The sequence below is a fragment of the Acomys russatus genome, chromosome 11, assembly GCF_903995435.1.
Source record: "Acomys russatus chromosome 11, mAcoRus1.1, whole genome shotgun sequence".
Lineage (NCBI taxonomy): Eukaryota > Metazoa > Chordata > Mammalia > Rodentia > Muridae > Acomys > Acomys russatus.
Genome location: NC_067147.1, coordinates 29,653,319 through 29,776,449, shown reverse-complemented (window position 1 = coordinate 29,776,449; position 123,131 = coordinate 29,653,319). Strand labels below are relative to the sequence as shown.

At 41.9% G+C, this 123,131-nt stretch overlaps 3 protein-coding genes across 8 annotated transcripts in view; 2 read left to right on the top strand and 1 right to left on the bottom strand.

The window, feature by feature from the left end:
• Window positions 1-35,256: 35,256 nt before the first annotated feature.
• Window positions 35,257-94,117, top strand: Znf451 (zinc finger protein 451). Of its 4 annotated transcripts, XM_051153021.1 has the most exons (15): window positions 35,277-35,470; window positions 36,029-36,112; window positions 45,707-45,787; window positions 61,721-61,846; window positions 64,120-64,231; window positions 65,510-65,660; window positions 66,375-66,501; window positions 69,492-69,645; window positions 70,273-70,420; window positions 71,612-73,197; window positions 76,195-76,335; window positions 78,523-78,653; window positions 80,927-81,113; window positions 86,862-86,927; window positions 93,317-94,116. In XM_051153021.1, exons 1-15 carry the CDS (start codon window positions 35,450-35,452, stop codon window positions 93,361-93,363), a joined length of 3,162 nt encoding a protein of 1,053 aa, XP_051008978.1. In that variant the 5' UTR covers window positions 35,277-35,449; the 3' UTR covers window positions 93,364-94,116. The 4 variants fall into 4 exon arrangements, with proteins under 4 accessions (XP_051008981.1, XP_051008978.1, XP_051008980.1 ...); XM_051153023.1 differs by lacking the exons at window positions 35,277-35,470; window positions 36,029-36,112; window positions 45,707-45,787; window positions 61,721-61,846 and adding an exon at window positions 64,981-65,018 and having other exon boundaries at window positions 64,132-64,231; window positions 93,317-94,117; XM_051153022.1 differs by lacking the exons at window positions 35,277-35,470; window positions 36,029-36,112; window positions 45,707-45,787; window positions 61,721-61,846; window positions 64,120-64,231 and adding an exon at window positions 64,671-65,018 and having other exon boundaries at window positions 93,317-94,117.
• A 4,928-nt stretch (window positions 94,118-99,045) lies between these two features.
• On the top strand, window positions 99,046-108,476 carry Bag2 (BAG cochaperone 2). Its single transcript, XM_051153020.1, has 3 exons — window positions 99,046-99,215; window positions 106,751-106,860; window positions 107,720-108,476. The coding sequence occupies exons 1-3, from the start codon at window positions 99,103-99,105 to the stop codon at window positions 108,127-108,129; spliced, it is 633 nt and encodes a 210-aa protein (XP_051008977.1). The 5' UTR covers window positions 99,046-99,102; the 3' UTR covers window positions 108,130-108,476.
• A 4,245-nt stretch (window positions 108,477-112,721) lies between these two features.
• Window positions 112,722-123,131, bottom strand: part of Rab23 (RAB23, member RAS oncogene family) — a 20,503-nt gene continuing 10,093 nt past the window's right edge. For all 3 annotated transcript variants that reach the window (XM_051153017.1, XM_051153019.1, XM_051153018.1), the window contains exons 5-8: window positions 117,915-118,071; window positions 115,665-115,747; window positions 114,618-114,710; window positions 112,722-113,676 (exon numbers count right to left, since the gene is read on the bottom strand). In XM_051153017.1, the coding sequence (XP_051008974.1) occupies window positions 113,537-113,676; window positions 114,618-114,710; window positions 115,665-115,747; window positions 117,915-118,071 (473 nt within the window). In that variant the 3' untranslated portion in view covers window positions 112,722-113,536. The remainder of the gene's footprint in view (window positions 113,677-114,617; window positions 114,711-115,664; window positions 115,748-117,914; window positions 118,072-123,131) is intronic.

Here is a 123,131-nt window from a genome sequence, read left to right as displayed (position 1 = left end):
ATCTTGGTGGATGGAAAAGATTCTAATCCAACCTCTTTTTTCATTTTTTAAAATTAATTTATTCATATTACATCTCAATTGTTATCCCCTCACTTATATCTTCCCATTCCTCCCTCCCTCCTTCTTTCACCCTGTTCCCCTCCCCTAGGTCTGTGGCAGAAGGGGACCTCCTCCCCCACCATATGGTCACAGCCTATCAAGTCTCATCTTGGTAGCCTGCTTATCCTTTCTCTGAGTGCCACCAGGCCTCCCCACCAAGGGAAAGTGGTCAAATATGCCAACCCAACCTTATACAGATACACACATCTTTGTGGATGGAAAAAGATTCCAACAACTTTTTTATTTCTCCCACAGCTTATATATCCCAGCAAGATCTTTCAAGCAGTACAAAAATCACAATGTGTTTATATTCTATTTCTCTATAAATAAATGAACACAATGGATATAGGTAAGAAAATCATGTCCCCAATACCGTCACATGATCTTACGTATTATGGGGAGAAGCAAACATGAATAACAAGTTATTTCCAAGAACCCACATACATTTGTACTTAAGCAATTTGTTACATATTAACAGAGTATAACCAAGCAAAGTAATTTCTCAGCCAGCTTTTCTTTACTGGCAGGCTGCAGTTTGCAGTTACAAAGGATTAAATTATTTTAAGAAGCAGTCTTATAAAGAGCTTAAAAGAATTACAAGTCTAAACTCCCATATAAAAATAATCAGCCATTTCTACTTTAAGTCCTAAAGGTGCTCATCTACTCATTAATATGTTTTATTAAAGCATTTCAGGAAGCTGAGGGCAGAAAAATAGAATAAAGAAATCAGTCATCATCTTAGTCACCAGGCCAGCTTGAAAGAGTCATGTCAGCCAATGGTGCTATGGGCCACTGTTCTTGCTTTGCCAACTTCAAAAAGTCCCTAGCCTTACTAATAAGACTGGACTTTCAACTTCAATTGTCCCCTAAGATTTCCTGAATCAGGGCCAATAGCAAAACCATCTTTACCTCACTTTGCTAAACTATTTTTCCCTAAGACTTTCTACATCAGAGCCACTAACAAAAACATCTTTAACTAACCTTGTCAAACAATCTATTTTTTCCAGATTCTTCCTAAGGGTAATGATCATTGTTAACAATCTACATCTGCAGGGTGTTTTCAGAGATGGTGGTTGAATCATTAATTTGCTCCAGCAGCAATGCCTGAAAGAGAGCAATCACTGTTATTGCGTATGCCAATGATACTGCCCAGTGAGGGGCTGGGAGCCCCCTTTATAGTACTCACACAATTCACATGTTAAGGGGATTGTAAGGACCACAAAGGTAACAAGCAGAGCTGTGCTCCATAACAGCACAAAATCCTCAGGACACGTAGTTCTCAGGGTTAGGCCTCGCCGAGGCACACCCATTGTGGGTTTGCTAACTGGTGGGCTGTATTCCATGAGTGCTAGAGTTGTTTTGCTGTTCCTCCTGCATGGCCCCAAACATTTCTCCACATTTTAATCTGAATAAGGGTTTGTCAAATGTATTGGTTTTCTCAGATAACCAACTCTATGTGTCATTGATTCTTCTAAGTTTTTCTATTATATTGATTTCATCCCTGACTTTGACTATCTCTTGCTGTCTACTCCTCTTGGATTTCTTCTTTTTGTCCTGGAGCTTTCAGGTGTACTGTTAAGCTGCTAGTATGAGATCTCCCCAACTTTTTAGTGTAGGCACTTAGTGCAATGACCAGGCCTCTAGAGCCTCCTTCACTGTGCCCCGTAAGTTTGGGTATGTTGTGTCTTCATTTACATTCGATTCTAGAAAGCTTTTAAAAATTTTTTTTGTAATTTCTGTCTTGACCCATTTTTCCATTCAGATGAGAGTTGTTCGGTTTCCATGAGTCTGTAAGGGTTCTGTTCCATTATCATTCAGCTTTAATTCAGTGATGGTCAGATTGGATGCGGGATGTTATTTCAATTGTCTTGTATCTGCTGAGACTTGCTTTGTGTCAGGTATATGGCCAGTTTTGGAGAAAGTTCCATGAGCTGCCGAGAAGAAAGTATATTGTTTTTTGTTGGGTGAAATGTTCTGTAAGTGTCTGTTAGGTCCGTTTATTTGGTTCATGTAGTCAGTTAGCTCAAGCATTTCTCTGTTTGGTTTTTGTCTGCGTGACCTGTTTGTTTACTAGTGTGAGAAGCATATTGAAGTCTCCTGCTCTCGCTGTGTGAGGGTCAATAGTGTTTCTTTTTATGAACATGAGTCCCCTTCTGTTAAGAATTACGTTCTAGAGCCAGGCGGTGGTGGCACACGCCTTTAATCCCAGCACTCAGGAGGCAGAGGCAGATGGGTCACTGTGAGTTCAAGGCCGGCCTGGTCTACAAAGTGAATCTAGGACAGCCAGGGTTATACACAGAGAAACCCTGTCTCGAAAAACCAAAAAATAAAGAATTTCATTCTCTGAATAGATCTTTCCTTTGATGAGTATGTAGTGTCCATCTCTTCTGATTAGTTTTGGCTTGAAGTCTGTTTTGTTAGATATTCAAATGGCTACACCAACTTGCTTCTTGGGTTCATTTGCTTGGAATATCTTTCTCCAACTTGAACCCTGAGATAATGTCTATCCTTGACATTAAGGCATGTTTCTCTTGGATGAGGAAGAAAAATGAATCCTGTTTCATAACCATTCTGTTATTCTGTGTTTGTCTGTTGAGGAATTGATACTGTTGATCTAGAGAGGTATCAGTGACCAACCGACGGTTGTTGACTTCCTGTTGTTTATCCAAGCTATTTTAATGTATTTTTCTTGTGCTTCAGCTATAGGATGTAATGTTCAGGCCCTGCTGTGGTAGGGTTGCTGGGCTGTAGTGGAGACATATTGTCCTGGCTGTAATTGTGTTTTTACACTGGAGTTTAGGTATCTGGGTTTGGGATGCTTGTGATTCTAGGTACTGCAATCTGGTCTTGACTTTGTTGGGTGGGTGTTTTGTTCCTGGGTTTCTGTTGCTGCCCTTACAGGTTCTTAGGAGAGTGTGGTGACTGTGGGTTGCCTGGTAAGGGAATGCTTGAGATCCCACCCGCCCGGTATCACCTCTAGAGGCTCTGGTTAGGGACAGATGTAATCTCTTACTGGTGCAGGAGCAGCCAGACCCCATTCCTGAGAACTTCCAAAGGCCCCAAGCTCAGGACTTGAAACTCTACCGACCCCACCCTCTCATCCCTCCCCACTCCGGGAAACACCGCCTCCAGAAAACCCTACATAAGCCCCGCCTCCTGCTCAGATCACATCTGCCCCTTCTGTGTCTTTTCCCAATAAATCTCTTGAATGAAGTTTGTTGTCGGGGGTGACTTCGTGGTATTCCTTGTCAGATGTCTTTCCCTTCAGAGCTGTAACAATTACAGTGGAGATAGGCTAGAAGTGGGCTGAAGGAGTCCACAGGAGGGAACGCAGGGTAAGCCTCCAGGATCTGCTCAGCCCTCTGGGAATGGGGGCAGGGAGGGAGGAAGGCCACAGCCTGTAGTTGGCTATGGAGCTGGGAATTAGACTTGGGAACTGGATGTGGAGGAGACTGGAGATCTGCAGTTAGTCTATTCGCTTCCCTGGCAGAGGCCAGCGGGTCCCCAGGGAATGCATGAGGGAGTTGGAAGGTGACACAGAGGGGTGGAGTGGTGAAAGAACCTGTGTGATCTGCTGGAGATGGGGGAAGGGCGGCCACAGCAGATGGCCTGCTGCGGAGCTGGAGGTGAGCCTGGAAGATTGCATTTGGAGGAAGGGAGGGGAAGTGAAGGTCTGAGATCACCTGCCTGCTTCCCCCACTTCGGGGGGCGGGGGGGGGGCTTTGAATCAGGTAAACCTGGTTTGGGGAACTGCTAGCCAATAAGCACCCAATAGGCCTTACTGAAGACTATTATACAGAATTGTTGATGATTTTTTTTTTAATGCCTGATTGGTATGGGGGTTCATTTTACCTCGTTTTAAAACGTAGCTAATGAAATTTAACCATTACAAATAAAAATTTAATATCAAATGCTTTAACTGTTTTCTGTGCTGGGGTTCCTCTAAACTATGAAAGAGTTCACAAGGCATCTCAAAAACAATCGTTCTTTTCTTTAACACAAATGTGCATCTCTTTGAACCTTGCTCTTTTATTACTACAGGCATCTTAAAACAAAGCATGTTTGGTTTTATGTCAAACACTGGATTTTGCTGGAGCATCTGAGACGCGTCAAGGACTGGCAGAATGGCGTCTGCAGTAGCCATGGCTTTCCTGGTGGAGCAACAGACTGGCTGAAGAAGCTGCATGCGGAGCTCATACTAATTACTAGTGATGCATCAAACCAGAGAATGTCTGCCAAACAAGCATGCGATATGGTTCCTTTGGAAATATGCCTATTTTCACAGCCCTAAATACTTCCCTGTAGAACTAAGTTAAAAATATCAGCTCTTATCATAGCAACAAAAACATCAGCCCTCCAGATCAGTCACTGTCCCCCACAAACATTGTGCATTATTACTATCAGTGACTCCCCATTATGTATTTGGGGGAGAGGGGATTTGGCAAGCACATGTTTGGTAAAAATACAATTGAGATAATAGAAATACAAAAGGAATAAAGTGAGCCTAACTGATGATAACCACACCTAGCCAACTAATGATGACTTAACATTAAAGCAACTAGGCTAGTCTGTGACCTAAAAATGTGTGAAATAGGATCATGGAAAATATAAAAACATAAAAGTCATTTCAATGTTAAACTGTCCCTATATTAGTCCTAAAAGCCTAAAAGCCATTTTTGTTTGTTAATTCGATGCTCTTATGTTTGTAATAGTCTCTTAGTTTATGAAGAAGACATACCTCTCAATATCCATTGCCCAAAGTATACCAGATTCGGATGTGTAATGTTAAATATATTGCCTAAAGTGCATGCAGGGCATAACATCCAGTTGGATCAGTTGTGATGCTAAACTGCTTAATTTTAACACATTTAGTCCCACTGTAGCAGAAGTAAAATTAATTGAAAAAATTAGTACTGGTTTTAAAATGGCACAGAAAATGCCATTTTGTAAATCAACAAAAGAAAAGATATTTTTCAAAGACTTTTCACTTAATAAAAGATTACCTACTTTGCAATGTGAAGCTATGTGCCCCCGCTCCCTTTCTCTCTGACAAAAGTTTCTCTCTGTAGCCCTGGTTGTCCTGGAATAAACTCTGCAGACCAGGCTAGCCTCAATCTGAGAGATCTGCCTGCCTCTGCCTCCAAAATGCTGGGGTTAAAGGTGTGCACCACCATGCCCAGTGAAGCTGTGCTTTTTGAATGTGTGAGGTGGTGTTGAAGCTTGGGAAGGGGCATTCCTACAGTGCAGTGCAGTGGACCCAGGGAGTACTCTGTAAAGGTTGCTTCATATAACAATGCAGTTGTACAAAACAAATATTCTCAGTGAAGTAAATTATGTAACATTTGCTACTTTCAAGTAAATAAAATTTAACTCCATTGAAAACCAATGCATGCTCTTGTTGGTCTTTTTTTTTTTTTTCCATAATGTATTATATTCAGGGCAACATAAATTGTTTTTCTAGGCAGAAGACTGCTTCTTCAACACACCGAAGCCCCAGCTTCCTTCCATGACACTGTGGACAACAGAGGAAACATTGAATGACTATGTGAAGTCCTGACTGAATGCGTATTGTCGACAAGGGTCACTGCCCCAGAGCGTGGGAATTGGCAAAACCTTCCTCTAGCCCAGATGCATTACTGGAAAAAAAAAAAAAAACAATAAACAAAACTAGGAACTGCAGCTTACTCTTCTCACGTGACTGCAACCACACACACACACATACACACACACGCACACACACACGCACACACAACACACACACACACACACACACACACACACTGATCCCAGCTTTTCTGTCTGTGTATCTGCCCTTTCTCAATTCCCTTTCACCCCAGTCAGGCTTGCAGGGCCAACCCATGCTGGATGCAGTGATGAGTCCTTCGTGCCTCAAAACCAGTACCACCTGGGAGATTCTTGCAGATTACCAAGTTTGGCTGCCAGAACAAGGCACAGTGTGCTTCTCTGGCTCCCCCAGTGGTGGCGGTAGCTGCAGCGAGGAAATGAATTAGCAAGTTATAAACCCTGGGAAGTGAGAATGAATGTGTCTGATTTGCTAGGGCTGAAGGAGACAGGATACTCATTTGCATACCATGGTACCTTGCCTCCATAGCACGGTGCCTTTATCACCGGAAGACAATACTTAATTATCCTATGTGTGAGAGGATGGTGTGCCAGAGTACAATTAGAGACCCATTTGTTAGAGGCTAAGATCTCAGCACAGAGTGGGGTACTTTCTGGAACTCCCTGTGACTGTTAGGAAAAGTCAGCCCTGCATTTTCTTTTCTTTCTTTCTTTTTTTCTTTTTCTTTTTTTTGGGGGGTGGGGGTTGTTCGAGACAGGGTTTCTCTGTGTATCTTTGTATCCTTGGCTGTCCTAGACTCACTTTGTAGACCAGGCTGGCCTCGAACTCATGCTGATCCACCTGCCTCTGCCTGCCGAGTGCTGGGATTAAAGGTGTGTGCCACCACCACCCAGCAGGGCCTGCATTTTCTATGTGATGCTCCTTACAAAATTCTGGAGTCACCAGATCACGTAAGGTAAAGGGCCCTGCTGAGAAAGGGAATCCTGTTCTTCATAGTCCAAGTGCGAGGAATCAGCTATCCAGAGCATGCCAGACTTCAGTCTTAACCTGCAGAGCTCTACAGTACACGGTTGGCCCCATTGAACCACAGCTTCTACTTCCTGATACTGAGGAAATGAGCTAATGTTTGTGATCAGTGATGTTTGTGTCTTCTTAACCACCACTAATTTCTTAGCTCCAGCTAAGTGTTATGCCCAGACTGCGGGGGGGGGGGGGGGTCAGGGGGAGGGGACCCCAAAGACCACTAGGAGTCTGAAGTCATATGCAAAAGCAAAGAGCCTTTATTCAAGCTCAAACTCAACTGTCCTTAAGGCAGGGTTTTTATTGTGCTTACAGCAAGAAACCGGGAGTTTCCAGTTTTGCAGTTATGGGATTGGCTGACATTTAGCAAGGTTGGGCTGGCACTAGGGGATTGGTTGAACCTGACCTCGAAATGAGTGAGCAATCTATCAATAACATCTGGGGGATGTTGGGTACTTGATTGGTTCGAGCCTAGGATGGTTCCTTCCTGCAACAGTTTGTGGCTTCCCAGCAACAGAGGTGAACTTAAGGGCAGGTTCAAGGTGGTGCCTCCTGACAAAATGGAGTCACATTAGCTAGGGCTCTTCACTAAGCAGCAGCAATCGTCCCCACAAAGCAAAGGTTTCAATTTGGTGGTTCTAGCCCTTCAAGAATGTCACAAGCCAGGCCTCCATCATTCACAAGGTTCTCACCCTTATCTTCCAAGTTCCCATGGTAACCCATTTGAGCACTAGGAGGTTTTTCATCCCAAAGCTCTGAGGTCCTTCACTCCTCCCCTAAACATGGTTAGGCCCATAAGAGCAATTCTGTACTAACACAACACCAGTTTCTGTCTTGGGGTTACTACTGATGTGATAAAACACCACAACCAGAAACAACTTGAGGAGGGAAGGGTTTATGCCAGCTTCTAGTTGTAGTCCATGGTCAGAACATGGTCCAGGAATGGAGCCATGAGACTTCTGAGTGCTCGTGAGAAAACTCCAAGAAAACAAGACGGGAGTCTCATAACCTCAGCTTCATCAAACATGGACTTGTTCTTGAAATGTGTTTTTGTGCTCCTCCCAAGGTGCAGCGGATAGGTGTGCGTTCACTTCATGTCCCTCAGTATTTCTTACTGTGGTTATCCAATGAAATGTTTAAACTATCCTTTCTATGCCTCTGTGGAAAAACATCTTTCTGAGATGCAGCTTGTCCTTGTGATTGTCCACAGCTTGAGCCCGTGAAGACTTCACTCCTGCATGAGACCAAAGTCTGCCTCATTTTATCAGCTCCATTCTCTCAGGCCCCACTGCTTCTAGAGCAGTAAACAAGTGGCAAACAGGGACCTGAAGTCGGTTACAAGATGCAGAGATGAGTGAGAGTAGTGTGTCAGAAAAAAACCTGGAAGGCTTTGCCTTATGTCGGTTTTTGCATTTTTTTTTTTCCAGAAAGGAACACAGGTATCAAAATCACCACTGTTAAATTGTTCGCTGGCTGTTTATGATTATAGTTCCTGGTTTCCAGAAGAAGGAACTTGAGGTGAAGACGTACCGGGCAGAGTCCAAAAGAATATTGAAAAGACATGTAACACGGGGGAAAGACACCGTTCAATTCTGAGTCACTTGGGCATTAATTCAGACTTATTAAAATCCTTCAGGACAATAAGAAGGACACTAATCATGAGGAAGAGATGACTAATCCCTTGAATACATATGAGCTGGATAATCAGGCTTAAGATAGTAAAAGAAGTTTTTTTTTTTTTCTTTTTTTTTTAAAGGAGAGTCTCCTCATTCAGGAAAATCAGAAAGTGAGAACAGCAGCACCAACATGTACTCTGGTCAGTTCCCCAGCTCCCTTACCAGAGCCTCCTATAAAGAGTAGCCATTGCCTGCAAAGGACCCAAAAGCATGGAATGAGGAAGCTGACAATCAATCTGATCCTCCATTCCTTCCACTTCCTGTTAAGGATTTAGGAGAGCCTATGAAATTGCTAAGTTTACAGCTTAGGCAAGCTAGCTTATGGCAGAGAAAAGGAACTCGTTAGCAATTTCTCTCCACCCTTGTGAGCTGCGTTTTGGTATTTCCAGGGCAATTTCAGCAAAATTAGACATGGATATAACAAAAGATTTTTTGGTTTTTTTGGTTTTTTGGTTTTTGGTTTGGAAGTGTGTGCCTCCTATGGACCTGCTGTTCCATGATATTATGAATTCCTTTTTGGTTGGAGCAATAATGCACAATGGTTGTTGTATGGTTTTTATATAATGGCTAACATGGCTCTTGGCGTCTTCCCAGTGTCTTCATTGGCAAGTGTGGCTTGCAGATGAAGCCCATGAAAGCGTTCAACAACTAGGACTGAGGGCGATCTTGGAAACGTCTCATAGGAAATGCTGACAGGAACTGGTATATGGCCATTAACAAAACAGATCATCAGTTATATAATATCCCTGCGTCTCTCTCATGTTAGGGACTTAGCTATAGCTGCTAGGAAGAAAACCGATAAGGGATCTGACTTCAGGTCTAGTTATATAAAAATTATGCAGGGGCCCTCTGAGCCTTGTGCTGATTTCATAGGAAGATTCAAAGATGCTATTGAGCAACAACTAAAAGAGAAACAAATTCAAGAGTTATTATTAAAACAGCTGGATTTTGATAATGCCAATGAAGATTGCCAAGGAATAATCAGACTTCAGAGAGAGACAGGAAATTGTATATATGGATTTTCTGAAGTTATGTAGGGACCTAGAAACTCAGAGAAAATTTAGCTGCTTTTAAAACATATGCAAATGTTCAAAAGCAGATGTCAGCAAAATGTTTCAGTTGCAGCTGGCCTGGCCAAATGTAAATTGTCACTACAAAAATAAATTCTCAGAATCAAGGGGCTCCTGGCGTATTCCCTAAATGCAAGAAAGAAAAACATTTGGCTGAGGAATGCTGATCTAAATATGATAAGGATAGCAATACATTGCCTAGCAACAATAACAATACCAGTCAACAACAGGGAAATGCATCCAGCCCCTCCCTTTGCCACTCCCCACCCAGAGGACCTGAAAAGAGTAACATTTGTGTCAGCTCCAGATTGTACTCAATCTATTCTTTGGCATCTGATATTCCTTTTCCTAAAGATGTTGCCATTTCAACCTCTAAAATATCCTTTTAAGTTACACACAGGATATGGGAATCTATACTGCCCCGGACAGTGGATCTTTCATTGGGTCACAGTAGTTTAGCCAAGAACTCAGAGTTCATACAGGAGTCGTTGGTAAAGATTATACAGGAGGATCACAGCCATAATCATAGTGCCTGCTGATTTGCAATTTAAAGCAGGAGGGGAAATGGAGTTATTATTATCGCCTTACACGGCACCTTCATGGAAAAATGCATTTCGTGAGGGAGGATTTGGCAGTATAAATAAAACTGTAGCTTTAAGCACCTTAGTGGAGGAGAATGATAAGCCATTATTGGATTTAAAAATAGGAGGAAAGCTGGGCGTGGTGGCGCATGCCTTTAATCCCAGCACTCGGGAGGCAGAGGCAGGTGGATGGGTGTGAGTTCGAGGCCAGCCATCTACAAAGTGAGTCCGGGACAGCCAAGGCTATACAGAGAGACACTGTCTCGAAAAACCAAAAAATAAATAAATAAAGAAAGAAAGAAAGAAAGAAAGAAAGAAAGAAAGAAAGAAAGAAAGAAAGAGAAAATTAAATAAAATAAATAAAATAAAAATAGGAGGAAAAACTTTTGTAGGAAAAAACTGATTCTGGACCCAAACTGATGCCCCCATTATAAGCACAAAAGAATGGCCTGTTGTGGACGTAAATTTAACCCTAATTGATTTGGGAACTATGAGGTCTAATGAGATTAAACAAAGTGCTACAAAATTAACAATGCATAGGTTCAGAACGCATCCTGGAGCCTCGTGTTACTCATTAGAGTGTCAACCACAAACTGCTTTGGAGATGTGTATTCCCACTGCTAACGCTACCCCTGCCTCACAAGCGTGATGGCTGATGGGGAGAATGGGATATCAGAAAAGGAACGGACTAGGAAAAGAGTTGCTAGCGATTATTAAACCTATATTCCCACAAGGACAAAAACATAAAGATGGATTAGGATTTTCACAAGGGCCATGGAAACCTATAAAAGTTACATGAAAATCTAGTGAGCCAGTCTGGACACTTCCATGGTGCCTTTCTAAAGAGAAATTACAGACCCTTCACCAGGTAGTGAGAAAACAGCTGCAGAATGGGCAAACCCATGGAATTCTCCTGGGTGTTTTTGTAATTAAGAAATCTGGTAAGTGGAGACTGTTGATTGACTTACAGAATGTCAGCGCCACCATGTGGACAATGGGAGCTTTACAGACGGCTTTACCTAGGCCCACAGCTATTCCTAGATTGGCCTTTAATAGCTTTTAGTTCAAAAAATTGCTTTTATACAATATATGTTGATCCTGATGGCAAGCTGCATTTTCCATTTTCTGCTTCCTAACTCATCCATAAACAACCTCAGCTCTGCTATCAATGGATTGCATCACCTCAAGGTATGACAAACTGCCCTCCTCCGTGTCAATACCATCCAGGAAAGGCTTTAGAGCCTCTAAGGCCGGCCTTCCCTCAGGCTAACACTATTTGTTACACGGATGACATTCTGTTAGCCACCTCTAAAGAAGAGCTACAATCCATACATGACATGACTTAGGATATGCTTTAAAAAATGGGCTGATTATTGTACCTGAAAAGGTGCAAAGATCAGACACTTTGCAATATTTGGGACAACTAGTTACTAGAACAAATGTTAAACCACGCCAAAATAAAATGTCTATTAGACCAGGCAATTTAAAAATGCCTAGCGACATTTAGAATTTATTAGGGATTCCTAATTGGCCGTGCCCTTCTTCTTTAGGAGTGTATAATTATGTAGTAGCCAGTCTATTTTAAGCTCTAGGAGAGATGGCACTGCATAGTCCTCACACACCATCTTGAGAGGCAAGAAAAGAACCTACAGCTATTTGACTTCAGGCTAAAAGAGACATGTGTGCACTGGGTAGATCCTTCGCTGCTTTTATTTTTTTTTTTTAATATCTTATTTAATTTTAATTTGTGTGCATTGGTGTAGAGGTGTCAGATCTTGGAGTTACAGACAGTTGTGAGCTGCCGTGTGGGTGCTAAGGAATTGAACCCTGGTCCTTTGAAAGAACAGGTGGTGCTCTTAACCACTGAGCCACCTCTCCAGCCCCCTTTGCTGCCTTTAAATGTACTTATTTTCTCCACTAAATTGTTTCCCCACTAAAGGATAAACTTTTGGAATGGGTCTCTTTCCACTGTAAGGGCCAGAAAATACTAACCGCTTAACCTTCCTGCTCAGTTAGGAAGTCAAGGGAGGGCCTGATGTCAACGGTTCTACGGATTTGATCTTTGTTGTGTTCTCTTACCCTTTACTAAGAATCTTTTTTAAAAAGAGTGGTACAGAGCTCTATGTCTTTTCAAATTTCATTATCCAGTTGGTAAGGTATGGGATTTCCTCTATGCAAGCTGAATTTGTGATCACAAAAAGCATCCAACCTTCTCCCCTTCCACAGGCAATACTTATTTCATCAGTGATCCATCTAAGGGTGTAGCAGGGCTTCGTGGTCCAGACATTCACTAAGCTACTGTTAGATCTTTCCCCTTAGCCCAACAGGCGGATCTGGCTGTTTTGACTTCATCTATTATGGCTAATCCATAATCGTCTCAGGCTTTGCTTATGTTGCAGGAGTATTTCCAGCAATAGAAACTGCTTTAATTTTATCTTCACATTCGGTCATGCTCACATTACTACAGGAACCCCAGCATCTGGTTAAAAACCCCGCACACTTCCTCTGATTATTACTCACCCTCACGCACACTCTGCCTTCTCTGGATTCATTGCAGAAGGAGCTAGGCAAGCTGATGCAGTAGCCTGCCCTCCACGTACATCCAGAACAGCGTCACCAGCACCTATGCACCAGTGCTGATAGACTTCGCGTACAACACCACATCCCACTTAGACAAGCGAGGCGAACTGTGCAGGGATGTCTTACCTGTGCTCCCTTACATTGTCGAAGTCATATAGCTGGAGTCAATCCCATTAGTAAAAATACTAATGACTATGGCGACTGGGTGCCACTCATTTTGCACGGGTCTTGGATGTTGTGTCTGCACATTTACACTGCTACATATAGAAATTTTCTCTGGTCTGTACCTCGGTCCTCAGGGAATGTCTCTGCAGTGCGCTCTTCTCTTATACAAATATTTGCTGCTATGGGAATGCCTACTTCTATAAGCCCTTATAATGGACCAGTCTATAGCAGGAAAAAATTTTAAGAATTTCTGTAAAGAATGGAATATTAATCATTTTATAGTCATTCCTTGTAATCCTCTGTTGGTTTTGATTTTTTAACGGTTTTATTAGTAATTAATTAATTTATTTATTTATTTTGGTTTTTCGAGACATTATTAGTAATTTATTAAAGAACTATACCTCCCTTACAACCTGACTACACTAAACAGGAGGACAAGGAGATTAAGGAAAACCTTCTGGGTATCAGTTTCATGGGGCAAATCCCTTGGAGTAAATCTCAGGAGTCTAGCAGTTGTCTATCCGACAGAAGAAGCCACACCTCCGTCGACTGAACCTGGAGGAAACCACGGAGTTCACTGCCCAGAGCCAAATCTTCCAACTGCCTTTGGACAGTAACCTCTGATCTCTCTCCCGGCGGCGGAGTCGCCAGAGTCTGTCTTTTGTCTTGGGCTGAAACTTCCTCTCTCTGAGTCTATCTAAGGTCTTTATCACTTTAGGTTTTTTGTTTGTTTTTGGTTTCTCTGTCTAACAGCTCTAGCTGCCCTGGAACTTGCTCTGTAGACCAGGCTGGCTTTGAACTCACAGAGATCTGCCTGCCTCTGCCACCCAAGTGCTGGGATTAAAGGTGTGCGCCACCACCGCCTGGCTTCTTTTATCAGTTTGTAGAGGAAGGTCTCAGTGGGGTCAAGCCACCCAAGACTGCTACCTTGGGCCCAGCCTAAGGCAAGGTTAGATTCTTTCCACAATCCTCAAGGCCAGGGCATAATTAAAAGAGCACACAGAACATTGAAACAACAATTACTATTATTATTTTTTTTTTTAATTAAAAAGAGGGAGCACCAAAGAATGTTCCTGCACTTTCCTTTTTTATTTATTTATTATTATGTATACAATGTTCTGCCTGCATGTACACCTGCAGGCCAGAAGAGGGCATTAGATCACATTATATATGGTTGTGAACCACCATGTGGTTGCTGGGAATTGAACTCATGACCTCTGGAAGAGCAGTCAGTGCTCTTAACCTCTGAGCCATCTCTCCAGCCCCCTCCTGCACTTTTCTTACTTGCTCTTAATTTTTAAAATTTGCCTCAAAGTGATATACGTCCAAGACTATTTCTCCACAGAACATTTGGAACTGCCATTAGATTTGCCTATTCGGTTTAAACAATTTGAGATTTGGAAACCCGGCTGGCTGAAGAAAGCTGGGAAGAGGTACATATGTGTCTGTTATACACCTGAATGGACTAGGAGATCTTGGTATCATGTTTGCCCATGTGATACTTACCTTTCCTGTTATTTTTGCTGTTGATCAGTCTGTGCTGTGCAAGGTCCAGCATCAGCCAGGATAGTCTTCACTTTGATGTCTTTCCGTTCCTGACTACCAAATGCCTCTGCTCTTCACACTTGGCTTTGCTGCCTGGGTTCCCTCACCTGCCTGGGGAGTTCCCAAATTGTTCTATGTTCTATCTCGAAGGTATCTCCCAAATGTATTGAGAGTATGGGAAACGACCCAATGCTAAGACCCGTGTAGGCCAGTGCTTCTCAACCTTCCTAATGCTGCGACCCTTTAACATGGTTCCTCGTGTTGTGGTGACACCCGGCTATAAAATAATTTTGTTGTTACATCATAACTATAATCTTGCTACTGTTGTAAATTATAATGTAAATATCTGTGTTTTCCAATGGTGATCCTTGGGAAAGGATCAGTCTTGAAATCCACGGGTTGAGAATCATTGATGTAGGCAGAGGCTCCGTGTTTGAACTTTTAAGACTTCCTAGGTTGGTTGGGTTTTGTTGTCTTGGCACAAACAAGAGTTAACCAAAGAGGGAACAACAACCGAGGACTTATTTCTACTAGATTGGCCCGTAGGCATGCCTGTGTGGGATGCTCTTGATTAATTACTCACGGGACAGGGCCCCTCCCACCGTGGATGGTGCCAGTCCTGCGCTTGTAATCCTGAACTGCGTGAGAAAGCATGCTGAGCAAGCCATAGAGGGCAAAGCCAGTAGACAGTGTTCTTGCAAAGTCTCTGTTTCGGGATCCTGCCTTGGGCTTCTGCTCTGACTCCCTGGGGGTTAGATTGTGACCTCGGAGTTGTAAAATGAAATAAATCCTTTTCTCACCGAGTTGCTTTTGGTTGTGGTGTCTATCGCGGCAACTGAGAGCAAACTAGAGCACTTCGTGATTACTGGTCCCCTGCAGGAAGAATGCAGCTGTGGGTACCAGGCAGTCTTTTAGCGCCTCAGAGTTCTATGTACTGCAGGAAAGAACAGATAGTTAGATAGCTCCCGAGTTTGCTCCTCAGTCTGACCTCAGGCTCAAAGGTATCAATCAAACTTGAGAGTTTTACAGCTGGGCGTGGTAGCACACATCTTTAATCCCAGCACTCAGGAGGCAGAGGCAGGTGGATCGCTATGAGTTCAAGGCCAGCCTAGTCTGCAAAGTGAGTCTAGGACAGCCAAGGATACACAGAGAAATCTTGTCTCAGAAAACAAAACAAAACAAAACAAAAACAAAAACAAACCCTTGAGAGTTTTGCTCAGCCCAAGAGACCTGTTCTTGGTAACCCAGAACAGGCTGTCTTTTCCTGCTCAGGTCTCTGCCAGAGATGAGCCTCTTGCTGAAAGGACTCTAGTTTGTCCGAGTCCGGCTCTCCTGCCTTCCACAACTCTGTGCCTAGACCTTCAATCACCCACAGGCTGTGGCAGCGCACAGTGAAGTTCTCTGACATGTAAACGTGTTTCTTGTTGTTAGTGCCCCAGAGTAGCTCATCTTTTAACATTGGCTTATTCGTTTACAGTTCCATATATGCATATAATGCATTCTGGTCACACTTTATTCTCTCACCCTCTTACTGACTCCACCAACTTTTCTCTTTCAGACCAAGTCCCAATTCCACTTTCCTGTCTTTTGTTTTTGCTTCACGCCCTACTTGATTTAATGAGGACCACTCACATGGACACGAGTGTGACACTACTCATTGGATGGCTCAGGGTTTTTTATTTTGTTTTGTGTTGTTTCAAGACAGGGTTTCTCTAGAAGTCCTGGCTGTCCTGGACTCACTTTGTAGACTACACTGCCAGGCTGGCTGCCACCATGCCCAGCTAGAATGGCTCAGTTTTTGACCACAGATTTTCCCTCAAGATGACACTTGACCACTGTCCTCTGGGTTGCATAGGGTGACAACGGCCTTCTTCTCCACTGTAGTCCCACTCATTATTTCACCAAAACCTGCAGCTGGATTGTGAGTCATTAAAGTCGCGAGGGCTGAGGCTTTCCCAGCCTGTAGTATTGTCCAGTTCCGCGTGGCTTACCTTTGGAAGCTGCTGTTCCTCGTTCCCTCACTTGGAAGCTCTTCAGCTAAGCTGCATTTGGTTTACTGTAGTGACTGTCTTTCTTTCTTTCCCTTCATTTTTCTGATAGAGTTGTTTGTGCCTTTTAAGTATAGGATCATGCTTTCTTTGAATAGGGATTATTTTATTTCTTCCTTCCCACCGTTATTATTATTATTATTATCGTCGTTATTATTATTATTATTATTATTATTATTATCGTCGTTATTATTATTATTATTATTATTATTATCATCGTTATTATTATTATTATTATTATTATTATTATTATTATTATTATTATTTGAGACAGGTTTCTCTGTGTAGCCTTGGCTGTCCTGGACTCCCTTTGTAGAACAGGCTGGCCTTGAACTCACAAAGATCCGCCTGCCTCTGCCTCCTAAGTGCTGAGATTAAAGGCATGTGCCACAACACCTGGCCCATTATCCATTTTTAAATGTCTCATATCTTTGTTGCTCTGGCTAAGAGTTCATGCACTCTATCAATGAGAATGGGATGAGTACATTTCTTGCCTTATTATTTTTGTTAGAGAAAATGCTTTTTGGTTTTTCTCACTTAAAGTGAATTAGCTATATGTTTGTCAGAAATGGTTTTTGGTATGTTGAGGTATGAGCTATTTGTAGCTTCTTCACAGGAGTGTTGGACTTTGTTGGGAATTTTTCTGCATCTTTTGAAATAATCACTTCATTTTTGTTCATGTTTCTATTTTTAGCTGAATGACAATTATTGGCTTCCCTATGGTCCAACATCAGCACATCCCTAGACTGAAACCAATGTGATTATGGTGCGTCGTCTTTTTAATGTACTGTTTTGTTCACAAGAGTCTTATTCAGAATGTTTTTTAAAACTTATTATATTTATTTATTTATTTTGTGCAAATGGAAAGTGTTGCAGGATATTTGAGCCCATTGTGAACCCTGAGACTGTCAACTGCAAAAACCTGTTTCTAGTTGTGGAGTGGCTCAGCCCTAACACACACCTTTAGCACAAGAGCTTTCTGTTTGCTGTAAACAGGTACTTGTGGTGTGGCTCAGCCCTAGCACACACCTTTTATCTAAGAGGTAAATAAAGTCAACCTTAGGCCAAAAGGTGGAACAAGAAACCAGCTGACAGGGATTAAACAGAAAGGAGGGACATTGCGAGAGGGATATTTAAGACAGCATGGAGAAGTAGAGCTTTTGGCTTTTTCTATCTGGGGTGTGAGCTAAGTAAGAAATGCTTTTTCCTCTGGGACATGAGCTGAGTAGGAAGGTCAGCTAGGTGCTTTCTCTGCCTCTCTGAGCTAGTAGGCTTCCACCCCAGCATCTAGCTCCTGTGTCTTTATTGGTAAAATTGAATGATTGGGATTTTCTTTCTTTATAACATCAGGGAAGGGACCTTACAGAGCAAGTGTAGTGTGGAAGGCGAATAAACAAAAAGCTCTAGGATTAAAGGTGTGTGCTAGAGCTAAGTCACATTAAATGAGAAGCAGGTTTCTACAGTTCATAATTTCAGGGTTCACAATGGGATCAAATATCCTGGAACATTTTTCTACTGGGCCATCTCCCAGCCCTCCTGTCCCATTTGCATCTTTAAAAAAATATTTATTATGTATACAATGTTCAGCCTACATGTATACCTGCAGGCCAGAAGAGGGCACCAGATCTCATTATAGATAGTTATGAGCCACCATGAGTTGCTGGCAATTGAACTCAGGACCTCTGGATGAACAGTCAGTGCCCTTAACCTCTGAGCCATCTCTCCAGCCCCTATTTGCATCTTTTAATTGTTAAGACTGTTTGCAGTTATGTCCATTATTGAAAGCTATGTAACAACTTATTCCTTTATTTTAGAGGTTTGCTTTAAAATGTCATTCCCTGCCCCCGTTAATTCTCATTTATCTATCCTTGCCTTCCCGTTTGAACCATTCTTTCCCCACCGCTGTGCTTGTCTACACTTTTGCTCTACGTGTGTGGTATTCCTTGATGTGTCTTCTGTGGTCATGGCCTTGTGTTCCTAAATGGCTTCGGTGTGTGCTTTCCATGGGAGTCATATTTTTCTTTCATTTGTAAAGGATTATTTTGGTGTATATAGGGAATTTTGTTGCCGATTATTTTGTTTTAGGGTTTGAAGGTTATCTTGCCTTGAAGGGTTTATGTTGAGACACATACTATTGTGCCTGTTTCTTTTTGTGTTCATTCTGTAAGTTGGCTGAACCTCCCACCTCCCCCCGGCCCCCCCCCCCGCCTCCCCCCACTGCGCCCCCCCCCCGCCCCCCTCCCCGTCAAGAATGTGTTGCTAATGTTGAGCTTCTCTTCTTTGCCTATGGGAAACTGACAGAGAGAACTCTGCAGCCTGTGGGGCCAGGCAGGTTCCCCTCGCTCTAGAAGTGCTAAGTGCAGCAAACGTCCAAAGCTAGAGGTGGCGTTTCCCGAGTGTAGCAGGGATTGGGGAACGCGAACTACACTAAGTTCTGAGCTGGGTGGAAGCAGTTATAGAAACCAGCCTCTCCTGCCTGCAGATCTCAGTCGGCTTAGAGCCTGGCCCTCAGGAAACCACTCTACAGGAGGCGAGGAGGCAGCAACATTTGGGTAGTCACAGTACTTAGTCTCTTCAGAAACAGAGTGTAGGGAGGCAGCTCCGGATTCCAAGCCATTTACTGGCCATGAGCCCACTGCTCACCACGGACAGACCCAGCGACCTGCACACCCTCCATAATGCGAGCTCTGTTGATCAAACTTCTCAGCAAGGCTGCTTCTGACCCTGCCATCCTCCACAGCTGCCTCTTGAGGCTGTCCTCCTCCGCCCCCTCCCCCAGTCCCCCTGACAGTTTGCCTGACCTGATTGCTGTTTTGAGGTTCCCAGAATACGTCAGTCGAGACAATAGGCTTTCTCTCAAAGCACTGCCCGGCTGCAGTACTCTGTGATCTCAGGAGTAACAAGTGGATTTCTTGAGAACAAAGCCACACACAGGATTCAAGTCTTTTGACAACCATGGCTTCCTAATATGGCTAGGAATTCCAGTCTGTTGTCTCCAAGGCCGCCTGACTTATCAAACTGCTGTTGTTTCTCGTCCGATTTCCCAGGGGAGTAGGGATTGGGTCTGCAAGATACTGGCTAGTGTTCTTTGTGTCTTCTTCGTGATTCTTTGTGGGGGTGGCTATGCCATCACCTCTCTCATGATCTCTGATGATCTTCTTTCTCAGAATATAGTCTCTCCTTTGTTAACCTGACTCTTCTCAATCAGAGTCACACTAAAGAAACTTGGCGTCCACCAACTTCCTCAGAATTCCCATCATTTATGGTGGGTCTTGGATTTCTATAAAAATTTCCATTTTCTCTAATTAAATTTGTGTGCAACCGTTTATTACTTATCTCTTAACAATTATGTTGGCAAGGGTGACGTAACTGAGCTTTGTTTCTTTCTGATCTTGTAATTTGAGTCTTCTGGTTTTTGATCAGTCTAGTTAAAGGTTTGTCTATTGATTTTAAATTTTTATTTATTTTATTTTATTGAGAACTTTATACACAGGTTCTACATCATTTTCCCTTTCCTTCCCTCCTCCAACTACTCCCACGATCCTCCCCACTCCCTCCCAAATTCATAGCCTCTTCTTTAATGCTTATTGTTAACACACACACACAAACACATATACATACACATACATACACACATACACATACATACATACATACATACATACATACATACACACACACCCTACTGAATCCATTAGTGTTGCTCATTTGTGCATGTTTGCAGAGCTGACCCCTTTGAGACTGGATTACCTATAGGGCAGCTCAAGCTTGCTCATGAAGAAAACAAGTTCTCCCTTTCTTAGCAGCCACTGACAGCCTGAAGCTCTTCAGCTAATGGTGAGACCTGTGAAATTTCTCCTGACCATATTGCCATGTCAGCTTGTGCTATAATTTTATGGGTGTAGTTTTTCTGTCATGCCAAGAAGACACTATGTAGCAGCAGGTATCCTGGTCCTCTACCTCTTACAGTCTTTCCAGCCCCTCTTCCATGATTTTCCCTGAGCCTTAGGCACAGGGGTTGCTTTGCAGATGTATGAGGAGCTCTGTACTGGTCTCCACCTGTTGTAAAAAGAAGCTTCTGTGACGAGAGGTAAGAGAAACACTTACCCGATGGCATTAGGATCACACGATTGGCATTTCTTTACTCTTCCCCTATGTTCCTGCTCTGCTTCCCAGTTATTTCATTCTTTCTGTTTATTTTAGGTTTACCTTTGTTCTCCTAAGAATTGGTTTGAGGTCCTTCGTGTTTCGTCACAAATATTTTACTTAAGAAAGTATTCGTGAATCGATTCTCTGCCTCTTGGCTAGGATCAAGTGAAAGTATTTGTGAGGTATGCTCTGACATTTTGGAACACATGTGTTGTAGAGTGGCTAGCTGAAGCCCAGCTCAAACATTCATGGCCTTATATAGAAATGTCCATCTTTCTCTTTCAGATGCTACCATCAACTACGATGCACCACATCTTCTCATCCATCTTAAAGTATTTCTTGGACTACTCCTGCCTTTTTCTTATGTGACTGGTGTATGTGACTGATACAGTCACATTTATTGTCACTGTCCCTATAGTCAGGCTTATATCTGAAATTATGGTTGTTTTTGCTATTTACAGATATGTCATGTCTTTGTTCTTCCTTTCTTTCTATACTCAGGAATTTTCTAATGTAGCATTTTAATTAAATGATCTTTTCACTCTTTTATTTTAAAATGTTTGCAATATGATTTGCCAAAAGAATCAGCTTCAGATTTTTGTTGTTGTTGTTTTGTTTTGTTTTTCGAGACAGAGTTTCTCTGTGGAGCCTTGACTGTCCTAGACTCACTTTGTAGACCAGGCTGGCCTTGAACTCACAGCGACTCACAGCCTCCTGAGTGCTGGGATTAAACGCATGCACCACCACACTCGGCAAGCTTTAGATTTTTAATAGCCTATTTCCATTTGTATAAAGAACTGTTACTCAGACTGTTTCATTGCCTTTTTAAAAGTGTTACTGTTATGCATAATACACCTTTACAAAACCAATAATATACTGTTGTAACAATAAACTTAATGCCAATTATTTCTTTAGCCCAATATAATTTTCTCCTCATTTTTACTACTATTAGCAAATACATTACACATATATTACATATGTATGTTACATGCATGTATATGCATTGGATATGCATTTTATCAATTGATTCTTTTTTGTTTTTGTTTTTGTTTTTTGGTTTTTTTTTTGGATTTTCGAGACAGGGTTTCTCTGTGTAGCGTTGGCTGTCCTGAACTTGCTTTGTAGACCAGGCTGGCCTTGAACTCACAGCAATCCACCTGCCTCTGCCTCCCGAGTGCTGGGATTAAAGGCGTGCGCCACCACGCCCGGCTATCAGTTGATTCTTAAATTAGCTCAGAGGAGGTGTAAGGCCCCCTCTCTCAGCCAGCCTGGGAACGTGACCCAGACAAGCTTGGGAAAATGACCCAAAAAGAATTGAAGGCCAGCTCAGCTTCAGTTTCTGAGATCAAGGTAGCCAACCGAGATAAACAATTTCAACTAAGGTAAACAATTACCATCTGGAAATTCTCTGAAAACTCCCCAACACCCCTCCCTGCAATAGCCAATAACATTTAGACAAGCACCCTTAGCGACCACCAGAGCCAATATATATAGGGCATGTATAGGGCATGTAGCCTCTCCTAACCTTTGCCAATATATATAGGGCCAATATATATAGGGCATGTATAGGGCATGTATAGGGCATGTAGCCTCTCCTAACCTTTGCGGTTTTAGCCTTTAAAAAGTCTGTAACAGTGTCTCGGGGGTGTGCCTCCCTCGCTCCCGAGTGAGTGCCAAGGCCTCCTGACGCACGTCAGCAATAAACCTTGTGCCTTTGCATCAACACTGTGGGTCTCCGGTGGCCTCTCGCGACGACACCCCCCCACCCGAGTGGACTCAAGGGTCCAACAGAGAGCTATGCATTAAGCTATCATTGAAGTTATGGAGCTGGAGAGATCTCAGTGGGTAAGAGCACTTCCTCATCTTCCAGAGGACTGGAGTTCCCAGATTCTACATCACAGCTCACAACTTCCTGTAACTGCAGCTCCAGGGCATCTGGTACTATCTCCTGGTCTCTGACAGCACCTGCCAACATGTGGCTGACACATTAATAAAAATAAATCTTGGGCTGGAGAGATGGCTCAGCAGTTAAGAGCACTGATTGCTCTTCCAAAGGACCCCAGTTCAATTCCCAGTGCCTACATGGCAGCTCACAACTAATCTGTAACTCCAAGATCTGACACTCTCATACATACATATACAGGCAAAACACCAATGCACATACAATAAAAATAAATAAGTTGTGAAAAAATAAAAATAAATCTTTAAAAGATGAAAATTACATACTTGTGTTAGGGATATGTTATTTTCCCATCTTCATCTCCAAAGGCTGGGATTGCTGCCATGTGCCACCATGCCTGGTTCAGGGTTTAGATATATGATTCTTATTAAATAATAAAAAAAAGGATGCATTTATTTTATGCATTTGAGTTTGCATGTATGTATGTGCACCGTGTGAATGCCGGGTGTCTATGGAGACCACCAAAAGCATGTCAGATCCCCTGAAACTGGAGTTACAGATGGTTAGAAACCACTGTGTGGATGCTGGAAACCAAACCCAGGTCCTCTGCAAGAGCAACAAGTGCTCTCACCCCCGCTGAGCCATCTCCCCAGACCTAGACACACGATTCTTTGTTCGGCTTTTGTTTTACTTTCTAAAAATTCCAAGTATGCCTGTTTGTCAGGAACAAGAATGAAGTCATGTGAGGGAGGGCTTGTGAGAAAACTACAAGAAAAGACAAGAGTCTTGTGACTTCGCTTTCTTGAAAATGCAGATTTGCCCTTGGAATGTGTTTTCGTGCTCCTCCCAGGTGTAGCGGATAGAAGTGAGTTTACTTGAGATTACTATCATTGCTTGCTGCAGCTGTTCAGTTAAATATTTAAGCTATCCTTTATATACCCATGGGGGAAAAAGCATGCTCTTGCAAGGCAGTGCTTGTCCTTGTGATCATACACAGCTTGAACTCACGAGAACTTTATTCATGTGTGTATGAGTGTAAATTGTCTGATGCTCCAAATAAAGTTGGGTATTGGGTGAGACTTTAGTCCACCTCATTCATTCTTCCAGGTCTCATTGCCTATAGAGAGGTAAACACAGCCGGGCGTGGTGGTGCACGCCTTTAATCCCAGCACTCGGGAGGCAGAGGCAGGCGGATCGCTGTGAGTTCGAGTCCAGGACAGCCAAAGCTAACACAGAGAGACCCTGTCTTGAAAAACAAAAAACAAAAAACAAAAAAAAGAAAAGAAAAGAGAGGTAAACACATATTGTGCAGACTAACATGTTTTACTGTAATAGTTCCATACTTGCATAAATTGTGCTTTTTAGCATAGCCTTCTTTCCAACCGCTTCCTTATCTCACCTCCCTTCTCCCCCCCACCCCCCCCCATCTCTCCCTGTCTCTTGACCCCTTTATACTAGTTCCTCTACTGAATTAATTTAGTTCATTGCAAGTTTTTTTTTTTTTTAATTCTGGCTGTCACATGTCACACTCGGTTTTCTGCACCATAATGTATAGTTTCACCATTTCTTGCAGATGGCACGATTTCATTGTTCTTCCTGGCTGAATGATGCTCCTCTGTAATATGTGCCACGCTTCCTACACCCACCTGTTGACGGTCACCGAGGCTGATTCCATAGCTTGGTTGCTGTAAATAGCGCTGCAGTGGCCGCTTATTTACACGCAAGTACCTTTGCATATTATGACTTAATCTTTCTTCATCTCTGAAGAGAAAAAGGACTAGAAAATAGAAAGGAATCCCACACTCATTCATTGGTACCATTAATATTGTGAAAATGGCCATTCCACAGACACAAGACCCAGAGGACCCAAGCTGGATCTGACTTGAAAGCCTCCTACCTGAGGGTTAACTTCCATAGTACCAGAAGCTGTCATGCAAGCTTTCAAGGGAGGAAGACAACCAACAGTCCTACAGTGCTGCATTGCCTTTGAACTAAAAAATTCCCAGCATGGCACAATAACTCAATTAACACAAGAATAGTGGCATGTCTATAAATAGACAACCAGCAGTGTCTAATTAGTCGTAAGGCCAGTTCAACAGTAGGGAAATAATGCTTAGTACTGGAAAGCTAGGCAACTACGTGGGAGAGTAAGGCCACAGATCTTAGAAGAGCATCTATTACTGACACTTTACTAAACCAGCACAATTCCCAACTGCATCCTAAATACTTATCCTTATACCCATAGTTAAACCTGTAAGTGTATCTCACACTCCTAATCAAAAAAGTTCTCTTCGCAACAGATGAAGGCCATTATAGAAAAAGCACTTGTCAAAAACATATAGAACAAGTGGTTTTGTATTGGCCACTCCCAACTAAAAAACGTCTAAAACACAACTCCTGCCCCTAAGGCACATCATTGGGGGGGGGGGGAGGGCGGAGAGGGCGGGCCCAGGGGCAGTTGTAAGAGACAGGGATCCAGGAAACTTGTGGGATTGCATCCATAGAAACAATAGGAAAGCTTCGCCCAAGCCTCACGAGCAATATGGCTGCTTAAACAAGCCGTGAAAACTCACACTACCAATAAGCATGCTAATGTGGGAGGGGAAATCTCGTGGAACCTCACCCATAGAAAAAGAGCTACCTTCAGTTAAGGAACTCTGAGCATAGGACAGACAGCTTTCTAGAAAGATGAGCCCCTTCGTTCATTATCCAATGAGTGAGTCAGCCCTGCACTCATAGACACACAAGTAGCGCTAAATGAACTCAGCAGGTTGTATTTCTATATTTATCTGTACATGTAACAATAACAAGGAAAGAGACCATAATCTCAAGAGGTATCAAAGTGTGTGTGTTTGGGGGGGGGGGTGTGTAGACAGGTGCATAGGAGGGATTAAGAGGAAGAAAGGAAAAAGGTGGAATTAAAAATAAAATTTAAATTTAAAAAAATCATTAAAAAAATATTTGGGGAATGAAATAAAGTGCAACCTGGTCTTATGGGGACCTCAGCACCATTTGGCTACAGGTCTCCATCTTCCTGTCTGACCCATTTCAGATACATATGCTCTGGGCCCTACGTGTCTACTCTGGCCCGAACAATGAGCCTCTTGTCCCCTCTGCTCTACTCCATACTCTCTTTTCTCCTCTTTGACCTGCCGGTTCAAAACTATCTCAGCCTCTCTTCTGAGCAGATGTCTTTTGGCTCTCTGTGTGTCTTCTATCTCTTCTGCTGATACACTTTTACTATTCAAGGTTGCTGGAAGGCTTGTAATCTTCTTCAGCTCTTGCTGGGATTCTGCAGTCTGTAACTCCCCAAACCATGAGAAAACTCCGCAGAAAAGCCTTTTGAAAAAAATCCAAGCAACAATAAAAGGCTGTCCAGGCAACAGATATAATCTTGTAATTAATAATGTATGGCCATGTAATCTTAATTTTGTCTGTATAGGTTACAAATGTAATTTGGACTCAATTTTATTTTAAATAATTTGAAAAAATTTTTAAGTTGTTTTTTTTATGATATTAAGGAAGAAAATAAAAGGGAAATAGCAAATAGGAGAACATATGAAGAAAATTTTAAGTATGAGGATATGTATTTGAAAAGGAATGTCACAAGGAAAGACTTCTAAAGATAAGAACTATGTGTGCCAAAATAAGGCTTTATCCTAGGGTTAAACGATTAGGCTTTTCCAAAATAGAAAAAGAAAGACGAAGGACAACTAAGGGTGCTTAAGCAGGTGGCAGAAAGTCCACATAAGTCATATTTGTGGAGAATGAAGCTAAAGGTCATATACATATACATATAAACATACACAATATATATGTATGTATGTATGTATGTATATATGTGTGTGTATGTATGTGTGTGTGTATGTATGTGTGTATATAGATTTTTTAAATTAAAATTCCTAAAGTCCTGGGGCTTGGTAGTGCATGCTTTTAGTCCCAGCACTTGGGAGGCCGAGGCAGGTGGATCTCTGTGAGTTTGAGGCCAACCTGGTCTACAAAGTATGGAGAACAGAGAAACCCTGTCTCCAAAACCAAAACACACACACACAAAAAAAAAAAACCCCAAAGCCAAACAAGCAAAAATTCCTAAAGTCAAAATTCAGTTCACCGATATAAAAATAGGAAGGTTTACCATCCTGTACATTGCTTCCTGGAAGCCTTAAGGTATCTTGTGAGTCAGCTCTCCAGTAGGAACCCCTGAAGAGCCAGGCTGCCCACCTACCCACCAGTCTCCTACCCAACACACTGCCAAGAGACCATACAGCCTCCTGTGAACCAAACCTCAGGTAAGGATCCCCTCAGAGATGTTTAATCACCCACCAGCCACTGTCCTGCTGCCTGAGGACTGTGTATGGTCCTGTAAACCACATGCTAAGAAGAGGCTCCTAGAGCCAATAGAGTGTTCACCAGGACACCCTGCCCACATCTACCTGAGGACGGTATGGTGTCCTATGCCCCACCTCCACCCATCACTACCCACTCCCATTGTGACTCCAGCGCCTGTCACCCAAGGACCACCTTGTAGAAGTCAGGGAGCCTCCACAGACTTCTAATGACAGAAAGCTTGAGCCTGGAGTCAGAATTTACACCTATGCTTAGCTGATCCGAGAACACTCATGAAATTCACACATCAACACAGAGTTGCCCCAAGACTGAGCACTGAGTACAATTGAGATGGACATTTAATTGACAAATAACAGGAAACAAAGATACAAACATCTACTCAAACAAGGTGAGACTAGATATCCATACCAAGGCACACCGCCACCCACCCAACTCTAGATGCTTACGTCATATGGCTAGAACACAAACGACATGAATAACTAAGACAACATGTATCCTCCAGAGACTAGCGACTCTTTGTAATACGCCATGAGAAAAGCAACGTAGTTGATGCACAAGACAGTGATTTCAAAATAGTAGTTCTACTTTCAAGGAACTCAGAGAGAAGGTGCAGACGTTCCAGACTGAAGACCACAAGTCTACCAACAGTTGAATGAAATAAAGAAAGCGATTCAAGATGTGGAAAGAGATTTTTAACAAAGATACAGAATCTTTGACGATGAGCCAAACAAATACAATTCAAAATGAAAATCCAGGAAATCCAATATAAAGGTCAGAAAAGTCTCATCAATGGACTGGATCAAATGGAAGAGAAAATATCAGTTCTTGAAGGCAAGGTAGAGGAACTGGATCACCTCATCAAAAAAAAATTAAATCAAAAAACAAAAACAAAAACAAAACACAGGACTGCAATGTACAAGAACTCTGGAACATTGTAAAGCCACTAAATCATAAGTATTGAAGAAGGAGAAGAGACCCAGGCCAAATACACAGAAAATATTTTCAGCAAAATTAGAAAAGAAAACTTCTCAAATCGAAGGAAAGACACGTCTATCAAGTTTAAAGAAGTAAACAGAACACCAAATAGACTGGACCAAAAGAGAAATTCACCACCTCACAAAATAATCAAAACGCTAATGTACAAAACAAAGAAAGGATGTTGAAAGTGGCAAGGAAGAAAGACTCAAGCCACATAGAGGTACAGGTTCTGTCAGAATAGCACCTGACTTTTTGAAGGAGACTTTCACAACTGAAAGGGCACTGGTGTTCTACAAGTTCTTAAATGCCGGAGATGTTAGCCCAAACCATTGTACATGGCAAAACTATCAACAAGTAATTGAAGGAGGAAAACAAAAACAGATTTAAGAATGACTACTAAGCCAGCTCTACACAGGGAACTGGAAGAAATACTTCAGTCTGAACAGAAGTTTGAACACGCCCCAAGAGAGCACAGAAAACAAAAATTGCTGAACGGTAATGCAAAAGAGTCATAAGAAAATACCACCACCACAACCAAATAACAGTACAGTGGTTTGAATGAGAACTGCCGCAGTAGATTCATCTCTTAGAATGCTGGGTCTGCTGTTGGTGGAACTGTTTGAAAAGGATTAAGAGATGTGGCCTTAACTCTGGGCATGATGGCACATGCCTTTAATCCCAGCACTCTGGAGGCAGAGGCAGGTGGATCTCTGTGAGTTTGAAGCCAGCCTGGTCTACAGAGTGAGTCCAGGACAGCCAAGGGCTACACAGAAGAACCCTGTCTCAAAAAACCAAAGATGGGGGGAGAGAGGGAGAGAGAGAAAGAGAGAGAGAGAGAGTCTTGTTTGAGGAGATGTATCACAGGGGTGGGCTTTAAGGTTTCAAAAGCCCTTGCCATTCCAGTTTGTTCTCTGTCTTTTGGTTGTTGCAGCAACCTATAAGTCCTTAGCTACTGCTTTAGGGCCATGGTTGCTTACTTTCTGCCATGACGGTCATGAACTCATCCTCTGAAACTGTAAGCAAGCCCCCCCCCCCCGCAATTAAATGCTTCTTCATAACAATAGCAGAGTAACAAGGCAATCAGTAATCAATACACACTGTTTGATAACCACATCCCTAAGGCTGATGTGGCTACAGAGGTGCCAGGTCTTCCAGTGGCAGTGACCAACACAGAGCCCCAGACATGGCACCATTCCCCAGGACGATCAGTCAGCCAGAGACTTCATGGCAGGTGGTCTACATTGGCCCATCTCCTCCACGGAAAGGAAAACGCTTTATCCTTACTGGAGTAGATACTTTTTCTTCTTAGGGATTTGACTTTCCTGCTTGTAACGTTCCTGCCAAAACCATCTTCTGTGGACTTACAGAATGGCTTACCTACCATCATGGTGCTCCGCACAGCATTGCATCTAACCAAGGAGCTCACGTCACAGCAGAGAAGTGTGACAGTGGGGCCACAGCCATGGAATCCACCATCTTACCGTGTTCCCACCACCCTGACACAGCTGGCCTGATAGAAAGATGAGATGGCCTTTTGAGGACACAGCTGCAGTGCCACAGCAGCTTGGAGGGCTGAGCAGGGTTCTCCAGAAGACAATTATATACGTTGAATCTGTGTCCACTATATGGTGTGGTTTCTCTCATTGCCAGGAGCCGATTTGGACAATTGTTGCTTTCTTTCCCACAAGTTCTGCTGGCCTACTAGGAGTTTTGGTTCCAGATGAAGAGAGAGCCTGCCAGGAGCCACAGCAAACATTCCACTGAAATGGAAGCTCAGACTCCCTCCGGCTATGACTCTGGGTTTCTGATGCTCTTAAACCAGGCCAAGGAGGAGTAACAGTGCTTGAAGGGTGACTGATCCAGATTAACATGGGGAAATTGGATTGCTTCTCCACAATAGAGGCAAAAAAGATTATGTCTGGAGACTCTTTAGGGAGTCTCTTGCTGCTACCATGTCCTGTGATTAAAGTCAATAGGAAACTACAACAGCCTAATGCAGGCAGGATGACAAAAGGCACAGACCCTTCAGGAATGCAGGTATGTGTAAGCTCAATTTTCTTAACAACTATATTTTGTTATGAACTTACTAAATGAGCCTACCTCCCTTACAACCTGACTAACCTAAACAATAGGAAAAGGAGATTAAAGAACACAATAATGAACCTTAAGGATATTAGTTCCAAGGAATGATTCTCCTGGCATAGTCAGCAGGACCTCAGCAGACCAGCAATCCCACCAAAGTTGCTGCAGGAACCTGGAGCAGCAGCTGGAACCTGAAGCCTCAGCTGGAGTCCAAAGCCTTGAAGCTTTCCTTGGAGCAGTTCTCTGCAGGAACATCTCTGGAAGAGTTGATGAACAGCCAAAACAATCCCAAGTCCTCTCTCCCAAGCCTCTTGTTTTGGACTCTTACATACACACACACACACATACATACATACATACACACACACACACACATATATATATATCCTCTCAGAGTCTCAATTAGGATGTTTTCAGATGGCAACATCCAAGCTCCGCCCCAAATTGGTTCCACTTCTAAGGGGATAAACATCCTGCTCTCTCACGAGTCTGTTGCCCATCCCACACTTGGGATCAACACAAAAAACACGTTTTTCTCTCCTACACGTATGGGTCACTCCTCCAGGAAGAGAGCCAAGGCCTGGAGAAAGGCCTGCTGAGGTCAGGAAATACAAAATGGGTAGTAGAGAAAAGTAGTTCTAGCAGCTAAGTTTCTGTAACCAGTCACAGTAATGAAGGACTATAATTGATGTAAGTGTTCCTGTCATTTTAAGAATGTGTTCATACATATTGGTGTTCTTTCCTTGACTTATTATGTAATTAACATATAAGAATATTAGTAGTTATATTTAATTTTTGAGATACCAAAAGAATGCCCCTCAAGGGCTATTGCCACCTATTCTAAAATTTATAATGGGTTTGCAGTAGTGTGAGGGAATGTTTGTTTAGCTAGCTGGACCACAGTGGTGGTGTGCAGCGAATAAATAGTTCTGTTATTTCTACCAACAGGCTGCCATCCTCAGTGTAACCAGCCTTGGTGACTCCACCAACATACAAAGCAAGGACACTGGATCCATAAGGAGGGCTGCATTCTTTTTCAATCTGAAAAAGTTAGTAAAGTAAAAGATTTCTGGGTGACTGTTGGGGCTTGGTCTGGTGCTATGTATTCAAATGCTATATATTGACCCCCAAGATCTGCTTCCCACTCAGACAGGTAAGTGCATTCTCACATACACTGGTCTTTGTTGTGTAAACCTTGCTCCCCAATATAAAGTTGGTTGGTTAATAAAAATAGCTAGAAGCCTGTAACTGGGCAGGAGAGAAGTAAGCAGAGCTTAGGTTCCTAGGCTTGGGGTCAGATGGGGACCTTAAGAGGAAACCGGTAAAAAGGAAGTCACAGTATGGACCCTAAACACATGGCCATGAGGGCTGGCCTGATGGAACAGAAGCAGCCCAGGCAGGAACAATTATGGCAAGTAACTTAGGGTGGGAATAGCAAAATAACCTAGAGGGTTGATATCTACCCAGTTATTGTGCCTTAAAGCTTTTATAAATCTAAAGGGTCTTTGTGACATTTCTTCAGGAACTTAACAGTTTGAATTGGGGTAGAAAACCCAAGTAGACATTTAGGAGCAAAGGGGGGCATAGCAACCCCACTGAAAAAATATTATTGCTATAGGGTACTTCCTCCTTATAGGATTATATTCCTTCCATTGTGAGGGTTATACTCCTCAGCAGAGGTAGGTGGACCTCTGTGAATTTGAGGCCAGCCTGGTTTACAAAGAAAGTCCAGACCCACCAAGGCTACACAGAGAAACCCTGTCTCAAAAAACAAATGACAACAACAACAACAACAACAACAACAACAAAAAAAAAAAAAAAAAAAAAAAGAAAAGAAAAAAAAAGAAAAAGAAAAAGAAGAAAAGAAAAGAAAAGGATGATACTAACTAGGCAAGGAGTTAGATACAGCCTAATTCTGGAATCTGTAACTGTGTTACAGCTTTCTCTCCGGCTGTTCAGAATGTTAAACTTCTTTGAAGTCATAGTTACATTGTTCCCACTGTACCAGAGGCTAGAAGGCCAATGTACTTTTCCAACTGCCCACACATGTGACCAGGGAAAGCCCTGTATCCTCAAAAGACCCTGACTCCATTTTAGCACCACTTTACATTGTTTTTATTCCCAGCCTATTGTGGGCTTTTCTAGAGGATTGTGGGAAGAAATAGTGTAGCAGTGAGACTCAGTACACCATGACTTGGGAGGGGAAATGTTCTCTTTACCCTGTAACTATGTCACCCATCTCATAAATATTTCTTTAAATTCTCCAATGCAGAATCTACTAGGCTGTTTTCCTTCCTTTGGGTTGGCCCATTTATTTCTTTGCAATGTGTGTTGGCTCTGTTTCTTAACAATTAAACTTTATTATACAACCCAACTAGCTTACACAAGAAGGAAAAAGGTTAAAGGGACAAAAGAGTGAACCTTCCGGTATCCGTGTGTGCTTTGTTTTGGTAAATAAACTCCTGTTTAACTATTGACTGAATTATTTTTCTTTCAAGTAAATAAGAGTGGAGACCCTAGTAACAAAACTAATTTTCCACTCTCAGACAAGACTGACTATAGAACCACCTGACCAAGACCACCTTAATTCCCTCAAACAAATTCCAAGTTTTGTCCATAATGTTTTCCTTTCTCACTTGCCATAGCACGCTAAATAAAGCCAGCTTTGACTTAACCTTCTGTTACGTAGCTTCAGAGAACGTTCTTATGCAACACAGCCCAGCTAGAAAAAAAAATCACCATTAATATTAATGTAGGCTTTCTATTATGGACATGGTTTATTAGGGAGTTTGGCATGGTTCTATTTATTCAATGTTTCTCATACTTTTTAGAAAAATAAATAGAAATCATAGGTAAACATTTTCAACGGAGCTAAATTAATCTACAGCAGTGGTTCTCAACCTTCCTAATGCTTTGGCCTTTCATTATAGTTCCTCATGTGTGGTGACCCCAACCATAAACTTATTTCCTTGCTACTTCATAACTGTAATTTTGCTGCAGTTTTGAATCATAATTTAAACATCTGATATGCAGGATATCTGATACATGTGATTCCCCAAAGGGGTCATGACCTACATAGGCTGAGAAGCACTGGTCAATAGTATTCCATTTGTGGAGGGTGTCACAATTCAACTTTGTTCCTCTGGGAGACCTGGTGCTTCTCAAGAGCTACATAATTGTCATTCACATGACGAACGCTAGTCACTTTAAAAGAGGCATACTTCAGCCGGGTGGTGGTGGTGTGTGCCTTTAATCCCAGCATTCAGGAGGAGGCAGAGGCAGGTCGATCACTGTGAGTTCAAGGCCAGCCTGGTCTACAAAGTGACTCCAGGGCAGCCAAGGCTGCACAGAGAAACCCTGTCTTGAAAAACCAAACCAAACCAAACCAAACCAAACCAAACCAACCAACCAAACAAACAAAAAAAGCAGCATACTGCAATAGCTGACCAACTCCAAGAAATTACTGTGTTCTTCTATCCAGGATGAAACCCCATTTGTTTTTTTTTTTTTTTTTTTTAAAGTAAAATGTGAGAGACTCAAGCCTCAATCACTAGCCAAACATTTTTCTATGTTTTCTATTCTAAACAAACCTGTGATGTAACCATAGGGTAAGTCATTGCAACTATAGCAAATGGATAGTATGAGGGTTTTCTTGTTCTGGCCACAAATTCCTTATGTTTTCCATGAGTTTTACCTACCAATTCCTACCAGAAACCAGTTAAATGTTCCAGTGGACTTATCTTCTTACAGTCTGGTCTACACACCTGAGTTTAGAAATACTCAGTTTACATAAATACAGCTTTTGAAAAATACATAGGCTGGCTCTCTGGTTCTCAGTTGGTCTGTATAAACCTCACACGTATTAGGTAGAAAGCAACAGATGTTATAAAGCATTCAGTAGTAATGCAGGTGATAACTATTAAACAGAAATTTCTATAGGCACAGGCAATTAGATGGCATCTTTGTAGATAGACAGATAACACCAGGCACCACAGACTTAATTTTCTTTCTTAAATTTTTTTCAAAAAATCTTACTAACCACTGTTTACATATTTTTTGTTTTTGTTTTTCGAGACAGGGTTTCTCTCTGTGTAGCCTTGGCTGTCCTGGACTCGCTTTGTAGACAGGTCTGGCCTCACAACGATCCACCTGCCTCTGCCTCCCGAGTGCTGGGATTAAAGGCGTGAGCCATCACCGCCTGGCTCTGTTTACATATTTTTAAAAGGCTTTTTGTTCTAAGCCATTACTTGAAATACTATTAAATGCCACAGTTGTTTAGACTGATGCATGAGTCAACTTTTATTTTTATTAGTTCGGTTTTATTTTATAGGGCCTGAGGATATCTTGAAAAGGTACGTTATTAAGATGGGCGTGGCGGCACACGCTTTTAATCCCAGCACTCTCCGGGAGGCAGAGGCAGAGGCAGGCAGATTGCTGTGAGTTCCAGCCAGCTTGGTCTACAAAGTAAGTCCAGGACAGCCAAGGCTAACACAGAGAAACCCTATATCAAAAAAAAAAAAAAAAAAAAAAAAAAAAAGTTGCTTTTCTGCTTCTGTGGAATCCTGGATTCCAGCGTTATTCCTTTCTCCGTCCTCTGGTCCTTTAGCAAAATTCAGTGCTTGCTAGCACTGGGAGATAGAAGATATGACATAGCTCGAGTGCCTCACATCTTGGACTTCACCTAACCCTACCCATCCCATACATCAATCCAAAAAAGGAAAAGAAAGGGAGAAACGGAAACAAATTCGCTCTGGTCACCATCTATCTGGCCCCAAACAAAGACCACCAAGCTTTGTTTTCAAGCAGCATGGTCACTAAAGGTCTGAACGGGCTCACTGACATTACCAGGTCTGTTTTCCACTGGTCCCGTTTTTGCCCACGCCTCTGTGTCCTCACTTTCCAAGTAATTAACCAATCAACCCAGCCTAGCCTGAAAACAGCAAGGGAGAAACATGAAAGACTACCGGCAGCCCTATGGGACCTAACCTGTAATGCTTCTTTTCCTTTACAGGAGCCATGGGCCGCCTGGAAACCTGTGGACAACAAGGAGGCCACTTTGAGAGACTACCGCGAGAATTTGTGACCTCTCAGAAACGCCATATAAGTAAGCTCTTGCACCAGCCACCCTTGCCAAGATGTAAATGAGAGGATAAGGTCCTCCATTTTTTTTCAATCTGCCTTGCTTGCTGCTAGCGGAGCTCTTTCCCTGTCAGTGTCTCTCATGTTAAAGGCGGCAGCATAACGAGATTCTGCGTGGACTCAAAACTATGTCAGAACCCTCGTCACCCCCTCCCCATCTTCCCGAGCTGCAGGTGAGCGCCGAGCTCCGGGTCCACGCCAGCCTTCCCCGCCACGCGGTCCGCAGCCTCGAGGCCGGTGGGAACTACAACACCCAGAATCCCGCGCGGGGCGGGAGCGTACAAAGCGGCGCTTGGAAGATAGCGGCTGCGAGGCCGCGCTTTGGGGTCCGGTGGCTCAGCGTCCCCGCGGCCTGAGGCGTCAGCTGCGTGGGCGCTCACGCAGGGCGGGTCGCGCGGCGCCGGCCGAGAGGGAAGTCGTGGCGGCGGCGTCGGGAACAGCAAGCGGCTGCTGCGGGAGCGTTGGTGCTGACAGGCCGTGGGAGAAATGGGAGACCCAGGGCCGGAGGTGAGTGGCGGCGGCCCGGGCCTTGGGCTCCGCCGAGCCCCGACCCTGAACGGTTTGTCTTCTCGGCTTCTGGCCTCAGCTGGGCCGCGGCCTCGGGCGACTGCGGGGCCTCCTGGCCTCGGGCCGGTCTGCATGGAGCCCTTAACAATGGCCGTCCGGCCGCCCCCCAGCCCCTTGGCCGCCCTAAGCTGCAGCGGCCGCAGCCTGGAGGGTGAGAGCGGATTAAAGGGAGGCCGGCCTCGTATTTGTAGCCTGAAACACTGATCCCGGAGCTTTAGAGCCTGCATCCCTGCTCCTGGAGGAGGAGGAGGAGGAGGGGGCGGGGAGGGGAATTGTGGCAGCTCGCCTGGGAGCCTAGGTCTTCTGCAGCTCCTAAGACGCCTTAGTAAAACCGGCCTCCTTCCGTGCAGTTCCGCGAGCCGGATTTGCGCGTGATCGTGCCGTTTTCCCTCAGGGGCTTTTGTCTTAATTCGTTCCTTTTGGGGAAAAAAAAAATTTTTTTTTCCCTCTAGGAGCGTGTGACTGCATAGATGAGCGTGTTTTGGCTTTTGTTTATAGATAATAGAATCTGCCCCACCAGCCGGGCCTGAGGCATCTGAGTCAACAACGGATGAAAATGAAGATGACATTCAGTTTGTTAGTGTAAGTAGCGACTGGCGGTTGTCTGGAGTGAAAGAGGATGGTAAGCCATTGTGTGATTAAACCTCACCCGGAAGGCAGGCATTCATCTCTCAACAGATAGTCGTGGAGGTGGAGTCGCCGCCACACACTGGTGCGGGGCGCGGGGGGGGGGGGGGGGCGGTGGGCGGGAGGGGGGACGACACTTTTACCCCGAAGGGGGACCTGGATGTTTACCTGGAGGGAATACCTGAACAATTGCAGTAGGCATCACAAAGTGGGTGGCCTCAAGAATTGTTAATGCACTTAACGGGCACCTCACAGACCTTTAGTTGCATCGGACACAGGACTAGTTAATGCCTGTTAGATAGGAAATAAGGGTTGAACAGAACACAGCATCCTAGTGTGATGTGTCTTCTCACAGTTGAGGTCATCTTGCTACAGCACAGCACAATTGTTGGTCACAGTGAGGAGCTCTGCATCGCCTGGAGCAGTTGCTGTGTTATTTCTAAGTTTATTTCTTCGAGGACAGTCGTTTTCCAGCATTAAGTGCGACCTGGCAGATTCCTGGGCCCCCCCCTCCCGATCTGTTGAGTCCGAAATCAGTGTGGAGCCCAGGTATTGTCACTTTGGAAAACAATGCCGGACATCCAGGTCTCTTAGCACTTCATAAAGTGGTGGTTAGGGGAAGGCAAACAGCTTTGGGTGACTGTCACCTATGGTGGCTAAGTTTGTACATTGGTTCTTCTTAAAGTAGTAGCGAGCCAGAGAACATCCCTGCTCTATACAGGTCTCCTGAAGTGCTGTAGTTGACTGAGTTTTGTATTAAAGCTGTGCGATTGATCACCTCATATGTCTATTAGTGGCTGTTTAAGAACATCCTCCCCAGCACTGAGCCACTGTGGCAGTCCACTGTGGCAGTCCACTGTGTATAGTGTTTCAGTGGGGCTGTGGGAGAGTCCTTCATGAAATTTTCTTGGTAGTTTTCCCATTGCACTCTGTCTTTTTTCATTTTGTACTTTGAGGCCCTAGAGTGAGGCTTGGGGATACATTGTGTCTGTCCCTTCCTAATAGACAGAAGTATTTTGGAGAAAGAAAGTTGGTAATTAATACTACCCCTCCAACATACATGATGTGTTTGATAAAGGTTTTTTTATGACTCCTTAAGACAAATATTTTGGATTGTTCCTGATTCACAGTGTACTTGTAAATAGAATATTTATCTTGATGTTTCATGCAAAAAATAGGAGTAACTTTTCATTATAAAATATGGTCTTTTGGGAAACTGATAGAGTAAGGTTCAAAAACAATTTCTTTTTATCTTTTATCTTGTGAAATAAAATACCATTGTAGTTTGTTACTCGTTAATTCAGGAGTTATTGATCTGAGGTTTTTTCTTTTTGTTTTGTTTTTGGTCATTTTGTTTTTGTTTTTCAAGACAGGGTTTCTCTGTAGCCTTGGCTGTCCTGGACTCACTTTTTAGACTAGGCTGGCCTCGAACTCACAGTGATCCGCCTGCCTCTGCCTCCCGAGTGCTGGAAATAAAGGCATGTACCACCACACCTGGCTATTGATTTGAGTTTTAAAAGTAAAATTAATAATAGCTTACTTTTAAAATACATTTTGAATCTTAGCACTGGGGAGGTCATGGTAGAAGAATTCTGAACTGTAAGGTAGTCTAAGCTGCTTATATAGAAAGTTCTAGACCTGCTGTGTGCTATATAGTAAAACCTTATTAAAAAAACCAAAAGAACAACAGACACCCAGCACTGCTACTCCACTACAGCAAAAGCATCTAGAGACACACCCTTGAGCTATTTGTAATACAATTCTATTCCTCTTGTAGTTCTTACCTAGTAAAGATGAAAACCAAGTTTCTGCCTGAATCTACATTATAACCTCTTGATTTACTTGGTTCTGATTATTAGCTTATAATTTATAAAAAATTATGCCATGCTTATATGTATAACACAGTTGTACAAGAGTAAACTACCACTGAACTAGAGACTTTTCTGTGTCTCACAAATGTAGACTGCAACCAGACCACAGAATGTGGAAAGAAAGGAGAAATACAGATACTGAGATGCAAAAATGAATCCTTTTGTTAACTTTTGTTGACATATGCAGGGAAGTACACAAGTCATAGGTGCCCTTGATATTTGCTAAGGTAATATAAAAAATTTTTTAAAAGATGTATTTATTTCATGTGTGTGCCTGTCTTTCGTGTGCATATATGTAGCACAACATGCTTGTGCCCCTAGAGATCAGAAGAGGGCCTCTGATCCCCTGGGAGCTAGAGTTATGGTTGTCTGTGAGCCACAGTGTGAACCACCAGGTGGTTGCAGGGAGCACAGTCTAGGTTCTCTGCAAGAACAAGTGCTCTTGAGTGCTGAGCCACCTCTCCAGACCTCTCCAGGCAATACATTTTTATAAATGGTGCTTGTTGGGATGGCTTTCCCCCACATATTGTATCCAATGGCTAGAGAGCCAACTGCTGGCAGATTGTTTGGTGGTGTTCTCACAATAACCTATTACCAGGTTTCTGTATATAAATGCTTGCCCTTCCTCACCTGCCTAAAAGCTGATTCTCTGAGATTATCATGTTTTAAAGGAGGTCACATAGCCCTCATTTGGCCAAGGGCAATCCAAAGAGATGGCTTGGTCCTTGTCCTGCTGCTGATTGGTTCAGACTGGAATGTGGCTTTTTGTAGGATAAAGTGCCAGTAGTGAGGGCAGGAAATGGAAGGCGGGACTACCTGGTATGGAGAAAGAGACTCTGGGAGGAAGAAGAGGGTCTTCTTACCAGGAAAACACTAAACCTGAGTTACCCAAGAGGAAGGAGCCTTAACTGGGGAATTGCCTAGGTTGGACATGTCTGCGGGGCATTCCCATGAGTGCTTGCTTGATGAGCCCACTCTGAGAATTCTGTCTCTAGGCAGAATAAAAAAGCTACTTGTGTGTGAGCCAGAGAGAGGGCTCTTGAACAAGGGTCAGGAAGCAGCATTCCTTCTCCTCCTGCTTTGAGGTTTCTGCCTGGCTTCCCTCAGAGCCGGGCTGTGACCTGGAAGTATAAGATGAACTAAGCCCTTTCCTCCCCAAGTTGGTTTTGGTTATGATATTTATCACAGTAACAGGAAAGCAAATTAGGACAGTGCCCAAATCAAGAAAGAGAATAATATAATATTGATAAGAATTTTTTGTTTCTGTCTTTTAATTACATTTTCTGTTTAGTAATATGCACCTTTATTCAACTTGTGTCTCATGATTTCTTTTGGGTTTTTTTTTTTTTTTTTTTTTTTTTGGTTTTTCGAGACAGGGTTTCTCTGTGTGTAGCCTTGGCCATCCTGGACTCACTTTGTAGACCAGGCTGGCCTCGAACTCACAGCGATCCGCCTGCCTCTGCCTCCCAAGTGCTGGGATTAAAGGCGTGTGCCACCACGCTCGGCTCATGATTTCTTTTGAAATGGAGCATCTTTGACATTTTTTTTTCCCAAGATTTCTTGAGTATAGTAATTGCTACCAGTATTGCTCACAGTGCCACTTTAGATATAAAGGCATACACACTGGTGGGAACTATCATAATCTTCATAATAACACATGAGATCCAGAATTTTAAAACATGGTTTCATAAATAACCTGAGCACCCAGGTTGAATATTAATATTTTTTGCTGTAATAGAAAGGATGCATACAGAAAACATCATTAAAAAACAGGGTTGGAGAGATGGCTCAGCCCTTAAAGGCTAGGCTCACAACCAGAAATATAAAATAATATATTTAGTATATGGTGCATAACTTTGTAATGTGTATGGGTCAGAGACCAGAAAAAGGTTGTTTGCACTCCTGGAACTAGAGTTACACCTGGTATTGAGTCACCAACATGGGTTGCTGGGAACTGAACTCGAGTTCTCTGGAAGAGCAGTATAAGTTCTTAACCTTTGAGCCATTTCGCCAGTTGACCAAAAGCATCTTTGGACTAGGTTTCTTAAACTACCTTTAAGTCAGTCATTAAGCAAAACAGTATTAAAGCTTATAATGTGCATTTAACATCATAAATGTTAGACCTGTATATTAGATTGAAATATATATCTAGCTTTAAGTGCCAGTGTTTTAGTGCAGCAAGATGATAGAAGTTAAGAAAAAAAATTTTTTTTGACACAGGGTTCCAATAGAATTAAAAAAAAAAAAAAAGTACTTACAATAAATAAATGTTCCAGGGAAATTAATCTGTCTTTGGAACCTACAATCCCAGCATGTAAGAGGCAGAGACAGGTGGATTTCTGAGTTTGAGTTCGAGGCCAGCCTGGTCTGGTCTAGGAGTAAGTTCCAGGGCAGCCAGGGCTACACAGAGAAATCCTGTCAAAAACAAAACAAAAGGTAAACAAACAGGTGTGATGGCAAGCATCTGTAATCCTAAGTTCACAGCCAACTAGAGTAGAAGAACCTGTGTAACAGCAGAAACGAGAGACCCCGCCTCAACAAAGGTGGAAGGTGTCCTCTGACTAACATGCCTTTAGCAGAGCATGGACACAAGTGCACACACATAGCATGCACATGCAACACACACACACACACAGAGAAGGCATAAGATTGTAGTTTATGGGGCTGGAGAGATAGATGATGGTTCAGCGGTTAAGAGTACTGACCACTCTTCCAAAGGACCCAGGTTCAATTCTCAGCACTCACATACAGACATACATGCATGCATAACACCAATGTACATAAAATAAAAATAAATAAATTTTAAAAAAAGAAAGATTTTTTTTATTTTTTGGGTTTTTTTTTTTTTTTTTTTTGGTAATAGGGATTGGCTTTAGGAGCTCCTACTTGCTAGTTGAGTGCTATATCCCCAGATATGTGAGTGTTTTAAAATGTATTCTGAGTAGAAAAAGAAAGGAAAGGTGTGAAATGTAAGAACAGCAGTATGTGTAATTTTGGAGATAGAGGTGCTTTAAATTTCCTTTAGTTTTAAAGATGGGAGAAAGATGGACCGTGTGACACAGACCTTGAATGTGGTATATTTGAACCAGATAGTAGGCAGACGGAAACCATTTGAAAGTTTTGAACTAGGTAGTACTGCAGAAGTAGTCTGTGATCCTAACTTTTTTTTCCTTGAAGTAAAACACTTGTGGGTGGTATTTTAATGTATTAACATCTTTTTCTAAATAGATTTTTAGAGTTGGTATTTTAATTACAGGAGTGAAAATGGTTTAACACATTAAAAGCATATATTTTAAAACTAAGAATATTTGTCAGTGTTTCTAAGTGCATTCTACATGAGCCTCTGCTTCTATATTGTAATGGCATTTTGAGTTGAATCCTTTTTTATTGGTACAAGAGGAGATAAGACTGATTTACTAGCTGGGCGTGGTGGCACACACCTTTAATCCCAGCACTCGGGAGGCAGAGGCAGGCGGATCACTGTGAGTTCGAGGCCAGCCTGGTCTACAAAGCAAGTCTAGGACAGCCAAGACTACACAGAGAAACTTTATCTCGAAAAACCAAAAAAAAAAGACTGATTTACTAATTAATAGTACAAGTTGAGATAAAATGCCTTGTAATTGAAGGACCATGTACATTTGTACTAAATACAGATATTGGTGGTTGTTATAAATATTGTAGGTAGAAGATAATTATTTTCTTCATATTTATATCATGAATATTATTGGGGAATTAGTAACTTTCTTGATTGGGTACCATTGTGAACTACTATTTATAATACAGGCACTAGTGGGTTTTTTTGTTTTGGATTTTTTGGTTTATTTTATTTTATTTTTTTATGAAGGAACATGTTAACTTGGAAAGTTAGGTAATAAGTAACAGTTTTTAATTTTTTTGATCTACCTCTGAATTACGGGGACTACACAACCAATTAAGTGTATATAATTCAGTTTTATTTTCTGTAAAATAGGGTGATTTCAGTAATTGAGAGTCTGTAGAGCAGTTATGGAAGTTGAATGGTATAATTGGAAAGCTTAGTACAGAGCCTGGTATGGGGCTCAATAAATTTTATCAGAAGTGGAATAAGTGGAGTACTAAATGTTTTGGTTCCTCAAATTCAGTATGGAAAACAGAGTTTTAATTAATGATAAAAAGGAAGTTGGTCTTGATGAGTGCCTGAAATCCCAGCACTGGGGAGGTTTAGGGTAGTTATTGCTGTAAACAATAGACAGGGAAGTCCTGGGTCGCTTGGGCATGGTAGGGAGTGAGAGCCCATCGCAGGACAAAAACAAGCCAGGGTGTGGTGGTACATACCTGCAGTCAACACTCAGCAGGATGACTGTTACTTATCCAGTGTCTGCAGTAAAAACTAGGCAAGCTGCTCTGCCTGTGTATAAGTAGTTTTCTTTGGCTTGCTTATACTTTTGCTTTCTGTCTCTAATGTCTTCTGTATTAATTACTTTTTTTCATTGCTGTGATCAAATATTTGACAGTAAGCATCTTACAGAATGAAGGTTTTATTTTGGCTCACAACCCACAGTAGAGAGGAAAACATGGTGACAGGAATGGAGAAACAGCTGGTCATATGTTTACTGTCACCAGGCAAAGAGTGATAAAATTCCTTTTACCAGCCCATGGGGTAGTGCTGCTCAGAGTCAGGATGGGCTTTCTCAGTCCTGTCACGTAAAAACCAAAACTAATATCCCATTCTTCTTGTATCATTCTATCACTTATAAATCAGTAAACTTTTCCTCCTGTTTTGTTTTCTTTTGTCCTGGTTGTTTTTCATTCTTTTGTCTTAATTACTATAAATCGAATAAGATTATCTTTTTAAGATTCAACAGCAGTTGCACATGAGTGAAACAGTTCAGTAGTAACATTCTGGTAGTCTTGCTTTATCTATCTGTCCTTATTTCTGGCCACCCTATGTATCTTAAACTGCATTTTTAAAAGTTGTTATAGTCTTTATATTTGGGAGAACATTTTGCCTAGGCTGGTCTTGGGAACTCTGGCCTCTGCTCCTGAATGATGGGATTATAGGTGTACACACCACACCTAATTTAAGTCTTTACTTCCCCTAGTACTGGGGTTGGCCCCAGGGCCTTGTGCATGTTAGGCACTCTACTACCAGGCTGCACCACCAGACCTTTGCACGCTGCTCTTTAGTCCTGCCTTGAACTTGTAACAATTGTCCTGTATTACAGGCCTGCACTGCTCATGTCCAGTTGTTTGCCTATTGTCGCTTTTTGTTTGTTTGTCTGATCTCTTGAGATAGTTCTACAGTGTTCAGCTGGCCTGCAACTACCTAGATATTGTAGCTCTGCTAGCCTAGAACTAACTATCCTACCTCTCCAGTGCTAGGATTATAGGTGTGTGCCAAGACCAACTTCCATTTTCATTACTCAGGGTATGGATACTCTGCCCCTGTGTCAGTATTTCTGGTTACCCGGGAGAGTTTGTGGGTTTACTATTTCTGTGTATAGTATTAAGTTCCTAAAAGCCAGGCCTGCTGGCACACAGCTATAATTCCTATGATCCCCATACTTTGTAGGCTAAGGAGGACTGTGAATTTGAAGCCAGAATGGGCTGCATAAGTAAGCACCGGGCCAGGCCTATATTTTCTAATATAGACCCTATATTAGGAAAAAAACCAAACCAACAGTGAGATATGATAATACATTTCAACAAGTTCCTAAGAGTCCACACTATGTTTACTCCAATGAGAAAAGCAGTTATTTCTTCATCTTTTCTGCTTCCTTGTTGACTGTATGATTGGACAATGTCAGTATCAAGGATAGGCTTTAGTCCAAAGTAGATGATGACCACGTGAGTTGTGCTATTTTTCTTTCTTTTCTTTTTTCCTCATGAGCTTTCATCTTAACAGCTTGAGCAAAATCCTGGTTCCTTTATTACATTGCATGGTCTCAGAGCTTTGCTCGCTGGTTTTGTCTTGATGTCTGGCTCACTATCCAGAAGGATGGTAGTTTCTGGTTTGTTAAGACCTAAGAGAGAAACAAACTATCTGGAAGGAGAGACCATGAACTGGATGATCTTCTGTCTCTAGTAAGCATCTTTCTCCATTATAAGAAACCTCAACATCAGCGGTGTTTTCTCCTGAATTTTCCCCCCACTTTTTGTCCCAATGTACTGGATTTTTAAATTCTGAGACAAGTTCTCAACTTCGTAGCCCAGCCTGGCTTTGAACTTCTTTGCTCACCCCACTTCTGACAACAGGCATATACCCATCATACCTTAGATTTTGGAGGGGTTAGTTTTGTCCTACATTTGGTTTTTACTTGGCGCTTTCCTGGCCTTTTTTACTCTATGGTTTATGTGTTTCACTGCTTCATTTAGTGTTTCTCTTTCAAAAACCTTTATAGACTGTACTTGTTAAGTTTACTTTGTGATCTTAGTGCTCAGTTTTTGCCCACGTGCAGCACTAATGACTTTTCATTGGTCTGTGATCATTTCAGTTGTTTGAGAGTTTAGTAGTCTTCTGCCTGGGCAGCATTGGGGTGAGGTGGGGGCCGGGGGCTGAGGGTGGTGTCAGCTCTCAAATCTCACTCCCAAGTGTTCATACCCATGTATTACAGGCCTGCATGTCTAGTTGTTGACCAGGCATCTTTAAATACCACTGGTTCTTTGTGCAGTGCTGCCTTTAGTATATTTCTAGTCACTTGAATGTCTCTGATTCTGTGATTGTTTGTTTTGGTTCTTGTTTGTTTGTTTGTTTTTCGAGACAGGGTTTCTCTGTGTAGCCTTGGCCATCCTGGACTCACTTTGTAGACCAGGCTGGCCTTGAACTCACAGCGATCTGCCTGCCTCTGCCTCCCGAGTGCTGGGATCGAAGGCGTGCACCACCACGCCCGGCTCTTGTTTTGGTTCTTTGGAATAAGGTTTCTCATGTATTTTTCCATTGTGCCCAGATGCTCTTAGGTGCACTTTACTCTTCTTTCCATCACCAGTGTTTAGCTGGACATTCCTATGGGTCTGTTCTCACTAGTGATCTTTTCCCCCCAATTTTCATAATCTTTTGTGATATTCCTATATTAATACGTTATTCCTGTTCTTATACTGTTATTTATTAATTCCCTTTTGCCTATAGAGTGAGGTCTGAGCTTTTAACCCTGGCATAAAAATAGGAAGAGAATTGGAGAAGAATCTGGGTTTGATGTTTTGCTCTCTTAAATTTTGAGAGTTGAAGCTAAGCTATTGGTCAAAGATCTCCATGTTTTGAGCTATATATACTGTGGTGTTCACAAACTTGGATATCTTAAACTGTTGATATTTGTCCTCTCTGAAATGCAGTGGGCCCTAGTATCTGTGTCTCTAGGGGTTAGGCTCTAACTTTTAGGTGCCTTTTTTCTTTTTAAAGATTGTGTCTCACTTTGTAGACAAGGTAGTCTGGTATTTGCTGTGCAGTAGCCTAGCTGGTCTTGAACGTGTAGTCTTCTTGTCTCAGCTCCTCAACAGCTAAGCACTACTGACATGTACCACCATGCCTGACTCAGTCAGCGTCTTAAAAAATATATACTTTGAATAGTTTACTTTTGCTTGTTGTTGTTTTCCTGCCATTTGTATGTCCTCTCAGATCTAATCCCAACAGAAATCATTGTTTACAATGCTGGTTTGGTTTTAATGATGCTCATGATACAACCTTCCTCAATTTCTCTTATAGGAAGGACCATTAAGACCTGTTCTTGAATATATTGATCTGGTCAGCAGTGATGATGAAGAGCCTAGCACCTCTCATAGCGAAGTAAGTACATTACATTTGCCTTAATATTTTTCACTGTGTCAGTCAAGAGGCATTCTGTTTGTTTTTCTGAAGAGTGAGGAGAGCAGGAGCTTTGTGTTTAGGAGCATATTGCTCTAGAGAAAGCTCATTTCTCTCAGGATGGGCCAGCATAGTAGTTCAAGGAGTCTATGCTTCTAGCAGCTCTTAAACTTTGCCAGAAAATATAAACGCTGCAGAGGTAATAACTGATAAAAGGGAAACACAATAAAAACTGCCAGCTTTTTGCTTTCCCCCACCTTCCTTCTTTCCTATAACTCTCATCTTAATACCTACAGAACTGATTTTACTTGTTGAACTGTGTGGCCACACAACATTTATCTTGGGGGAAAATGTGTGAAGATCCTTTAGGAAATGGACTGTGGGGACTTAGGGCTGATGGACGAGTCCAGTCTTCTCTCCTTCTAGCCTTTCTCTCCTCATTCTCAGAACCAGTACCTGTGACTTGTTAGTTGTAGGCTTGACTTTTACACCAATGCCTTCCTCTGAGAGTGGAATTCGTTGAGCGCTTCGTGGCATTGTTGGCGTCCATTTGTTACTGACTTAACCCAAATTTCTGCTAATGAGCTTTTCTTGATGGATTAGAGAATTCCTGGCTCTTATGGTAGCCAGCTACCTTCTTGTTATATGATATAGAGACTTGAGACTTGGATATATGAGCAGAATGCCTCAGTTTCAGACTCATCCCTCACTTTGTCTTCACCTTAGGGGTGTGTTGCTTTATTTTAGTTTTTCAATTCAAATGAGAATAAGCCCTACCTCACAGGGTTGTTGTGAGGATGAAATAAAGTAATAAATATGTAAGTTCCTTAAAACTACAAACTGTAAAGCAGGAATGTACAACTGGGAGATTATTCATGGAGAGTTAATAACAATTTTTAAAGAGATTTAAAATAGCCCCAATTGGGAGAGTTTTAAAAGGGTTTTTGTTTTGTTTTGATTTGTTTTGTTTTCAATAGGACCTTGTTCAAGTTTTCTCTGCCATCATTATCTTCCACTTATTGCCCTTTCATGTATTGAATAGGTTTTTTTTTTTTTTTTTTTTAATTGTTATTCCAGTAGTCTCACCACGGCATCTTACTTTAGCTTAGGATCAAGCAGCAGACTAGGGTAGTACTTCTTTGAACTGAGGTTTGTTGGTTTGTGTGGCGCATTTGTGTGAGCATGTTTGTATGGATACGTGCAATTGATGTGCCAGTGACCATGTGAAGATCAGAGGCTGTCATCAAGGGTTTCCTTCACTAGTTGTCTACTTATTATTTTATTTTTGAGGACCTCTCAATGAACCTGGAGCTCACTGCTGGCTGGGCTCTCTGGCCAGTGAATTTTGGGATCTGCCTGTGTCCCATATCCTCCATGCTAGAAAGGATTCAGACTTTTATGTGGGTACTAGGATCTAAACTCAGGTCCTCATATTTGCGCGGCAAGCATTTTACATACTGAACCATCTCCCAGCCCAAAATGATCTTATTTTTAACCATGTTTTTTTAATAGACAGAGTCCAGGATCAATGCCTATGGTTTTTTTTCTGGGGTTGAGGGTTATACATCCTGTACATTTGACTTCTTTTATCTTTTGCCATCCTATAGTGGATTGTTTCTGTCATTCTTATGTTATAATAATATAAAATTTGAATTCTACTTACTGGACATGCGTCTCTGCACTTGAAAGTTAACATATTAAAAGCATTTTTTTTTCTTCCTTGGTTTCCGTGTTCATGTGGATAACCCAGAGAATGCCTGAATCTAAGGTGCCATCCTCTGAGACTCATCGCCCAGAAATGTGCTCTAGCTGCAGTGTTCCTCTTCCCATTGGAGACAGCAGCTCCTCCTCTGGGAGTTGTGCCAACAGTCCACAAAGAATAGTTTCTCAACCTTCTTCTGTTGAGAACCCAGTGGAGAACCAGAAAAATGATCAAAATAACTCAGATATTAATATCTCTGAAACAGCTAAATCACAAAATTATCAGACTCTGCGTTCATCATCACTTCTGGTCCCCCAAGAGTCTTTGGCTTTTTCTGAGGTCAAAGAGGATTTACCTATCACGATGTCTTCAGCTTCACAGAATGGGCAGGATGCCATCCTGTATCTCCAGACACAAGTAGCTGAGATGTCTCGAGTTATACGTGATCTGCAGTCCAGAAGTTGTTTTAGATTTCATCATTCTAGACCAAGTGAGAATTCAACAGTTCCGTGGGATATCTCCACCTCCAAGGAGGATGGTTTATCCACAGCTGAAGAAGAGGGTGATTGCAAATCTCCATCAGCTGATGACAAAGGACAACCACCTGACCCCATGCAATCTAGTTTCACAGGTCTTTTGAAGAGAATGGAACAAAGAGGTGTTATAAAGAGAGTGACATTACAGTCTGAAGCCGAAACATGTGAGGGGAAGCCTGATTGGATGACCTCTAAAAAACGTGTGGTTCCTCCATTGCATCCACTTTTGAGAATTGCCACCACTGAAGTTTTTAAAGACCCTGCTGATTGTCATCCTTCTTCCTTCATGGGACACAGGGTATATCCTGTGGCCAAGGACACATCTCCTTTCCAGCCAAATCCACCAGCTGAGGGCCCCATTATAGATGTACTAGAACATAGCAAAAGAGGAAATGGGACATCTCCTTTAGACTCTACCTCAAAAGAAATGGAGGTCATGGGTTGCAGGTTCTACCATGCTGCTTCCATTGCAGCCCGAGCTGCTAGCTACATGGCCTATATGACTCAGTATCAACGTAAACTCTGGGAAGACATGGAAGATCTGGTTCATGACCCAGAGTTTGATCGTGGAAAAGCGAGGTGTATAATATCTGATGGCATGGATGCAGGGCTTTGGCAGCTCTGTACCACTAGGGACATAATGGACTCTGTAGTCAGAGTTATGGCCATGGCAGTAGACTATAGAAGACAGGCCTGGCTCCGACTTACATCTCTCAGTAAGAAAACCCAGGAGAAGATCTTACACTTGCCCTTTGATGGTACTTCTCTTTTTGGACAAGACGTGAATGCTGTTGTTGCAGAAGACAGTAGTATTAAAGAAAATGAATATAAGGATCACAATAAATACTATACTCAGCATCGGTACTTTTATAGTCATGATCAGAAAGCACATTATCACAACAGAGGGTACTCCAAAGGGGATTGGTACAAACCCCGGAATCACCCTTATAGGTATCGAAAAAAGGGAGACTCTCCAGAACGACATGGGTATAAAAATTAATAATCTGGATGTTTATCAGACTAGCTTTCCAAAATCCTAGTTTACCTGTTCTTCCCCAGGTTGGAGGTCATCTCAAAAAAAAAAAAAAAAAAAGAAAAAAGAAAAAGAAAAAAAAAAAGTGCATGTCCGGAATAATCACAGCTGATGTTTAATTCTAGACTTTTAGAATGAAGTATATATATAAAAGACTAAGCTTTATTGGCCAAATGGAGACTGCTCTAAGGAGTTTTGGACAGAGGTTTACCCATTATTTTGGTCCAAAATAAGTCCAGAGAAGGGTACTCAGGAATCTGAATCTTCTGGAATTAAAAGAAAATGTGTAGATTCATGCCTCAGGAAAATCTTGCTGGTAAACTGAGGACAACAGATTTTTGGATCTGGAAACAATTTGCTACTAGATCAGTGTTTACTAAGACTGAAATGTAAAACCTTCATTTTTAGGTCACCAGTGCTTCTGGAACTTCAGGCTTCTACTTGATGGGCCATCAAATGATAGCTCTGTTACAGTCCCTATGTTAAGATGGTCAGCTCACCATAGTTCATACTATTATCAAGCTCTGTGCAACTTCAGAGTTAGCCGTGAAGCTATGTGTCTGCTGGAATTCATTAAAAATTTTGCCAAATCCAGTTTGCTTGTAACTGGGATGACTATATATCACAGGTCTACTTTTGGATTCAATATGGAAAGAATATTTTCCTACCTGTAACGTCACTCTAGAAAAGTTAAACTATTTTCATCCTGACTCTGATGGGCTACCACACCATCACTACTCATAACGCTGCATGTGAGATAGCTTTCATTGACATCAGACCTACTAGACTCCCAAGCTCTCATATCAACCACCTGTGAGACTCAGGCATCGGAGTCTCTAATGCGGGCCTTTCAATGAGATGGCCTTCTTAACCTGTCTTCTAAGCAGTTGGTTCTTTTGAGCTTGATAGTGCTTTACATTTTCAGTACAGTAGACAAATGCATCATGGCCCTGGAAATACAGGATATTCTTTCCATCATCCAGGCATGCAAATCTGAACTCTTTAAGAGCAAGAATTCCAAACATGCCTGACAATCTGGTCTCTCTTGAAATAACAAGGGATGCCATTAGTTTAGACTTGGTTGAGAAATCCTTGAGATGTAAAATGTGACTAGGTGTTTTCAAGAACACAGCTGTTCGTGGATATTTAGAGGATATACTTTTTATTGACTTCTTGAAAGGCTGGAATCAAGACTTCAGTGACATATTCTTGGTTAATTGATTAATTTGTCATGTAATCCAGTCGGACTCACTCTGCTGGTAGCAGATACCTCAGCTATATTAGTGTCCCCCAGTATCATCTCTTTAGTCTCAAGGCAACGGCTGTGTGATACACCAGCCCCTACGTCCTTGTCTTCACAGCATGACCTAAAGTAGAGAAAATGTCAAGTTTGAGGAGGTCTGAACACTTCACCTAATGTAACTTGGCAGCCAAAACTAACTCTTTTACAAATGTAATTCTGTGACCTCTTGGTTGTTTAAACATCTGTTTTCTTTTAAAAAATTTTTAATCTGTTTGATTGAAATGTTTTAGATATACTATTAATGGAACATAGCACTGTCTTAAGGGTTTATGTGCTTTCTTTTTCTTATGATTCTTGCATCATAGTAGTTGACATTTTTTGTGTTGCTCACTTTTCTGTTATTCATTAGAAAACTCTTCCTACTTTCTTACCCATATTTAGCACCCTACTTAATCTACATTTTCTCTTGTTTGTTTTTGAGACAGGGTCTCACTACATAGACTTGGCAGGCCTGGAACTTGATATATAGACTAGGCTGGCCTTGGACCCATAGAGATCTGCCTGCCTCTGCCCCCTGAGTGCTGGAAATAAAAGCGTGTGCCACCAGGCCCGGCTGCTGCTTTTCTTTTGTGCCATATAGATTGAAGGCATGAATTTCCCAACTTGGAAGAAGTACTTTGTACTGTATTGGTCTTATTTGTTTTATTTGTAGACTAAACCCAAACTAGTTTATCAAGATCATTTATCAAATTTAACTGCATTGTCTCTATAGTTAATGTTTACTTTATTTTTCTGTACTGTCCACAAAGCTTTACCTTCACTTGCTTAGGTTTGTACCAGGGCTCTATAATGTCTCTCAGACGAACTCCAGAAAAACAACCTTTTATAGCTTATAATGAGTGCTATACAAAGAGGTAGACTTAATTAAGCCAGTAACTGTAGCAGGGTAGTTTTCTTGTGTGACATGAGTAGCCAGCCACCCAGACGTCCTTGGAGAAAGGTTGCATGTGGCTTTGTGAGGTATTTCTGACTAGTTAAGGCTGCTTCAGATTGTTCTTTTGCGTTTTGCCCTGAGTTAGATCCTACATTTTACATATGATTTGTGAGATACTCTTGTTCAGAAACAAAACAAAAATAAATAGTGCTTGAAGACGCATTCTTAGAAACTCTTTTTGCATTCCCACCTAATTTATTTGTACCAATCCCTGCTTGAAATTATAGTAAACAGCAACAAAAAAGCACATAAAGTTTAGCACTTTAATAATTTTGACATTGTATAGCGTTTAGATATTTTCAAGACAGCACTACTCTAGTCTTAGATGGTTTTGTTGTTCATTAATGAAGTGAAAGTAACACTGCCTGACCACTAACTAATAAGCCCAAGCACTCCAAAGAATTCAGTTTTCTCAAAAGTGAAAAGTCTCAGGACATCACCAAATTGGTGATCAGACCTAATACAAGAATTTGGCAGTTGGGTCATTTATGGACAGAGTGTGGTAGGGTGGGAACACTTGACTCAGAATAATGGTCCAGTGTCTTTCACCTGTTTATCTCTCTTTTTAATCTGGCATACTTGAATGATGATGGTGGCGTTATAAAAGTAAAAGCTGGTACTTAGTCTTAGTGAGACAACCCCAAAAGACAGCCCCAGTAGAAGATAGCATTTAGATTCAATCAGATAAATATTTAGATTGTGTCTGCCATGTGCAGAAATTCCTATTACGCTGACTTCTGAGTGAGAATACCACTAGCTTTTTTAGACACCTTGGAATAGTTAGAAGTTTATGATTGGGTTTTTCTCAAAAAGGATGTTTTTAGTGATCCTTTCATTCAAAATGTCATTTCTTGACTAGACATAAGATGTATTTGGAGACAGTAAGATTTTTTTTTGTAGTTACTATGTATAGAGAAATACTATTTCCATTTATTGTTATATAAAGTGCCTTTTTAAATTTCACTCTTATGTTTAAGACCTAACCTTTGACGTGGTATTTATGTGACTTCTGTACAGTGAGTTACTCTTAGTTTATCTTTATTATGTGTACAATTGCACTATTTAAATGTACTCCTTCTGAATGCTATTGTTTTCTTTATAGCACTGTTACTAATTTCAGAAGGTTATAGAATAAATTTCCCTCTTTATTTAATTAACATCACAGAAGTTCTTTTTAGATTTTAGTGCTTAGCTCTGTTTTCTAGACATAAAATAGCTCTTTTTTTCTTTGCACGTTCTAGGTTTTCTGATTCAGTCATCTGTCTCGTATCTAACCTTATTCATAGCCATAGTAACACAAGTTATATTTGCTAAATGGATGTGTTTACTGGGGTAGAAGAAGCAAGGACATTAAAACAGTAAAGCTGATGACACTGTATATTTATAAGCAGTACTCTGTGGCAGCTTCCTTATCAGTATAATTACTTTTTCCCCCTTTTAAACTGGCAGCTTCTTTATGAGTATAATTGTGTTTATTTACTTAGCCTTCAAGATGCCATTTTGAGGGCAGCATATACACTTTCAGGCTACTTTACTGCATTATACCTAAGTGACCTGACTGATAATGTCCTTAAGGGCCTGATACATCCAGGATATATACCTCTCAGGTATTGTAAGCGAGGAGGTTGAAAAGACAAAGTCCAGAATTCCCTCTCACTGCAGAATTGGATGCTGATAAGGGTGAACACAGAGGTCATAGCACGTTCATCAGTGTTGAAGTTTATTGGGATTCTGCTGAAGGCTTGAAATTATGGGTTAGATCTTTTTAGAAGTAGATGATTGCAATAACAAAAACTTTTCCTTTAACGTGAGGCATATTTTGCCCCAGTCTTGCACTGTCTAGGTCCTGTTTTTGAAATTTACCCTTATGTATTATTCATGTTGATGGCTAGACCAATAACTGATTGTCACTGTGGATACATCTTATGCATGTCATTCACTTGGTCAGATTGCTTCTGTATGGTTTTTAGTGGACATACAAACTAGTCAATTCTTTTCACTTAAAATTTAAAGGAGGACGTTACCAGTAAGTAAATGTTAATTACTGTATTGAATGGAAAACTTTTTTTTTCATATTTAACAAGTTTTATAAACCATTAAAATGTATGGTGTTCCTGAATGATTGATGAGAATGCTGTTTTATTAAATTCTTTTTCTCTTATTAGTGGAGTCCCATTTTTGTACTCCTGTGTCATTGTTTATTTGCCTTTATTATAATGCACTTTTGTAATGCTTAGAAAATTGAGATCTTACAAGTGGAGTTTATATTCACTTCCTTTAGAATGTAGAGGTGGTCACAGTTCAGTTGTCTTGAGACGAGCTTTAGCTAGCTGCCCCAAACATGATTTTTCTGTCTTCCCCTCCTGGAGGCAGGGACTTTAAAGAGTGTGGCACCATGCTGGACTTTTAGTCATGTCCTCTTGGTGAGGGTTTTTGATACTGATCTTTTTCTCAGAACCTCTTTCTAAAAGGAAGTCTGGTTTCCCCCTTAATCTCTTTGATGTTGATGTTTTTAATTGTACCATTATATACTTACCAGAAATGTTGTATGCGCGCGTGAGGTATTTGTGTATGGTGAGTGGACAGAGCATGTAGTGATTAGAGGTTAATGTCAGGTGTCTTCCTTATTTACTTTGCACTTTTTGGGGGGTGGAGTTTAAGATAGGGTCTTTTACTGAACCATGAATTCACAGAGCTGGCTGGACTGCCTAGCCAAGGAGGTCCAGGAAATTCCTACTGCATTCCCTCCTCACACTGGATTATAGATGGATGCCACTGTGCCCAGCATTTTACATGGGTACTAGGGTATTTAGGTCCTCGTAATTATGTGGCAAATACTTTATTCCCCACCTCTTCCTTGCTTGTTCAAGTTTCCTTCTCCCTCTCCCCTTCTTCATCCCTCCTCTCTTCATTTTCCTTCCCAACCACCCCCTAATTTATTTCACGTTCATACGTGCTGGAAAATTACAAGTGTGAACCATTATGTCCTACTAGCCAAGCTTTTGCTGTTAATTTATTTACTTAAATGCCTTTTAATTTGTATCTTTGTCATAAGCATTGTGATAAGAATGTATTTAGTTTCCCCTAAAATCCTTAAAAAATACAGGGCCTGGGAATATAGCTCAGTGGGTATATATTACTTCCCTCATGTGCAGAAAGCCCCAGTGCTGCATAAACCAGTTGTGGTGGTCTATGCATGTAAACCTAGCACTTAGGATGTAGGCACAGGAGGATCAGAAGTTCAAGGTCATCCTTAGCTATGTATTGAGTTTATGACTCTCATGATCTACATGAGACCCTGTCTCAGAAAGAAAAAGATTTGGTAGCCAGTCCAGTCTTAGAAGTGCACGTTGACTATTAAACTTTCTGTTTATTTTTTTATGGTACCAATTTAAAACTTTCTATTTATTTTTAATATCTCTTGTTTAATGGCATTTTCTGAGTTCAAATGTAATTTTCTTTTTGTTATTGTTGCTGCTGTTGGTCTTGTTCTTTTTTGTTTTGTTGGCTTTTTTCAGGCAGAGTTTCTCTATGTTGGTCTTGTCTTTTGATAGAGTGTCTCTGTAGTCTAGGTTGGACAATTCCACCTCACTTTTCCACGCACTGGGATTACAGAAGTGAGCCATCATGTATTCTTCACAGATGCATTCTGTACATAGTGTTAATGGCTCGATTTATCACCATAAGATAAATTTATAGTATAGCTCTGATATGTTGTATTTCAAAGTTAACCAATTTTTGGGTTTTAAGGGCTTTACTAGTTTTATTGAGGGAAACATTGCAGATTGTGTATTGGATTTTTTTTTTTTTTTTTTTTTTAAGGTCAGAGTTCTCAGTTTTCTTTTAAAACTTTGAAGACCTCACCTTTTGTTTTCAAGTATTATAGTGTATCTATATCCTTGACTCTTTGGCATGTGTATTGTGAGTAGTTAGATCACCTTGATCTTGATTATTTTGGGTTTAATTGTCAGCTTCCTGTCTGGGAAGAAAGGCAAGGAGAGAGTGTGTATTCTGTGTGTACTAAGCATTCTTTAGCTAGACTGTCACCTCTGCAGATGTGCACATGAAACTTAATAGTCATTAAGCGATTTATTCAAAAGTGATGAGCCTCCACTTTGATACAGACTCCCTCAGGCCTTGGGTTACAAGCTGCCATGCCTTCCATGGACACACCCTTTTCTGTGTATGGTTATACATGCACTCCTGTTACTTGGCACTCATGTCTAGTTACTTCACTTGCCAGATGAACCACAGTCTGCCTTGTTCTTCATTTGAGGTGTCCTTGGTCTTACAGCGCTCATGGCTTCTGCTCAACATGTACTTGTAGTCCATTCCCTCTAGCACTGATGGTTTTGGTCATAATTCTTATTGCTTGCTTTTTTTTTTTTTTGGGGGGGGGGATACCATTTTTGTTTAATAAAACAAAGGTGGAACTGTGCAAAGGATTGAGTTTTAAAATACTAAAGGTTTTAACTTCAGTGTTAGCAAGTCACGTACTGTCTCAGCCTCAGTTTCCCTTCTTTAAGATACTAGCAGGGTGTAGAGGCACACACCTTTACATGGCAGCACTGGGAGGCAGAGACAAGCTGGTTTACCCAGGACAGCCAGGGCTACATAAGAAGACTGCCAAATGAATGAAGCAGTGAATCAGTGAACCAATGAATCAATCAATAGTGGTAACTGGAAATACTTTGAAAAAGACTGAAGTCCAATGCAGATTTAATTTTATAACTAATTTTGGTATTCTACATTCTTAGATTTACTATGAATGGGATGATACTGGGTATAAATGGAAGTATACTTTAAAAAAATTTTTTTTTAAGATTTCATATATGGAAACCATGTATCTTGATCCTATTCACCCCCACTCCCTTCTACTTTTCTGGGCCTCCCTAAACACATCTCCCAACTTAATGGCTCTCTTTAAAAAAAGAAAGAAAGAAAGAAAGAAAGTCCCACAGCCTTTATTTAGTGCTGTTCGTATGTACAGGGTATGAGGTCTGTATCCACTGGGCATGGATAGCACCCTTCAGTACCCACTGTGCAGCAAGGACTGAGAAGGTATGGGCACAGTGAGGGGTGGGATCCTGTCTCAAAACAAAAACCAAGAGAGAACCAAATGCCAGTACATGGTAATAACTACTTCAGAGGCATGCCTGTAGGGATGTTGGAGTGAGAAGGCCAGCTAGAGACTTCAGAAAGCTTTTCTACCAGCTCTTCTACCTCAGCTGAGCGTTGAGGATGTTGGTGTAGTTAGTCTGCTGGAAAAACAGCCATTCATTCAGGTGGAAGAGGTTATTCAAGTGAAGGTGAGACTGCCATAAAGTGTGTCTGGCTTCAGGATTTTAAGGACAACCTTTAGGGGACAGAAATGAAGGAAGTAAAACTGCAGAAAGGCTAAGTTATGCATGAAAATGTGTTGGTTTCTATGACTCAAAGTGTTTGTTGGACATTACCTGAAGGTTATGGAAGTAGTCCATACTTTGTCTGCTATGGACATCTTAATTTAAGCTCAGAAAAAGACCTTAGTATTGCATTTCTAGCCTGGGGCAGCTCAAACAGTGAGATAATTCAGGACTAGTGGAAAGCACTGAAGACTAAACTTATGCGGTGTAGCTACAACTGCATAGGGTCCCTTCAGCCAGCACCTTCTTTGGAGCAGCTAGATGTGGCTAGAATCTCTTAGTGAAGCTTCCAGGTAGACTTGAAAAAGATGAACTTTGCTGTTGTTTGGTTTGATTTTTCCAGACAGGGCTTCTCTGTGTAGCCTTGGCTATCTTGGACTCACTTTGTAGACCAGGTTGGTCTTGAATTCATAGAGATAATACCTGCCTCTGCCTCCCAAATGCTGAGATTACAGACATGCACCACCACGCCTGGCTAAGAAGATGGACATTTATAAGAATGTTGTAATTGACATCTGTAGGTGTTTTGTAAGAACTATAAACTTGGTGCTAGTGGTAATTAAGTAGCCTCCAACCACTTTTTATCAACCTCTAGTTGTTTCTCTTCCTCCTCCTCCTCCCCTTCCCCCTCCTCCTTCTCCTTCTCCGCCTCCTTCTCATCTACTGTTTTCTGATACAGGCTTTCCTGTATCCAGTTCACACATTCCAAGCCCTCTTTCCTTTATGAGACAGGGTGCACTCTATAGCCCAGGCTAACCCTCAGATCTGCTTCAGCCTCCTGAGTGGGAATCACTGGCATGAGCCACTGTGCTTAGTCCTGCCTACTCTTCCTTCTTTGTTCTCCCTGACTTGTTTCCACCTCTTCCCTTCTTTTTCTCTGTCAGAGGTATCACAGTGGCACTCAGGGTTAAAAAGTAAATTTCCTTTATCACAATTTTACATATTCAAAGTTACTAGAAATTTCTCCTTAAATTCCAAAGCATGCACATATGTGTTTTCTGTGCTGAGGGTCTGTCATGAGGAGAAAAAATGTAGAAAGATACTAGCAGTGTACTCAAAAGACATGACAGGTAGAATTTTATTGAACAGATTTGGTGGTTCCGGCTTTCTCTGTGGTATAAAGTACAGAATGGGGTATATCCCCATGTTTGCTCCTTAACATTGTTTATATAAAGCAGATAATCTGTGTACTTTGTATTTGTGAACAATAAACTGGAGTGGGAAGGCTTTGTAAAAAGAGGGTTTCTTGGTTTCAAAATTACTGCTGGGGGTTGGTGAATATATATTGTACTGCATTGTGTTCATCTGCTTTATCTGTATTTGATATAAAATTCTTGAGAAAACTTGCTGCCTTTCAAACCGTTTTTTTGTTTTGTTTGATGTTTGTTTGTTTGTTTTGTTGTTAGTTTTTGGATGAGACTTGAATCATAAATTGGGCAAAGGGGGCTTCTAGTCTCCAGAACTTTGGGGTTATAAATTGCAGACCAACCTTGGAGCTTTGGAATGGTGGTGATAAAAGGCTTTGAATTTGTTAATGCATTTGTTTCAGGAATTCTTCCCAACTGCATGTGCTAGTCAGATGGTTAGTGTGCCATGCTTTTGCACTTGTCGCCTTTTGGCTTTCTTTTTTTTTTTTTTTTTAAACTCGGGCCCCTTACATAGAAGTTAAGGGAAATGAAACTCAACCTTTACCTTAGGTCATTTTCTGTGCGCCCCTTTTACTATTCAAACTCCTATAGTCTACAAATAGTAGCCTTGTCAAAAACCAGGAAGTGCTTTATGAGTCAGATAGGAAAAGTGGGTTGTTGTGAGCACTTGTTTAGATGATTATTGCTTGTTTTTGTTTTTCAAGACAGGGTTTCTCTGTGTAGCCTTGACTGTCCTGGACTTGCTTTGTAGACCAGGCTGGCCTCGAACTCGCATCGATCCACCTGCCTCTGCCTCCCAAGTGTTGGGATTAAAGGCGTGGGCTACCATGCCCAGCTTAGATGATGTTTTTTACAGAATGCTTTTCTCAAGTTCTGTTACACTGTGAAGTCGGTAGAGTAGTTACTCCATCTTACACAGTTAACTAATCACACCAATACTTTAGTTGGAACATGAATATTGCTTATTCATGTTTCGGTTAAAGTAATTGTAGGAAATACAAAATTTAATACTGCTGTTAAAAATCTTCTTTGTAGAGATGAGTAATGACTTAAGAATTTAACTCATTTTTTAAATTTGTGGTTTCATAAAGTCCATGGTTTTCAACATCTGTTTCTAGAACTTGTCAAAGCAGACTCTTTTTTTATTTTTTGTTTTTTGAGACAGAGTTTCTCTGTGTATAGCACTGGCTGTCCTGGAACTCTGTAGACCAGGCTAGCCTTGAAGTCACATCGATCCGCTTGCCTCTGCCTCCCAAGTGCTGGGAGTAAAGGCGTGTGCTACCACGCCCAGCCAGACTCACTTTGACCTTGTGTTTTCATTGCGTTAATCTTGGCAAATATTTCTGAACAACTGATTGAGCTAGTTAAGGGGCGGGTTTGGGTTCCACTTGTGGTGAAAGTTGTATGTATACACCTACAAAAACCCCCACAACCCTCAAAAAACAAGCAAACAAAAAAAGCAAATCATGGTAGCTCACACCTATAATCCTAGTATTTGCTAAGTCGAGGCAGGAGCAATGTCCAGTGTAAGCCTGGACCACACAAAATGAGACTCTTGTCTCCAAAATAGAGGAGCATGGAAGCTGAAAAAAGTTCTATGTAACGTTTTAGATAGTCCCACACCAGCCTCTAATCTGTTCCTACCTCCCCACTGCTGAGATTACAGGCATGGTGCCATCACACCTGACAGAGATATTCATTCCTATAATCCAAGCCTTTAAGTGGCCGAGGCAGGGTGATTTCAACTTTGAGGCTAGCCTGGGCCTCAAAACTAAGGAAGAATCAAACAGGGCTTAGATGCACTGTTCTCAGCATTCAGTGTCAAAGGTGGTTCTTAATTACCAGGGGAGAGTTGGCAAATCTATGGCACTTAGTAGCTTGCTAAGCCATAAAAATGCTTTTCAGAATTGAGAATGCAGTGTTCTGAGAATGAGGCATTTGTAAATAAATTTTAAGGGACCGTTTATCTGTTAATCATTTATGTAGGCATTCATTAGAGATTAGTCAGATAGAAGTTTAACTTTTTCTTTTAAGTTTAACTTATAATAAGAATTTCTAGGCCGAGTGTGGTGGTGCACGCCTTAAATCCCAGCACTCGGAAGGCAGAGAGAGGCAGATCACTGTGAGTTCGAGGCCAACCTGGTTTACAAAGTGAGTCCCGAACAGCCAAGGCCACACAGAGAAACCCTGATTTGGAAAAAAAAAAATTTTTTTTTCTTTGGGGTTATAATCAACTTCATTTTAAACAGCTTTCTGTTACTGACAGATGAAAGTGGATACTAACTCAGATAAGAAAATACTTTAAAAATTTAGCTTTTACTTTGGTATATGGGGGCTGGAGAGATGGCTTATCCAGAGGACCATGGTTCAGTTCCCAGCACCCACATGGCAGTTCACAACTGTCAGCAATTCCGGTTCCAGGGGATCTGACACCCTCATACAAATATACATGCAAGCAAAACACCAATACACATAAAAACAAAATAAATAAAAAGATCATCAAAGAAAATTTTAAAATGCTTTGGTTATTTTTACTTCTCATATTTAAAATACAAAATTAGTTCATATACTTTTGGGTGTTTTCAGGAAGCACATGTGAGCTGGGCATGGTGTTTCAGTGTTGTCGTCCCTCTAACTTGGTAAGCTCAAAGAAGTCTGTCCTGGAGCCCAAGAGTTAGAGACTTAACTTGGGGAACATAGTGGAAACCAGTCTCTTTAAAAATATGTGTTTACTAGAAAGGCACATACATAAGTACACAGAAATAATACTAATTTGTTTTAGCCAAATAGTTTTTTTGCTTTAAAATGACCTCTGCTTCTGGGGATTGAGGTCTTGTGCATGCTGGGTAAGTACTGTACAGCTGAGCTAAATCCCTAGCACTTAGCAAATAATGTGCCTCTTCATTCTTTGCTTTTAATTTGCATGTGTTTCTATATTTAAAGGAAGATTCCTTATAAACAACATATAATTCATATAATTGGGTCTTACTTCCAAATTTTAAAAAATTTTAACATGTACTTATTTTGAGTGCATGCGTACCTGTATATATGAGTGTGTTCGTGCTCTGGTGTGAGTGTGAAGGTTACAGGACAACTTGTGTGGTCAGTTCTTTATTTCTACCATGTGGGTTCTGGGTAAAATTAGGTTGTCAAGCTTGGTACCAAGAACATTTACCCACTGAGCCATCCCACGGGACTTTTTTTTTTTTTTTTTAAGTGAATCTTTTAATTGGTGTATTCAGACTATTGCCATGCAGAGTGATTGACGTAGTTGTGTTAATACCATATTTATCTTTTAAAAAACCTGTGTATTGGCTGCCTTTCTTTTATCTTCCTTTATGTTTATTGCCGGTGTGTTTTCTTCCCATTTGTAGCTTTAATTGAGTGGCGTATTTGCATGTGTGTATGAGTACATTTTGTTTTTACTTTATGTATATTGGCGTGTTGCCTTCCTGTAGCATTCCTGATGCCTTTAGAGGTCAGAAGAGGGCATCAGATTCCCTGCACCTGGAGTTCAAGTTAGTTGTGAGCCACCAAGTGATACTGGGAATCAAACCAGATTCTCTGGAAAGCAGCCAGTGCTCTTAATCACTTGTAATGTCTCCAGTCTCATAATTGTTTTATTTGATTTCATCTTTCCCTTGTTAGCATATCAATTACAAAATATCACAATGAAATACAAGATATACTCAGACAAAGGCAGACCCCTCTCCCTCCCCCCACATCAAGATTTTTTAAAGAACTAACATGTAAATCGTTCTTGAATACAGTGACTGTTTGGTGAGGGAATGTTTATTGGCTACGTATTAATTTTGTATTAAATGGAATGAAAATTGTTTTTGTTTGTACTATAGGCGAACTTTAAACACAAAGACTATATAGACCACCAGAAAGATAAAGTTGCTTTAACATTGGCTCGCCTTGCCCGCCATGTTGAAGTGGAAAAACAACAAAAAGAAGAGAAGAACAGGGCATTCAGGGTATGTGTTTATTTTAATTAGAGTTTATTAATATATAGAATTATTTATAATAAAGATGTAAAAAGGATAAACTTAAATAGAAGCTTTGAAGAATTTGAGTGGGTGATTATTCTACTTAAAAACACAGAAAATGCCCTGTAATTATTTTTTTGTGTTTGTGAATTTCTGGTGTGCATGTGCATGCCTGTGGAGAACAGAGGTCACCCTTGGGTGTTTCTTCTTAAGAGCCATCCACCTCGGGTTTTGAGACAAGGTCGGGCACTGGCCGGAAGCTCATGGATTAGGCTAGGCTGGCTAGGCATTGTGCCTGGCATTTGCCTGCCCACCTTCCCAGCTCTGGGATTGATTATAAGCACTTGCTACTGTGCCTGGTTTTTATGTGGGTCCTAGGGATTGAGCTCAGGGTCTCGTGCTTAGGTGGCACATGAGTCTCTGAGTCATCCTCTAGCCCCTTGGTGCTGTTACTACTAAAGATTTTCTTGTAATGCTTTGTTAGTAAAGAACTGCTGGCTTGTGAAGTTGAGATATTTGCTTTGTGTTTTTGGAAAAAAAAAATCACACTAGTACATTAGGCCTTTAGAAGTTTTGTATGAATGCTACATTAAAATTTTTATACTAAAGCCAGTATTTCCATGCCTACTAGACTGTAGAACATGTAAATGAGTACATATCAACATTTTCTTTTTTGAGAATTCTTTATGGCTGTGCTTTGGAACAATATTTTACAAATTGTCTTTAGATTAAAATCTTGGTCAGTGTTTTGTTCTCTTCAGTTAACCTTTTGTCTTAGGTTTCTATTGCTTCTACAAAATACCATGACCAAAAGCAAGTTAGAGAGGAAGAGTTTATTTGGCTTACACTTCCACATTGCTGTTCATTATAGAAAGAAGTCAGGACAGGAACTCAAACAGGGGAACAAACCTATAGGCAGGGGCTGATGCAGAGGGCATCGAGGGGTGCTGCTCACTGGTTTGCTCCCTGTGGCTTGCTCAGCCTCCTTGCTTCACCCAGGACTACCAGCCCAGGGATGGCCCCACCCACAGAGGGATAGACCCTCCCGCCTCATTCACTAATTAATAAAATGCCTTACAGCTGGATCTATGGAGGCGTTTTCTCAATTGAGGCTCTCTCCTTTCTGATGACTCTAGCTTGTGTCAAGTTGACATAAAACTCTCCTGTACACCCTTTCTTATGGAAAATCTCATTATATGTTTAAAGAGGTCATATATTATTTTCTAGATCCTAGGAAATTGAGAGTTCCTGACTGTGGCTGATTATCATACCTGATACAATATAAATAGCATGTGATAGTTGTTATGTTATGTTGTTTAGAGAATAAGAAGAAAGTTAATACATGCTGGTACAGAAGCAATTTTTTCAGAAAATTCTGATAAGTATTTGGTCACAACTATATACATATGAAATGTAAATAGAAAGTGCTAAATAGATATACATCTTTTCAGAAGTCATAATGCACTTGTTTGTACATGGATTTTTGTCAATAAAGCTTTACTGGGTGTTACTATACTTGTTCACATATTGTCTGGCTGCTCTCACACTGCAGCAGCAGGGCTGAGAGATAGTAGTGAAGAGTACACAGTGAGCAAAGCCAAAGATGTTTGTTATCCACCCCTTTCTGAAATGTATGCCAACTCCCAGGGTCTGTGATAACAGACACTTTGTACAGCCATGTAGTAAATGCTACTGGGTGTCAAATATTAACATTTTTCATTGAAGTATTCACTAAGCTCTTTTGTATATAAAATCTTAGAAAAATTTAAGTATCTAAATTTTAAAGATGAAAACAATCCTTTATAGTTCCATTACAATATTGCCTTAATTTTGTCTAAATATTGTTTTTAACCTTTTTGAAAACTTCTTCAGATATAGTTTATATAATTTGATATGGCTCCTTTATTTTGTCATTATTTAACACCATTTCATGACCTCCAAATGTATGTTATCACAGCATGAAAAAATGTTTGGTCATGTTTATTGACTTGCATGAAATGTGCTATAATTTACCGACCTCTCTATTGTTGGAGATGTAAGTATGTAGCAAACTTAGAGCAAATAACTGTAGGCTCAACATCTTAGTGCAGTACATAAGACTTTATTTTGATATATGTATAGTCTTTGATATAGATTTCTAGATGTAGAGTTCTTAGGATAAAGAATATTCAATATTTCTATTCATTGGTGTATCAAAAATATTTTCATCCAAGAAGCAGTAGTCATCATAAGTCAACTGGATTTTTTCTTATTATATCTAGGAAAAAATTGATTTTCATCACGCTCATGGTTTACAAGAATTGGAATTTATTCAAGGACATTCAGAAACAGAAGCAGCAAGACAGTGCGTGGACCAGTGGCTAAAAATGTCAGGTATTCCTTAGAGATCACATTTCAGTTCCTGAGCAGGCTTGGAAGCCTTAAGGTAGAAAGTGTGGGTTTGATTCCACTACAAGTGAGCATAGATGGTAGAGAAATTTAGTGTTAATGGGATGGAGTGGTAGTCAGGTACAAGCATCAATGACCTCAGTGATCCCTGGAGTCCACATCAAAAATGCCAGACATGGTAGCAGGTGCTTGTAGCCCCAGTGCTATGGAGACAGGCAGGAGAATCCTTGGGGCTCACTGGCCGGTCGGCCAGCCTACTCATGAGTTCAGGCAATGGAGAGACCCTGCTTACAGAAAGATGGACAGCAACCAAGAAATGACACTTAGAGGACACCCAAGGTGGGTGGCCTCCACATGTGATGTGCGTGTGTGTGTGTGCCTGCACACACACACACACTCTCTCTCTCTCTCTCTCTCTCTCTCTCTCTCTCACTCATACACACTCTCACACCATTTAGCTTTAGTTATACTAGTACCGCTCTACAACAGCCTGTTTTACAGTGGCCTGTTTTGCTGTTAACTTTCTTTGGCCCCTGAGCTCTTTAGGTATTTATTAGCTGTTGTGTAAAGTAGTGTCTGGAGGGGCTTGTGACTGTTAGGATTTAAAGTTAGATCTGGCAGATTTGTCTTTGCTTATTCATCAGTGCAGCCTGTGCTGATACTTTGTACTCAAGTGTTTCCATGAGACTGTTTTAAAGCTTGGCTAGCTTTTTGTTGTTGTTGCTTTCTTTGAGTTTCCTGGAAGGACCACTGTGGAACAGTTTTTCTCCAGGTAAGTAATCTGGAATTTTCAAGAGCTCGTAGCAGAACCCTACTTTTCATGTTAGTTCTGTCACGGTAATTTTCTAGATGTTAGTTCAACCAGTTGAAGAGTTTAGATTAAAGGGAAAATAATTCAAGGGAAGCTGGGCGCTGTGGCACATGCCTGTAATCCCAGCACTCAAGCAGGTGGATCTCTGAGTTCGAGGCCAGCCTGATCTACAAAGTGAGTGCAGGACAGCCAGGCCTCTGTGTAACAGATAAACCCTGTCTGGAAAAACAACAACAAAAGAATTCAAGGGAAAGGGCTTTTACAGTGTATATAAAGGAGGGAAGGTGATTGTGTCCCAATAGCTATTTCCTTTAAAGTGATTTTCTAAGAAAGACTGAACACCTCTTAGCTGTAAGTAGGCCACCCGCTTGATGCTGGGCTCCATTGCTTTGTCGTTATTTTGATGCACTACCTGAAATAGTAACCTAAGAACTTATGTTATAATGACATAGGACTCAAAGCAAATGCAGTTAATTCCGGAACAAAAAATTCATTCCGAAGTGGAGGCAGAATGCGGCGGTCTGAGAAGTCAATTTTGTGTCCTATAATGCACTGTAACAAGGAGTTTGACAATGGGCACCTTCTGTTAGGACATTTAAAACGGTAAGTAGGATACTCTGATGCAGAGATGAAAGGCTAGACCTCTAGGGGTGGAGGGTGTTTTTATTTCCTGTAGTGTGGGAGATTTAATTGAGGGTCTCAAAACAAGCAAACAGCTCTCAAAATGGTTTTGTTAAATGAACTGTGATATATTTTTACCAGTATGGTTTCAGCTTGATATTGGAAACTCAGTTTGTTTTATGCTATTTTGGTGTGTTACTTGTATTTATATTTGGGTTTTCTAGAAAGCTGGGTAAGGTTTTAGATTGTTTTCTAGCATTATAGTGCAGATGAAATAGTTGTAGAGAAAAAATAAATAAATTTAAAAAAAAAAAAAAAAGAAATAGTTGTAGAGAAATCCAGCCTATAAATATGAATTGCAGAAGGCAGGACTTACAGATATTTTATCTATCCTACATAGTCTAATACAGCGTTCCAAAGTAACTAATATAAGTCAACATTTACAATTAAATACTCTGCTGTGGCCCATTTTATTGACTTGCTGAGCTTCTTTCTAGAAGATCATGAGAAAGCAGAGGATTTTGTTGTTGTCTCCTTGTCAGAAAGCTGAAAGATGGAGAATTGGGAGTTTGGGCCTTCTAGCCATTTTTCTTCACAGATGTCTCAAGGAGAAATGCGGAAGGCTTCCTGAGCTATGTGTGTTGGTGTAGATCAGGTTCACTGAACAGATTGATATCACTTCTTTTGGTTGTGTAGGTTTGATCACTCCCCATGTGATCCAACAATTACACTGCGTGGACCTCTCGCCAATTCCTTTGCGTGTGCGGTTTGCTATGAGCACTTTGTTACGCAACAGCAGTATAGGGATCACCTTCCCACTAAGGTAAGAGCATGTACTAAGAGTAGACACTCTTTTTCTAGATAACTGTAGAGTTGGGATGTTTTTGTTTTCATGTTGCTCTTAATCTTGCAATCAGTAATGATGCACATAAATAAAATATTTAAATAGTGGGAAAAAAATGACTTGGGGTACAAGGTTACTGTGGACACTTGAGGTTTGTTGTTTGTGGTTTTTTTTTTTTTTTTTTTTTTTTTTGGTTTTTGGTTTTTGGTTTTTTGAGACAGGTCTCTCTGTGTTAGCCTTGGCTGTCCTGGACTCTTTGTAGACCAGGCTGGCCTCAAACTCAGAGTGAACTCTACCTCCCAAGTGCTGGGATTAAAGGCATCCGCCAGCAGTCCTAGAGAGAAATTCTTCTATGGCATTGATATTTGAAATTACCTTACTCAACGTGCTCTGTGATTTTGGTTACCTGATAGGAAATTGCATCTTCTTTTTTAAAAGTTTGTGTGTGTGTGTGCACATGTGTATGTACATGTACATATGCATGCCTGCATGTGCTCATAGAATTCAGAGAAAAACTTTTGGATCTCTGGAACTGGAGCTACTGGTAGTTGTGAGCTGTCCACTGTGGGTGCTGGAAATGAACTTGGGGCCTCTGCAAGATTTTATTTATTTATTACATAGACAGTTTTCTGCCTACAAGTATGCCTGCAGGCCAATAGAGGACATTAGATCACATTGTAGATGGTTATGAGCCATCATGTGGTTGTTGGGAATTGAACTCAGGACCTCTGGAAGAGCAGACAGACAGTGCTCTTAACCTCTGAGCCATCTCTCCAGTCCGCATTGCATTCCCTTAACCACTGAGCTGTTTCCACCCCTCAGATTTGATTGGTTTTCTCCTTTCAGCTTTACAAGGCTTCCAGAGTTCACACTTCTGTCTCCAGATTTGTGTGGCCAAGCACCTTTGCCCAGTGAGCCATGCACTGTCCCTTGTGTAGTATCTTATTTTAATATGGCAGAAATACGATAAAAGGGGGTTTTTCTAGCTTAAGTTCCTGGATATTCTAGCTTCTATTCCTTCCAATTTTTAGATGATTTCTGCAAATATGCACTTCTTTTGTAGTAATACAATATAATAAAATTTTATATAGAATTCCATTTTGATTTCTATTGAGAAAATCTTTTTAACAGTTTTCACTTTGGATCTGCTTATAACCTGGAGTTGAATTTATAATTGCTTATTTACTTTAGACTCTTAAATTAGGAGAAACTTGTAGGTTGATAGTAAATGTCTATATTGTTCTGACCATGTAGTTCAGAATGTCTTCCTAAATTTTTCTTCTCTGGGGCATTAATCAAGTTAAAACACAGTCAAGGGATCTCAGGGACTCTTGAAAAGAGCACGGAACCAGAGCCAGAAGTACAAAGCTGGCTTTAAGTCTCTGATTATGAGATGGTGGTAGCAGTGATGATAATAGAAAAACCAAAAATGATGCCTCATGGGCTTACTGTAAGGATGGTCTGCTAAACAAATTCAGAACCTCATGTGGTTTTGACATGTCCTGAGTATACATGTAAATTTCCTGTCCTTCTCTTGTCTTGTGAATTACTTTAAGAAGGTCAGTAGTAAGGTGAACATACAGCAACCACACATACCTATTCATACAAATGTGCAATTTTTAATTTAATTTTAAAATAGAGGGCGCTCCAAAGGTTGGAAACATAGATGCTACAAGACTCATCTAGCCAGACATGATCATGCTTACCTATGTGCTCAGCATCAGTCCTGGGAGATGACAGCAAGAATAATTCTTGAGTCCCTGGGAGTTTGAGATAAGCAATGGAGTAGTTCTACCTACTTGACTATCTAAACTTTTAAAGTACTCATAAGCAAACACTGATAGATGTTTGGGGAAATACTTCCACAATAAAGAATGAGTAAAAGAAGTAATTGCAGTAACAAGGTCCTGTTAAAGGAGGAGAAAATAAAGCCACTGTAAAGGATATGCGGGGGAAAGTCATGGAACAACATCCACATTACCTAAAAGGTGTATAAATACATGTTCAAACGTGGCGACAGGCAGGGAGTGCCAGTTAAAATAGTCGTGGTGTGAACCTGCTTGGCTGAGAAAAACAAGAGAGATCCCTGATCGCTATTGTTGCCAGGTTCATTCAGTTTAGGGGCACATACACTGATAGAGCCTTTTTGAAAAGCAACCATACAGTACCTTTCAGTGTTCAAATATGCGTGCCTTCTTGCTATATAGAGCTACTCCAAGTAACTAGGACAAATGGGAGCATATTTATAAGGAGTTTTACATTATTTACAGTGTGGGGGAGAGTTGGACCCCAAACCACTGAAAATTAGAATGAATGGTTGACTGAATCAGAATAGATCTTCACCGTTGAGTGGTTTGCAGCCAGTAAGATGTACGGATTCAAGTGGGGCCAGTAGAGTTTTGGAAATTGCTATTATTTATTATGGATGAAAGTTTATAAGATGATAGCATTTGACAAAACAGTAACATTCTCCTTTTTAAATTTCTCTGTATAGTTGTAAATGATTAAACAGAGAAGGTTATTGAGAAATATATATTTATAGTCATCAGTTAAATAAAATCCAGAGTAGAGAGAAAAACAAAACATTAGAAAGTGTGTACTATGGCCATATTTATGTATACATGACTGTATATCAGAAATGATAAGAGCATAGGAAATAAGTGCCCTTTAGTATAGAAGAAAGATGCCCATAATTTGATTTTGAGGGAAAATTTAAATTTTACCTGTGGTATCTTGCTCATGGTAAAAGTTGCATAATTCATACTCAGAAAAGTCCAAAATTGGTATGAAAAATTTCAAATAAATAAAATGAGAAGCTTTAAAACTTAATTTTAAAAAGTGTATTAAATATTCATTGTAACATTGGCATGGAGTTTTTCAGATAAATTGGAAATTTTAAAGTTACTTTTTTGACTTTATTAATTTATATGCTGATCTTAGCTGTGACATGGTTCTCCCTTTTGTTTTAGGCAGCTGCAGCCGATGGACACAGCAGTGGCCTTCTTCCTCAGATTATTCAATGCTTTGCTTGTCCTCATTGCTTCCTTCTGTTCAGCACCAAGGATGAGTGCCTGAAACATATGTCTGCAAAGAATCATTTCCATCATATCTTTAAACTGGGTGGTATGTTACTGTATTACTGAAAAGTTGTCTAAATGAATTATATCTTTGCAAATTTATCATACCTTCCAGAATATTTTTCTGTTAGCTATGCTTATCAGTTTAGAACCATAAAAGTGAGATTGTTTTTATTTAAACTCAGAATTTTTCAAAAAGATTTATTTGTATCTGTATGCTTTAATCCCTTCCTTTTTTTTTTTTTTTTAAACAGGGTACTTCTTTGTAGCCCTGTCTGGTGTCAAACTCATAATGATCTCTCTGCCTCTACCTCCTGAGTGCTGGTATCAGAGGCATGCGCCGCTGCCACCCAGCTATGTCTTACCTATTGGAGGGATGAAAGAAACTTGGAAAGAAAACACATATTCAGGATTGTGTTTTTTGTTAGATCTGGGAGGTCTGAGAAATTGGATCTTCCTTTGTATTTAAGACTGCTTTTATGGATAAAGCACTCTTTGTGTTTAAGTATAAGAAATGGTCTCCTTTACTTAGTTTACTTTACTTAGTACTTTAGTTACTACATAACTAACTTCTTTTACTTAACTGATTGATACTCAGAAAGGGAAAGTAGAAAAAGGTTGGGTTAGTCTTGGTTCGAATTACTTTGCAATTTATACTTTATTGCTCTTTCAGATAATAAGGGAACAGCACGTCCAATATCATTTCCATCTTTTGCAAAGAAACTTTTGATCTCTCTGTGCAAAGATGTTCCATTTCAAGTTAAGTGTGTGGCCTGCCACCAGACTCTGCGTTCCCACATGGAGCTCACTGCCCATTTCAGGTTTGTGCAGGTCTAGTCTTAGGCTGTAAGGCAATCCTGCTGAGTTCTTCAGTAGTGAAAGGTTCAGAAGGTATTTATGTCCCATGTATCTCTCCTATAAAATAAGGTTGTATGAATCTGGCATAACGAGAGAAGTGAGAGACGTGGGGAGAGGCGTGGTTGGGAAGCATGGGGGTGCAGGAGGATAGCCAAAAGGCAAGAGGCTCTTACATGTGAGTCCATACTCTCAGGCTGCCCAGCCTTGCACTACCTAGTTCTTTTTGATTCTTGTTCCTCAGCAGAAGAGCAAATACAGATAGAACATTCCTGATATAAGTGAATCAGTTCTTACAGGTAGAGCTGGGAGTTGTGGTATGTGCCTGGCACTGGGGAGGCTGAGGAAGAAGGGTCACAAGTTCAAGGCCAGCATTGGTGACATTCTATCTAAAGGAGGAACAAAACAAAACAGGGCTGGAGAGATGGCTCAGTGATTAAGAGCATGTTGTGAGTGCTCTTCCAGAAAGCCTGGGCTTAATTCCCAGTACCCACATGGCAACTCACAATTGTAACTCCATTCACAGGGGCTAGGTGCCTCCGAGAACGAGATGCACAAGAAGTAACCAGACACGAAGACAAAACACCCATCCATGTTAAATACATCCATACATGCAGTTAAGAAATCAATCAAAACATCCACACGTGTTAAATAAATACATTCCTACAGTTAAGTAAATCAATCAAAACACCCTTACATGTTAAATAAATACATACACATAGTTAAATCAATCAAAACACTCATACATGTTAAATAAATACATACACAGAATTCAATAAACCAATCAAAATATCTTCAGTGAAGCCAGAAAATAGCATCAAAAAAGTGGAATATTGTCTGGAATTTTATAGTGTTCATTTGTGTATTTTAATGACCTTGTGAATTTAATTTGCTTCGAGGTCCTTTATCAGTGCATTTGATACTGGTTGAGGTTTTCTAAAGCTTACCTTAGTGTTTTTAATATTGATTCTACTTTTAACCCCTTGTATATAGATTAGAAAGATAAAATAGAGGGAATATAAAAGTATTTATGATGGTAGAGTAACTGCGCTACTGAACAAAATATCTTTTATTGTTTATTTCTATTGTTATTTTAAAATTCTTGTTACATAGGACAGAGAAAACTTACACTTTTTTATTTTTTAAATCGAAATTAGGGTTCGTTGTCGAAATGCTGGACCTGTAGCTATAGCTGAGAAAAGCATTACTCAGGTTGCAGAAGAATTCATAGTAAGAGGTTATTGTTCAGATTGCAACCAGGTCTTTGTGGATGAAGCCAGCACCCAAAGGCACAAGAATTCAGGACACAAAATGACACTTGCTAACACAGTGGAAGAGGCTGTCTTACTTTATTGCCACATCAGTGAAGGGAGTAAGACTCCATGTGATTCACATTTATTCAATCAACCAAAAATTTCATCACTTAAACGAATTATATCCATGAAAGAGTCCAGCGCAGAGCATTGTATCATTCCAAAAAAGAAGATGAACTTAGGAGTTGAAAGCTGTGGAGGTGCACCTTGTGTGCAGAGGCAGAGCTCAACAGTTACAGCCTGGTTTTGTGAATGCAGCCGGCGGTTTCCAAGTGAAGATGCAGTAGAAAAGCATGTCTTCTCAGCAAACACAATGTGTTACAAGTGTGTAGTTTGTGGAAAGGTTTGTGAAGATTCTGGAGTCATGCGCTTACACATGAGCCGGTTTCATGGAGGGGCACATTTAAATAACTTTCTTTTTTGGTGTCGGACATGCAAAAAGGAGTTAATAAAGAAAGATGCCATCATGGCACATGTTACTGAGTTTCATAATGGGCATAGATATTTTTATGAGATGGATGGGGTAGAAGATGAGGCCTTGCCTTCCTCCTCTGTGGCGAGTCATTCGAATGCTGACAAACCACCTTCACCCATTACTGTTGTTGATCATTGCCTGACAAACAGTCCTCTGAGGGGCAAGTGGCAGTGTCGAATTTGTGAAGATATGTTTGAGTCCCAGGAATGTGTAAAGCAGCACTGCATGTCCTTGACAAGCCACCAGTTCCATCGATACAGTTGTGCCCATTGCCGGAAGACTTTCCATAAAGTAGAAACACTGTACCGACACTGCCAAGACGAACACGACAATGAGATCAAGGTCAAGTACTTCTGTGGGCTCTGTGATCTTTTGTTCAGCAAGGAAGAAGCCTTTCTGAGTCATTATAAGGAGTGCCACAGCACTGATTATGTGTTTGTATCAGAAAAAACTAAAGCCTCAATTAAAACTGAAGATGATTTTAAAATAATAGAAACCAGTAATCTGTTAAGCTGTGGTTGTCATGAGAGTTACATCTGTAAAGTCAACAGAAAGGAAGATTACGATAGATGTCTACAAATCATGCTAGAGAAAGGTAAACTGTGGTTTCGCTGCAGATCGTGTTCAGCGACAGCACAGACTTTAGCGGACATTAATACTCATGTCCATCAAGTGCACAGAAAAGAAGAAAGTCATGAGGAACAGCAGTATGTGATCAAGTGTGGCACCTGCACCAAAGCATTTCCTAACCCTGAGAGTGCTCAGCAGCACTTCCACAGAAGGCATGGCACCTTCCAGAAACCTGATGTGACTCATGTTGGACCCGACAGAGGAAGCACATGCACGTTTGCTGCTAGTGTCTCACATACCGAGAAACAACTGAAGCAAGTGAACTATCAGAAACATTCAGATGTGGAAAAAGGACCTGAGCGTGACATAAACTGCCAGAATATAGGTACGGCTTCACAGAGCGGGGCGAGTGTCACACTCACACTGGAACTTACATGTGTGTACCCACCAGTAAAAGCTGAGTGAGTGCTGCCATCAGAAGCACCTACCGATGACTGCAGCCAGTGTGCACCTGTCACGGATCTGTGCTTGTGCTGTCTTTACGTGATAGAGTAGATCTCCCGTTTACAGAAAAGAGTTTTGAGAAATGGTGGTACTCTTTCTAAAAGATTTGGGAATTATTCTGAACCTTAAAAATAATACTTTTCTTAAAATATGAAGGTTCACTAAAAAACAAATTTTGTTTTTCTTTGTGTGTGAATGTGTGTGTATCTTTGTCTTGTACTTGCTAAGCACATGCTATATCACTGAGCTACATCACCAGCCCTAGATGAATCTCTTGTATCTTGTTCATGTTTGTTTTTGTTTTAAATTTTTAAAAAAATTGGGGCTGAAACGATGACTTAGTGGATAAAAGCACTGACTGCTCTGCCAAGAGGGCGCTGGCCCAAGTCTCAGCACTCACTTGGCAGCTTACTCCAGTTCCAGGGGACCCAACACCTTCACACAGACATACATGATGGCAAAATACCAATACACATAAAATAAAAATTTAAACATTATTTAAAAATTTAAATCTTTATTTACCTTGGTTTTGTTTTTTAAGACTAGATCTCACATACTAGCCTAGGTTGTCCTGGAGCTTACTTTGTAGCTAGGATGGTCTAGAAATTGTGCCAGGTCTTCTGCCTCCTAAGTGCTGTCATGACAGTCACAACCTGTCATGCCCAGCTAAAATAGTGACTAGGTGTAAAGCTAAAAGTGTGATAGCTGGACATGAGAGTGGGGAGCTGGGATGTGAATTCCTTTATATTCCTTTGAACTTTGCCTCCATATGATTGGATTAAGTAAACACAATAGGTCTTTATTTAAAAGTTTAATTATTTTTAGCTAGATACAGTAAGTTGATAGACTTGGATATTAGCCTGGTGAACTGTAAAACGTAGAGTAGAAACCAAATTTTGGCTGATAGAATAAAATATCTGTAGTTCATGTTTTATTAACATTATTTACGTTTATTATAAAGTAATATTTTAGTACTATTTCAAGTAATAGTTTACAACACTTGTCATAATCTGTCCACCTGATGTAAGGCCTCTGTACTAAGAAAAGGAGGGGCCTGCAAAGCCCTCTGCACTAGGCCCATACCTAGAGTTTCCTGGGGTTCTTGCCCCTGCTGCAGTTTCTGTTGGGCCAAGAGGTAACCTAGGCTCAGAATTGGCTGGTGGCATGTGTGGAGGGTTAGGGTTACAAGGGTTAGGGTTAGGGTGGCTCTTGGGACTCTGGTTAAACTTTTATTACTCACCATCAATCTATTTTTTGACAATGGTGTCTTACACTGTTATTAAGACCATTCTCATTCTCTTGGGTTCAAGTGGCCTTCCTGTCTCAGCTTCTGTGCTATTGGACTGTAGATGTGCACCACCACACCTAGCTATAGACCATTGGCTTTCCACAGATTTGCTTTGTAGGGCACATAGGTCTGATATTTAGTTGTGGGTTTTCAGTGAGAAGGCATTAAGTCTTTCATGGCCTAATTCTAGTTCCAAAAAAGTAAAACGGTAGCCATTCCATTTTATGTTCTCTTGTGCTTTCCTTTTCTCATTGCTGGAATGCGTGTTTGTTGCTTTGATAGATGACTTGTAGCATCTAAATCCAAGATTTCTAAGAACCTGAAGATGTAACATGGCTTGGAAACAGGAGAGGGTGGTAGTGATACATTGAAGAGGCCTCTGTTAGTCCTAGTAGAGACCACTCATTTAAAAATATTCCAGGGCTTACATGAATTCCATTGGGCGCTATAAGGCCTTGTTGTGGTGGAGAAGCTTGAACGTGGGCAGGGTAAGAACTGAAGAACGGGAAATGAAAGGAGAACCTGAGAGAAGCAAGAAGTAGGTACTAACTTGTACTGGCACCCTTGGGATCCGGTCTTGAAGTTTCCTTATTTAGGCTCTTTTGGGTGTTTATTCCTCAAGTCAGAGGGCTGCTGAGAAATCAGTCTAGATTAAGAAAAGCAAATTCAGCCGGGCAGTGGTGGTGCACGCCTTTAATTCCAGCACTCGGGAGGTAGAGGCAGGCAGATGGCTATGAGTTTGAGGCCAGCCTGGTCTACAAAGTGAGTCCAGGACAGCCAGGGCTACACACAGAGAGACCCTGTCTTAGAAAACCAAAAAGAAAAGAAAAGCAAATTCTCGTGACAAGAGCATTCTTGATAAGTAACCTTAAAAATTATGTTTCTGGGGTTTTATCGGGTTCCCCAGGCTGTCTTCAAACTCTGGTTTTCCTTCCTGCCTCGGCAATGTTGGGTTGAAGGTGTGTGCCCCTAACTTGTGCTTCTGCTTTATTCATTTTACACGTCCCTTTGAGCCTTCCTAGTTAGAACATTAGGATTTCATTTGAATGTTGATACTCTGCATTCTATTAGATTATTTTATAAGTCCATGAATATTTTTCACGCACACTGAGTATTTATGGATAGAGAAATTCTACTAGTCTTAAATTTTAAACTTCTATTTGACCTAATACATTAATTTGTTAAAAGTAACCTTATTTTCAATAATTTAAAAAAATTTTCTAATACAAATGACTCGAAAGAAAGCCTTAGCCAGTCATAGTAGTACATGCTTGTAGTCTTAGCACTTGGAATATGAAGGCAGAATAATCAAAAGTTCAAGGCCAATCTTGATACCATAGTGAGTTTGAGTCCATTCTGTCTCAAATCAAAACAAAAGCACCAAGACCTTACATTAAAAAGGTAGTTTAAGAAAGACACGATCAAGTGTGAAACATCCTAAATATTACCTGGCTTAAGTGTAAAATGCTATATACGGAAAAGGTTCCATAATAGGAACAGTTAACATTAGACTTGAGGGATTAGGATATTTATGAACGATTCTTACTGAATTAATGTTAATTTTTTTGTTTTGTTTTGTTTTTTTCTTAGAGGAGGAAGTTGAACTTCCAGATGTGGACTACCTGCGAACCATGACTCATATAGTCTTTGTAGATTTCGATAACTGGTCAAACTTTTTTGGACATCTACCTGGGCATCTTAATCAAGGAACGTTTATTTGGGGCTTTCAAGGTATGGTTAAGGAAAGCATTAGAGGTACCTCTTCCGAGAATGTGGTTTATTTGGAAAGGTTCCTTTGAGCCTCCCTGAATAGAATATGAGAACGCAGTTACTTGTTTACATTTATTTTACTTAGGCATGTTTATATGTGTGTGGAGGTCAGAGGACAATTCGTGGGATTTGATTGTCTTCCTATGTTATGTGGGTTCCATGGATGATTCTTACTTAGGTCATCATTGTTGGTGACAAGCACCTTTACCGACTGAGTTTTCTGAACGGCTGGCCCTAGATTTTGCTGTTGTTAACATATTTTTATGGTAAGTATTAGCTGTTTGTCAAACCAAAATTCATGTGTCTTGTTACACATTGAAGAGAGATTCGTTTTTCAACATCTGTCATGTGTCAGGCTTTCAGAATACAAGAACACAAACTGTGGGGATTGTATTTGACTAGTTGTGTGTGTTGTTTAACATTATAACACTAACTTACAGTTTGCTACAGTCTTCCTAGAAAGCAGAGTTCTCTTGAGCTGTGCTCTCCTAGTTATGGGACTGTTGTGATTTTCAACATGCCATAGTTGGCCTCTTCAGTTCATTGTTGCTGTTTGTGAAGAGCCACTTCACTAGATGCCTCTATGAGCCACTGGGCAGACCTGTGGGAAAGAATTCCCTGATTCCCTGAGGTTAGGGTAGTGAGTATCTGATACAGTTCATTATCAGAGGAAATAGCGTACAAAGGTAAGGATTAGCATTAAAAAATAGAAAGATACTGATCTGGATAAATTAGCCAATTCCATATTTTATTACCTCTAGTTCTGCTGATTGCTGTATACTTCTTAATTTTTAAAAATCTTTGATAATTTCATGCAAATATGTATATATACATACATACATATATGTGTTGTGTGTTTATGTGTGTGTGTGTGTGTATAGACATTTTCACCTCCATTACTGTCTCACATTTCACTTCTACTCCCACTGAACCTTTTCTTCGCAAAACACGCTCTTTGTACTTTCATGTCTGATTTTTTGCTGGTATAAATATGGGTGGGAGGAGTATGGGCAGTGTAATAGCGACTGCACCACTAAAGCCCATGACTGCCTCCACCATGAGCTCCTCCCCAGTCTGTTATGGAATGCTGGCAAGCCACCCTGTGCAGGTTATCACAGCTGCTCTCAGTTCACAATCGTGGTAGTTGCGCCATGTACAGAAGATAGTGTTTCAGAGCACTCCTCCATCCGCTGCCTCTTCCTTCTTTCTGCCCTCTTTTTCACTGTGTCTCTTGGGCGTTGAAGGGAGTTAGGGCTGAGCATTCAACTGTCAGTTCTCTCAGCACTTTGACTAGTCAAGAGTCTCTGATTTAACTTTCCTTACACAAGAGAAGCCTCTCGGAGGAAGACAGAGTAAGAGCAGCACTAGCGTACTAAACAGAAATATAGTGAATGCTTATGTATTGCTTCTGATCTAGTGACTTTGGCACATTTGTAAAACCCACCAAAATTTGAATTTATATAGAATGATATCACTCAAAGAATGTTAACATTGGTTTTTGTTTTGTTTTTTACTGTACTCACTATATCCATATGAACTTCCAAGAAAAGTTATTTTTTTGTGTGTATGGGTGTTTTGCCTATTTGTATGTCTGCACACCACACAGTCTAATGCTCGTGGAGACCAAAAGAGGGTGTTAAACTTCCTGGAACTAGCGTTTCAGACAGTGAGGAGCTACTGTGGGTGCTGGGACTCAAACCCCAACCCTCAATGCTCTTAACCTCAGAGACATCTCACCAGGTCCCACCCCACAAGCTTTTACATGTGTAGACAGATTAAAGGAAGTCAGTCTCCATTCTCAAGGCTGTAAAGCAACAAGATGGTGATGCCTCTGATTGGACAGAGACAGCATCTCATAGAGCTTTGGGCTGGCCTCAGCCTGCTCTGTAGCTGAAGCTTGCCTTGAACTCCTGGTCATCCTGTCTCCACCCCACGTGAGTGTGCACCACCACCTGGTTTTATGTGGTGCTGGAGGTCAAACCCAAGACTTTGTGCGTTCTAGGTGTGCACTCTAATAACTTGAGTTCTCTCACAGTGTAATTTAGAACTTTCAAGAAGGAAAATACAGGTTGTATTTTATCTCGATAAAGTTCTCAGGCTTGTCCTTCCCTGCTTGACTATCATTTGTATCTTTTCTAAAATTAATAGGAGGAAACACCAATTGGAAGCCTCCACTCAGCTGTCAGGTCTATAATTATTTGAACAGGATTGGATGCTTCTTTCTTCATCCTCGCTGTAGTAAAAGAAAAGATGCTGCTGATTTTGCCATATGTATGCATGTAAGTAGGTGTTTTATTAAAAACCACATGTCAATCTAGGATCTATTTGGATTTTTCCCATGTGAACTATAATGGTAGCATAAATCACTTCTGTGCTGATTTTACATAAAACTGCATCAGTTCTCCTTACTACTATATGGTCTGACAAGGGCCCACCACATTACTTATTTACTGCTTATGTCAGTTTTCTAGCAGACTTTTAGTTATTTATGGAATAATTAGCCAAGATGATACTTTACTTACTGTATACTAATATCCTTCTATATTTTAATATCTGAAATTGAGAGGTACTGTATTAATCATTGTTGTCCTGGATAGAATTTGCATTTACATATGCCTCTGCCAGATAAGATGAAGGTGTAAAATATTACTGTGTTAATGTTAAGTGGCTACAAGGAAAAAAAATTATGGAAAAAGGAAGGTAAGCTGAGCCTATAGGTTCAAATCCGCATTCATATGTGTTTGCTTTTCTGTATATACATTAGTTTGGGGAAATCAGAATGCGACGGAAATGAGGAGACTGCATAGGGTAATGCTGATAACAATGACTGCAATAAGTTAGTTACTTTCTTCTGGGGGTTTACCATATCTAACGGATCAGAAGTCAGTTGTACTAGTTACATTCAGCAGGTATGAACCTCATCAGTAGATAGATACATACAGGAAAAGTCAGACGACACTACAGAATGCCAAAACATGCTGCTGTCTCAAAGTCAAAGTGATGTGTTGATTTGAAGTGAAATTACAAGAAGACCATGAAATCTTGTTTCTCTAAAGAGTGTTGACCCATAATTCCATCTGAGATAGAAAATGAAATTTTGAAGTATTCTGAGGCTTACAGAATGCTGACGTAAAGTCCAAGTATGATTGTAATTAATAAGGCCTGATTTATATGATTTTATTTTTCCTTCTACTAGACTGTGATGGGCTCTTTTGCTTGAGACTCCTGATGCTAATAAAACTGATGTTTTACATAGGGGTACTTCTAGTGGATTTAAGGGTATAATTCCTGTAGGTGGTCAGCTGCCTCCTAGGTCATATGTGGGGACAAAGCTAGAGTGATAAAAGGCTCAGAAGAAACCTGTAAAGAACAATACTTCAGATACAATAAATAAAACTATTTCATAATGAAGGCCTTTTTGTACAATAGGAGTGTGATGCCTTGATAAGTTTCTTCACATCCCATTATCATTGATACATAGAGTATTTGCTAAGAGGCCTGTTGAAAATCATATTACTAGGCCAGAGGTTAAAAGTAGGGCAGGAAAAAAAAAAAAAGTAGGGCGGAAGAAGCTCTGTTTAGGCGACATGGGCTTGGATTAACTATATGATATGCATGTGTTTGGTGGGTCATTATGTACCATCATGTAAGTAAAGGCTAACTAGGAGAGTAAATACATAGGCTTGAATCCAGACTACGGCAAATTCAAGTGTAGTAAGACAAGAGTAATAAGTGTAATTGCAGCTATTGGTGGGCTGATGCTTATTATACTGGAGTAGCTCTGCCAGTTGAATTTATTAGTAGGTGGCTTGCACTGATGCTGGCTCTGAGACAGACTGTTGAGGCTATAGGTTGATAAATTAGCTGGTAGTTTCGATACTAAGTATAGGACTAGGTGAGATAGAGCACCCCTGGGGAAGAAAATGGGCTAATGGACTTTTTATCTTATGCTGGAAGCCTAGGATTACTGCTCCTGCTCATAGTGGCATGGCCATGCTTAAATTTATGGAGAGTTGAATGGTTGGTGTAAATATATATAGAAGAAGGCCCAGGAGATTTGTTAACCCAAAAAATATAATAATAAGAGAAATAATTATTAAGGATCATGTTTGTCCTTTTGGAGTGTGGGTTAATATTCTATTTTATATGAGTTTGATTAATCATTGTTGAAGTGAATGAAGGCAGTTGTTAATTAAGTGAAACTACTGAGCCAGGACTCACTTTATATTAAGTCCTCTGCTTGGACGTTTTAGTATCACTTAGATAACGTGAATGAACGAATACTTTTGCAAACGCATCACTTGCTCTTCAACCTCAAGAGATTCCTTTTTCTTTTGATTGAGTCATAGAATTTACCTTCTGTCTGTTTCTCCAGTAAAGGCTTATTTGCCTTTCCTTTGAGTAGATGGCCGTTTAGGTCCCCCCCACCATGTTGTACATGTAGTTTAGCTGTAACATACTTTCCTAGATATGTGCTCATTGTGAACTAGGTGTTACTTGATTTGAAACTCTTGCAGATTTTTAACAACCTATGCTGTTTATTCCAACTTAGGCCGGCCGTCTAGATGAGCAACTGCCCAAGCAAATTCCTTTCACCATCCTCTCGGGAGACCAAGGTTTTCTGGAGCTAGAGAACCAATTTAAGAAGACTCAGAGGCCAGCTCACATACTAAACCCTCACCACTTAGAGGGAGACATGATGTGTGCCTTGTTAAATAGCATATCTGATACTACCAAAGGTATGCAGATGCCATCACAGTGCAAACCACCCAAGAAGAAGAGATTTCACTGCTGAGAAAAACAATAAACTGCTGTCTGCTAGTGAACTGTTGTCTGCTTCTAAACCTTTGTGCTTTCATACGTCTATCTTTTTGGTCCTTTCTTATATACTTACATTCTTGTTTGTTTGAGCCGGATTTCTTATAGCCAGGCTAACCTTAAACTTCTGTCTAGTAGAGGCTGATGTAGCAGAACTCTTAATCTTCCTGTCTCTTCTTCCTCCAAGTGCTGAATTTACAGGCCTATGCCATCATGCCTGACATTATTACTTTCATTTTTTAGTGTTTCAGAGTGAGGGTAATTTACAGTAATTTTCCACAGCCTTCTAAAAATTCTAATAGATAAAATCAATATCCACTTGTCTAAAATATATATTAATGTCTTAAAACATATTAAAACTCAGAATTCAGATGTTCACTTTATTTCCAGAATTTCAAATTTATCTTAAGAATTTTAGAAAGTAAAGTATAGTTTGCCACCTGAGTGCATCCAATTTTGCCAGAAAACAAAGTGTTAATAGATAAACAAGAAAGCAAAAATATAGCAATACCTAGAAAAGTTAAGAGACTGAGACTCTGCTCTGGTGCAATGAAGTGCTGATGAGTTATGCATCCTTGGGAGGGTGGGCGTCTTCTACTTCATTGCTGTGGGTGGTAGTTTTCCAGCCTTCTCTGAGTTTGTCCATGGGTAGGTGTTCAATTTCACCACCCCATACTTTAAAAAGAAAGTAGCTACAGGGATTTTAAAGTTTGTTTTTCCTAATTTCTGACATAAATATGAAAGGAGAGAATACAAGAATAGTATTTAAATGTTCTAGTAGAGAGCTGTGGTTATCCACATGTGGTACTTCTAGCTGTTCAGAGACTGAAGCAGGAGGCTAGCTGTGACGACAGAACAGTGTGGGCTTGGGTTACAAAGTGAGACTCTGTTTCTAATATTAACAACCCCCAAAATGCCCTAATATATGAGCCCTGTCTCAAAAAAAAAAAAAAAAAAAAAAAAAAAAAAAGATTTGAAGTTTTTGGTGAATGGCCTCAGTGAAAGAAAACTGGCTACTTCTTCGGAGTGTTGTTGTATGCCTTAACATTCTCTGTCTCCATTTTCTTGTAATCTGTTTGAAATTATATTTAATGAACAGTGTTATTCTAACCAGCAATTGCAGTGGATCAATTAAATTACAAAGTATGATTTTACTTACCCCCCCTTTTTTTTACTTTTGATTTTTAAAATGGTCTCTCATATCTCTTGCTTTTTTTTTTGTATTTTAATTTTTAAAAATATTTTATTTAGTTTTAATCTATGTGTACTTTTTGTGTGAAAGTGTCAGATCATGGAGTTACAGACAGTTATGAGCTGCCATGTGGGTGCTGGGAATTGAACCCGGGTCCTTTGGAAGAGCAGGCAGTGCTCTTAACCACTGAGCCATCTCTCCAGCCCCTGGTCTCTCATATCTCACATTGGCTTTCAGCTCCAGATCCTCTTGCCTCCACCTCTTAAGTGCAGGGACTAAAAGTGTGGGCCACCATGTTTAACACTCAGCTGTACTTGTGAGTCAGTAATGAGGCTGGGTGTCCTTAGAGAGGCTGAGCCAAAAAGAACTGGGAGTTCATGACCACCTTCAGCTAATGTGTACACTAAAAGTCACAGTACTGTGACTATTGTAAAGCAAAGTGAACTCTTTTGTATTTATACTATGCTGCAGTTCTGAATATTAGCTTCCTATTTTGTGATTTTTATTTTTATCCACTTAATTTTTCTCTCTGGGGCTTCTTTTAAAAACAAAACCAAATCAAATAAAAAAGTTGTATCCTGTCCTCAGCAACCTATACTTGTGCCTGTGCCACACCAGTCAACCTCATTTTTTTTTCTCTGTGGTACAGTTTTGGGACTGTTTCCTGTAGGGTTCAGAATGGGAGGCCTGTTGTGAATCTGCCTGTGTTGCTGTTGTTTGGAGTGAAGCACTGTATGTGAGTGGGTCTGTGTGTGTGCACGAGGTTGGAGGTAAGAAGGGTTGAGCGTGTCTCATGAGTGCTCTCTGTGGCCCTCGGAATTCATTTGAACTCATTGCTTTGTGAAATGAAAGATTGTCCCACAGAAGGAAGGGCATAGGCTTTGATCAAAGGCTAACTTTGTAGCTTCCTAGCTGAGTGAGTTCAGACAAGTTACTCATCCTCTTTTCTGAACATTATTTTAATATGTATTAGATTATAAGAATTGGGGTTTATATAAATATGTCTAGCACAATATATAAAATGCTTTAGGTACTTAGGGAATCATACTGTTTTTATTAGCCCTGTCCAAAAAAAAAAAAAAAAAAAAAAAAAACCTCAAATATTGCTATCTATTGCTTTTATAGTAATAAAAGTAACAGGGATCTTTGCAGAGGAGCTGGCCGGAAGAGTGTCGGAGTGAGTGATGGTGGGTGACTGTAAGGAAGCAGTGTCTTCTGGATACAGCAGGGCAGCTGCACATATGATCTCACACCTGCTGTGTGGCAGATGCACAGAGCCTGCACAAGCTCAAGCCAGACCAATGCTCAGCATGCACAAGGGAGGTGGGCATGAAGCCTCACTGGCCGAGGAGCTGTCAGCAGTTGACAGCTGCTGTGGGTGTGTTCTTATCCATAGATTTTATGGCCATTTTCTTAAGACTTTCATTTTGGTGTAGAGGGATTTAGTAGAGCTTCTTGAGAATTGAGAATCGGTTGAAAGCTTTTTCTCAAATATAAGTGTACAGCATTACGTGAACCTTCTGGATTTTTGTCTGTATTCGAGGCTTTACCCAGCAAGCAGAATGTTCATTTTTAGGATAAAGTAGAAGTGCCTTTGCCTTCTGTTTTCGTTGCTGGGACTTGAAGCTCTCATTGCGGGTGTACTGTCTTACAACCAATATGCTATCATTTTTATAGTCAACTTGTTTAAACATTTAGACTTCAGATACATTTAAATAGCTTCTTAATGTTTTTCAATCCCTCTCCCCTTTTGTGAGTTAGATGTATCAGATTGTAAGTCTTTAGAGGTAAGGAAGCAGAGATTTAGAAAGCTTAAATTACCAACCTGTAGGTTCTACTTTTCATCAGTATCATATGCTGTGGGTGTGACTTTGTTTGGTATAAGCCAATTCCATGAGCTAGAGGATCACGACTCACCCACACATGCATTGTAAGCTATTGGCTCTAGCCATGTGCTTTAAGATTGAAGAGGAGATGTATTTTACTATAGAGCAATAATGCTGCATTTTACATAAAAGTATGTATCAGATTTTCTCTTTTTAAAACTATATAGAAATTTTTCTTTGTCAGAAGATAGAAATTTGTTGTGAGAGTGCTGGTACCTCAAAACATAAAGTAGACTTGATGATGAGCAGTCAAGAAAAGCAGTCCATGTTGTAAATGCCCTAGGGTCTGCAATGAGCTATTGAACTAATCTCCCTATCTTTCAGGCCCCTCAGGTTGTATGTACTTGGCCTGCAGCTCTAAGAAGTACAGTGGCAACCCTGGCCAGCTGTCCATCCACCTTACCGTTACTCTGTGTTTGGACCAGTGTCCTCTCTTGAGAATGAGAAGCAGTGGGAAAGATTGCCACAGTTAATTGCAAACCGTCTGCTATATGCACCTAAGGCTTTGTTGTATGCATTTGGTTGTGGCTTTACTTTAAATGAGTAAGATTGAAGTAGTAGGTGTAACACAGACTTTGAAATCCATTTTTAAAAAGTGGATATAGCCAGGCGTGGTGGCGCACGCCTTTAATCCCAGCACTTGGGAGGCAGAGGCAGGTGGATCGCTGAGTTCAAGGCCAGCCTGGTCTACAAAGTGAGTTCAGGATAGCCAAAATAACACAGAGAAACCCTATCTCAAAAAACAAACGAACGAAGTGAGTATAAAACTTCACCTGTGCTGTGAACATGTAGACAATTGAAGCAGTACCGTAGCCTGTACAACGGGCATTATGTTTTGAATTAAGTCAAAAGGCCAATCTGCCTGTTGCTTCCCTAGTCTTTATAGTACAATTAATTCTGTGTAAGGGACTGAAAATAGAAGAATGTTAATATTTTCTCAATTCTGTGCATGGGTTGATTGAGGCAAAAGAACCTGTTCTAAGTCTTGCAGCTCTGTGTAATCTGCACGTGATTCAAACTGACAGTTTTAATTTTTAGGACTTCCACGAAGAGGTGAGGTACTGGCGTCAGTTTGGACATGTTCGTTTGGCTGACTTAGACTTTACATTGTTGGGACAGAAACCTATTGACACTTTCTTTTATATTCTTTGTAGGTCTTGGTTCATTGGCTTTTTATTTTTTTCTCTCCCTTTGTTCTTTTTAAAAATAGACTGTTTTACATTTATTTGCTTATATATTTACACTTGTGGAGGTTACAGAACAGCACGCAGGAGTTGGCCCTCCTCTTTTTAAAAAATTTTTATTTAATTTATTCAGATTACATCTCAATTGTTATCCCCTCACTTGTATCTTCCTGTTCCTCTCGCCCGCCCTCTTTTACCCTATTCCCCTCCCCTAGGTCTGTGACAGAAGGGGACCACCGTATGGTCACAGACAGCCTATCAAGTCTCATCCTGGTAGCCTGCTTATCCTTCCTCTGAGTGCCGCCAGACCTCCCCACCAAGGGGAAGTGGTCAAATACAGAGTCCATGTCAAATACAGAGTCCATGTCAGAGTCAGTCCCCGCTCTCCACACAACTGTGGAGAATAGTTCCAGGAATCAAACTCAAGTAGTGAGGCTTGGTGGCATGTACTTTCAGCAGCTTAGCCGTCTCACCTGATCTTTCTCTCTTTGTCTTTAATGTTTAGACTTTAGAGGCTGGATTTTGTTTTTAAAACTAAAAATGTTTCTCTAAGACACTGCTTGAAATATTTGAAGCAGTTTGCTTAAAAACAAAATTTCTGCAATAAAAGCATATAACGAAATACAAGAATTTAATTTTTACTCATGGGCAATTGTGACCTTTTAATTTTTAGTGTTTTTCTGTGTTTTTGCAGAAGCACGTACTAGTTATATTTAGTTATTTTGAGTTTGATTCAGTCTCTGATATATGATATATTCATGTGTATGTCTTCTTACATATAATAGTATGTTGATATGTTGACATATGTTCATTTATCTGGGCTGAAGAGATGGCTCAGCGGTAAGAGCACTGTCTGCTCTTCCAGAGGTCCTGAGTTCAATTCCTAACACCCACATGATGGCTCACAACCATCTATAATTTGATCTAATGCCCTCTTCTGGCATACAAGTGTATATGCAGAAAGAAAATGATTAGTCAAATAAATAGCAAGGGCACTGATTATGCCAGAGGTGATTTTTTTTTCAATACCTGGTCTACCATAACAGTTTATAGACATTTGAGGGTCATTAGAAAGCCTGTATGGCATTGGGTAAGTTGGTGCCATGTATTGCCATTGTGAGTTAAGACTTTTTGTTACCTTTATAGAGATGAGTGCCTCTGATTGGAAACTATAGTGACTTGGTCAGTTTTTAGTATTACTGGGTAAGCATTAACAGCAAGCACTGCTGGGCTAACAGTGGGGCACTAGGGAGTAAGCTTGGTGAGAGAAAATTCTCTGAAAATACTACTGTTCAGCTAAGCATGGTGGTTCATGCCTGCGGCAGGAGAATCAGTGTGAGTTTGAAGCCAAATATGAAATGTAGGACACAAATTTTTCAGAAATGTATTTGCACTTATTTCTTACAGAGTGTGACAGTGATGACAATGCCGGTGTAAAAGGTACTCCCGTAAAGGAGCTCAGATCCACAGAGGGTAAGAGATCATCCTTGCCACACTTGAGTGTGTCTTGTTATCATCTTTAATTTCTTAAGCCTTACTTCAATATTCCTTCCTTAAACATTTTTTTTGTACATAAAATGATTGAAAAGTAAACCTGCAGGGTGGTGGTGGTACAGGCCTTTAATCCCAGCACTTGGGAGGCAGAGGCAGGTGGAGCTCTGTGAGTTTGAGCTCAGCCTGTCTACAAAGAGAGTTCCAGGACAGCCAGGGCTACATAGAGAAACCCTGTATCAAAAAGCAAAAAAAAAAACAAAAAAAACCCAAAACCAAAACAAAACAAAAGCTGGGGTGGAGGAAGGAAACCTACATGTAGAAGCCAGAACACAGTAGCACATTGCTATTTGGCCAAATCCAGTCCAATACCTAGTTGAGAGGTAGGAGCACACTTTTCTTCCTCCTTCCATGAAAAGCTCTTCCTCCTACAGGCTAGGGAGGGGCTTTGGTGTGAGTTGGCATTGTGTTACTTTTTTGTTGTTGTTGTTGTTGTTGCTTTTTGTCTAACCATTTTTTTAGTTTTTCCGTAATAGACTGCATTTTGTAATGATTGGGGAAGAATATTAAGTCGATCTTAAAAAACACTTCAAGTTTCACTGATAAAGTTGGAAGTGTATCTGTTAATAGAGGGAAAATAGTATTCATTTACACTACATTACAGCATTGTGGTCCCTAAGGAGTTCTGTGGATGAAGCCGTCTCATTGATGTATCTCTGGTCTATGTGATGAGTCCTCAAGAGCACACTATAGCTGTGCGCTGGAGGGCTTTGGGAATGGGAGCTTGGCAGTGGAATTCATTCTTTTTTCTTTTTCTTTTTAATAAACTTGAACTGTGATCTTTTTCTCTTATAGCCAAAAGTCACAGGATAACAAAGTTGGCAGAAAATCTACAACCTAATTAGAAGCTTGCTCACCAGGCTTTCCCAGCATGATCTTTAAGGTCTAAGTCTGTGCTCAGCAGTCACAATGATGAGTTAGGCAGAGAAAGAGCTTTAGTTGAGTTTAAACAAAAAGTACCAAGCAAGTTGCTTGTCCTGGAAGAAAAATACCACTGAGCAGCAGTTTAGATTTTTCCAACCTTTACTCAAAAACCTATGACTAATTCCAGGAGAATGATAGTCAAAATTATAAATTTTAAGTCCCCACATGTTGGGATTTTTGAGTCTTGTGCGTCTCTGGCTACCCTGGTGACTGTGCATGCGTGCATCTGGGTGTGCTTGAGAGCCCTCCCCGTGCTGCCAGTTTTTTTTAATGTTTTTATGGTTCTTAGTTTAGTTAGTGTTAAAAGTCCCAGGTAACATGCTGGGGCATAGCTCAGTTGGTAGAGGAATTGCCCGTGTGCCACAGAAGAGCAGATGTGGAGGCACGTGCTCATAATGCATCATTGGGCGAACATAGAAAAGTCAGACGCTTAAGGCCATCCTTGGCTGGCTAGTGGTTCGGAAGCAGAAGGCTGCCTGAGATCCTCTCTAAAATCTAACCAGTCAGAATTCAGAAGAGGACAACCTACACTTGTCATTAGTTAGTAAGGCCAGCATCATGTCCACTCCTAGAAAAGCAGAAGGAGTGACAGTGTGATTTGTTTATTTCCTGATGATGCCTTCTATACTGTATTTAACCCACAGTGATCCCTGCCAAGGAAGGGGTATGATCTCCCTCCATTTTCCTCTAATTGCCTATTTTTTCTTTTCCACTACAGCAGTTGTTAACCTTCCTAACGCCATGCGCCTTTAATACAGTTCTGCATGTGTGGTGACCCCCCAACCATAAGATTATTTTCACTGCTACTACATAACTGTAATTCTACTATTGTTATGAATCGTAATGTAAATATTTGTGCTTTCAGATGGTCTTAGGTGACCCCGTGAAAGGGTTGTTTGACCTCCAAAAGGGTCATGACCCCACAGGTTGAGAGCTGCTACACTATACACTAAGTAACTCAGATGTCATTTCTGGTTGATTTTCTGGTTTTGGTTTGGTTTGGTTTGGTTTTGCTGAGATGGGGTCTTGCATACTGTTTAAGCAACCTTGAACTTATAATCCTCCTGTCTCAGCCTCCCTATCAGGCTGATATTCCAGGCTTACACCACATACACAGCTAAAGTTCTCTGGCTTTTGGACAACTCTCCGTAGGAAGCTGCAGCCGTACCATCCAAGTGTACTTGAAATAGGTTCATGCTTATTTCTTTCCTTCATCAGAACCCAGCATAGTCTGAGCATTAACTGATTGCTGTTGAGTAGGTGAAGTTCTTAGTAAGAACATAAAAGTGTTAGTTCCACCAGGGCCTGTCCTCCTGCTACTAGATAATTGACACAGCCTGTTTGAGAGAAACTTAGAAAAGTTTATGTCTCTTTCACTTTCCCAACACTGTAAATGTTTGACAAATGGGGACAGAAGACAGGATAAATTTACTTGTATCTTTGCTTTTGCTTTGTTGGGGCGAGCTGTGATGGTTGCTTTCAGTGAACCAGTATCAAACTCTGACCACCCAGGCCAGTTAGCAGTCTATAAGCCTGTTTGTGTACTCCATCAGGGAAACTGAAGTCATCCAACATGGTGATGACATGTGCAGACACTGAATCCAGTTGTGCGCCTTAGAGGTTGTGTAGTAGTGGGCAAGTCCTTCACCTTCAGTCTTTCTTACATTCTTCTTGCTGTTGAAAATGGTACTAGAATGTTACAATGATAATTCTGGAGATCAAATTCTACTCTTCTGTTCTTCATATAAACAGACTAAGCAGTTAGTCACTACTTTTGGAAAACCTGTATTCCTTATTAAATGTGATCATTGGGTGCTTTTTGAGGTTTTTTTGGCTTATTTTTGACAGATTTTCCTGAATTCTGGGAACTAAACAAAGCCCATCTCTCCTTGTCTTTGCAGATTACTCTGTGCTAGAGCTCCTACAGCTAGCCAGGCTTGTGTCAGACCTGTAGATGAGTTAGTGGTGAGATCCCATCACATAGTGTCTAAGTTTGCCTGCTGCCCAGGCACACATGCCTTTCTAAACCCTCCTTGTGCCAGGCACTTTTGGGTACCTTAACTCCACAGAGTCTTTTCCTGAGTTTTCCTCCCGGGGTTTTGTGGTTGATTGTATGAGCAAAAACCATATTTTGTTCCAGTCTGTGATGGGTTATTTTGTCTGGCTTACAGCACCTCCCAACTCCCCATCCCCTGCTCCCACAGTGCGACCTTTTTTCTATCCAGAGAGGGTTCTAAGTTAGGGGAAATAGATGACTGGGTACCTTTTACTAGCTTTCAGGTAGCTACAGATTAAAATAGACCAGCAGTGGTCTGTAAGGTCTCCTGTGCTATTTCTAAGATCTGGGCCCAGGATCCCATATTGAGAGCAAAGGCTGCTGTTTACTTAGGGCAACTGCCAGTCAGGGCAAGGGTGATGAGGAGGAACAGTAAAATTCTCACAATGCTCTCCTGTTTTTATACTGTCATCTTTCCTTCCTCCCTATCCCATAGTCAGTTCTTACATCCTTCAAGTTTCTCTCTGTGGTTTGCCCTGACAATATTTGTGTGTGTGTTGGGGGGTGGGATTGCATCACTGCATGCATGTGGCGGTCAGAGGACACCTTGCAGCAATCAGTCCTCCCTACCCTGTGGACTCCAGAAGTCAAAACCCAACCCATCAAGTGTTAAGTGCTTGTGAGCTATCATGTAGCTACTGGGAATCATGACCAGGTCCTCTGCAAGAGTAACAAAAGCTCCTAACCACTGAGCCACCTTGCCAGCCTGTTTGTTTTTGACAAGACTGCACTGTACTATTCAGGTTGATGTCCAACTCTCAAGCTCTGGTCACCCTACTGTCCTGTCCTTTGGAGTGCTGTGCTGCCTTTTGATTGATAAAAGACATTTTAATTCAGTTCTGCTATTGACCTCTCATGATCTTGTGAATTTTCCTTACATCATTAATATATTTTCTTCCATTGTTTCTTTTACTGTTATTTATATAGTATATTAAGAAATTGTTAGCCGGGCATGGTGGCGCACACCTTTAATCCCAGCACTCGGGAGGCAGAGGCAGGTGGATCACTGTGAGTTCGAGGCCAGTCTGGTCTACAAAGTGAGTCCAGGACAGCCAAAGCAACACAGAGAAACCCTGTCTCGAAAAACTAAAAAAAAAAAAAAAAAAAAAAAAAAAAAAGAGAGAAAGAAAGAAATTGTTTTCCCCCCATAAGATAAAGATTGGTCTCTATTTTCCTACATGCTCTATTAGTTGATTTTCCTCCATTTACTGAAAAGAGCATGTGTTCCTAGGTCACCTTGGTGTGATCAGGTGCCCATAATGTACAGTTCTCTGCTTGAGGTAGCTCTTCTCTTCTTTTGCTCTGTGTCAGTGGTATCACATCTTCAATCACTAAGTTTACTTTTAAGGCTGAACAGTCTGTGTTTTGCTAAGTGTCACAGCTTTTTTGTGTATGTTCAGTTTACTTCTTTGAGTTCATCTGGGGTACCTCACCACCCCTAGAGTAAAGCTATAATATAACTTAACGCACAGTTTAGGTTAGCTTTTAGCATTTTAAATTGAAGACAACATAACTAACCAGCTCCTGCTAAGGAAAATGCAGCTCAGGAAAATTCTTAGAGGAGTCATGAGTGCCTGTACAGTGAGTAGAGCACATGAGAAAAGACGTTGGTATAAGAAGTAGTAAAAGCCAATGGTAATCCTACCCTCCTTGATTTTAGCCTCAGTCCTAGTGGGGCATAGAGACCTGTGACCCAGTGATGCTTGCTCTGTTCACAGTTGCCTATGCCCGACTCCCTTCTCTTTTCTCTCCCTTTCCTTTCCTCTCCCTCCTTCCCTTCCCCTCGTGTGTGTGTGTGTGTGTTTGTTTGTTTGTATTGCATGTGTATGTGCAGGTGTGTGTATTATGAGTGCATATATGGAAGCCAGAGGTTAATATTCCACCTTCTTTGGCTTTTTTTGTTGTTGTTGTTTGGTTTTTGGTTTGTTTTTGTTTTTTTGAGACAGGGTCTCTCTGTGTAGTCTTGGCTGTCCTAGATTTGCTTTGTAGACCAGGCTGGCCTCAAACTCACAGCAATCCGCCTGCCTCTGCCTCCGCCTCCCAAGTGTTGGGATTAAGGCATGTGCTACCATGCCCGGCTTTGTTTTTGTTTTTTGAGATAGAGTATCTCACTGACTCTGAACTGGAGCTTGCCGTTTTGGCTGCACTTGTCATTCTGTCTCTGCATTCCCATTGCTGAGTCTACAAGCTCATCCCACCATGCCTGAGTTTTATATGGGCTATGGGGGGAGGGGGCCCATTCTCATGTGTAGGTAACAGGAACATTACCCACTGAGTCATCTATCTCCAGTACGTTATTCTTGTTCCTGGTGTATGGTATGCATTTAAAAAATATTTGCGACAGATGCTCGCATGTGCACACACAAGCATACACACTCACACTCAAATACTTACATACTTCTTAGATGCCATGTAGCTGAGAGCTTCCTTTTGCCTTGGATGCTACAAACCTAAGCTAATTTCCCCCAAGCCTTATTGAACTATAATGGACAAATAGAAAGTAAATGTCATAGTCATTTCAGAGTATTTCCTTGCTGTTTCTGTCTTTCTCCCTCCTTCCCTCTTTTCTTCCTTTCACCACCTCCACCCCACTTTTTTTTTTTAATCAGAACCTCACTGTAACCTTGGCTAGCCTGGGACTTGCTGTGTAGACCATGCTGACCCTAAACACAGACATCTTATTTTTACAGGCTCTTTGTCATTGTGCCCCTCCCCCCTCCCCACACACACACCAGGTGAGAGGAATCTCACCACCGTAGCCCTTACTGCTGGTCACGTAGAGCACCATCTGTCTCTGCCTCTCAGGTGCTTGTATTAAAGGCTATGCCACCACATCTGGACTCTAGTTCTTTAAAGTTGTGTTTTCTTTAGTGTGTGCCAGAGGACAGTTTGGGGTAGTTGCTTCTGTCCTGCTATGTGGGTTCAGGGAGTTGAACTCTGATCATCAGGCTTTGTGGCAAATGCCTTTACCCTAACCTCCCCTTCCTGCCCCCCAGCCATCCTGTCAACAGGCTGTTTCCATTTCTTGTACGTATCATCTTGAATCTTTTAGGAAATAAATGCTACTTGTTCAGTGATGAGGTAAGTAACATGTCAGTGCCACTAAAGTCTGCTGAGTTTCTCTATCTCTGAATGGAAAGAACATACACATCTCCTGGCATACTAAATGCGTGTGTAAAGTTGACTTGGGGTCAGATCCAAATTCTCTCCAATGCAGTGTAAGTTCATCCTCTGCGACTCTGCTTCTTGGAAAGAAATGTGTTAATAACCTGTCACAGACAGCACATGATTAGTTGTCTGCCCTGTTTTAAAATTCTGTTTTTTAATGCAGATGTGGAATTAGAAGAAGCTATTAGAAGAAGTCTTGAGGAAATGTAATTAAAGGTGTTACCACACAGCATCAAGTGGCCTTGAAGAGACTCAGGAAAATGAATTCTTGACTTTGTTTTCTAAAGGAGACCAGAAATCTACTAGGATAAATGAATCTAAAAATGTGTTTTATTCTTTCCTATGTTCATCTCATATTTGCTTTGTATTTTGTGCTGTTGTGTAAAAATAAATGGAAGGAACAGAATACATGCCAATGGAAACATAAATCATAATAATGAGTATCACGTTTTTTTCCAGCTAACTTAGAATTCATGCATTAGGTTAAAATCATTTTTTAAAAGGGAAAACATGTGTAAAGCTCTTGACTGTTGAATGTTTTCCCTATAGCATTACATCTTTAGTTTATTTGTACTGTACAAATGACTCTTTTATTTTTTTAGGAATGAAAATGAATATAAATAAAAGGTGCCATTAACTCAGTTTTTTTTTCTAGAAGTTCTGTTATGTGAGCCTAATGTATAATACACCTTTGAGATGATTGTTTATGATAACTGGAAGAGGGTAATGGAAACTAATCATAGAAACAGACTAAAGTCATCAAGGTTCTGTGTGCTATCTGCAGTTGTATGCTTGCTCTGAATAGAGTTGCACATTGCTACAATAAAAACATCTTTAAAACAACTAAAATTAAACTTTCTATCCTCTTCAGCCTTTTGTATGACTTGGAATATCAAACTATATACATAGGATTCAACTTATTTAATATTAGTCCTTTTATGTATTCATGCAAACATTTTTAATTGTTTTCTATTTTTTGGAAATATACTTTTCAAGAAATAATGTTGAAAGTCTAGTTTACTCAAAAATAATCCTTAACTTTTTTTTCTTTTTGTTTTTTCTGTGTAGCCCTGGGTGTCCTGGATTTACTCTGTAGACCAGGCTGGCCTCAAATTCACAGAGATCCACCTGCCTCTGCCTCCCTGAATGCTGGGGTTACAGGCGTGCACTCCAAGATTGGCTAATCCTTAACTTTGAAAAAGTTCAGTTTTATGTGGACTGTCTTTATTTTAGTTATTCATTGAGTTACATCTGACATGACATGTTTAGTTCTTAAAGGTTGAAGCTCCATTGTGAGTAAAAACCTTACATCAGTGGAAGAATAAGCATCTGATATTATCTAGGTATTTATCTTTCATGTTATTTGTGCAGAAGTGTTGTAGACAATTTTTTTTTTTTGCCCTTGACAATTTTTAAGGTGTAATTTGTCAATATTAAAAATATTTCTACAGCTGGACCTACCTGCAACTCCAGCATTCAGAAGGTCTGAGGCAGGAGGATTATCCTATGGTGAGGACCTGCCTCAAAACAAGAAAACAGATTTCTCAATTAGAAGCTTTTATTTTCGGTTAAGACCCAAAGATATGGCTTGAATTTTGTCCTTTCTCTGCAACACTGGTAGTTCAGTATGAAATAGAATTTCTGGCCTTTTTGATTCATACTAGAAGTCTTTTTTTTTTTTTTAATGTCACTTTTTGAGGTGCATATATATATGTTGGTGGTAAAGTCCTTGCCTAGGATACTTGAGGGCAGAGCTTCAATCCCAGGTGCTGCTTTAAAAGCAATGCTGCTCTCCGCCTGCATGCTTCAGTTTGTCCGTCCGCTTCCTTTTTTTCCAGAATATCTTACTATGTTCCTTGGGCTGTTTTGGAGGAGCTAGATGGCCTCCAACTATCACTGTCCTCACAGCTTTCTGAGAATGGGGCCTCCAGGGGTTTGCCACCATCCTGAGCTCTACTTAGATTTTTTAAATAGATATTATAACTTGAGATTTTGTTATTCATATTGCAAATTTAACCAGACTGGTTTATTTTTATTCTTTTGTGTTGTTGTTGTTTTGTTCTTTTGGAAGACAAAAGTATTTCATTTGTTGTTTATAATGGCTAAAAGAAAAGATTCAAACAATATAATTTCCATAACTTCTTTGTGTTCACATCTTTTTAAAAAATATTTATCTTTTTTTACTTATTCAATTTACATCCTGGTGGTAGCCCCATCCCTCCTCACCTACATGCTCAGTCTTAGTCCTGTTTATGTTAAATTGTCAAGCAAGGCTATACAGGGTAATCCTTACACTTGATCTTAAACACATTTCCAGGAGCTTGCTAAATAGCAAGAAGGGCAACTGTGACAGTAGCTAGGCAGATGTGGATCAAGAACCACTCACATTAAAAAAAGAAAGATTGATTTATCATGTATACAATGTTTTGCCTGCATGTATTCCCAGTAGAAGGCACCACATCTCATTATAGATGGTTGTGAACCACCATGTGGTTGCTCGGAATTGAACTCAGAACCTCTGGAAGAGCAGTCAGTACTCTTAACCTCTGAGCCATCTCTCCAGCCCTTGTATTTTTTATTTTATGTGCATTGTTGTTTTGCCTGCATGTATGTCTGTGTGAGAGTGTCAGATCAGCTGTGAGCTGTGATGTATTTGCTGGGATTTGAACCTGCGTCCTCCAGAAGAGCAGTCAGTGCTCTTCACCACTGAGCCATCTCTCCAGCCCCCACTGACTAATTCTACTCACTAAATGACTTAAAATATAAAATTGCTTCATAACTTCAATTTAGACAGCAATCATTAATAACAATTATAGATTATTATCAAGTATTTTTAATATTGATAACTTTTAAAAATTCCATCACTAATTCATTTGTTCACAAACTATTGTGTATCTACCAAGTGTCAGTAACTGCTTGAAGTACATGATATGTGACAATGATCATAAGTGCTTCTGTCCCGCTACTGCTCAGACATGCAGAGTGGCTATGTGGATCGTATTAGGTAATAAGCAAGCACATTACTTATTAGGGACAATGAGGTAAATGAAGAAGGGGAGGAACTAGGCTTACCTGCAGTACTGGGGACCATAAAATCTGGTGCAGTGCACTTTTGAGCCAGCATCTTGCTGTGTAGCTTAGGTTAGCCTCCAATTTGCGGTCCTCTTGCCTCAGCCTTCTGTTTGCTGCTTACAGATGTGCACTCACTGTGCTCAGCTCAGATGGTGTTCTTAACAACATTCAGAGGACAGTTCACTGATAAGTGAACTTAAACAAAAATTTGAAGAAGGTGAAGGAATGCGCCATGCAAAAAACATGCAAGATGGTCCCTGACTTGTGGTTTGGTTTATAATTTTGCAAAAATCCGCACACACTCGAGAGAAATGGTGCTTGCTTTGTTTGCTCTGTGATAAGCCACTGCAGGTTTTGGCAGGTTTATGTCAGTCTTGTGTGTGTGAATGCTGTATTGAGGGCACACGGGGAAGGGAGCATAGGTGCACAGGGAGCAGACGGGGCTCTGCAGTCATCCAGGTGAAGATGACCAGGTGATGGTGAGATTGGACAAGTCATGGTGTATTCTCATGGTAGAACTGGGACTTAGTAATAGATCTAGGATAGGACAGAGAAAGCATCCAGGTGATTGTAGTCTAGGTGCCTGAGAATTATCAAACCTGTAACACAACACAGTGGGTACCGGTCTTACTGATTAAAAAGCACAGCCAAGATGAAGACGAGAAAAGGTTTGCAGCCGGGGGGGGGGGGGGGGGGCGCTGGAGAGATGGTTCAGATGTTAAGAGCTCCTCTGCTGTCTGTTCTTCCAGAGGTCCTGAGTTCAATTCCCAGCAACCACATAGTGGCTCATAACCATCTATAATGAGATCTGGTGCTCTCTCCTGGTGTGCAGGCATACATGTAGGCAGAACATTGTATATGTAAATCTTTTTAAAAAAATAATTTGCAATCTGTACCAGGCAAGAGGGGGGCGGTGTTAATTCAGGGAGCCTAAACGTGCTCATATAGGAGCCAGGCCATCCTTCCTAAGCACGCTCAGTTTAAGGTCATAATTTACAAAGTAAAGAGTAGATGCATTTCCCCCATTATTAATCACTTTATAGACTGATCAAAGCCTCCTCCCAGTCCCACCCTCACTCCCTCTCCCCATTTCCCCTTCTCAGAGAAGGGGAGGTCCCCTCCCCATGGGTACCAACCCACCAAGGCACATCATGTTGCAGCAGGGCTAAGTGCATCCTCTCCCACTGAGGCCAAATAAGGCAGCCCAGCCAGCTACTGGGGAAAGGATCCAAATGCAGGCAACAGAGTCAGAGACAGTCCCTGCTCCCATTGTTAGGGGACCCAGATGATGACCAAGTTACAAATGTGTAGGGGTCTAGGTTTAGCCCATGCGTGCTCTTTGGTTGATGGTTCAGTCTCTGGGCCCCCATGGGCCCAGGTTAGTTTATGGTGTAGGTCTCCTTGTGGAATAGAAACATTGTGAGGCAGGAGCATAAACGTAGCAGATTAAAGTAGTCCGGCAATGCCTCTGTGCATGCTCAACTTGTGACACAACATTAAAGTGTTTAATTGGGTTTAGTTACAGAGGGTCTGAGTCCATGATGGCTGCAGACATCTCAAACCCAAGCAGGCCAGGTGGTGTTGACGCACCTTTAATCCCAGCACTCAGGAGGCACTGGCAGGTGGATCTCTGAGTTTGAGACCAGCCTGGTCTACAGAGTGAGTTCCAGAACAGTCTAGGCTACACAGAAAAACTCAAAAAACCAAAATAGAAATAAAACCAAGCAGGAGGCAGACACTAGGAATAGTTTGAGTCTTTTGAAACCTGCCCACAATGATACGCTTCCTCCAGCAAGGCCACACCTAAGACCACCACATCTATCTTGTTTCGTTGCTAACCAAGAACATAGAGGCAGATGCTGTACCGCAGAGCTAGGTCTGCAGCCCAGCCCACCCCACCCCACTGTTTTGTGCTGTTGTTTTGTTTTTAAACTAAGACAGGTGCTTGCATGCTCAGTTTAAGGTCATAATTTACAAAGTAAAGAGTAGATGCATTTTCCCCAGCCTAGCCTTCCTTAAATTCACTCTGACCCAAGTAACATAATCCAATAAGAGCTGGCATTACACTTGAGACCTGCCCAAGCTTAGACTTTGAAGAAAATGTTCAAATTTGTGTGGTGAACGACAGTGTTTAATGAAGCCAGATAACCCACTGTTCACTAGTATTTAAAATGGTTAGACTAGAAGCCAGTCGTACTTAAGGGTCTAGTTGTCTAATGGCTTTGAGTTCTGAGCAAAAGCTGTAAATGAACTTGTTTCCCATTTTCTGTACCCTGTGCGTTTAGAGGACAACGCATCTTTACATAGATACAGCTTTGTATTTCAGCCCTACTCCATCCCTTACTGACCTCTACAGCTTCTGATATAGGAGCCTGTTAAATATTATTCACAGAGGATTTAAATAAGTTGAGCGTGAAAGTAATAATCCTTTCACTGGGAAGGCTAGACAGAATCACCGCACTTGGCTTCTCCTTATTTGGAGCACCGCGTTGTCCAGGCTTTTCCAGAACACTCCAGAGCCCGCCTGGTAACCCGACTGGTCCGACTAGCAAAGACTGCCCCTAGGCATACTGAATTGTTTTCTCCAAAGGAGCCCTCTTCTCCCCACATCACCGGCTGCACTGATTCAGTCCTTGCTGTGAATCGTGGGTGCTGGGAGAATTAGCAGTAGCCGGTGCTGGACAGGCGGCGGGCGCCAGGGCTAGGGTCCCCCACCCGCGTGCAGGCGGCTGCGCCCGCGCTTGCCCTTGTTTGGCCGCGCGGCCTCCGGGGGGTGGGGGTGGGGGCGGTGCCGTCCGCGTCAGCGGCGCCCGCGGTGACGGTGACGTGCGGCCCGCGCCACTGCTGCCCGCGGACGCGCGCGGACCCCCTGTGCTCATGGCCCAAGCGAAGATCAGCGCCAAGGCCCACGAGGGCCGCTTCTGCCGCTCTTCGTCCATGGCGGACCGCTCCAGCCGCCTGCTGGAGAGCCTGGACCAGCTGGAGCTCAGGTGAGGGCGCCCGGGCGTGGGGCGTGGGGCGTGGGGCGCGGGGCACGCTTAAGGTGGGCTCTCCTCCCCCGCCTGGGTGAGCGCGGCCTGCAGAACTTCCAGGACCTTCTGCGTGCTCCCCGCTGCCTTTAACTTTCTTGGTTCCAGTAATGCTACTGGGAAGGGTGGCTTGGGGCGGGGGGAGGGGGGGACGGGACGGGGAGGCGGCAGTTTGCTGCGTGCCCCCAGCCCATTGTAATAAGTTTCTTTGCCCCAAACCATTTGATGGCAACACAAGAGTCAGAAGGAGATCCAGAGCTGCCCCTCTCGCTGCCAGCGAGAATTAGACTCACGGAGGGGCAGTGGAAGGGCCGAAGTTGGATACGGTCCTTCATTCTCCTAACCACGTGCAATGCCCTCCGCAGCCTCTCGGTATTTGTTGTGCATTTAGAAGACACTGGTGACACCTTGGAAGTGCCAGGTCACAGGCCTGAAAACAGGAAAGGCAGGAGCCACACACTGCCTGCCTAAGATTCACAGGTACTAGCAAATGCTGCGAATTATTTGTTGCCTCTAACACTGTGAGACCTTATGTATCTGACGGAGACGCTAAAGTCCCCAGAGTTGTGCAAGTTTTGTGCAAATTTTGATTGTGCGCAGGTGTTCGATGAAAATCTTAGCAAGACATCCCAAGTCTCCTGAAACTGCGAACACCGTGTTCCCTACTTTTCTCCAGGGTCAGCATAAGCAAAAGAGTATGAGCCAAAGAGCCTTGTGTGCGTCTGCCTCCCTCCATTCATCCACCAAACACGCAGAAGTGTGTTTGCTCAGAAAAATGCAAGCAGTATTTGTCACAAGTGAGACAGTATTGTTACTATTAAGAGAACAAATAGAAGGTGAGAAAATTTTCACAGCCGCCTGAGTAGCGACTAGAGAAACTGGAACCCTCTGAGACCTCTGGGACGTCTGAGGAGAAGGGACTGCTTCCCTCCGTGAAGTAGGCTCTGAACTTTGGCAGGATAGATTGAACTGCTCAGATTTTTGCCCCATGAAAGGGTTCAGGAAGTCGGTATACTTCTTCAAGCTGAGTCATTATCCCGAAACCTGAATTAACCCCTCGGTGTGCTCGGTGCTCCCTGCCCTCCTGGAGGCCTTTTGAAAGTCTGGGGTTTATTCTAACATCTGATTAATGTAAAAGGAATTCTGACTACTGCACAGAAGGGACTGAATTGTTACTTAATTAACAGTTGTGCTGCCGGAGACTCCGTTTAATGGCCTTTATCAGTAACTACAGATTTCTGTAAGTTTTGTATCTCCCTGAAAAATGTAATGCACACTCAACAACTAAGGTGTGAAGGAATAGAGCGAGGTGCAGAGCTGCCTGAAGGTCTGGGGGGCTCTTCTCAGAAGCCACCTGGACAGTGCCACAAAGCACTATTGAAAGTTAGACTTTTAAAATGTAGATACATGAAAGAGGTGGTATTGAAAAGTTGGTGGGATTTCCCTGTCCTAGCTTCCTTAGTATGTGTTCATCTGTGAGTAAAGCAGCAAGTGCAGGGGTAAAACAAAACACTGCTCTGCAGCTGGTTCACATGTTTCACTCGATTGTATGGATTCACTTGTCCCTCGTGCATCTGAAACCACACCCAAGGCTTTATGTCCAGAGTGTGAACCGACCTCTGGGATGTCCGAAATACTTTAAAATGTCCAGCACTGTTTTACAAACTGTTAAGAAAGGATTGCCATTTTCTTCTAATAGCGTATAACATAAACTAAACTATCTTACATTAAAAAACAAACAAAAACAAAAAGCCTGCATTCCCTCTTCTTTGGTGCTTCCTCTTAAGAGATAATCCTGTCCTTTCTTAACATGTCATTCTATGGGGATTCTATGGGGATTCTGCACTTGCCATGGTTAGATACCTTAGTTATTATTACTTCTTAGTGGTTATCCTAGTCTACAAATAATGCATGTTAGCATCAATCTGTATTCTAGGCCTTGTGGCTCTTTAGGAGTTACCATTATCTGTATGCTACAGATGAAAAATTGAAGCTCAGATATATACAACATGCCTCAAGTTGCAGTCTAGAGTGGTGGACTTCACATATGATCATATGATCACAGGAAGACTGGGCGCTCAGATCCACACCACGTGTCCTAGTGTTGAACATCACCTTTCAAACAGTCCTGTTGACATATGAATGAATATGATTTTACTAAAAGAGAAGAAAATCAATTTAACACTTAGTTCAGTAAATATGCGAAGTATTGAGTAGCTTCTAGAAGCTGTGAGTGATAAAGAAGCTGTTCAGCCTGGCATGGTGCTGCTCGCCCTTAATCCCAGCACCCCAGGAGGCAGAGGCAGGTCGATCCCTGTGAGTTCAAGGCCAGCCTGGTCTACAAAGCGAGTTCCAGGACAGCCAAGGCTACACAGACAAACCCTGCTTTTAAAATAAAAAAATTTTTTAAATAAAATAAAAGTTTTTCAAGGGTTTTGGAGCTAGGCAGAGGAGGAAGGAAGGTAGGATTCGGAGACGGGCTGTTCATGCATCATTTCCCAAAACTGATGGACAGTGATTAGCACTTTCCCAGTTCACTCAGCCAGCGAGGGGCCAGGGAAACGAGTCGTTCCCTTGCTTAAGGTTCCTGCTAGGATGCGCCAGTGTTCCAGGACTCACAAAGCAAGTTTATTTTGCAGTAACAGTCTGTAATTTAAAAGAACACTTTTCATGTACACTGTGCTTTGAGTCTCATAAAACCCTTGAGAGAGAAGTGTGTTATTATCTTTGGGCAATGAGAGCGCTGGACTGTATTTCTAGGGTTTTTGTCTGGCATGTTCAAAGCCTTAGGCTTGATTTCCAGCTTCAGAAAGCCAAAATGGTGGTGCATGCCTGTAACCAAAGCCTAGAGACAAGAGGATCACAAGTTCAAAGTCATCCTGGGCTACATAGTGAGTTCTGGGCCAGTAAGCAGTACATGAGACCTGGTTTTGGGGGTTGGGGCGGGGGACTGAGGGACTAGGGGCCTTGTCTTAGGCTAACACTCTGCTGAGTGGTTCTGAACACTAACAGTGAATGAAAGCAACATTTTGGTGACTGGGAAAACTAATTCCTGACAATATTAGCAATTGCAGCAGATGCCAGGGTCTCCACATGCAGCCTGCTCTGTGAGCTTAAGAACATGTTTTAGAAAAAGTCCTTTTCACATAAACCCACCGAGAGGAGCATTTGCCGTTTCCCTGTTTATGAAAGCACACGTTTTTATTGTTAACAAATGAGCTCGTGTTCATGAAAGTAAGTATAGAATAACCGCAGTGAAACCAGTGCACGCTGACATCATGCGTATTGGTTGACTCATGCTGAATTCCTCAGCTGTAGTCACCATGTTAAACTCTGCTCCTGCTTTGTTCGGCCGCAGCTGGGGTCTCTTTATCATTGGTGTCTCAGGTGAGGAAATTTCAGCGAAGTCAGCCATAGCTCCTCACACAGCAAGTGGGTAGTGGCTCCCAGAGTTTTCAGCTTTGTAAACTGCTGTTTAGGGACAGCTGCTGGCACCCGATGCTCTCCTTCTCCTTCCATTTTAGAGCCTTCCACCACCGCGGCAGGCTCATGAGATGCTTGAGTGCTGGGGACCAGGTGAGGATGCTCCAGTTTTCTTTTTCTTCTTCTTTTTTTTTGAGACAGGGTTTCTATGTCAGGGTGCTCCAGTTTTATTCTTACGAAAATTCTTACTACACTGTCTTTGCCAAACCCTTCTTAGGGTGATGTGAAGTTTTCTAGAAGCTCTTCCACCCAGTCAGCTGTGTTGTGGGGAATGTGTTCTTTCCCAATTTGGACATGTAATTAATTTTTCCTTGGACCCCAGTCCACACAGAACTGCCCCTTGCCAACAAGAGAAAAGTTGTCACAGGGATTTATTAAGATTGTGTGTTTATATATGTCTATCCCAGCATCTTAAGAAATGAAGAGAAAGGGAGGCAGGCAGTATTCACTTAAGGCTCAGTCACTAATCTCAACCCAGTGGGATAGCCACATAGACCAAGTCCTGGGAGTTGAGTTAAAGTAGAGCAATATTGTTGCAAATGTAATTTAAGCAAGCTAGACAATGAAGCATCCTGGCTTCCTGTACATGAAGGCCTGGTTTTTATCCCCAGTACTGATGACCCAGGAGGACCAAAGGTTCAAGTATGCTCCAAGTCAGCCTGGGATACATGGGGTCCTGTCTCAAAAACAAGGGAGTGGGGGAGGGGAGGCTGGCTGTAAAACAAAAGAACAGTGCTGCCCTGGCTAGCTTTAAAGTAAACTTGGAAAGAGGGACTCTCAATCAAGCTGTAGGCAAGAAAGCCTTCAGAGCTGCGGTTCTCAGCCTTCCTAATGCTGCCACCATGTAAGACAGTTCCTCATGTTGTGGCGACCCCCAACAATAGAACTGTAATTTTGCTACTGTTGTGAATTCTAATGCAAATACCTGTTTTTTTGTTTTTTGTTTTTTTGTTTTTTGTTTTTTTCTGTTGGGTGACCCAAGAAAGGGTTGTTTGATCCCCAAAGGGGTCATGACCCAGAGGTTGAGAACAGTTGCCTCAGGGCTTTTAGTGATTCAGGTGGAAGAAGCCATCCCACTGAGGATGGTGCCATGCCTAGGCTGCCAGTCCTGGCTTCTATATGATAGCAGTAGGCAGTAGCAACACTCTTGTGGCCTCTGTTTCAGCTCCTGCCTCCAGGTTTCTACCCTGTTTGAGTACCCAGTCTGTGTCAGGAAGAATGTTTTACAAAGCAAGAATACCAAATGAAAGGCCCATGATAAATACATAAATATAGATAGATATGTATATTGCTCTGGCATCTTCTATTATGTAAAAGGAACTCTTAAAAAGAAAGCCCCCCCCACCCCCCAATCAGTCTCTCTTTCTCTACTGGAGAGCAAACTCAAGGCTTTACAAATCTAAGCACATTCTATCTGGCAAAGCTACATCCCAATCTCAAAATAGCGTTTTTAAATACACAGATAAAAGGTGTTTTTTCCCCTAGGATGTTTCCTTTTTAATCTGTTTTATTAACTCCACAAACTTACTGCCATAACTGATTACTGTAAACGAACCCTTTTTAGAACAGCATTCAAGTGCTGGAACATAATCTGGTCTTTCAGCATCTGTGCATCGTTTCTCTAAACACTGGAGTCATAATTAGAGTTTCTAATTATAAACATTTCACATTAGTGCCAGCTGGGCCTCTTTCATACCTACCGAGTGCATTTATCTGTCAGAGGACACTGCCTTAGAACAATGGCGCTAGAAGAAGCCTTCCCCCATCCCCCACCCCCGCACTTTAATGTTGTTTGTTTTCAGCCAGATTTGTACATATAGTTCTTGCCTGTTTTTACTGGCTCTTAGAGACATGCAATATGTCACACCTAATAGCTACATGCTATTTTGGGGTTTGACAGGTGGGGGACATGCGGATAGGATGAGAATGGGAAGACATGGGGTTGAGGAGTGCTAATAAAAGGTTGGTGAAATTGTCCTCTCCCTGGCCGCTTCCACTAGTGATCTGGGTTAGAAGACCTGCCCATGGCCTCATGGTCTGTGGCCATCTGTCACTGTTTCTCTACAAATGCTGAAAACGTGGTCACTGTAATTTGTTAAGAAACGCGTCTCAAGCCAGTAATAATTGACTAGAGAGCCGGGTGTTGTGGTGCACGCCTGTAATCCCAGCACTCAGGGAGGCAGAGGCAGGCGGATCTCTGTGAGTTCAAGGCCAGCTTGATCTACAAAGCGAGTCCAGGACAGCCAAGGCTACACAGAGAAACCCTGCCTCAAAAGTAAACCAAAACCAAACAAAGACTACATAAAGCTGAAGTAAATGAAATTAAATTACATTGTCAAAAAGGATGTCAAATCCCCCCTCCCATTTTAAAAAAGAAATCAAACATACAGTTTATATGAAGGAATAAATGTAAATAAATATCTACATTATCTTTACAGAAGATTTGGGGGGAGGCTGTTCTACCAATTATTGCATGGTGCAAAGCCCATGATTCTGTCAAACAGGTGTGGGTGAAGGCAGCGAGCACGCTGACGGGAGAGGTTTCAAAGGCACACTTCATGTTGTTAACACAGCATTCAGGGTAAAGAATTTTAAGGAAGATGTCTGATTGGTTATTCCCTAATGCCAGAGTGTATTTTAGTGGACTGAAGAACTAAATACCAGCAAGGTAAAACTGCAAGTAGAATAGAATACAGGAAAATATTATGACCAGAATGTGAGAAAAGCAGTTAAAAACCTCAAAAGTATAAGCCACAAGGCAGAGCCACAATAAATTGGGACCTCTTCCTATCATTCGGGAACCAGGGTCAGGAAGGCCAGCCTGTGTTACACTGTGAAACCCTGCCTTGATCTTGAGAGATGGCCCAGTGGTTAAGAGCACTGGCTGCTTCTATGGAGGACCTGGTTTAGTCCCAGCACCCATCATAACCATCTCTACCTCCAGCCCCAGGGGACTCAATGCCCAATTCTGTCCTCCGCTGTCGCATATATAGTGCACTTACGCTCGTGTGGCTGCAACTCTCAGGCTCTTACAATAATCTTTAATAAAGTAAACAAGACATTAATAAAGTAAGGCAAGGCTCTCATATGGGTAGGCCAACATATGCAGGTGTTCTCAGAGGCTTGAGGCTGAAGCAGAGCACAGGGCACCCTGGGTAATTGAGTTAAGAGGGTATCTGTTCAGGGAGGCCTTCCTGAACAAAGCTCCCAGGACACAGTTGTCCTGTCTGGCCAGGAAGGAGGTAATGTCGTGAACATGGAGTTGAGTTGCGGTCTCTGAGTGGCGGAGTGAAGAGAATCAGATGGAGCTACACTTGGCATAGAGTGCAGCACTGACTAGCCGCAGCGGTGGCTCTGAGGAGTAAGCTGGAAAGAGAGACAGAGGCAGGTACAAATTTAAAATGCAGATGTCCAAATACAGATTTTTAAGGAAGAAGTGCACATAGATATACATGGACTTTAACACTGCCTTGTGAAGGAAAGGAAACAGCTCAGCAAACAGAGGAGCCAGAGGGAGTGGCTCATGCTTGCTGCCCACCAGTGAGTCAGGAGGATTGCTGCAAGTTCTAGGCCTGCCTTTGATGAAACAGAAACACCTCTGGAAGCTTTTGTTGTTGTTGTTGTTTCGAGACAGGGTTTCTCTGTAGCCTTGGCTGTCCTGGACTCACTTTGTAGACCAGGCTGGCCTCAGACTCACAGCGATCTACCTGCCTCTGCCTTCCTAAGTGCTGGGATTAAAGGCGTGAGCTACCGTTTGTTTAAAGTTAATGCCTTTTATTTTTTTCTTCCTGAGATCGGGTTTCTCTGTGCTTTCCTGCCTGGCCGGGAATTCACTCTGCAGACAGGGCTGGCCCAAAACTCAGCGAGATTAAAGGCGTGAATCACCTCACCTGGCAACTAAGTAATTTCTTAACTGTCCTTTAAACGTGAGCTGATTGAGATGGCAGCTGAGGAAAATTTATAGGCTGGACACTGTCCCCATAACGGCTGTTTTGTTTTGCCCATTCACACAGGGTTGAAGCTTTGAGAGACGCGGCTACTGCTGTTGAACAAGAGAAAGAAATCCTTCTGGAGATGATCCACAGTATCCAGAACAGCCAGGACATGAGGCAAATTAGTGACGGTGAGTACTGTCCTGGGGCGCCTTACCCAGCGACTCGGCAGGCAGGCAGGTGCTTGCCTGGCTTTGGATAGAGTACAGCTGCCCCTGTCCTGTCCTGTCCTGTCTGGCTGCTGTGGGGGTCACTGTCTCAGGATGCTCCTCACCCCCATACCGGCAAATGCAGGGCCGTGGTCATCGGAGAAGTACAGCAGCCCTGGAAGGAAGGGACCACTGACCGTGGTGGGCCAGAGAGCTGTGCACATAAGCAGCTGAACTCTGAGACCCAAAATGCTTGTCTACCCACAGTGGGTCTCTTCGTCACTGTGGCAAAGGACCAGTGATTGAGGGCATTCTGGACCAGGAAAAGAAAGGAGTTGGCGATGGTTTTGTGTAAATCTCACGGCCACCACAGCTTCCACCACACTGGCAATGGCCTCGCTCAGGGCCAGCCTGCTAGCTGGGGAGCCCACTGGTCTTCCATTATCGCTGCTACTTCTTAGTTGAAAGTGGGTGGAGTGTTCTGAGAGACTGGTACATTCTATACACAGCACAGAGCCTCCACTGCCCTCCCATCTTAAGCCCTAGCCAGCCTCCTAGGTAAACTCTGCTTGCTCTCAACTTGATTTCCTTCCCAGCTCTAGATGCTTCTGCCTTGTGTGGACGTACAGACTCGGGATGCTAGCCGGCCAGTGTGAAGACCCCTAGGGCAAGGCATTCTCTGTAACCCACTTTTGCAGTTATTCTTGTATGCTGTAGTTTGGCTTTTACCTTTGAACAACTCACAGAAGTGCTTGTAGAAAAATAAAGGGGGCCACAAGTGCATGCCGTGGCGCTGCTGACTGGGAGGTTCGCCTCGTACTGACTGGCGTTTTATGTTTAGGAGAGAGAGAAGAATTAAACCTCACTGCAAACCGTCTGATGGGACGAACCCTCACCGTTGAGGTCTCGGTGGAAACAATTCGAAACCCACAGCAGGAGGAATCCTTAAAGCATGCCACGAAGATTATAGACGAGGTGGTCAGCAAGTTCCTGGATGACCTGGGAAACGCCAAGAGCCACCTCATGTCACTCTACAGTGCGTGTTCATCTGAGGTGCCAGCTGGGCCAGTTGACCAAAAATTTCAATCGATAGTAATCGGCTGTGCTCTTGAAGATCAGAAGAAAATCAAGAGACGATTAGAGACCCTGCTGAGGAACATTGACAACTCTGACAAGGCCATTAGACTGTTAGAGCACTCCAAAGGAGCAGGGGCCAAAAACCTGCAGAACGCTGACGGCAAGTTCAACTAGTCTTCAAATCCATCGGCCCTTACAAAAGATGCGAAAAAGAAGAACTACTATTTTAAACAATTAGGGCTGTATGTTAGGCATAACCCCTTACTTGATGCTGACAGTTATTTCAGATGACAAATTATTCCAGTGACGACAGATGCACAAAGTAACACTTAAACCAGAAATATTTCAGTCCCCTACTTTGAAGTTTTGGACAGTATTCCCATCTTAACTGGACTCTAGCACTGTGTATTTAACTTCTGAAGATGCATAGAGTGTGTGGGGAAAAATTTTAAAATGGGCAAAAAGTAACATTGCTTTTTCCTTGACTTCAGCACAGATGCACCTTGCTCACACCAGTGTGAACAGAGCACCCCAACCCCGGGGCAGTGCAATCACACCACAGTGTGAACTCAGTGCCTAGCACCTGGAGCAGTGTACTCACACCACAGTGTGAATGAAGCCTCCCAAACCCTGGGGCAGTGCACTCACACCAGTGTGAATAAAGCCCAGCCCCTGGAGCAGTGTACTCACATCACAGTATGAATGAAGCCTCCCAACCCCTGGGGCAGTGCACTCACACCAGTGTGAATGAAGCCCAGCCCCTAGAGCAGTGTACTCACATCACAGTGTGAATGAAGCCTCCCAACCCCTGGGGCAGTACACTCACACCAGTGTGAATGAAGCCCAGCCCCTCAAACAGTGTACTCACACCACACAGTGTGCCTAGAAGGATACAAGGAAACACATCAGGACTCCACCCTGCATGTTCTCCATCTTTGGGGGCATCTGTTTCTTTATCCATCTCATAACACGTATTTCTAGGTGTGTGGAAGCATGACAAAATGTGAGGGGGCCGCCTTTATGTTACCGCTGAGAAGCTCCGCGCCCACCTGGCCGCAGAGACATTCCTCCAGGGTCACTGCCTTCTCTGTGTCCTGCCTTGAAGTCGCACGTGCAGCGGGAGCACAGTGTGTTTACCCAACCACTCCTCCGTGGACGGTTGGGCGGTTTCAGCTTGTTGCTATGACTACAACACATTTATGTCCATAGAGCTTTATTCTGTTCTTGGTCTTCTTTATATAAAGTTCCATTAATGGGTTCATGGCCTAGAAACATATTTCTAAATTTTTATAAGTTACATCAATTTGTACTCTCTTCAGTAATTAAAAGAATCCATCTCACTGAGCTGTCTAGAATTGGGCATTCTTTTTCAACCATTAGACACAGAGCCCTTCATCTGATCCGTCCCTTGTTTCCTAAGAAGGCTGGCCTATGATCATTTTCCTGTAACAGAATATGTTCTAAAAGTAAGATGAAATGGTGCTGATGGGGCACTAAGTCCGTATCTACTTTGAAATGAACCATTCGGGACTCTGTTTTTATTAGGGTGTAGACATTTTTCTTACCAAAGACAATGATCTATATGGATTGTTACCTCAGCAGAGGCATTATTTAGCTGAGCTTCCTGTACTGAAATGCTACGTTAGTCTCTGTAGTGTGCAGTCCCCACCTGAGGCAAAGATTCCTGCCAGTAGACTTGATGCCTGTCACTAGGCTCCCTGTTAATGGTATTTCCTGTCACCTCACTCATTACCAGCTTCTTAAATGTAAAAAGTACACAAAGTCTCCTTAGGTTCTCAATGTTCTTGGCCCCTCTAATTCCTTTCCATTCTGGGGGGGCGTGTGGGGGGCAGGGGAGAGAGGAGAGAGAGAAGTGATCAACTCTTGTGGAGTTCCATTAAAAAAGTTATCATTATTTTATGTGCCTGTGTGTTTTGCCTAAACATAGGCCTGTGTCTTTGGAGAGCACTGGATCACTGGATCCCCTGGGACTGACGGTACAAACAGTTGTACGCTGCCATGTGGAGTCTGGGAATCGAACCAGGGTCCTCTGCAAGAGCAGACAGTATGCTTAACCAATGAACCATCTCTCCAGCCCAAGTTCCATTTTGAAACTGGAAAATAGGGAAGAATTTACTAGCCAATGGAAGCAATAGAATAGGATGCTTGCCTATATTTATTTATTTATTTATGAGGAATAAAACACTCATGCTGGTGAACCCACAGTGTAGCCAAGAACAGCCTTGCACCACCGCCACGCGAGTCCTTATAGCATTCCACGCAATGGTGGTCTACATCACACACACCACACGCCATTCTAGCTTTGAAATGTTTTAATCTTTTTGGTTATTGGAATTCATCTTTGTTGACGTTTTAATCAAGTAGTACATTTTTAAATTAACCCCAAAGGCATAAGCACCACCCTATATAAATACATACAAGTAGTGTCCCGTTCAGATTTACAAAAGCACTATTTATTAGTAACAAAAATATAGAAGGGGTTAGGTTTTTCCTTTGATCCAAAGATTTTATTTTTTTGAAATACCATTTATCAACACCCTACTATAGATATTTCAAGAGGCAACAGAAAAGGAGTTGTAACAAAGAATGGGTCTTGTGGCCAAATCATTCCTTCTGGGCGTTTGGTACCTTGGGCATCAGAGCGCACTGTGGTTTGGTGCCTGGGCATCAGAGCGCACTGTGGTTTGGTACCTTGGGCATCAGAGTGCACTGTGGTTTTATCTACCTGTATGCATATAACTTCATTTGTATGACAGATCTTTAAGTTTCATATGTAAAAACCCGTACGAGTAACAGGATGTCCATAGCAACTCTTAGGGCTCACGGAGGCTGTGGCAGTGGAAGATTTTACCCTGTGGGCTCCCTGCAGCCAGTCAGCGAGCAATGCTCTATGAGGTGTTCCCATAGTGCCCCAGGGCCACCAGAATCCCTCCAAAGGCAACATCTCAGCTAACAAGAGCACAGCACTCCAGGGTGCGACATCAGGCTCTACAGCCAACTCTTCATCCCAAATCTGAGAAGACCCCAGTCCCTAGTGGCAGGCACAGTGGTGCCCGCACTCCTGAGTTCTTCTCAGTACTGTCTACACAAGTGTGACGTGACACCCCCCGCACCCCCCCCCAGGGAAAGGGCCACACATCCTCTCTGTGGTAGTGTTAGCTTTGATTTCAACGCTACACATGTACTGTCACTTTGAGTGAAGAAACAGTTCAACCTGCTTTTATTTGAACTGCCTTATATGGTGGTTTTATATACTATTTATCTCATAGGCAGAGCCTGGAAGACAAAGCCTGAGCAACTCTTCCGTATGTCGATCACTCTACAGCTGTGTGCCTGACACTAAAAGCTGGTGGCAATGCACCAGAGTTAACCAGAGCACAGGTGAACAAGGGCCGGGTCCTGGACGGGCTTCGCATGAGCATCGGGCAAAGGGGTCTCACTAGAATTTCATATCAAAGTTCTTAAGAGTTACAGTCACAGAAGAAAACAGTAATGTGGCCTCTGAAGATTTCAGGATTGAATATATTGGTGCAATATATTCAATACTTGTGGCTGATTTTAGACCTTTGAGTTAGGTATAAAACATAGCAAATGCAAAGTAAAAATCCGAATGTGTAACAAAGACTTCCGCAGCTAAGACACAGCATGTAAACTTGTTACAAACATTAAGGAAACTGCAGTCATCATCAGGCCTTCTGCATACAGAAGTACCAACCTTTGGACCACACAACCAGTGACTATGAACAAAGCTACAGTGTTCTATAACAAATGAATTTTCTACCTATTAAAAAATGACAATTTAAGATTATTTGCCACCAAATATTCTTTGTGTAAAAACTAGAGAGTGTATTAGAAGAAAGTCCATGACTCACAGCCGCACTCACTGTTAGGAAGCAGGCCCCCCACCTTACCCCGCAGCAGCATTGGGAGCTTTAACAACTGATAACACAAAGTAAACGTCTTTCCTATAGGGGGGTGGATGGTGCTGGCCTGTGCCACTGCTATGAAAAGCAGGCCATCTGGGAGGAACTCGCTGACTTTATGCTCTCAACAGTAATCTGGTCAAGATGAGGGTGGCACAATAAGAGAAAACTTTAAAAGAAAAGTACAAAAGAAATATTTATATATTTTAGAAAAAAAAACCAGAAATGACTTCATAGCACATCCAAGAAAAACATTTTTATATATTTTGAAGTCACATAAAAACCAGGAATATGGAAAGGGGTTATTGATAATTTAAAAACCAAATTACTGATAACGGATGGGTGAGTTTTTAATAGAATTCATTAAATTATCTCTCTTTGGCAGGCTAGTGTCCAACTCTTAAGTTTTCCACCTTCATTTACATTCTGGGTCATTTCCTTACAGATGTGACAGTTCTTGATAAGGTGCCATGTGAACCAAAGGCCACAGAAAAATCTAAGCAAATAATCATAAAATGCTATGTGACGTATGCAAACAAAGGATGCTTGAAAGTTGCAAGGCTTCAGGAAACCTGTAGCCCGCATCAGGACCAAAGACCGTCTCTTGTATTTTCTGAAAAGGTGGTTCCCTTCATCTTTGAAGTTGAGAGTTTGGTCTCAGTCAGCAGCCATGAAGCTAGTGTGCACTGGTGTGCACACTGCACAGGGCCTTCCGGGTGGCTGCAGGCGGCTGTGTGTACCTGGCATGTGGCTGTGGACAGCACAAGCTCGCCATGTTACAGTGGCCACAGAGAAGACTCTGCGTGAGAGCCCCCACCCCGCAGGATGAGGCCTGAGCACTCAGATGTCACAGTCCCTTCACCTACACTGTTGGAGAGGAAACTGCCCTAAACGATACCATAAATACAAACCTAATAGTAAAGCACTGTAAAAATTAGGAGTAGTGTTTTGGCACATGGCACATTTGAGTCCAAGTTTGTTTTGTAAAATATGTCTAGAAGTTCTCATGTGAGACCAGGAACATACACAATTGTATAAATGGTTGTATGAGCGAACTAATTAGAATCTACATACCCTTTCCTAGGGCACACACCTCCACTCGCCTGAGCCAGGTGTCTGCATGCGTACTCCCACAACCCACCCTTCACAGATATTGCACAAGAACCATTTGACAACACACACACTGGTGCAGTCAGACAAAAGTCCGAGCTTTTCCTTCAGTACTTTCTTTAAGCGTTCTGGTTGAACATTCCAGATAAACTAGATGACCAGTTTCTAGAAAAGGATGCTTGCCATCTCTCCTTGGTCCGTAAGAGTCAAACTGGTACCAGTATTAGTCATTTCACCTTTGTTTTCAGCATTTAAAATTCAGCAAAACCTGTTTTTGACATTTCCCGTGGTGTCCCTTCAAAAACAGGAGAAGCTTCGTCTAATGTAAAAAACTAGAGTGAGTCCACAGGGCAGTAATTTTCCAGCAGAGGGCTCTGTCTACATTGTGAGAAGCGCAGCAGAGCAACATTACAATGTCAGCTTCAGATTGCGGTGCGAGGCGTGCCAACACACTTGGGGCTCCTGACGAGGTGCCCTTCTCAGTGAACTGCAGGGTGCCATTCAGCCTTTCTCTTCCTCACCACAACTTAGGGTATACTACAACTGCTGAACGGATTTCTGGTTTTCTTGGTCCTTTGTTTGTTAGGTCTAAGATTGATGACATCTCCACCGTTCAGGGAACTTGAATTCTGACCCAAGTGACTTCCAACGGACGTATTAAAGACACCTGTATAAATTGGGGGGGGGGGGGGGGAACAGAATGACTGATCCACCTCAAAGTCACCTGTTACATACATATTATTTATTAGTAAAATTAGATATATAATCAAGTACCTCCAGTTGTCATTTTCTATTGTACTGGAACAGAAACATTTTAAGCTAGCAACGCAGCTTTTGTACTGTCAGTGCTGCACGGCCACTACCCATCTCCACTGACTCTTTGCATCCTGAGGCTAAAACATCACAATCAAATTGGTCCACAGGTAGAATGGCACGCGAGAAGAAGCGAGGTATCTCCACTTTGAAATGTGCTATGCACAGAACAGAACCTCTAACCTATGAGCTGCCGAGCATCTAGACACACGCAACTCTGGGCATAGACACCATCAAGGAAACGGCGTCCGAGACCAGTTGCTGCCCACGGGAAGCTGCGGTCTAATAGGTGATAACACAATATACAGGTAAGTAATCTCTATGACAGTAACCATCTTGTTGTTCTTGTTTCTGGAGACGGCACCTTTTTATGTAGCTTTGTCTGACCCTGCTATCACCATGTCCAAGCAAGACATACTATGTTCAATGCCAGCAAGTAAACATGGACCCGGTGTAGTTCAAAGGAAGGCCTAACTGCACAGTTCCTACAAAAGGAAGACTTGTGGACAGGAGGTGGGGGAGGGGGAGCATTCCTCCCTAGTGTGTGCAGCAAGCCGCTGAGGCTAAAGACTGCGATGAACAAGGTCACTGCTGTGGGAAGCGAAAACTCAATAGTAACAAAACCCTTCAACAAGAGAGCTGAGACAGACAGGGCTCAGGGACCATCATTCTAACAGTTCTAACTCAGCTTTCTTAAAGAAGCGAGTGCACTGCATACTTAAAAAGTAAACACAACAACAATAAATGGAGTAAGTACCAGGTAAACACACAGGTGGGAGTTTCCCAAGCACTTACCGATTTTGTTACTACTTGAGTGCGTCTGTTCTGGATCTTCGGTTATTTGTTGTTTGAGTTTTTGTAGGTGTTTCTCAGCCAAGTATTTAAAAACTAGAATAAACACACACAGCCAGTATGACTATGCAAGCAAATCTATTTCCATACTGCAAATTTTATACTTACTATGTAAGTTTAAAATTACATTAGATTAAATGCATATGACTTAAAAGATTTGACTTTTAGAGATCATTTGAGCAGAATCTGAGACGAGATCGAGTGTGCCTTGTCCACACCAGCTTTGCCATAACCTGACTCATCCTTTTGTTTTTGTTGTGAGACAAGGCCCTGGCTGTCCTGGACTCACTCTGTAGACCAGGCTGGCCTCAAACTCACAGAGTGCCGTCTGCCTCTGCCTCCAGAGTGCTGGGACTACAAGCGTGCGCCACCACCACCCAACAACCTTACTTCTTCAAACTAGAAAATACTGAAGAAATGTTGATGCCTGATGGAATCTCTACTGTGGTGAAATAATAAAACAACTCAGTACCTTCTAGAAGCTATGCATACACACATAGAAATACATAGCTGTGTATATTCACACTTACACCTTCCACTTTTTAAATAGCATTTCTTTCAGTTCTCACTCGGTGTGTGTGGCACAGGTGTGTGTGTGTGGGGGGGGGTGGGGTTGGTCATCTCTCTCTTCTCACTCTGTGTCCCAGGGCTTCAACACTGTCACAACTAGCAGTGAGCACCTTCACTGCTGGCTATCTTTCAGAATTTTAAGAGATATGAAAAAACAAAACAAAACAAAACAAAACACCTGTTTAAAAAAGCCACTACAATCTCAGGAGTTTCTACAAGAGTGTCAAGCGATCACGACTATAGCGTGAATGATTAAGGACGCTTGGAACAGAATTATCTTCAAAGTTAATGTGATGCAGTAAGAGGAAAAGCTTGCTCTTAGGCCGCTTTGAAGGACAATTTCTAACTAAGCACAATAGAAGTGACATGTAAAAAGCCTCACACGTGTTTTGTTGCAATATTTGTAAAGATGCAGTTTACCTTCACTCACGTTTAGGTCTTCCTTCACAGACGTCCTGTAGAATCTCAGCTTCAGCCTTTTGGCCAGCCCCTCAGCCTCCTCACTGCAAGTCAGTTAAAACACACAAAGCAGTAAGGTTCCTGCTGAGAGGCTCCCAGCAAGTTACTGTTCAGAAGTGTCTAGTGAGTGACACTGGAGAGGGAGGAGGGTGTTGAGGGAGGAGGGTGTTGAGGGAGGAGGGTGTTGAGGGAGGGTGTTGGAGGTTGGCGGGGAAGGGATGTACTGTCTTCTCTGAAGAAGTCTGACTCCCCCCCCCCAACTAAAATAAAAGAAAGCTGGGTGTTCAATGCTTGAGCAGAACGCTCATCTTCATTTGTGGGATGACGTCTAATCATCAGCCATAATTGTGAATAATGTGCCATCATTTCTGTAAAGTCACAAAACAATTATATATTCCTTTTCTTTAGAGAATGTCTTAATGTGGGTCTGTCGCCATAGCTGTTGGCAGAGTGCTAATATAACGTCACAGGCCTGTAAATTCCAGCACTTCAGAAGTAGAAAGGTCAAAGTTTCAAGGTCATCCTCAGTTACAAGAACTGGAGGCCAGTCTGGGATAGACGTGACCATGTTAACAACTTATTTATCTCTACCACCACTTGAATTTATTAACCCCAAGTCACAAAAAACATGTGAGCACATCAGGGCCCACACTGGTTAAGAGGAGACAAGTTTCTCAAGGGCTCTGTCTGTAGACTTACCAGGACTTTGGTTGTCCTACTCCAAAATGGCTCCCTGGGGGCCCCAGACTCCTGATTTGCATTCCCTATTTAGCTCTCCCCACCCTGTAACCTAGGCTGGCGGTGTCCAATGAAACATTTCTGAGAGGTCATCGAGGTCATTATGGTCCTTTTGAGGGAACAGCTGCCATGTTGTAAAAAATATGGAGAACCCTCAAGTAGAAAACTCCACATGAGGAAGCCACCTACGAGCAGACCCTCTGCCAGGTGTGCAGGACAAGAATCCAGCCCCAGCATGCACGAGGCTGAGGCCTGATGAGTCTGCATTCACCTGGAGAGGACTGAGCCACCCAGCCTGGGCCACAGAGCCAGATACTCTCAAAAGGCAAAGCAGGAATGAGAGCGAGAAAAAGAAAAGTAAAAAATAAAACAAGTGGGCTGGGCGTGGTGGTGCACGACTTTAATCCCAGAACTTGGGAAACAGAGGCAGGTGGATTGCTATGAGTTTGAGGACAGCCTGGTCTATAAAGCAAGTCCAGGATAGCCAAGGCTACACAGAGAAACCCTGTCTGGGGTGGGGAGGCGGGGGAGGGGGGGGAAGCAAGTGTTTAAAAGCTAGCATAATGGATAGATGGATAGATGAAAGTCGGGATGATAACTCTTAAAATTTTTGAGGAAATGGAGACCTGGCTCCATGGTTAAAAAGAGACAGCTCAGTGCACAACTGTAAGGACTAGAGTTCAGATCCAAGCACCAGCTAAGAAGCTGCGTGTAGTCTCATTCACACCTGAAAACTCCAGAGCTGCTGTGGAGACAGGAGACTCACTGGGGTCTGCTAACTAAAGGCTGGAAGTGGCTCCATGCTGGTGGAGAGACCCTGCCTCAAATAATGTGAGTGCCCCCCACCCACATTCGTGTTCACGTGCAGTCTTGCTCTCACACACACACATTTAAAACTTTCTTTAATTGAGCTAACAGTTCTGAACATACAGAACAACATGGAGCCAGACTTCCCTAAACCTACCCATACAGAGATCTACTTACTATAGACATTAAACACCTAGAGATCCTTTGCTCTCTGCCTTCCCTTTTTAAAAATAATTTTTATTTAGTTTTATTTTATGTGCATTGGTATGTAGGTATCAGATCCATTGGAACTGGAGTTACAGACAGTTGTGAGCTGCCATGTGGGGGCTGGGAAATGAACCCAGGTCCTTTGGAAGAGCAGCCCATGCTCTTAACCACTGAGCCATTGGGCCTTCTTGTGTAGCCCAGGCTGGCCTGGAACTTGGGCCAGTGCCTCAGCCCCCCGTGTGCCAGAGTCTAGGTGAGCACCATGTGGGAGAATCACGTCAGCCTACCTACTATCGCCTGCCCGCAGCACCTGTAGAGCTCTTTTCAGATGAGTGGCAGGTCTCTATTTCCACCACAGAAAGCAAGAATTTCGGAACAAGTCGTGGGGGTGAGGTTGGACACAGAAGACACAGAAAAGAGATGGGGGGGGGGGGGGGCAAGGACTGTAAGTCATCTTACTTTTTGATACACGAATCATCCAGCAGATCAATCTTGTTTTGCACCAGCACAGTTGGGATATCGCCAACTTCTGCTACTACTTTTTCCCTCCAGCTGGAAATTGCTTCAAAAGATTCCCTGTCTGTTGTAGAAAATACAAGCACACAAGCTTGGGCTCCTGCAAGGTCACAAAAGAAAACTGTCACCACGTTAGCAAGGCACCCGTTTGCAGGGCACGGGCAACTTCCACTTCCTCAGAGCGATCTGCACTGGGCCAATACTGAACACACATTTTAACAATCTGCTTCTGCTTTGGTGAACTTTCACATTAAGAAGCCCAGGCTGCTATGAAGAACGAGTGGTTCAAGTGTCAAAGTAAACTCAAACAGGACACGGTACAGTTAAATATTACACAGTATGGCTAAAAGTCAGGAAGGACAGGGAAGTGGGGGTGGCATGCTCTTGCTACAAGCCTCACGGTATAATCTGTGATCTGCTCATAGCCCAGATCTCAGAAAAGCTCAGTTATTTGAGAACTGAAGGTCCAAAGAAAACATGGCCTCCCTGCAGCTGTTAGGAACGTGATAGAACCGGCAGAGACCAAGGGAATGTCAGAACAGAGGGAGATGTAATGTTGATGCAACCACTGAAATGACCTGGGAATAATTAAGCAACTGGCGGACACTGGGCCAGGCGGATACTGAGTCAGGCACAGCCTCTACCTGTGTCCCCCTTCCTGTGGGACAGTTGCAGAGGCCTGTTCTGTGCCAGTTACTGGTATACCACCATCTCTGGCAGGTTCCTCTTTTTGTGCGTCAAGGGATTTTTTGTTTTTATTTGTGTTTTCTTGTTTCTGCAGTGCCTTGGGTTTCTTAGGGCATTCCCAAGAGGACCTGGTAAATACTTAGCCTCCTGAGGCAGCTACAAGGCTCTTTAAAGGGACTGGACCTAAGTTTCCTACAATAATAATTAGCTCCTATGTTCAATACAGTAACCTCAGGCTATTGAAGCCCCCTCGTCCCCAGCAAACCCTCCCCGCTTCTACTTCTTTCTATGATCACACAAATAAATCACTGAGTCTGGGGATGGCACTTAAGGAGAAGACTATATACAGAGCCATAAGAGAAAACTGGAGTCATCCAGTGTGAAAAAGGAAAGTAGGCCGGAACACAAAACTCCCCACAAACACACCAATAAAAGCAGGACCACCAACACTGACTCTGAATAACAAAACCCTAAAACCATCTTAGTCTCTGCAAAGGGAGCAGTAAATTGGGCTCCACGCAGAGCAGTTCCCCTGACAGGGAGCCTGACAGACCAGACAAGTCATCTAGCTTGATCTCTCTGGGACAGGGACAACCTACCCTGAAGAACAGTGGCTGGCTTCCTCCCTCAGGAGCCCCTCTGCCAGGGTGGGGCATCAGGCCCCTGCCTCAGCCAGGCTGGGGTTTTAACTGGCTTGATGTAGTACAGGTTTGAGCAGGTGGGCAAGGCTGCTGAGGGTTGAGTACAACCACCACGCCATACCCAGAAGTCAGAGCCACACAGCTCTTTCCATCCTGCCAGCTCTTGAGCATTCCCCACCCTTTTGGGTGATGTGCCTGCACTCTGATGGGGTGGGAGTGGGGGCCGGGCTGGGGCTGGCGCTGGGGGGTTGATACAGATGATTCTTCCACAGCTGAGCACTCACTTACTCAGCACTTGGTCCATTTGTGAATGCCTATATTAGCCACCAGCCAGAGAATGGAAGCAGCTTCCAACTATGTTGGGAGCAACACACACCTATGCATATATGCATAAGCAATTAGAAGGCAACCTATAGCATATCACTTAACAAGTCAACAGTAGGTTTCCCACCAAGGACCTTCATCTCCTCAGTCATGGCTTCTGGCCAGGTTTATAGTAGCAGGTATGCCTTGCCTCGTGAAGCAGCTCCATGCGCAATCACAAAGATGTTGGTTGCCCCCTAACTGTCATGCCACTATTGTACCAGTGGGCACATGTTGCCAGGCATGACTGTCCTATTGTACATATAGGGTCCAATGCTAAATGAGACCGCTGACGTCATTTCTCCTCTGAGAACCTGCACAGTGCCCCCAGCCCTACAAAAGTTAGCTATCTGGGATAGTTTCCTTGTGAGTAGTGGTTGATTCCTGTGTTTTTTTATCCAATGTGAGCGGAGTCTTCAGCAATAAGTTCTTACCATTTGGAGACAGTGGGAAACAATGAGAAATGGCAACCACCTGTGCTGTTTTCGTACCTCTGGGGCTTCCCTGACGAGAAGTATCTTTTGTCCAGCACTGAGATTTTCGCTAATAAAGACCCCCTGAGGACTTAGAGGACAAAGTGATGCCTTCTTAAATTCTGTGCTTATGGAAAAGCTGGAAGATTTGGCCACTTTGGTGAAATGGAATATAGCAAGGGCCTCACTTGCCACCTTAGCAGATCAACGTTCAAGAACTATTATGAGTGGAAAAAGACATCACAGCCTAATTAGGAGCTTGTAATTAAAATTGTTCTGCCTCATACTAGCTCCTCCATCTTGAGACGAGGCCTCTAGTAACTACTGTAAAAGGCCTGGACATTTCAAAACTCTAAGAAACTGAAGTTGATGCTCTCCCCAGGAGAACACGTGCCGCTGAGAGACCTGGAAAGAAAGCATCAGCCTGGAATGCGGCTGCTCTGTGGAAATGCAGAGTTGTTCCTTTTCTCTTAGTAATATCCTGGGAGAAATAGAGATCACTATTAACCAAGAGGAAGCAAAGTCCTGCTAGACACCAGAGCTGCTCTAAGTCCCTCCATGTTCAAAAGCCTGTCCCTCAGCCTCCCCTTGGCTCTTCCAAGACAAACCTGTTGCGCTTCAGCTGGAGAAACTGTAGGGTATCAAGTCTCCTATCAGTGACCCGTGTCCCGTCCACTGTTAGGATGGGACTTTTCAGAAACATAAAATGCTCAGAGCTCCTTTCTTAAAAGGGAAAGACGATTTTAAACTTGGGGGACACTGCCACCTATGAAGGAGTCGGAAGATCTCTCTAAGAGGAAACTGGCAGCCTTCCTTCATAAGTACCATAGGAATCGTGGGCAAAATCCTCAACAGATATAGGACAGATAAGGCCAGCTGCCCTGGCTGAGCTAAAAAGAAGCCCCAATGGGAATCAAGCCAGTCACAGAGGGAATCTGAGGAAAGGGGTTATAACCCTTGCACAGCCCTTGCAAAACTGCAGTACAACAAGGAAGCCAAAAGGAAGAGAGTGGAGGTTAGCGCAGGAGCAGAACTCCAAGCCATAGCTCAGTGGTGCCTTATGCCCACACCTTGTTATCTACCGGTCTCTAAGAGCGGCCTGTTTTTCCATGTCAGTCTGCTAGAGCGCCGTTTTTAGCATCCCTGTAGAATTGAACAACCAGTATTTGTTTGCTCTCACATGGGAGAATCAGCAACACACATGGCTTATATCATGGGGACACACTAAAAGTCACACACAATTTTCTCAAATTCTAAAGTCTGGTTTCACTGGGTGAAACCACACACAGGAAAGAGTCCATCCAGCTCACGATGACCACTCTATTTCTGAACTCCTCCTTCAGACTCAACAGCTGGCACCAGGACACAAAAGGGCACCCGGCAATAGAAGGGCTGTGGTCTCAGCTCCCAGGGCCTTCTGTGATTAGGTCTTCCAGCCAACTGGCATTTAATTCTGGAATACACCCATTACTTTACGGACACCAGAAAAAATGACCTCCTGGAGTACACAGCATTTCCGGAAGCCTGCCCCAACAATAGCTCACAATATACTTGAGATAGTCTATTTGTCTCAAATACAACCTTGTGTGATACTTCATGGGGCACAAAGAGTCTCTCTACCAAATGACCATCTGAAGCGTGGCAATTACCCTTCATCCAAGTGCCTCCAACACAAGAACATAAACATGTCTTAGAACTAGTCTTCATGTGGTCCCATTTGGCTGACGCTTTCTTTTGCTGGAAAGCCACTGCCTACCAGTAGGGGGGAAAAATGTTATAGAGAATTACTCCTTGGGGCATTCCTGCAGACCTGCATAGTGGCTATGGAACTCATTCTACTGTACAAGTTTTTAAATCTATCTGTAAAATTTGGCCTATTATACAAGTGATTCGCATACTCAATCCTCTGGACTGGCCGAGTGAACAAATGGCACTGTAAAAGCCAACTGGCAAAGTTAAAGCTTTCTCTCTGTCCTTGGCTCAAACAGAGCTCTCCAATTAGTTCTCTTTTTGAAATAGTCACTGGGCACCCTACAAAAGTGCATGAAGGGCTAAATAGCTGTCTCTGCTGACAGGAGACATTAGACACTGTGGTAGTAGACCTATAAAAAGATAATTAAAAATTCGTAATTGATTACAAAATGTTTCCACCATGAGCTCCTAGGACATAAACAAACAAACAAACAAACAAACACACAAGCAAGCCCTGAATGAACTAAGATTCTGACCTTTCGACTCTACATCAAGGACCCCCTTCTGTCTCTTCAATTGCTTCTGATGCTGCAACCCTTCACGGTGAGCTGGGGTTCCTATTTCCACCTCAGACATGCAGCACCTCCTCCTGATGTCACATCCGTACCCCAGAAAGGCTGGCTGGTCCCTCCTTCTACTGCACCATCAAATAAGGGCCAGAGACAGGCCACAGAAGCCTAACTCAGGCCCTTTTAGAAATTCTCTGAGAATTTTAGGATATACTTTAGTATGTTCCCTTCAATGATAAAAAATAATGTGGCTACTGAGGACTTGAGTGATGTCCTGCTCTCTTTAGCCATGCTTCTGTTGTGCTCACTTCTTACCCTAACCTTCCCATAGTACATGAACGAAGTCTTTTTTTGTTTGTTTTTTTGTTTTGTTTTGTTTTGTTTTTCGAGACAGGGTTTCTCTGTGTAGCCTTGGCCATCCTGGACTCACTTTGTAGACCAGGCTGGCCTCGAACTCACAGCGATCCGCCTGCCTCTGCCTCCCGAGTGCTGGGATTAAAGGCGTGCGCCACCACGCCCGGCGAACCAAGTCTATGCTTGAAATAAATCCCAATTTCTCACTACCCCCAGGAAAGGGCTTTTTATTCAGTATAACTTGGATTTTTTTTTTTTAAGTCCCTATTGTAAATCTTATACCAAAGAGAATTCCCTTTTGACTATCTCTAGTTTCAAACTCTATAGCCAAGACACTAAAATAAATTCTCTCTCCACTTTTTTGTTTTTCTTTTCTTTTTC

Coding starts and splice junctions, on each gene's coding strand:
- Znf451 (XM_051153021.1), top strand. CDS start 35,450: ATGGGAGACCCAGGGCCGGAG. Junction 61,847..64,119: donor AGAAGAACAGGGCATTCAGG/GTATGTGTTTAT, acceptor TATTATATCTAG/GAAAAAATTGATTTTCATCA. Junction 64,232..65,509: donor CCAGTGGCTAAAAATGTCAG/GTATTCCTTAGA, acceptor ATAATGACATAG/GACTCAAAGCAAATGCAGTT.
- Bag2 (XM_051153020.1), top strand. CDS start 99,103: ATGGCCCAAGCGAAGATCAGCGCCAAGGCCCACGAGGGCCGCTTCTGC. Junction 99,216..106,750: donor CTGGACCAGCTGGAGCTCAG/GTGAGGGCGCCC, acceptor CCATTCACACAG/GGTTGAAGCTTTGAGAGACG. Junction 106,861..107,719: donor CATGAGGCAAATTAGTGACG/GTGAGTACTGTC, acceptor TTTTATGTTTAG/GAGAGAGAGAAGAATTAAAC.